Source organism: Oryctolagus cuniculus, chromosome 19 (genome assembly GCF_964237555.1).
Source record: "Oryctolagus cuniculus chromosome 19, mOryCun1.1, whole genome shotgun sequence".
Classification (NCBI taxonomy): Eukaryota; Metazoa; Chordata; class Mammalia; order Lagomorpha; family Leporidae; genus Oryctolagus; species Oryctolagus cuniculus.
This window is the reverse complement of record NC_091450.1, coordinates 49,821,996-49,951,348: the sequence shown is the minus strand read 5'-3', so window position 1 is coordinate 49,951,348 and position 129,353 is coordinate 49,821,996. Positions and strand designations below refer to the sequence as shown.

General features: G+C 60.4%; 1 protein-coding gene, 1 long non-coding RNA gene and 1 other non-coding gene across 8 annotated transcripts; 2 read left to right on the top strand and 1 right to left on the bottom strand.

Annotated features, from left to right (window-relative positions):
- Positions 1–10,392: 10,392 nt before the first annotated feature.
- GTF2IRD1 (GTF2I repeat domain containing 1) lies at positions 10,393–103,242 on the top strand. 6 transcript variants are annotated; one of them, XM_051835434.2, is made up of 27 exons: positions 10,397–10,620; positions 45,847–45,975; positions 48,372–48,513; positions 50,872–51,027; positions 52,315–52,498; positions 52,960–53,270; positions 55,753–55,842; positions 56,954–57,037; positions 58,029–58,212; positions 63,295–63,320; positions 63,754–63,862; positions 64,652–64,689; positions 65,058–65,138; positions 65,502–65,591; positions 72,135–72,182; positions 72,811–72,876; positions 73,083–73,266; positions 76,417–76,466; positions 76,641–76,697; positions 77,649–77,732; positions 79,687–79,870; positions 80,076–80,104; positions 94,839–94,916; positions 95,049–95,241; positions 98,744–98,781; positions 102,172–102,314; positions 102,988–103,242. In XM_051835434.2, exons 2-27 carry the CDS (start codon positions 45,853–45,855, stop codon positions 103,054–103,056), a joined length of 2,841 nt encoding a protein of 946 aa, XP_051691394.2. In that variant the 5' UTR covers positions 10,397–10,620; positions 45,847–45,852; the 3' UTR covers positions 103,057–103,242. The 6 variants fall into 6 exon arrangements, with proteins under 6 accessions (XP_069920617.1, XP_069920618.1, XP_051691394.2 ...); XM_070064515.1 differs by having other exon boundaries at positions 10,398–10,620; positions 102,175–102,314; XM_051835430.2 differs by lacking the exon at positions 10,397–10,620 and adding an exon at positions 10,845–10,956.
- Positions 84,953–85,007, top strand: MIR2387 (microRNA mir-2387). The gene has a single exon (NR_162721.1). It is a non-coding gene; the product is annotated as a microRNA mir-2387 (primary transcript).
- Positions 100,866–105,140, bottom strand: LOC138847009 (uncharacterized). The gene is made up of 2 exons (XR_011384578.1): positions 104,714–105,140; positions 100,866–101,419 (listed from the first exon to the last, which is right to left on the bottom strand). It is a non-coding gene; the product is annotated as an uncharacterized lncRNA (long non-coding RNA).
- Positions 105,141–129,353: the final 24,213 nt, after the last annotated feature.

The window sequence follows — 129,353 nt, the reverse complement described above, 5'->3', positions numbered from 1 at the left end:
TGCCCATACGGGATGTCAGCATAGCAGGTTAAGCCGCAGCCACAGCACCAGCCGCTGTTTTCTCCTTTTCCTGGGAGTCCTGTCCACTGCAGTGTTTCGGGTCCTATGCCCGCGTGGGGGCCCTGCTGGGCCAGGTGCACCTGCCTGCCGAGGGGGCGATGGGGGCGGTGCCGAGGCAGCCCAGAGGGGAGGGGAGGCTGCAGGGACACTTCCTGGATGTCAGAGAAAGCAGTGCGGTGCCTCTTTTGCGATTCTTTCTAAAACAGAGAGGCACCTGGGAAGTGTCTAAAGGTACTTCAAAAAGTTCCTGGGAAAATAGAACTGGCAGGTGGGTTTTACTTTGTCTTTGATTACTTGAGCTTCCGTGAGGACCCTTGTGCGCTCAACTCTGCCAGGAGCTGGTGGGGCCTGATCAGGCAGGGAAGTGGGGTGGAGGGGATGGTGGGCAGCCCGGCCGGCCCCCAGACCCTACTCTGCTCTTGGTCCAGTTTGCCAAGTGCCCAGGGCTCTGCCCTGCCCTCCAGGGGGCCCTGGTGGAAGGGACAGAACATGGCCGTCTGTGGCTTTCCCAAGGCTGCCAGGAGTCTCCATCCCACTGCCTGCATTCTCTGCTCATGTGTTTATTTTCGGAGCAGGAAAGTGGATTTGCAACGCTCCTTCTGCGTGTGCAACCCACCCCCCGGAGGTGGGAGGGGATGTGGGGCTCATGAATAATGCAATGCACCAGGCCCCCCCTGGGCCATGCTGGGCTCCAGGCTGTCCTGGGAAGGCTCTGGGTCACCACACAGGGGCCCAGGAGAAAGCCCAGCCCCTGCCCCTGCCCCCTGCCGCTCTGCAGTTGAGGCGAGTCCCCACCTGCAGCACAGGCGTGCTGCTCTGTCTTCACTGTGGTTTGGCTGGCCACCCGGGACGTGGCCCGTGCAGGGCTGGGTCCTCTCTTGGGTGCCAGCCTTCGTCCTCCTGGGCATGCTGAGCTCCAGCTATGTCCTGAGCCCAGCACAGACAGACGGGAGCCCCAGCAGCTGGCGGGCACAGCCCAGCGAGGGCCCAGCCGCGTTGGGTGGCGTGGACAAGCTTCGAGCCGGGCAGTGGGTGTCGGAAGTTGAGTTTGTGTTGTCCTTGGTTTATCTCGGTGGGGTTCTCTTAAAGGGGCCACCCAAAAATTTTTGCTTATTTATTGTATTTGAAGGGCTGAAGCCAAGGAGCCAAGGAGAGAGCCTCCATCCCCTGGTCCTCTCCCCAAAACCCAGGACTGGGCCAGGCTGAAGCCAGGAGCCCAGAACTCCATCCAGGTCTCCCTCGTGAGTGGCCGGGGCCCAAATACTTGAGTCATCACCAGCTGCCTCCCAGGGTGCGCATTAGCAGGGAGCTGGACTGGGAAGTGGAGCTGGGACTGGAATATGAGACGCAGGAGTTCCAAGTGGTCTTAACCGCTGTGCTGAGCACCCGCCCCAAGGGTCCTACCCAGGGCAGGGAAGCGGGGATGTCCCCCGTGCCCCAGGAGCAATGCCTGGAACAGTGACCCTGTCCTGCCCTTAGCCACCTGCCAAGACCCTCAGGCTACCTCCCGGTCCACAGTCCAGTGCCCTCTGCTTGGGGGGAAAGGGGGTGACAAGTGGCATTGCCCCCCTCCCAGCTGCTAAACGCCCCCCACTGAGCCTAACGCAGGAGCCTTGTAGGGTAGACACAGGGTATTTAAATGGAGGCATCAAAGGGTTGACCAGCAACTTCTCTGGAGCGATCCAGGAATGGGGGGTGCACCTGGGAGTGGGGGAGAAGCCATGGTACCTGGGGCAGCCCTTCCATCCCCCACTGCATGCCCCAGCCCCGGGAGGCAGTGGCCTGGCGCTTTTCTATCATAACATTTACCAACAGAGCTGCAATTGAGCCAGGCGGCTTGGCAATTATAATCATGTTATCATTATTGCTGATAATTCTGATCACAAGCATAAATTATCAACAGGAGCAGGGCGCAGCAGTGGAGGGTGCAGGAGGTAGACACCTCTGGGGCGGCGTTGAGGAAGGGGGGAGACCGGCTTCCCTTTCTGCTCAGCACCTCCCACCCCCCTCCTGGTGCTGCCCAAGGCCAAGCGGCCCCTCTGGAGGCCTGTCCCCTGGGGTGCTGGGGACTGAAGGTGGCGTTTCCCATCAGCGTCCCAGGGCTGCCCCGACCACCACTCGAGGAGCCCCTGGGTGCCTTGCACAAACTATTAAGGTGCAATTATTACGGAGCCGGTAGTTCCAAATTGATCTTTCAGTTACTCCACAGCTGCAACCATGGAGACGGCCCCGGCTCAATTACACGCCTCTCTCTGTTCTTTAAAGATTCCATGGAGGAGAGCGGGAGGAGAGGAGGCAGCGGTGGCGGGTGGGCCGGCAGTGGCGGGGGCAGAGATGCCAAGAGAGAGAGGCAGAGACGATAGAGCCTGAGGCATGGGGAGGGGGCAAGAGACCCCCAGAGATGAGGAGCAGGGCAGACCGGGATGGGGAGAGCCCCAGAGAGGTGACAGATCCGAGGGAGCTGCGAGAGATAAGGGCTCAGAGATGGAGAAAGAGGAATCACGGGACATCAAGAGAGGGAGACAGACAGGGAAGGGGGGGGTGCTGGGCAGAGCGCCTGCAAGGAGAGAGACAGAGGCCAAGGAGGAAGCAGGTTCTAGAAACAGACACATACACCCTCCTCCTGGCTCCTTCCCTCTCCCCCCACCAACACACACACACACACACACACACACACACTTTACTGGAAAGAGCTACATAAAAAGACAGCAAGGAACAGATGGAGGGAAACAGGAGAAAAATGAAGACCAGGGAGTTCGCTGACAGCACAGAGAAGACGCACGTTTTCTACTCATTCATGCATGCATCATTGACCCATCCTCCACCCACCCACCCATCCATCCGTCCATCCACCCATCCACCCATCCATCCGTCCATCCACCCATCCTGCCATCCAACCACCCATCTGTCCACTCATCTGTCCAACCACCCATCTGTCCACCCATCCATCCAACCACCCATCTTCCATCCATCCATCCATCTGCCTGTTTGTCCCTCTCCATCCATCCATCCATCCATCTTTCCAACCATCCATCCATCTACTCTACCACCCATCCATCCATCCATCCATCTACCCATCCATCCATCTGTCTCCCCACCCATCCACCCACCCAGCCAGCCACCCATCCATCTACCCATCCATTCACCCATCCAGCCACCGATCCAGCCACTGATCCATCCATCTATCTGTTCACCCACCTGTACATCCGTCCATCTGTCTACCCACCCATCCATCCACCCACCCATCCGTCCATGCATGCATCCATCCACCCATCCACCCATCCATCTACCCATCCACTCATCCATTCATCCATCCATCCATCCATCCACCCATCCATCCCTCTGTCCACCCATCCATCTGTCCACAAACACATCCACCCAGCCAGCCAGCCACCCATCCATCTACCCATCCACCCACCCATCCAGCCACTGATCCATCCATCCGTCCACCCATCCATCTACCCATCCACTCACCCATCCAGCCACTGATCCATCCATCCATCCATCCATCCATCCATCTGTCCATCCGTCCACCCACCCAGACAGCCACTAATCCATCCATCCATCCATCCATCCATCCATCCATCCATCCATCTGTCCACCCACCCAGCCAGCCACTAATCCATCCATCCATCCATCCATCCATCTGTCCACCCACCCAGCCAGCCACTGATCCATCCATCCATCCATCCATCCACCCACCCACCCACCCATCCACCCAGTTAGCCACTGATCCATCCATCCATCCATCCACCCATCCACCCATCCACCCAGTTAGCCACTGATCCATCCATCCATCCATCCATCCATCCATCCATCCGTCCACCCATCCATGCCTGCAATGTCCGCAGAGCCCCACCGTGTGCCAGGCTCAGGGCTCACAAGCCCCCACCTCTGCCCTCACAGGGATCTTAGAGTTTACTGGGTGCATCTGTGTTGCTACAGTGAGATTCCCAAGGCTGGGGAACTTTATCGGGGAAAGAGTTTCATTCAGCCAACAGTTCTGGCGGCGCAAGGGGTGGCAACCTTGCTGCAGGGTCCTGAGGCTGCACAGGCCATCACATGGTGTGAGACAGGGAGGAGGTGTGTGTGTGTGGGGGGGGTCTCTCCCCATCTTCTCACAAACCTACCATGACATGGCTGTGGGGGCGCCACCCTCATGGCCACAGGCTCCCCCGAAACACAGTCGGATGGCGTTCCCAACCTCTTTGTACCGCACAGTGAGGGTTGAACTTGAACACGGGAGCCCTGCGGGAACCCATTCAGATCACGTCCAAACCACAGCAGCAGGAGAGTCAGACGGGGACCAAATGCTCCAGCCAGGCAGTCTCCCCAGCCACGTACTAAGAGGAGCCATGGGGCCCAGAACTCCTCGGCCAGCAGGTGACCTGGTCGGGGTGGTCGGGAGAGACGTGTCCTTGAGGACTGGGGGCTGACCTGGTGGAGGGCGGGGGAGGATACCAGGTAGAACTGTGTGTGCCAGGGCCAGACCCACTCACCAGTGGGAGAACAAAGATGGGTTCCAAGTCCCGGCTGCTCCCTGCTAATGCAACTGGGAAAGCAGTGGAAGACGGCCCAAGTGCTTGGGCCCCTGCACCCATGTGGGAGACCCGGAGGAAGCTCCTAGCTCCTGGCTTCAGCCTGGCTGTTGCCACCATCTGGGGAGTGAACCAGCAGATGGAAGATGTCTCTTTCTGTCACTGTGCTTTTCAAATCAACAAATAAATATAGTAATGTGAAAAAATAAAAGACTTGGTTCCGGGGCTGGCGCTGTGGTGCAACGGGCATTCCATATGGGTGCCGGTTCGAGTCCCAGCTGCTCCTCTTCCCATCCAGCTCTCTGCTATGGCCTGGGAAAGCAGTGGAAGGTGGCCCAGGTCCTTGGGCCCCTGCAGCTGTGTGGGAAACCTGGAGGAAGCTCCTGGCTCCTGGCTTCGGATCGGCACAGCTCCGGCTGTTGCAGCCATCTGGGGAGTGAACCAGCGGATGGAAGACCTCTCTCTCTCTCTCTCTCTCTCTCTCTTTCAAATAAATAAAATAAATCTTAAAAAATAAAAAGACTTGGTTCCAAGGCCTCCTAAGGCAGGGGGATAGGAGGCTGGAGGCAAGGGGAGACCCCAGGGGATGCATTCTTCCGGAACCAAGGGGCTGCAGCTAATAAAAATTTGGGGGCGGGAGAGAAAGACCCTGACATTCCCAGCCGATGTGTCTCTGGGGTGGGGGAGGGGAAGGCACTGGGCTGCTGGGTCCCGGGCCACCATGGGGCCAGAGCGCGGTGCCTCTGCTCCGCCTGTTAGCCCAGGCTGCGGCGGAGAGGGAGCTTCCTCTGGCTCCAGCGCTCAGGGCCCTGTGCAGCCCGGAGCTCCCAGCAGCAGGGCCTTGTCTCGGGGTGCAGACTCTCTCCAGAGGCCGGACAGCCCCCCAAGAATGCAGAGGCCGGTGCTCCCCACACTTGAGTGTGCATCGGAAAACCTAGGGTCCTGTACTCCAAACAAAAGGCCCGGGCCACACCCACCCCTGAACCTGTACTTTCTGTTGTTTGAATTTGGTTATTTGTTTAGTTTTGGAATTTTTATTATATTTGAAAGGCAAAGAGTGTGAAATTCCCTAGGTTGGTTCACTCCCCCAAATACCTACAATAGCCAGACCGGGCCAGGCCAAAGCCAAGAGCCAGGAAGTCCAACCGGGTCTCTCACGTGGGTGGCAAGGGCCCACATCCCAAGCTGCCTCTCAGGGAGTTGGAATTGGAAGCAAAGCCTAGACTGGAGCCCAGGTACTCTGTTAAGGGATGCAGCTGTCTCAGCGGTATCTTAATCATTGTGCCAAATGCCCATCCAGGCTGGTACTTTTTTAAAAGAAAAATTTACTTCTTTACTTGAAAGGCAGAGTTAAAGAGAGGGAGAGGCAGAGGCAGAATGAGAGAGAGAGATCTTCCATCCGCTGGTTCACTTCCCAAATGGCTGCCCGGCCAGGGCTGGACCAGGCCAAAGCCAGGAGCTTCCTCCAGGTCTCCCACATGGGTGCAGGGGCCCAAGCACTTGGACCATCTTCCACTGCTTTCCCAGGCGCATTAGCAGGGAGCTGGATCAGAAGTGGAGCAGCTGGGACTGGAACCAGTGCCCATATGAGATGCTGGCATTGCAGATGGCGGCACTACCCACTATACCATGGCACCGGCCCCTGGCTGACAAGGTATGGCTCTGGCTGGCTGACAAGGTATGGCAACTGAGGCCCCAGGCTCCCCAAAGCCAGTGGCTGAGCTGAGACGGAAGAGGCACCCACTGGACCCCCTCCGGTCCTGGCTCGTCCACTTGTCCAAGCACTGGGCTGCAGATGAACTCGCCAGAGACCTCGGGCTGTGTTTAGGGACCCCCTTTACAGATGAGAAAACTGAGGCTCAGAGAGAAGACGTAGCCCCAAACAACATGGCTGAGATTGAGAAGTAAATCGGTCTGGATCTCAACCCAGGGCTCTCCTTGCAGGGCTGGGTGGGGTGCCTGGCCGTCGGGCAGTAGGTGGGATGGGGCAGAGACTGGCATACCCTCCACTAGGCAGTGCAAAGGGACGGGGGCACACGGGGTAGAAGTTCTCCCAAGGCTTTGCACTTGATGGTGTTCTCTTCCCCATAACATCACATAGCATCTGGGGAAGGCACTTTGAAATGCTTTTCCCTCCATCTTTCCTTTTTGGGTCTTGAAGTTGTCCTATTTTTATTAAATTTATTTGTTCATTTGAGACGGGGAGCGGGGCCGGGGGAGGCTCCCCTCCACAAATTCACCCCCTAAACGCCTGCAACAGCCAGCACTGGGCTGGGTGGAAGCCAGGAGCTGGGAACTCAACCCAGGTCTCCCACATGGGTGGCAGAATCCCAAAGACTGGAGCCATCACTGCTGCCCCCCAGGGCCAGCACCGGCAGGAAGCTGGAGGTGGGACTTGAACCCATGCACCTGATATGGGGAGTAGAAATCTCAAACTACCAGGCCCAACACCTGCCCTCTCCCCTCCAAAGTTGTGTCTCAAATCTTTACTAATTCATTTATTTATTTAAAGATTTATTTTACTTATTTGAAAGGCAATGAGAGAGAGAGAGAGAGAGAGAGAGAGAGAGAGAGAGAGAGAGATTTTTCCATTGGCTGGTCCACTCCCCAAATGGCTGCAATGGCTGGGGGCTTGGCTAGGCTGAAGCCAGGAGCCTTCTTCTCCATCCAGGTCCTCTATGTGGGTGCAGGGGCCCAAGCACTTGGGCCATCTTCTGCTGCTTTCCCAGGCGCATTAGCAGGGAGCTGGATTAGGAGTGGAGCAGCTGGGATTTGAACTGGCACCTGTATGAGATGCTGGTGTTGCAGTCGGCAGCTTTACCCCCTACACCACAGCACCGGCCCCTCCTCTGTCCTCAGGGATGACTGCCCTGCTTCCAGGTTGCCCAGGCTGTCCCGACCCCAGCTCGCCAGGGTGCCTGAGATCCTGGCTCTGCATCTTGAATTGGGGACATCTGCAAAACCATGGCCCTACTGATTCCCTGTCCCACCAAGGGAAAGGACTCGGTTTCCAGCAGCCTGGACCAGACCGAGCCTCAGGGGGACGAGGGCCCACGCAGGTGATGGAAGGAGGCCCGGGGGACAGCCCTCTCTGGGACTGCAGATTTGGGTCACAGACACAGGGGGCGCCAGCGAGCCCATCACCTGCCCCTTGCCCCTGTGTGGGCGTCGGCACTGCCAGGGCGCCCCCGCTGGCTGGGCTAACGTCCAACGTGGAGGCTCTGTGGCCTGATCGTGGACGGGTCTTGTTTCCCTCCCAGTCCTCACAGCTTTGCTCCTCTGAGGGGGAACAGGAATGGTGGATGTCTTCTGACATTCTAGAAGTCCCACTTCTAAGGTGTTAAGTGCCAATGATCCCGAAAAGACAAGCAGAGCCAGACGGTGGTGGAAAGAGGCAGGCGGCAGATAGGGAGTCCTGAGTGCAGATCCTGCCACTCGCTCCTGGGCTGCTCTGGGTCACTCCTGCCCTCCGACCAGGTGCGGTCTGCTCACCTATAAGATGAAGGCGTTGGGTTCCCCGTCCTCACCTGTGCTCCTGTGTGGTCCCATCCGAGGCAGTCAAACCTGAGGTTCCCCAAGCCGTTCCTCTGCCAGGATGCCTGGGCCGTCCCGCTACCTGCCCCACCCCCCGCTGGGCGGAGCCACGCGAGCTGGGTTGTGCAGCATGTTGGCCAAGGCACTGATGCCTGTAGGGCCTCAGGGTCCCGGGAGAGGAACAGAGGCTGCCGGAGTCCACATGGACAGCGCCCCCTGGCGGCCAGTTCTGCATGGGGGGGCCAGTTCCTCCTGCCTTGGGGCTTCCTGGGCTGACCGGGAAGCAGCAGATTCAGGTACCCACTCCCTTCTGTGATTGCCTGGTGCCCTACAGTCACACCTGTGACGTGGGGATAGCCCCACCCACCGGCCAGTAAACCAATGGAGGCCCATCCGTTACCAGGCACCACGCGGAACATTTCCCCCCGCAGTGTGTGTCGTTCAATCCTCACAGCAATCGGAGGAAGGAAGGCCTACCTTAGCCCCATTGTACAGACAAGCAAGCCGAGGCCCAGGGAGGCAAGTGGTGCACACACAGCCCCGCGTCATGCCCAGGTCACATGTTTCCGAGTGGGGCCCGGCTATGCCGGACCACAGTGCTGTATCCACTCCCCCCTGGTCTCTGCCTGAACTATGACGGGGCCCAGCTGGCTGTTTGGCCCAGCAGCCCACAGAGTGGAGAGAGGGACCTGCGCACCCAGCGTTGCTGCTCTGGATTCTGCCTGCAGGGGGCAGTACTGAGCACATGGCAGAGCTGCCTTCTCCCCAGGCCTCATTTCTCTCCGCGCCTTGGGGTTGGGGAAGACTGGCCCAGCACCTGCCAGCCCTTCCTGGAACCAACTTCCCTCAGCTGGGCCCCCTGGAGCCACTTAACGTTACCCTTAACACCTCCAGCCCTGGCGCCGATGTCAAGCGGGCACCATCCATTGGTCAGTGGGCAGAAGGCAGCCAGGGGAGCCAGTCCCGACAGAGCACTCATGTGGCTGGTGTCTTTAACAAAGTCTCTTTTCACTGCATTGTGGGAAGAGGCCGGCAGTACCCACCTGGCAGGTGGAGCACGAGGCATAGAGATCTTCAATGCCTCAGCCCAGAACCAAGCGGATGCTGAACCAGCCGTGACCACCATCTGCCCTGCCTGCCCTGGGAGCCACCCCGTGGTGGACACAGGAGGCTGCAGGAAGGGGGAAGTGGACCCTCGGGAGGGGAACTGGTTTGCCCAAGGTCACACAAGTGGCAAGAGGAAGAGCCAGGATTTGAACTCACATAGACCCAGCACAGGCTGGAGGGACCACACAGGAGGGTGCTTCGAGGTGTTCCCAGTCTCCCCAGGGGGCCCAGGGGGACAGATGGAGGACTCCTGGCCTCATGCCCAATCCCAGGGCCCCTCCCAGCTCTGCCACGGGCTGCCCTGGGGGCCGGCTCTCAGTCTGATGGGCTTCTGGGCTTGCGGGGGGGGGGGGGGGGAGTGTTCAGCCAAGGTCAACCCTCACCAGCGCCTGTGCCGGCCCCAGGCAGGACCTGCTGAAGTCTCAGCCAGGCTTGGGTTTTCTGCATCTAGGCCAGGAACTCCCTGGGGTTGGGGCCTGCCTGGGGTGCGCGTCCCCGCGGTGGCCAGCCTAGCAAACACCTGGCACAGGGCTCGCAGCACCTGTGGGGGAGCGGCTGTGTGGATTCAGGGGGGATGGGAGTGGATGTGCACCTGGATTCAGCAGGGCCCCTGTCGTATATGGGGGTGTGGGTATAACGGAGGAGGGTACCAGGCCAGGGCACCACAAGGGAGGGCACTTGGACCTGCTGCGACCTTGGGTGTGGGCATATCCCTCAGAGAGACAGAGGCGACCTGGGCCAAACCCTGGGAGAAGAACCGGGGCTAGGAGGCCGGGATGACCGGTGGGCCTCCGCTGCCTTTCCCCGCCCCCCATCCCCTCTCCAAGCCGGAGCCACCGAGTGACCTTGACCCCCCGAAGAGGGGGGCGAGTGCCCAGGCTCCCTAATCCCGCGGCCCGCGGGGCCAGGCGGGGTGGGGGCGGGGCGGCGGCGCGCTCCCCCCGCGGTGCCCAGGCCGGGGCGCGGGGCGGGCCGGGCGGGCTAATCCCGTATGTAAATGGCAGCCAATGGAGGGTGGTGTTGCGCGGGGCTGGGATTAGGGCCGGGGCGAATGGCTGGCAATCTTACTGGGATTACAGAACAAAGAGCCTCCCGCGCGCCCGCTCTCGCCTGCGCTCCCCGCGCCGCGCCCCGCCCTCCGCCGCAGCCGCCGGGGTGGGGGCCGCCGCGCGCCGCCCCCCGGCCGGCCGAGCCCCGCCGCCCCCCGCGCTCCTCCCCGCCCGCCAGCCCGCGCCGCGCCGCCGCCGCCGCTCGCCTGCCTCGGCCTCGCCGTCCCCGTTCTCGCGGATTAATTAAGGCGGAGGCAGCGGCGGGAGGCTGAGTGCTGGCCGCGGGCCGGGGCCGGGGCGCCGCTGGCAGGAGCGCTTGGGGATCCTCCAAGGTAGGAGAAACTTTTGCGGGGGGCGGGCGCCGAGGCCCGTCTTGCGCCCCGCACCCCCCTCCCCCCAAACCGGGGCCCGCCCCTCCCCCTCAAGGTGTTCCAGAATCCGGGTCCGGCTTGGGGGTGTGTGTGTGTGTATGTGGGTAGGTGGGGGGGGGGGCTTGGGGAGAGGAGGCACGTGACCGGGATTATAATTCGGGCCTGGGGACGCGAGGGGCGGCCGCCCCCCACCTGCCGGCAGCGGCTTGCGAGCCCGGAGCTGTCAGCCCCCCGGCCCCTCCGGAGGTGGGGGGCGCCCCGGGCCGGCGCCTGAGGCCGCTGCAGTTGGCGAATGAGGTCAGTCGTGCTGCCCGCGGCGGGCGCCGGTGCGGGAGCCGAGGGGGCTGGGAAGGCCGCGGCCCCCGGCCCCCACCCCCAGCCGCCGCCGCCGCCCGGGCTGGGCCCCTACTCGAAGGCCGAGTCCCTCCGCAGGCAGCGGCTGCCCCAGCCCTGGGTTCCCAGGTTGGGGTCCCCGCCCCGGGAGGGCGCTGCCTGGAGTGGTGGTTGCTGGCCACTGGGTGAAGCTGGGAAGGAGACGGGGACAGTGACAGTGGCGCAGGCACGAGGGGTCTAGGAAGGCCAAGTTGGGGGTGCCCCGTCTGTGGGCGGTCCTGAGTTCCTGCAGACGCGGAGGGAGGGAGAGGAGGGGGCTTCAGGGGCCTCAGTGCCCACTTTCCCACCAGTCCTGCCCGGAATCCCTGGAAATGGTGGCTTGGACCCTCTGCCGGGCCCCCTGGGGGGACGGACAGCAGGCTCAGGGGGCCACCGCGTTGCTGGGAGTTCTGTCCTCCTGGTGGGTGCCCGAGGAGGCTGGAGCCCTGGCCTGCCTCCCCACGCCCCCTGGGGTCCACACTTGGCGGCTGGTAGAGTCCTGGGGCCCGGGTACAGAGGCGGAAGTGAGGGAGTGTGGCCTGGAGGGGTCTCTCTGGTGGGCACTTGGGGGACGCACCGGCCCTGGGATGGAGGATGGTGTGGGGCTGTCCTGGGGTGGCTGTGGTTGGAGGGGATGGTTCTGGGACTGCTCAGAGTAGAGGGGAGTGGTGGCCCGAGCCCCCCGGCCCCCTCCAGCCCTGGGACTCCCCTGGCGGGCTTGCTCTCAGCACTGGCCTGGGAGCAGCTCATTCATTTCAGCCGCGTCATTCCCAGAGGGAGCGGGCAGGGTTATTGATTATTTATTCCGAGAAGGAGGGGCTGGGCACAGGGCAGCGAGGAGGGGACCTGCCAGGTGGCCGTCATGAGCCACCCTGGATGGGGCCCTGGAGGGTGTAACAGAGACTCTGACCTCTTCTGTCTGCTCAGGGGCATGGGGTGGGCCAAGACAGACCTGGGGTTTCTGAACCCCCAACCAGAATTGCATTGTGGGAGGCTTCTGCCCGAGCCCTGTGCTGTAGCCCGCTTGGAGGGTGACCTAGAAATTGGCGATGCTCGCTCAAGAGGGTCCCAGGGGACCACTGCCAGGTTGTTGGAACGGGGGAAGAAGTGGGTCTGGGAGCCAGCATCATGGGGGTCCACTTAACCCACATATCAGTGTCATTCTTCCAAAGCTGGGACCAGGGGCCTTTATCTGTGGGGTGCCCATCACAGTCTTCATCCATCCACTTATGGCGGTCTCCCGTGCCGGGAGCCAGGCTGGCCCTCTGACCGTGCGGCCGCAGCTCTTGCTTGGCAGGTGTGACCCTGCGGGCCTCCGAGGTAGCTGTCCCTTCAGTGGGGTTCAGAGTGGGAGACCCCAGCTGAAGACCTCAGGGGGACGTGGTGTGGTGGGGGCCTGCTTGGGCTCCTCCTGTCCTGAGCCGTGACCTTGGGACTGAAGACCACACGTGGGTGGCTCGTCCTTACCCTGGCTGGCTGGTGTCTGGTCACCCGGTGCATCGTTGGCCCGGTCATTGGCTCCTGCAGTCTCACCCCTGTTCCTAAACTGCCTTGCTCTGCACCGGGCTATGCCTTACCCCTGCTGTTCCCCAGCGGGCGGCGGCGACAGCAGGGGGAGGGGGCCACGTCTCTCCCCTCCTCCTCCAGGGTCTGAGCACTGGCCGAGGTGACCCCTTCGTGTGTCCCTGGCATTCTTGCCTTCCTCCCTCCCAACACTAATGGAGCTCAGATGCTCACGAATCTCTCCCGTTGCACCGTGCTCCTCAAACACGTGTTGACCAGCCGTGTGCCTGAATGAATGAATGAATGAATGAATGAAAAACCCTGCGCCTGTGGTCTTGTCCCAAGTTCTCATCTCTGCAGCAGGTTCCCCACCATGGTAGGGGGGCCTGGGGCCTTTTCTTGAGCCTCTGGGGGGGCCCATGTGATCCCCCTCTGCGTATGCCCCCCCCAGTCTTCTCTGTCTTGCCACTCTCTGTGCTGTGACTCTTAGCCAGCAGTGGCCGTCTCTCCTTTAAATGCTGGGCAGCCGGGAACACGACCAGGTCCTGAGGTAACCAGCCCGGGTGTGCTCCTGGCTCCATGGGGCCCTGGACGGGTATCCCCAGGGAAAAGGGGAAGTCACAACACCGGGGGCAGAGCAGGACCTGGGTGGAAGGCTTGGGATCCCAGGCTGAGTCCAGGTTATACTGCGGAACCTCCTGGAACAGGGACCCTTGGGGAGACTGGCAGGGAATCCCCTGAGCAGAGGTGGGTGGTGGCAGGGGTGGGTTTCTGGGGAGAAGGGGAGGAGCCAGATGCATCTGGCCAGGAGACAATGAGGTTGGACCTGTGGTCAGGGGGTGGGAGCAGGGAGAACACAAGAGGCTTCTGGGTAAGGCAAGAGGGGCTTCAAACGGTCAGAGGCCCCTCCCCGCAGGCCCTGTGCCCCTGGCTACGCTCAGGCTCAGGTGCCCCGGGGTTGTGTGGTACGGCAGAGGGAGGACCTCCTGGCCTCTGTTGGGGGGGGGGTGGAGAGCCAGTGCTGCTTCTCCCACTGTCTGTGATGTCCCCAATTCTACTCCCCTCCAGAGCGCACCTGTCCTGCGTCCCCTTCCGCGCCTTCTGGGCCTCCCTTGCGGAAGTGCACATGGGTCTGATGGCTTCTCCAGGGTGAAGGGCAGAGCTGCAAGGGGCAGGGCTGGGGGCTCCGGGCTCCGGTCCTTGGCTCTGCCCTTGCCTTGCCCCGTGAGGCCCCGGCTCCCTCGCTGGGCGCCCCGGTTGCTCTTGCTTTTCAGGGAGGTCTGGCTGGGACCGTCGATGACCGTGGGCCCCCCGGGGTGGATGCATAGTCACTTTGGACTCAGCGTGCATGGGTGACGGCTGGCTGGGGTGACAGCCATGGGGCTGAGCCCTTGTGTGGTGCAAGCTGACCAACATCCTCCATAGCCAGGCGTGGGGTGACTGCTGAGGGGGCTCGGGCCAAGCGCCCATCCTCTTGACCTGGAGCTGCGCCTGGCTGACCTGTGGCTCTGTGTGTCCACTTGTCTCCCTCCCTTAGGAGCACCTGCTTTGAGTGTCCAGTGCTTAGATTCATTTGGGTTTCAGATAAGCAGCGACTAATGCAGGATTTAGACCAAGAACCTGCTTGCTGTTCACCTGTTCGGGGGGTGGGGGTGGGGGTGGGGGTGGGGTCTCCTGTTTTATCTGGCAAGCCCCCAGCTGCTGCCCTTGGGGCAGTGAGCCTGTTGGGGGCCGAGGAGGGTCTGCAGGTGGGGTCCCGGCTCACTCTGAGGCGCCAGGGTTGGTCTGCAGCGAGTGTAGCTCAGACAGAGCTGAGGCCCGGTTCTCTGATGTATGGTGCTCAGGCTCTGTCCGGTCTGTGGCCCACGGGACCAGCTTTCCTGCGGGGCCTGGTGGTGTAGTTGTTCAGGAGGGCTCTGGGACACCTGGGGCTTCCCGGCGTTCTCGGGCGCTTTGCGTTACTATAACGAAGTCGCCGAGGCAGGCTGCCTTATGAAGACAGGAGGTGCGTGTGGGTGCAAAGTCCAAGCAGCAGGGTGCAGGCTGTGGCAAGGGGCCCCCCCGGAGCCACACCCCGTCTTGGTGGGAACGGGTGTGTATAAAGCCACCAGGAGGCTGTTGTGGGAGCTGCGTGGTACTGACCCAGTCTCCTCACTTCCCAAGGCCCCCGCCTGCCGACTCCTCAGTTACACGAAGTCTCTGCCCTCTTAGTGCCAAGATGCTGGGGCTTCGAGTCATGGCACCCAGCGTGGGGAGCCCTCATTTTCAGGGCGTTTAGTGCCAGTGTGCACAATGTGCCGTGTCAGCAGGTGTGGAGAGGAGCAGCGGGGCCGTGTCCCCTGTCGCAGTGTCGGGGTTCACGTGGGGCCCCCCTGCGGCCGCGCACCCTGGGAGCCCAATGGTGGTGACTCCAGTGCGTGGGTCCCTGCCGTCCACGTGGGAGACCCGGATGGCGTTTCCAGCTCCTGGCGTCGGCCTGGCCCAGTCTGTGACTGTTGTGGACATTTGGGGAGGGAACCAGTGGACGGGCAATCTCTCCTTCTGTCCCCTTTGGTCGACCTGTTGGGTAGATGAAAATTAAAAAGAAATAAGTAAAAATTGAAAAGAAAGAGCTGTCGAGAGGATGGGGGTTGCTGGAAACACCTCATTAGGCACCAAAGTAGGACTTCCCAGCAGGGCTTGCAGAGGCAGCCCAAGCGCTGGGGGTGGTTTCTCTGAGGCCGGCCTCCCTCCCTCCCTCCCTCCCTCCCTTCCTTCCTTCCTTCCTTCCTTCCTTCCTTCCTTCCTTCCTTCCTTCCTTTTTAAGATTTGTTTATTTATTTGAAAGCCAGAGTTACAGAGAGACAAAGGTCTTCTATCCACTGGTTCACTCCTCAGATGTCCCATAGTGGCCAGGGCTGGGCCAGGCCGAAGCCAGGAGCTTCTTTCAGGTCTCCCATGCAGGTGCAGGGACCCAAGCACTTGGACCACCTTCCCGCAGCTTTCCCAGGCCACAGCAGGGAGCTGGATCAAAAGTAGAGCAGCCGGGACTCGAACCGGTGCCCATATAGGATACCGGCATCCCTCCCGTGGCCTTACCCGCTACGCCACAGCGCCGACCCTCTGATGCCCCCTTCCAAGGCACCAGGAACCTGTGCCCTGGGGCAGTCATGGGCTGGAGGGGCCGCCCCTGGGCTGGGTGCAGGGCAAGTGTACGTTTCTGTGGCTTAGCCCCTTTTCTGCTGCTCCGAGTACAGTTTATACACAAGGAAGGTTCATTCAGTCAGGCCCTGGGGGTTCTGATCGAGGGTGGCATTAGGTGAGGGTGATCTTGCTGCAGGAATGCTGTAGGGGGCATCGCCTGGCGACGGTGGCAGCCACTACTCCCATCTCCTTATAAAGCCTCTAGCGCCATCCTAGGGCCCCAGCCTCATGACCACACATGACCCTTGTCACCTCTTAAAGGGCCCACCTGGTCCTCAAAACCTCACAATAGACGTCTGAACCAACGCAGGTGGCCGGGAAGTGCCTGTGCCTCGGCATCCTGCTCCGCGCCCCCCACCCCCGCCCAGCATCTGTGCCGCGGTCCCTGGGTGAGGGGTGCAGCTGGGAAGTGAGGTGCGGGGTCGCCTGGACCCCTCGCTGGAGTCTGGACAGTTTCCTGGAACGTGACAGGGGGTTGCGACCCCTGACTTGCCCCGGACCCCACGATGGCTGTGGCTGGGGAGTCTTGGTGATATGGTGTGGGTACATGAGGGGCCCCCACGCAGGTATGGAGAGGAAAGGGGGGGAAGCCGGAGGTGGGGCAGCTGGGGCCTCCCTCTCCTGTGCCTGTAGCTGGGGCGTCTCCCTTTGGCAGCTTTGAGAGAGAGCCGGACCAGGATGGGCCAGGGTCTCATGGTGCTGCAAGGTGCATTTTAGGGGCTCGGCCTGTCTGCTTGTCACTCAAGCAGCCCATGAGAAACGCAAGGCCACCACAGCTAAGGGTTTCGCGGGGTGCTGGCGTCCACCCCAGGTTGTCGAGGCAGGAGGGGTCTCCGTGTGGAACGTTGCTTAGTGCGCGCGCACTACGGGGCTAGGGGAGGAGGGGCATGGGCGTCTGGGCTGACAGCTGAGCTACCCCTCAGAGCGCCTGGCATGGACCCTGGGAGGCAGTGGTGAGGGTCTAAGCACTTGGGCCCCTGCCACCCGCGTGGGAGACCCAGATGGAGTTCCAGGCTCCTGGCTTTGGCCTGGCCCAGCCCTGGCTGTTAAAAGCCTTTGGGGAGGGAACCAGCAGATGGAAGCTTTCCTTTCTCTGTCTCTCTGCCTTTCAAATAAATATGTTAAAAAATATTTTTTTTTAAATAAGTTTTTGGTGCAGAAATTTTGACATCCACACACAATTTTTTAACACTGTGGACTTTTTGAAGAACTCTCATACATGATTTCAAAAAAATGTTTTGCACCAACATCAACTTAAAAATACAGTTTAAAAAATTTTTTTTAAATTCACTTTCATTTTATTTGGGAGACAGAGCTCTTTCTCCTGCCGCCTCACTCTCCAGATGCCCAGGCCACAACCAGGGCTGGGCCAGGTGGAAGCCGGGAGCCCAGAACTCCATCCGGGTCTCCCCCATGGGTGGCAGGGACGCGTGTGCCCCAGCCATCGTCACTCGCTGCCTCACAGGGTGTGTGCTAGCAGGGAGGTGGATTGGAAGTGGATGAGCCGGGGACGCAGGCGTCACAGGCGGTGACTCCACCGCCACACCGAGCACCTGCCACCAACGTAAGCTGCTTTTAATTCCATTTTTCTCCCTGCAAGCCTTTTGAAATCTTTCATCGAGCGATCTCTCTCTCTCTCTCTCTCTCTCTCTCTCACACACACACACACACACACACACACACACAGAGTCGTCTCCCCCCCCCCCCCCCCCCGAGATCCTGCGCAGCCCGTCCCCTGCCCTGGCCCCGTCCCCTGCCCTGGCCCCAGCCCCTGCCCTGGCCCCAGCCCCGGCTGCTCCTGATCTGTTTTGTGTCTTGGTGGCTTTGCACTCCCAGTGCATCACGTAAACGGAGCCACGTGGCCAGCAGCCTCTGCGCCTGGCTTCCTCATCCTGCCCCTTAAAGGGCTTCTCCCAGGTGTTGGGGTCCCGCCTGCTCCTTTTGGGGTGCAGAGGAGTCGTCCACAGAGCAAACAAGCCACAGACCAACCTCCAGCCTCTGTCCTCTCAATATAGCCTCAGCAAATCTGCCTGCTGCCCACCCCCCGCCACCCAGGTAGAGAAGAGGGGTGACTTTCTCCTCTGGCCATCCCCCCATCTTTGCGGTGCCTGCGGCCTGCACCCTTCCCTCCCCACCCCCACCCCCACCCCACCCCCGAGAGCTGACCCTGACCGGGGAGAGCCGCACGTCTCTGACTTCAGAACTGGAATTTCATCCAGGGTTTCTGGTGACGCCTACGCTGAGCCCTGTGATGAAATTACACCTGCCTGCTGCCGCCCGCGGGGCCTCCCCCACCCCATCCCACCCACCGCCCTCCAGGTGGGCTCCCGTGTGATTGATGCTGGGGCCCCCGGACAGCTGGGGCTTGAGGGCGAGGCGGGGCAGGGGGAGGAGAGCTGCCTGCCCTTGCCCATCCCTAGGTACCTGTGCCCCATGGGTGCGTGTGGGGGGAGGGGATGTCCCTGGCCCCGTGTCTCTTGTCGCCACTCCTGCAGCTGTTTAGCTGCGGGTGGGAATCCCTCGTTATTCCTAGTTCAAGGCCAGGGTTCCTTCCGGGGTGGGGGCAGGAGGGTGGTGAGGCTGATGCTGCAGACAGGAGGGTGAGGCAGGGTCCCTGAGAACAGGGCTGCACAGCTGTGGTGGGTGAGCTTTGGTTCATTCCTCTTTTTTTTTTTTTTTTTTTTAAGATTTATTTAATTTATTTGAAAGAGTTACAGAGAGAGGTAGAGACAGAGAGAGAGAAAGGGCTTTTATCTGCTGTTTCACTCCCCAAATGGCCACAATGGCCGGAGCTGTGCTGATCAGGAGCCAGGAGCCAGAAGCTTCCTCTGGGTCTCCCATGGGGGCGCAGGGGCCCAAGCACTTGGGCCATCTCCCACTGCTTTCCCAGGCACACCAGCAGGGAGCTGGATCAGAAGTGGAGCAGCCAGGAGTCGAACCGGTGCCCATATGAGATGCTGGTGCTGCAGGCTGGGGCTTTAATCCACTGTGCCACAGCACCAGCCCCTGGTTCCTTCCTCTTAAAAATGGGTCCCCTGAGGGGTAGGAGGTAGGGTGGTTCCACCCATTTGAGTCAGAACAGGGCCACCCCCCATTATTCAAAAGGCAAAGAGTGACAGAGACAGAGAGAGGTCTTCCATCTGGTGGTTCACTCCCCAGATGGGCTGGGCCAGGCCAGAGCCAGGCACCAGGAGCTCCAACCAGGCCTCCCACGCAGGTGGCAGGGACCCGGGTGTTGAGCCATATCCCTTGCTGCCTCCCAGGGTGCACATCAACAGGAGCTGGGACTTGGACCCAGACTCTGTGGTATGGGAGCAACGCGTTAACCACTGCACCAACCACCCGCCCCAAGTCAGGGCCTCTGTTATCAGCCTGACCTGCGTGGGCTTGAAGTGAAATTACTGTCGGCCAAACCCGTGGGGTCCGCTGCCGCCACCCAGGGTCCGCCCTGGGTGCACGGGGGTCATTCTCCCGAACGCCCGTGTGGCCAGCACTAAAGTCTCACTGGCCGCAGAAGCTGCCAGCCCGCTCGGTGTGCTGAGCCGACCCCGCCTCCGTCTGCCCATCTGGAGTTGGGGGGTGGCAGGAAGCACTCGCCAGGGCCGCCGGGTGGGCATCGTGAGTGGAAGGGGCGCTGGCCAGGAGCTTGGTGGTTTCCCAGGGATCGTGGCTCCCCCTGGGGGATTAACGTGGCAGGCACCCATGTCTTGAGAGATTTGGGGGTAGGGTCTGACTTTGTTGTTTGTGAGGTTGTCTCTTTCCCCTGCCTGCCCTCCACCCTCCTACCCCTGAAGACCTCCAAGGCTGGACCCCTGGGGGGGCTGGCACTCAGCGGGAGGCCTGGGACGGCCCTGGCCCTTGGGTGCTCCTGGGTGGCTCCCTGGAGCTCCAGGGTGGTCCTGGCGGCTCTTGGGGGGTCTTGTGATTGGGCCAGCCTGCTGTCGCTCTCGTGTTTATCCAGGAGCTGGTTTTTCAGGTGTGGGAGCTTCTAGCAGGAGGCCCAGGCTGGGAGTGTGGGGCCCTTGGTGTGCGTGTGGGGGGGTGCCCTTGTTCCCTGTGTACACCCTGCTGGGGGTGCAGGCTTCAGGGCAGGCGGGCAAACCACATCCTCTCCTTTGATCTGTGGCCCACGGCTCCCCATGATGCTGTTCTCAGCACATCCCTGAGTCAGAGGCCAGGGGCTCCCCCTCCTTGGATGAGGCTCCCCGGGCTGCCTCAGGGCATCCCCACTTCACCAGGGCGGGCAGTGGAGCCACCAGGGCCAGACGGACGTAAGTTCAAGTCTCACCTTGACCACTGAGCTGCTGTGTGGCCTCAGGCAGGTGACCGCCCCTCTCTGAGCCTCGCTGGGGCGAGGATTGTTTTTTGTTTCCAGGGTTGTTGGGAAAGATCCCCGTGTTCAGTTAGGGGGATGGTGGTGACCGCAGAGAGGAACTGAGCCCCACAGCCCCCTGTCCTGTGCTTTCCCTCTGCCCCACCAGCTTGGAGAACCTGCAGCTGGCTGGGCCCCTCGGCCTGTCCACCCGCAGCCCCACAGGCCAGGTGCCAGGCAGCCCACCTGGGAGAAGAAGTGGTCAGGTGCCACCCAGGGAAGCCCCAGGAGAGGTGGCGTCTCTGCAGGGTGGGTGGACTTGGACACAGGGGCATTGTCTTCTGGGGGGGGGGGGCAGCAGTGTAATCCCAGGCCCAGCATCGGGAAGTGCCAGGGCACGCGTGGCCAAGCCAGCACCCTGCTTCGGAAGTGGCCGCACGCGCCGTGGGCACAGGCTGGGCTGCCGTGCCTGGTCCCGGGGAGGAATCCCATCGCCTCCTTCCCTGGGCTTCTCGCTGCTCCCTGGGGAGCGACAGGCCCAGCACAGCAGTCCTGCCTGCTCCTTGGGGGGCCAGCTAATAGCCCGCGTCCCCGTCCTGCTGCTCCTGGAAGCATGCTTAATGCGCCTTGTCCCTCTCCCCGGGCGAATGCACATTCTCAAGGTCTCAGCGTGGACATCTGTCCCAGCCACCTTGCTGAGAGAGGTCTTCCATCTGCTGGTTCACTCCCCAAGTGGCTGCGCTGACCCGGAGCCAGGAGCTTCTTCTGGGTCTCCCACGTGGGTGCAGGAGCCCAATCACCTGGGCCGTCTTCTACTGCTTTCCCAGGCCATCAGGAGGGAGCTGGTTCGTAAGTGGAGCAGCTGGGGTGTGAACCAGCGCCCCTGTGGGATGCCGATGGCACAGGCAGGCAGACGGCTTTAACCTCTTTAACCTGCTGGGCCATACTGCCAGCCCCCAGGCCCCCAGGCACGGAGTGAACCTCCAGGACATCCTTGTCAGGTGCATCAGAAACAAGCCAGGGCGACACATTTTGGGGTGTGCACGCGTTCTAACCCTTGCTGCCTTGCCCCATCCGCCCCTCACCCCCACCCCGGCGGCCTCTCCTGCCAGCCTGGCTGTGGTTCCCGGAGCATGATGGGGGAGGCTGCGGGGGGGGCGGGGGTGATGGCAGAGCCGTTGCTGTCTCTGTATGCGGAAAGGACTTGTGTGGAGCACAGAGTGTTGACACACACACGCGTGTGTGCAGTCACACACGCGTGTGTGTGTGTGCACACACGGGTGGCCCTCCGGGTATGGCGGCCGTGCCGGGTGACTGGATGTGTAGCTGGATCCCCAGCAGCAGCCCCTGTTCGGTACCCCGCTTTGGCTCCGGCTGCGTGGAGGCTGAGACAAAGGGGTTATTTATTCCTCACCGGGAGGAGCCTGTGGGTGGGCAGTGAGAAGCCAGGGTGGGGGGGTGCTTAGCCCCATCTTCTTTGGGGCCCCGGTTTTCTCCCTAGCGTACTGGAGGCTGGTGGTTCCTTTTTTGGTTGGTTTGTTTCTGGGGAGTTTGTTTTCAAACGATTTCCTTGAAGTGTCCGATCCAGGGTTGTCCTGTGCCCCGAGGGCCCCCGGCTGCGAGGGGGCCCACTTACTCGGAGTCTTACTCGGCTTTGGGACGGTGGGGAGGCCACCCGTGACACCGTGCTGGCAGCTTGCGCTGGGACCTTTTCCTGGGCGGGGCGGCCCCTGGGCTGTCGGTGTCCAGCGCCGTGTTTAGTCCGTGACATGGGAGGGAGGTTGACAGGGGCTTTGTCGTGTAAGAGGCTGGGTGTTGGGTGATTCTGGCCCAAATGCAGGCAAACTGGAGTGTGCTGAGTGCGTGTCAGGGGGTGGGGCCAGGCCGTGAGGTGCAGGAGGTAAGGCATAGTCAATGCGTTTCTTCCTTTTTTTTAAGATGTATTTTTATTGGGCCGGCGCCACGGCTCACTAGGCTAATCCTCCGCCTTGCAGCACCGGCACACTGGGTTCTAGTCCCGGTCGGGGCGCCGGATTCTGTCCCGGTTGCCCCTCTTCCAGGCCAGCTCTCTGCTGTGGCCCGGGAGTGCAGTGGAGGATGGCCCAAGTGCTTGGGCCCTGCACCCCATGGGAGACCAGGAGAAGCACCTGGCTCCTGCCATCGGATCAGCGCAGTGCGTCGGCCGCAGTGCGCCGGCCGCGGCTGCCATTAGAGGGTGAACCAACGGCAAAGGAAGACCTTTCTCTCTGTCTCTCTCTCTCACTGTCCACTCTGCCTGTCAAAATAAAAAAAAATGTATTTTTATTTATTTCAAAAGCAGAGTGACAGAGAGGGGGAGGGGGTGGAAAAAGACAGAGATCTTCTATCTGCTGGTTCACTCCCCCGGATGGCCCCCATGGCCAGAGCTGGGCCGTTCTGAAGCCAGGAGCCTGGAATGACATCCAGGTCTCCCATGTGGGTGGCAGAGGACACTTGGACCGTCTTCTGCTGCCTTCCCAGGTGCATTAGCAGGGAGCCGGACTGGAAGCGGAGCAGCCGGGACTTGAACTGGTGCGCTGATAGAGGGTGCTGGCGTCACGGGCAGCGGTTTAAGCCGCTGAGCCACAGCCCTGGGCCCGGTGCATTTTTGGTATTTTCAGAGGTAGACACGTTGTAGCCCAGGGTTCTTTGCGCCCCTGTGCACAAAATTGTGCCGTATTCATCACCAGCTGATTTCAGAGCTGCTGCGTTTTTGTCTGAATTGATACGCTTGTTTTCATTCCGTTTGAATGGCAGAGAGATGGAGACAGAGCTTCTCTCCTTTGGGTCACTCCCCAGACGCCTGCCATCGCTAGGGTTGGAACAAGCTAAAGCCAGGAGCAGGGAGCTCTGTCCAGGTCTCCCACATGGGTGGCAGGGACCCAGGCACTTGAGCCATCACTTGCTGCTGCCCAGGGTGCGTGTTAGCAGGGAGCCGGATCAGCAGTCCACACACCGGGGCCTGGTGGGGTCCCCACTTTGTGGAGGGGAGCCACCTCCCACCCCTCCTCCAGCCTGTGTCCACCCTGCGGTGCCCATGAGGCCTGCAGCCCAGGGCTTGTCCGTTCCTGTCCGAGATGTTGCCTCCTGAGCCGGCGTGAGCTGCAAGCCGTCTCGCCTTTGGAAGCGGGCCCGGGCTGGAGCTGTCGTCCTCGGCCAGCGGGAATGTAAGATGATACGGCCATTTCTGGAAAACCCACTAGGCAGCTGCTTATTTATTCATTTGTATTCTTTTTCCAAAAAAGATTTATTTATTTATTTAAAAGGCAGAGTTACAGAGCGGCAGAGAGTGCTTGTTCACTCTCCAAATGGCTACAATGGCCAGAGCTGCACCAGTCTGAATCCAGGAGCCAGGAGCGTCATCCAGGTCTCCCACGCGGGTGCAGGGGCCCAAGGACTTGGTCTGTCCTCCTCTGCTCTTCCAGGTGCGCATTAGCAGGGAGCTGGATGGGAAGTGGAGCAGCTGGGACTTGAACTGGCGCCCATATGGACCATCTTCTGCTTTCCCAGGCCTTAGCAGAGAATTGGATCAGAAGTGCAGCAGCTGAGACTTGAACTGGCGCCCATATGGGATGCCAGCCTTGTAGGCGGCAGCTCCACCTGCTATACCACAGCGCTGGCCCCCAAGACTCACCATTTCAAAGTATGCTATTCTATTGATTTCTCTTTTTTTTATTTTGAGATTTATTTATTGGGGCCAGCACTGTGGTGCAGTAGGTTAATCCTCTGCCTGCGGTGCCAGCATCCCATATGGGTACCAGTTCTAGTCCCGGCTGCTCCTCTTCCCATCCAGCTCTCTGCTGTGGCCTGGGAAAGCAGTAGAAGATGGCCCAAGTGCTTGGGCCCCTGCACCCACGTGGGAGACCCGGAAGAAGCTCCTGGCTCCTGACTTTGTATCGGCTCAGCTCCAGGCACTGTGGCCATTTGGGGGAGTGAACCAGTATTTGGAAGACCTTTCTCTCTGTCTCTCCCTCTCACTGTCTATAATTCTGCCTCTCAAATAAATAAATAAAATCTTTAAATTTTTTTTTATTTGTTTATTTGAAAGGTAGAGTCACAGAGGAGAGGGAGAGAGATATTGATTGATCTTCCATCTTCTGATTCATTCCCCAGATACCTACAGCAGCCAGAGCTGGGTCGGGCCAAAGCCAGAGCCCAGGAACTCCTTTGGGGTCTCCCACGTGGGTGGCAGGGGTCAAGCACGTGGGCCGTAACCTGCTGCCCTCCCGGGGTGAAGCATGAACAGGGAGCCGGATCGGAAGCAGAGGAGCCAGGACTTGTACCAACGCTCAGATACGAGACACCACTGTGACAGGTAGCGGTTTAACCGCTGCGCCACCACACTGGCCCTGCTCGGTGGGTTTCCGTGATCACAGAGGTGTGCCCCTCGTCAGGGGTCTCTTCCTCCCCCTCCTTACCCCAGGCCCTGGCAACTACTAAGAGTTGTGGTTTGGAGCCCCAGCCTGCAGTGCCGGCATCCCAAGTGGGCACCAGTTCAAGTCCTGGCTGCTCCACTTCCGATCCAGCTCTCTGCTGTGGCCTGGGAAGGCAGTAGAAGATGGCCCAGGTCCTTGGGCCCCTGCATCTGTGTGGGAGACCTGGAAGAAGCTCCTGGCTCCTGATTTCGGATCGGCGCAGCTCTGGCCGTTGCGATCATTTGGGGAGTGAACCAGCGGATGGAAGACCTCTCTCTGACTCTACCTCTGTAACTCCTTTCAAAGAAATGAAATAATTCTTTGTTTTTTTAAAGAGTTGTCTGTAGAATTTTGACAACTTAAAAAAGAAAATTTGTGCAAGGTGGGGCATGGGTGAGTGTTGGTGCTGTGGTGTAGCGGGTAAAGCCGCCGCCTGCAGTGCCGGCATCCCATAGGCGCGCTGGTTCGAATCCCGGCCGCGGATGTTCAGCCTGGCGGTGGATACCCAACAGTCTGGACAGGAATGCCTGGGATCAAGTCCTGGCTCTGGTCCTGGCTCCAGCTCTCTGCTCACTCCCGCCCTGGGAGGCAGCAGGTGCTCGGGCCCCTGCCGCCCACGTGGGAGACCCGGATTGAATTCTCCAGTCCTGGCTCCTGCCTGGTTCCGCCCTGAGTCATTGTGGGCATTTGGAGAGTGAACCAGTGGCTGAAAGGCCTTTCTTTCTGCCTCCCAATCATTTAAAAAAAAAAAAAAAAAAAAGAAAACCCAGCCTGGACTGAACTTCTGCAGCGAAACCTCCCTTAGGGTTTTCTCCACCATTCATTGCTGGGTCGGTGCCGCCTTGCCCTCGTCGTCATCGGAGCCGCTGAGCACTGGACAGCGAGGCAGCAGCTCGAGGTTGCCTGCTGGCCATGAACCAGGGACCTGTGTCGGCTGCTGCCGTCGAGGGGCCCAGGGTCTGGGGTCTCTGTGGCAGTCCCCGTTCAGTGTGTGCTGTCTCCATAGCTCCCTCCACCCCCCGCCCCCGGAAAACCCATGACCTTGGCCATTTGCACGGCGCTTTCCCGAGCCAGCAGCCTTGTCGTTGGATCAGAAAGTGAAGCGTCGGGGATCTAGGTTGGTGTCGGGGCCCCCGATGCTCCCCAGGAAGCCCAGGTATCACCGCTACCCCAGCTGGGAGGCCCCCCGCTGTCCACCTGGGAGGCTGAAAGGACACCATTGGAGTAACGAGCCTGATAAGAGCTGCCAGCCAATCTACTAATATCTGTGTGTGAGGTTCCCATCTGGGCTGCGTGGTCCTCGGTGGAGCTGTGCCCGGGGCCACCTTCTGGGGAGGGAGGGCGCCCTTGTGCGCCAGGGCTGCTGTGGGCGTGTCGTCAGCCGTCACCTGCGCACAGCGGATAGCAGTGACGTACCCGTGGCCCCGGGGAACAGGGTACCCGGCTCAGCCGTCTCATCCACCACTCTCACCTCCTGCCTCTGCTCCAGACAAGAGGCAGGGCAGGGCGTTGGGTCACCTGTCCCTGTATTGCAGGGCCAGGGGCCCCCCGTGTCATATAGCTCCGGGTGAGGAGGAGGCAGCTGGGCCCAGATCTCCCAGGGACCATGGCCCTGGGTCAGCTTCTGAGACCGTTGGCCTGTGGGAGGCGAGGGGTGTGGGCTGGGGGTCGGCAGGGAAGGTGCCCATCTGTGCCATCACAGCAGCCAACTGAGCCCCCAGGGAGCCCCTGGCCATGCAAGTGGGTGCAGGTGGCCATGCTGCCCTCCCGCAGGTGGGGGCGGAAGGGAGAAGGGGTCTGTTTGAGTCTGCGTGAGCCCAAGTGTGCCCCTGCGCGTGCGTGAGAGCTGGAAGCCTCCGGGGTCCTGTGTTGTGGGACAGGTCACCTGCACACTGGGCCTCAGGTGTCCCGTACCGCCCCCAACCCCCTCCCATCCCCCCAACCCCAACCTGCCTCCCTCGCAGGGTGTGGGCATCAGCTGGGTCGGGGGACGGTGCGTGGTGTGTGTATGTGCACGTGTCCACACACACACACACACACAGACGCTGTGCCCGCCCTCAGGACCTGAGCTGCAGGTGCCCGGTCTGCTCTCCTGATGCCCGGCCACCTGCCAGGGGGCGGAGCCTTGCTGCGCCCCATGGTCTGCTCTTTCCTGTCCGGTCGCATTCCTGGCCCGCAATAGATCTGTGCGTGGCTGAGGAAGTCGCTGAATCCCCAAGCATCTGTGTTCCTATCTGGAAAATGGGTCATCGGATGTCTGGTGCTGGTGAGAGTCCCGGTCCCCGAGGAGGAGGGGCTGGCGCCATGTCCTTGGTGGCCTGGTTTCCGGTCCATGTCTGCCACTTCCACCCCTGAGCTGTGGGGATTCTGTTGGAGCCCCACTCCTGCCTCCGAACCCTTGTCCAAACTCCCGCTCCAGACCCCCATCTGGCCTTGGGAGTCACCCCCCCACACTCACAGATTCCAGTCACCCCTGGCGGAGGAGCTGATGGTGCCCAGGATCACAAAAATTAAACGTGAACTTCCCTCTCCCTGGCCAGGGCCCTGGGGGCAGGACCGCCCCTGACTCACCTCCAGCTTCAGGGCTGGGTCACTGCAGGTGCAGGGGAGATGCTGTGTGGTTGGCCGAGTCCCACAGGCCCCCAGCAGGTGGGTGTGCGGGCTTGGGGTCCCTGAGATGGGGAGACAGGAGGAGAGGGTCCTAGGACAGGAGGTGACCGGTTGGAGGGTGTCAGGGGCTGGCAGGGCCTGGGCATGGCCCGAAAGTCAGGAAGGGGACAGGCTAAGGTGACCCGGATGAATGTTACGGACTGGGTTGGGACAAGGCTCCCCTACCAACTGCTGGTCCAAGTTCCTGGTGCAGAGATTGAGGGTGGCATCTGATCTGATCCTGCCCTCTACCCCTGGGGACTCAGAGGTTGCGGGGGCAGGGGTAGGCGGGAACCAGCACCCCGGGGTTAGGGTCACCCATGAGCCAGGGGCTGCCTTCTGCCCAGCCTGTGCCCGACAGGAGAGAGCCTGGTCTGCTCCCTAGCTTTTCCGGGAAGCCTGTTTACCGCTGGTGAAAGGCCCTTGGGAGCTGGGCTCGGTGTGCCTCCACGCGCCTCCCTCCCTGACACCCAGCCCCCAGGCTACGCAGACGCCTAGTGAGAGAGAACAAGTATTGAGCCCAGGAATCAGTCAGAACTGGGGGTTGGTGGGGGGGGGGCCTGGTGCCAGGGGTCCCTGATGCCAACTGAATGCATTTCCTACCCAGGATCCCTCTGCATGGGGGTGGGGGTGGCAAAGATGACATTGGGTGCCCCTAAGCGTGGACCTCAGGGTGATGCTACTGACTGTCCCTTTAGTTAATGAGCACGTAGGGTCTCCAGGCCCTGTACCAGGCACTGCTCATATGTTCACGTGCAGGGTCCTTGCTCTGCTGAGAGAAAGGGAATTAGTGCCGCTTTTAAAGCATTAATTGGGGCCAGCACCGTGGCGGAGTGGGTTGTTGCCAGCATCCCCTGTGGGCACCAGGTTTGAGTCCTGGCTGCTCCACTTCCAGTCCAGCTCCCTGCTGATGCGCCTGAGAAAGCAGCAGGTGATGGTCCAAGTGCTTGGGCCCCTGTCACCTGTGTGGGAGACCCGGAGGAAGCTCCTGGCTCCTGGCTTCAGCCTGGCCCAGCATGGCTGTTGCGGCCATCTGTAGACTGAACCAGCAGACGATGGATCTTTCTCTGCAACCCTGCCTTCAAATACATTCATTTTTATTTGTTTGCAAGTCAGAGAGGGGACCGGTGCTGTGGCATAGTGGGTAAAGCCGCCACCTGCAGTGCCAGCATCCTGTATGGGTGCCGGTTCGAGTCCTGGCTGCTCCACTTCAGATCCAGCTCTCTGCTATGGCCTGGGAAAGCAGTAGAAGATGGCCCAAGTCCTTGGGCCCCTGCACCCACATGGGAGACCCAGAAGGAGATCCTGGCTCCTGGCTTCGGATCGGTGCAGCTTCAGCCGTTGCGGCCATCTGAGGAGTGAACCAGTGGATCAAAGACCTCTCTCTGTGCCTCTGCCTATCTGTAAATCTGCCTTTCAAATAAATAAATAAATAAATCCTTTTTAAAAAAAAAAAAAAGGAAGGAGATAGACAGAAACACAGAGAGGTCTTCCATCCACTGGTTCACTCCTCAGATGCCCACAGCAGCCAGGCTGAAGCCAGGAGCCCAGAACCACATGGGTGGCAGGGACCCAAGGATGTGAACCATCACCACTGCCGCCCAGGGTGGGCATCAGCAGGGAGCTGGATTGGAAACGGGGCTGGGACGGAGGCGGCTTCAGTGGCGCCGGATCCTGGGAACCACAGCCAAGGCTGAGAAGGTTTGGGCTTCTTGCCAGGGTCACCAGCTGCTGACAGCTGGGTGGGGAGTTGAACCCAGCTTCGCCCGCCTCCCACCCCATGCATTTCTGTCTTCCTCCTCCTGCTGGGGGGGGGGGGGATACCAGCCCAGCCAGGTGTGGGCGTGGCAGGGTTGCAGGTGCTTGTGGGAAGGTCTCCACCAGGAAGAGGGGGGGTGGAGCCTGGCCAAGCATCTCCCTCCCACCGCCCCACCGCCACTTGTCCCTTTACCCACCAGGGACAGCCCCGCCTGCACGGTGACACTTGGGACCGCCACAGGCCACGTGTGCCACGGTGGCCCCGTGACATCACACCACCTAGTGGCGGCGTGACTGTTGGTTTGTGTGAGGACAGTCCATGGCATTTGCACGCCTGGCTCGGCGAGCGCCTGCTGTATACCTGGTGCCGTCTGAGGTTTTTATAGGGAGAGACAGCAGCTAGTTCCACAGAACCCTTGCTCCCCTGTGCTTCTGTTCTGGGGGGGCTGGGAGGACCTCCAGCTGCCTGGGCCTGCCTGCCAGGTGGGAAGAAAGCTGGCCCTGCCCAGGGCTGGGGGGTGGAGTCCTATATTGTCCTCCTGGATTGACAGAGGAGCTTCTGGGTGCACATATGCAGACAGCGGTCAGTGTCCACTGTGCAGGAGCGTCCTGCATGCCGAGGGGAGGACCCGGGAAACCTGGTTTGCACCCCTCTCCCACCAGGCCTCCCCTCCCCGGCTGCCCTGCTTCCACCCCAGGCTCCTAGTGTTCCCCCCAGGCGCCTTGGCCACCTGCCTCCTCCCTGACCTCTGACCTCCTCCACCAGCACCTCTTCCCTTTCCTCCTTGAATACCTGAGCTCCCCAAAGCCTTTTCCTCAGCTCCCCCCACCCCATTTCTCCCTCCAGACCCCTCCCCCCATCATGCACTGGCCACAGGTGGGCCTGGGGCATCCCAGGATCAGTGGCTCAGCCCCCTCCCTCCCAGCCTTCTCTCTGTGCCCCATGCACACACCAGTGCCCACTTGACCCTGGAGTCGCTCCCGGCACCGCCAACTCCTTGGGATCCCCTCCCAGTGGGTCACACGGCTCTGCCCCGCCCCCGTCTGCTGCAGTCTCCAGCCTGGACTGTCCCCAAGTTCTGGGACTGCTGGTGCCCGGGCCCCGCTCGGGGCCCCCCGTAGGCCAGCACGCGATCCTGCCGGGTGTCCCCTAGGTGGACGGCATCCGGCCTCCGCTCCGCACCGTAACAGCAGCTCCTGTTACCTCTAAAGGAACTTCCCGGGGCCACTGCGCCCCTCAGCTATGCCCGGCTCCTCGCCCACCACTTCCTGCCCTGCCCTGTTTGCTGGAGCCAGGCAGACCTGGACCTGTTCCCATCCCACCCACTCTTCGAGGCCACTGCCCTGCCTCGGCCCAGGCGGGCTGGTGGCCGGGGCTTCCTGGGCAGCAGGCACCCCTCGCAGCGGCTCTCCGAGGACTGACTCGGTGCTGGTATCCAGGGGAGGCAGATGCCCCGAGTCCTGAGGAGCAGTGCCTGGGCATGGGGCCCCTGGGATCTCCACTCAGCTCAGGTGTCACCTCCAGGGAGCCTCCCTTGACTGCCCCACCTGCCATCCCTGGCATTTTCTGAGTTCCTTGCTTTGAGGTCATGATTTACTTATAGGAAAATGCATCTACCACCTGGTCTCGGTGCATCGCAATTCAGTTTCATTCTTTTTGTTGTTTGTTTGCTAATATTCAGCCTTATTTTATTGTATTCTCCTGTCTCCTCCCCCAGCCTGGTGACCCATCAGGGGCGGGATGGAGAGTCACTGTGTTGGTGGTGTGTGGGAGGGAGGTGGCCACATCCCCACATGCGTGACCGGGCCCACGCGTGTGTGTGGCAGGCAGGGGCCGTGGCTGTGGGAATGCATGTGACTGTGACGCCCCCGGCTGTCCCCTAGCCCAGGGCCCCATGGGGAGCCATGGCCACGCCCCGGCTGGCAGCTTGCAGATTAATCTCCAAGGCCACGCTGCCAGTTGCCGGAGGCACGCAGGCCCGGCCAGGATCGAGAATTCTCATCCTGGTCACGCAAGCGGCCGCCGCCCCTGCCTGCCCGCCTGGAGCCTGGAGCCAGGCTTTAAATAACGGGATGGAAACCTGACCCGTGGAGCTGTCCGCCCACCGGGGCCCGACCTCTGCTTGGTGGGGGGGTTGGGGGGGTTGTAGGCACAGGTGCAAGCTGCACCCTTCCCGCTGGCCAGGAAGGGAACAGAGAAGCCAGACTTTGAGGATTTTGGGGTGGTCTGAGAAGCAGCCTGGTGTGCCAGGAGACCGCTGTCTTCCAGAACTTTCCTCCACCTGTGCCTTCAAGAAGCCTGAAGGGGGGAGGGGCAGAGGGCATTCCTGGGCCAGGCCACGGAGCCACAGCCTGGAAGAAAGGGCCCCTCCCTCTGGGGCCCGCCCGTGACTGTGTCTGGGTCCCACTTCCCGGCCCTGGGGCCCAGGCAGCTGCACTGGTAGGTTGCCGGTGGCAGGGTTTTTTTTTTCTTTTTAAAGAGTGTGGATTTTGTGATTCCTTCCAAACTGTACAACTTCCTTAGGTGGTTTATAAAGTGCAGAAAAAGGAGAGGGCAGAGCAGCCACTCCTGGGTCCAACCTACGGAGGTCAAGGCCGTGCTGTTCCCACCCCAGGCCCCTGTGTGGTGTGCACCTGAGCCCTGCCTGGTGTGCACCCAAGCCCCCCGTGGAGTGCACCTGAACCCCTCCCTGCCCCGGGTACGCCTGAGCCCCCCCATGTGGTGTGCATCTGAGTGCCCCCCCCAGTGTGCACCTGAGCGCCCCGCCTGGACTGTGCCCGAGCCAGCCCTGGTATGCACCTGAGCCCCCTGGTGTAGACCTGAGTCCCCCGTGGAGTGTACCTCAGCCCCGCCCCCCCCATGTACACCTGAGGCCCCCCCGTGTGCACCTGAGCCCCCCAAGGAGTGTACCTGAGCCCCGCCCCCCGGTGTGCACCTGAGCCCCTGCGTGATGTGCATCTGAGCTCGTCTGTCCTGCGTTGGTGTCGCCCCCATGGGACGGCTGTCTCTGCTCTTTCCCTGTGTGCGCATGTGTGTGTGTGCTTCTGCTTACACGTCCTCAGACACATTTCTCAGGACTTGTTTATAGAACAACAAGGCCTGGGTGGAAAGGTGGGCACGTGGCTAAAATTCACTCTCTTGAAATTGTCTCAGGGTAGGGTCCCTGTGTGGCTTGCTGAGACCCAACCGTGTGGGCCCAAGCAAGACACCCCTGCTCCTGGGCCGGTGGCTCAGGACGGGGCTGGGCCCTAGGTGACAGGTGCCCCAGGGGCCTAATGCAGAGCCCCCTGCCCCCCTCGGCCTCCAAGTGGGGCCATACCCCCCTTACTTAGTGCGAGAGCAGTGCAGGGCCCTGTGCCAGTCTGTTGTCTCGCCACAGTGCTGATACCCCACAACTTATTCAGACTTCCAGTCAAAGACAAGAGGTATTTGATTGCAAATAGCTCCATTCGTTTTTATTTTAAGATGCATCTATTTATTTGAAAGAGTTAGAGAGAAGTCTTTTATTTGCTGATTCACTCCCCAAATGGCCACAATGGCTGGAGCCAGGCTGATCTGAAGCCAGGAGCTTCTTCCAGGTCTCCCACACATGTGCAGGGGCCCAAGCATTTGGGCCATCTTCCACTGCTCTCCCAGGTGCATTAGCAGGGACCTGGATTGGAAGTGGAACAGCCGGGGCCCGAACCAGTGTCCATATGGGCTGCCGGTGCCATAGGGAGCAGCTTTACCCTCTATGCTACAGCGCCTGCTGCCTGATAAATTTTTATAAACCAAACCACACAGGGGTCTGTTACCCAGAGCAGGAAACACAGCGCTGTCAGCCCCCCCAGGCACCCTCCTGACTACCCGTCCAGCGACTACCACCGCTCCCGCCTGGCTAGGATGGCTGGCGTCCTGGTGTTCAGGCTGTGGCCTGGGTTTGAACTCTGCAAAGCGTGATGTGCCGCGCCCTGATGCTTACATCACCTCGAGATTTCACCGTGGGGTCGCATGCCACTGCCCAGTGTCTTTTGCAATGGACCGGGCAGGGGACAGGGGGTGGGGAATGCGGCAGGAAGGAGCGCCAAGCTTGGGGCGCTGCCTAAGCCACCACCGCTTTGCAGGGACGCAGATGGTCTCCCGGGAAGATAAAAGAACTGGCAAGTGGCATAGCAGGCTAGCCCATGGGAAGGCACGGGGAGGCGGTGCAGGCAGCTGGGCTGCCTCTGGCCCCTCTGGCCTTGGTTTCCCTAGCTGGACCCAGAGGCTGTCGGATGCCGTGACCCTGGGTACACACTTGGAAGCGCCCAGAGGCGCACATCTGTTCTTAGCATACGCGCTGCCCGCTGGCAGTGGGGCAGAAGTGAGCTGCCTGTGACCGTAGCCCCCTGCCCCTAGGCTGTGATCTTTGGTGGTGAGATCTTTGCAGATTGGTGGCCGTGAAGACCCTCTTTAAAAAGGCCTTGCTGTGTGGGCAGATGCTGCTGGACCTCCATCCCCAAAAACCCCGGGACGGGAAGCCAGTGTGCACGAGACAGCCCAGGACCATCCTCCCAGTCGGGAAACGCTCGCCTGTGTCAAACCAAAGTTGGTATTCCAGAAACTTCTACCAGTGTGGTGTGAATGAACTTGAACTTCAGGAGCTGAACCCCATCGGCCTATTCACTCTCCAAATGCCCACAACAGCCCGGACTGGGCCAGGCTACAGCCAGGAGCCCGGAGCTCCCTCTGGGTCTCCCATGTAGGTGGCTGGGGTGCCCAAGGACCCAAGCCGTTGCCTGCTGCCTGCTGCCTTCCAAGGTGTGCACAAGCAGGGAGCTGGAGTGAGAGTAGAGCTTGGACTTGAACCCAGGGCCTCCGACATAGGTGACGTCCCCAGCAGCAGCTTAACCTGCTGCAGCAGACGCACGCTGGAGACCGTTATCATCAGTGTCACTGTAGCAGAAGCACCTGGCAGGGCCCCGACGCGTCGCAGGCTCCAGCCCCTTATCTGGTGCCCATCTCGCCAAGGCTGTGAGGGCGGGGTGAGGAGGAAGGGGCGACGCCCCCTGGGCGAAGCCTGGGAACTGGTGGCTTCCATGGAGGCAGGAAATTTCTTGTGAGTGGGATCGCAGCAGAGGGAACAGCACGGGTACCCTGGGTTTCCAGAAGGAAGCAGGTGGGCGGCAAGACTGATCTGGATTTGCAGTTTGGACAGACTTCCCCCGATGGCCAGGACTCACGGACGGCAGCATTTATCAGGAGAGCCCTGAGGACCGGGGCCGCTGAGAGTGGAAACCAACCCCTGTGTGTGTCAGTGGCCGTTGGCTACCGCAGGAGGTCCCGTCCCCTGCTGTCCCTGTGGCATGGGTAAGGCCCCTGGGAGGGCGTGCCTGTGGTGCAGTGGTTGAACGGCCAGGGACACCTGTATTCCAAGGGCCTGGGCTTGAGTCCTGGCCCCGGTCCCAGTTCCAGCTCCCTGCTGGTGCGCACCCTGAGAAGAAGCAGGTAGCTGAGCCCCTGCACCCACGTGGGAGACCTGGAAGAAGTTCCTGGCTCCAGGCTTCAGCCTGGCCCAGCCCTGGCTGTTGTGGGCATTTGGGGAATGAACCAGTGGATGGAAGATCTCTGTCTACCTGTCAAATAATAAATAAATAAATAGTTTAAATAAAATAAGGTTATTGGATACAGAATTTGAAATCCATACCTAAGAGTGATCTTCAAAAAGTTTGTGGGAGGGGCCAGCACTGTGGCATAGCGGCTAAAGCCTCCACCTGCAGTGCCAGCATCCCATATGGGCTCCTGGTTCAAGATCCAGCTGCTCCACTTCCCATTCAGCTCCCTGCTAATGCACCTGGGAAAGCAGTGGACAATGGCCCAAGTGCTTGGGCCCTGGCCACCTCGTGGGAGACCCAGAAGCTCCTGGCTCCTGGCTTCAGCCTGGCTCAGCCCTGTCCATGGTGGCCCTTTGGATAATGAACCAGCAGATGGAAGACCTTTCTCCCTCTGACTCTCCCTCTCTAACTCTGACTTTCAAATAAATAAAACAAACTTTTCTTTTTAAAGTGTGCTTTTTTTAAACATTGTACAAATAAAGTAACCACCCACTAATGCTGGATATATGTTACCATCTCAGCAAGGCTTTTGTTTTACGTTTTATTTATTTATTTGAAAGGCAGAGTGATGAGAGAGAGGAAGAGAGACAGAAAGATCTTCCATCTGCCAGTTCATTCCTCAGTGATTCCAACAGCCAGGCTGGGCCAGGCTGAAGCCAGGAGCCTGGAGCTCCATCTGAGTCGCCCACGTGTGTAGCAGGGGCCCAAGACTTGGGCCAACTTCTGTTGCTTTCCCAGGCCATTAGCAGGGAGCTGGATGAGAAGTAGAGCAGCTGGGACTTGAACCAGTGCCCATATGGGATGCAGGCATCGCAGGCAGTGGCTTTACCTACAGAGCCACAGTGCCAGCCCCTCATCATCTGTTTATATATATATATATATACATATATATATATATATTTACAGAACATTAGATATGATACATGTAGTATAAACAAGACAGGCTGATAGAGAACTTACAGGAGCTAGATATAGGAACTAAAATATACATTTTTTAAAAAAGATTTTTTTACTTGAGAGAGTTACACAGAGAGAGGAGAGGCAGAGAGAGAGAGAGGTCTTCCATCTGTTGGTTCACTCCCCAATTGGCTGCAATGGCCGGAATGGCACTGATGTGAAGCCAGGAGCCAGGAGCTTCTTCTGGGTCTCCCACGTGGGTGCAGGGGCCCAAGGACCTGGGCCATCCTCCACTGCTATCCCAGGCCATAGCAGAGAGCTGGATCGGAAGTGGAGCAGCCAGGACCAGAACTGACGCCCATATGGGATGCCGGCGCTTCAGGCCAGGGCATTAACCCGCTGCACCAAAGCGCCGGCCCCTAAATATACACGTTAAGAGGTTAGTGATATGTACAGATATGAAAGATCAAACTGTTCATGGAAGGGGCTGGCATTGTGGCATAGTGGGTTAAGCTGTACCTGTGCCATTGGCATCCCATATGGGTGCCTGTTTGAATCTGGATCTCCACGTGGGTGCAGGGGCCCAAGCACTTGGACCATCCTCTACTGGCCTTTCCCAGGCCATAGCAGAGAGCTGGATTGGAAGTGGAGCAGCCGGGACTAGAACCGGCGCCCATATGGGATGCCGGCACCACAGGCCGGAGCTTTAACCCGCTGCGCTACCGTGCTGGCCCCGATTGTTCTCTGTTTCTACCCCATGCTGTGTCAGAAGTGACAAGACAAGAAGGGGAAACAAGGGTTGTGGCCGCTGATGGTGTGAACACGCATCAGGGATTCCGTGTGGCTCCCTGTGCGCCAGGCAGCTGCTCAGGGACATGGGGATGGAGTGAAGGGGCCTTCTGTTCTCCGGCCATGGTCATGGCCATGGCGAGGGTGCTCCCGTGCACACGGCGTCACTGGCGTCCGTGCCTTTTTGAGCAAGACCGCCTCCCCACGCCTCTCATGTCTGGGAGGCCAGAGGTGGGCTCTGTGCTGCTCTTTGGGACGGTCTCAGCTTGAGAACCTGGTAGTAGGACACCAGGATTTGCCCCGCAAGGCTGGGTGAGAGGCCCAGCTGTCCCCCCCCACCGGGCACCTGCCTGTGGGCTCCAGGACACTGTTGGGGGCAGCCCCTTTTGGGATGAGAGCCAGGATTGGGGTCCAGGATTGTGCCCCGCAAGCCCCAGGCTTCCTGAACCCAAAGCCCCTCCAGCTGCCAGCCCTGAGCAGGGCAGGGGCGGGAGGCAGGGCTGTGGCCCTCAACCTGATTGGAGCCACACAGCTGGCCGGGGGCAGGAATCCCAGGTCCCACCACCACCCTGCCCCCGGGACAGGAGCTGGGGCATCTGTCGGGAGGAGAGCCGGCCCCCTCCCCAGGAGGGGAGACGTTTCTTGTTTGCTCTCTCAAGCTTCTCCCTGCAGAAACACAAGCATATGGCTGCGGATGGCGCGGGGGCGTGTTTGGGTGGCGTGCGCGCCTGCCTTTGCCTTTTGCATGCTCCGTGTGTCTTTTTCTCCTGTCGCCTCCAGCTCTCCCAGCTGGTCCCCTGGGGCAGCGAGTCACAGGCGATCTCCCCGTACCCAGAAGTTTCCAGCTCTTTCCAGGGGGAACCTCTCTGGACATTGCAGAATTCCGAGACGAGGACTGTGTTGTACCCTTCCCGCCCCGCCGCGAGCTAGTCCCTGGGGACTTCAGAAAGTTCGTGGAAAAAGAAAATGAAAAGACGTTTAGTTGGGTGCAAAAATTGTAAAATCCATGCAAAGATTTTTTTTTTTCCATGCTATGCATTTCCATGAGTTTCTTGAAGACCCCTGTCCTTGGGGGCTGTGGGCAGTGAAGGGGTCTGTGTTCATTTCCTGCCACTAAGGACCACAAAGGTGATGCCTGAAGCCGGGAGACACTTGGGGCCAGTGTCGCGGCCCAGCAGATTAAGCCGCCGCCTGGGACCTATCCCATTTTGCAGCGTCAGTTGTCAGAGTCCCGGCTGCTCTGGTTCCGATCCAGCTCCCTGCTAACTAATGTGCCTGGGAAAGCAGCGGAAGATGGCCCAAGCGCTTGGGCCCCTGCACCTGCGTGTGAGACCCCGATGGCTTTGCCTGGCCCAGACCTGGCTGTTGCAGCCATCTGGGGAGGGAACCAGCACATGGAAGTTCTCTCTGGATCTCTCTGCCATTCATTGTACGGGAAGAAAGGGCAAACTGGGAATGGGTTCCTGAGGCCGGAAGTCCAGCGTCTTCCTCGTCCGGCCAAGGCAAAGGTGTTGACAGACTTGTGCCTCCTCCAATGGCTCTGGGGGCGGCTCTTTTCCCCGCCCCTTCCGGTTCCGGCCGGCCTCTCCTGGGCTCATGGCCACACCTCTGGAAGCAGCTACACACCCATCTTCTCTTGGCGGGCGTCTCCTTCCCTAGGAAGTGCGTGCTGGCGTCTGGGGCCCACCAGAATCTGCCAGGCTCGCCCTTACTCCCACCCGCAGCTCAGGACCCCGAACTCACTTCTGCCCACGCGCGTTTTTGTGCGTGGGGCCGCACCCGCGAGCTCCAGGGACGGCTGGCGGGTGTGTGTCTGGCAGTGTGGCGGCCCCAAACCAGCCAGCCCCCTTGCCCTCCCCCACCGTACAGACCCATGCTGTACCCCACCCTGGCCCCCCACAGCTGCCCCGGGCACAGGAGCGTCTGCAAGGCCCGCCCCCTCCCTCCCAGGATCTCAGTAGTGAGCAGACCCAGATTTAGCAACGTCAAAGCCACGGCCTGGCCTGGTGGATCTCAGGGTCCCACTCAGTTGGGATTGTGGGGTGGGGTCATGCCAGGGACTTCTCGATGCGGTTGGGGTGACTCGTCCCCCCAAACTCCTGCAGCGGGTGGCTCCCCAAAGTTTGAAAGCAGACAGCATTAAGAAAGAGGAGAGGCCGGCGCCGCGGCTCACTAGGCTAATCCTCCACTTGCGGCGCCGGAACACCAGGTTCTAGTCCCGGTCGGGGCGCCGGGTTCTGTCCCGGTTGCCCCTCTTCCAGGCCAGCTCTCTGCTGTGGCCCAGGAGTGCAGTGGAGGATGGCCCAAGTGCTTGGGCCCTGCACCCCATGGGAGACCAGGAGAAGCACCTGGCTCCTGCCATCGGATCAGCGCAGTGCGCCGGCCGCAGCGGCCATTGGGGGTAAACCAACGGCAAAGGAAAACCTTTCTCTCTGTCTCTCTGTCTCTCTCACTGTCCACTCTGCCTGTCAAAAAAAAAAAAAAAAAAAAAAAAAAAAAAAAAAAAAAGAAAGAAACTTGAGCGTGACCACGGAGGGAAATGATTTGATGCGGTCATTAGGGGGCGCTGCTGTGATTGGATCCTGGTAGCTTTGTAAGGAGTGCCCATGGACACGCGTGCTGGCCGAGCCCTGCAGGGGGATTGTTCACGCCGCCCTGAGGCTCTGCCTACAGGGAGGACCCCACCAGCGGAGGCCTCTGCACCTGCACCGTCAGAGCCGTGAGCAAAAACCGGCGTCTTTTCTCTATCAAGTTAGCCCGCCTCAAGTTTTTCCTTACAGTCACAAAAGGGGATGATGCACTTCCTCCCTGCCCCGGCCACCTCCAGCCCCGTGGTGTCTGGGTGGCTGACCACCTGCCTGTGGTCTTGGAATCTAGCGGCCCACGGCCCGTGTCTCGGAGCCGGGGAGAAGCTGGGGTGAGGCTGCGCCTTTGGGGAGCCTGGCGGTGACTTCCAGGACTCTGCCATGTTCAAGAGGGAGGGGAGTAAGATGTCACCACATGGTCACATGGTTTTTTTTTTTTTTTTTTTTTTTTTCAGTTTATTTATTTGAAAGGTAAAAGAAAGATCTTCCCTCTGCTGGTTCACTCCCCAGTTAGCTGTAAAGGCTGGGGCTGATCCAGGCCCCAGCCAGGAGCCGGGTCTCCCATGTGCATGCCGGGGCCCATTTCTGTCAGTCCGTCTGTCTTTCCAGGGACACATGCGCAGCGGCTATGAACGCGGGGCAGCGCGGGGTTGCCTGGGGCCTTGTTTTCCATCGCTCTGGGTTTAGACCCAGAAATGCAAGTGCTGGATCGTGCAATGATGCCATTTTTCATCTTTTAGGAACTGCTTGCCACCAGTGCCTGTACCAAGGGCACGCAGGAGTTCCAGTTGCTGCACACTTGTGGTTTTTCTGGGTAGCTTTCGGCTTGGTCTAGTTTTGAGAATGTAGCCTTCTTAGCGGGTGTGTGATGGCCCATCAGTACAGTATCTTGTTTTGGGGGAGGGATTTACTCGTTTATTTGAAAAGCAGAGAGAGAGACATCTCCCATCTGCTGGTTCACTTCCCAAATGCCCACAGTAGCCGAGGCTGGCTCAGGCGGAAGGCAGGAGCTAGGAACGCCATCCGGGTCTCCCGTGTGGGTGGCAGGGGTCCAGACACGTGGGCCGTCACGTGCTGCCTCCAGGGGCATCAGCAGGAGTGCCGGTGGTTTGCTAACGATGATCCGTGTGGATCTTTTCCCATGCTCGGTGGCCATTTGCACGCCATCTTCGGAGAATTATCCGTTCCAGCCATTGGCCCATTTTCTGCGTGGATTGTCTGGGGTCGTTTTGCTGTCGATTCTTGGGAATCCTATGCATGTTCTGGATGTCAGTCCCTTATCAGATCCATGATTGGCAGGTATTTCCCCCACATCCGTAGGTCACCTTTTTGCTCTGGAGGGCAGCACAAGCTTTTTTTTTTAATTTTTTGACAGGCAGAGTGGACAGTGAGAGAGAGAGAGAGACAGAGAGAAAGGTCTTTGCCGTTGGTTCACCCTCCAATGGCCGCTGCGGCCGGTGCACCGCGCTGATCCGATGGCAGGAGCCAGGTGCTATCCTGGTCTCCCATGGGGTGCAGGGCCCAAGCACTTGGGCCATCCTCCACTGCACTCCTGGCCACAGCAGAGAGCTGGCCTGGAAGAGGGGCAACCGGGACAGGATCCGGTGCCCCGACCAGGACTAGAACCCGGTGTACCAGCGCCGCAGGTGGAGGATTAGCCTGTTGAGCCGCGGTGCCGGCCGGCACAAGCTTCTTACCCTGGGAGCAAAGGCTGTGTCTCTCCAGTGTTGTCCCTCGACATAGAAACTCAGAGAACTCCTACACACTCTGCACTACCCAGCCCAGCAGTCACCAACTTAGGGGAACCTTGTTTGGCCGACTCCTGCTCCCCGAAAATAGCTAAAAAGTGTGAAACTAAAAGGAGGTATTGTCCCGTTCTCCCCCAGTGGGGGTCTCCGTGTGGCCTCGCCGAGATCAGCACAGGGAATGAGAATGGCACTGGGTTCAAAAGTGTGTGTGAAAGGAATGATGAGTACACAGAGGAGTGGATGAATGAAGGGGCCAGGGTTGAGAGCCCTGCCCCCGACCGAGGCTGCCCCGCCCCCACACGCCCCTCACCTGAGCATGCACTGGTGCTTAGGAGGGGGCTTGGACTGGAGCTGACCGGCTCCCCCCGCGGACCAGGAATGCTCTTGAGTGCTGAACTTGACCCCCTCCCCCCCGCGGTTGTCTGGGAATTGTTAGTGACGGCTGTGCCGGTGGTCGTGGAGCTGCTGACGTTGGTTTCTTTGGTGCAACCCCGAGTCCGTGTGGGGACGCGCACCCCTCCCCCGGCGGGTGGGCCAGGGCCCCCAGCCTCACTGTGGCCATCCTCAGTCTGTTGGGTCCCTCTCGTAGCCATGGCCATCGTCCCCTTGCTCATCTGCTACACTCACGCTGCTGAGTTCACACTCCCCTCTCACACTCCTCCTACAGGTCTGCGGATGCTTGTGGGGTGGGTAATGGTAGGGTCCTGGCTTCCTGGCTAGGCCACAGCCAGGGGCAGCATCTGCACAGTGGGGTGGGGGAGGAGTAGCCTGGGCCACCCCCCACACCTGCCCCAGGGCCCCTGGGTGGGGAGCAGAAGGCTTATACACACATGGTGTGGTGTAAGTGTCTTGGACTTTGGGACATCGGGCTCAGGTCCTGGTTCTGGGGCCTTTGGGGCGAGAATTTCCCTGTGGAGGGCGATGGCAGCTGTGAGACCCCGCTCCAGACTGGGCTGGCCCCAGCATTTAGGGAACTGCCTTGGGGCTTCCTCCGGCCAGGTCATGCTGCCTCGGCGTCAGGCATGCTGGCTCTGTACCCCCCTGGGTGTCCTCTGTGTGGTTCTGAAGCCCTGGGCCTCTGGCCATGTGCCTGGCATCTGCACGTGACTCACCAGCCACTCAGCTGGCCGTCCTGGCACCTGGGCCTCCCCTGTCGGCCTTGTTCCTCTGAGCTGAGTGTCGTGGCCAGTGGAGGAGCAGAGAGAGAGAGCAGGCTGTGTGTCCCAAGTCCAGAATCTTGTACCAACTGCTCACTGATATTCTTGGGGGTGGAGTCACAGCTGTGCTAACTGCCAGCCTTCCTGCCCAGTTGTGCGGAGTGTGGTCGGGAGGCTAAGCGATGGGGCAGGTGCCACTTCCTGCCCAGGTGTGCTGAGTGTGGTCAGAGGCTGGGCGGTAGGGCAGGTGCCACTTCCTGCCCAGGTGTGCCGAGTGTGGTCGGAGGCTGGGCGGTGGGGCAGGTGCCGCAGTTTGGAGAGCTGAGTTCTTCCAGTTGCTCCACCACCTGCCCCAGCTCTGCCTCTTGGGGTTCCCAGCACAGGCCTGTGTCTGACCTCGGAGACGTCACCGTGGTAGCCTCTTCACCCCACCTCTGTCTCCCTGTTCTCTTTGTCCCCTTCCCCAAGTGTCCCCCTTATCAAAGGAAGTTGCCTTTTTTGGGCCGCCGGGTGGTCATTTAGCATCTGTCCACACTCACAGCTGCCGGGAGAGGTGTGGACTCCTGGCCTGGGTGTCACAGGGTAACTGGGGACTGAGGGGTTTCTCAGGACAAGGGGCTTTCTGTGCTAGGCCTAGGGCAGTCAGGTGGGCATCAGGGCAGCAATTAAGACTCTGCTTGACCTGCGTCCCATCGTGGAGTGCCCAGGTTCAAGTCCTGGCTCCACTTCCGATGCCAGCTTCCTGCTAATGCACACTCTGAGAGGCAGCAGTGACGGCTCACGTACTTGGGTCCCTGTTGTCCTGTGTAAGACCCAGATGGAGCTCCTGGCTCCTGGCTTTGGCCTGGCCCAGCCCTGGACTTTCCCGGCATTTGAGGAGTGACCCAGCAGATAGAAGTGTGTGTGTGTGTGTGTGTGTCTATGCCTTTCAAAGAAATAAAAGTCCCATTGCAAGTCAGCTGGGCTTTCTGCTCCCTGCATCACAGCCAGTGTGGGAAGCATCGTCCCCGCCCGCTGCATGTCAGCAGGAAGGGCAGGCTTGGACACGGACAGACCTCGTCCACACTGCATGCTCCCTGGGGACCTGGCAGGTCCCTTTGTCATGTCAAGGAGAGTGAGGCCGGGGCCATCACTGTGGCGTAACAGGTAAAGCTGACACCTGCGATGCCAGCATCCCATACAGGCGCTGGTTTGCACCCTGGCTGCTCCACTTCTGATCCGGCTCCCTGCTGATGCACCTGGGAAAGCAGCTGAAGATGGCTCAAGTGTTTGGGCCCCTGCACCCATTTGGGAGACCCAGGTGAAGCTCCTGGGTCCTGACTTCGGCCTGGTCCAGCCCTGGCCTTTGTGGCCATCTTGGGGGTGAATCAGTGGACGGAAGATCTCTCTCTCTAACTCCACCTTTCAAATAAATGAACCTTAGGGAGAGAGAGTGAGCATGATGCCATAGCAAGGCCGGTAGCTCCTGTGCACGGATGCTGGCTCTGCTGATGCTGCAGGTCAGGGGCGTGACCTGGACACCTGTCTGACCATGCGGCCTCCCTCTCGGGGCTCTTCGGGGCACTGAGACCCTGGCCCCGGCTCCATTCATCATCAGCTCTAGTCTCTAGGCTCTTCCCGCTTCGTGATCCAAATCCATCCTGGCTGGCTTGCAATTTCCCACGTTTCTCAACTCCCCACCCCTTGAGCACCAGGCAGGTGGCTTGGGAACCCCCCCCCCCAGCACGCGCAGCCCCAGCCAGCTGACCTGAGTGCTTGTGAGTCCCCTGGACATTGGGCACACACTCGTGAAAACCAGCCCGGCCCCCGGCCCCCGGCCCCTGGCTCCTCGGGGCTCCCGGTCTACTTGGAGAAACCGTGCCAGGAGTGGGTGGTGAACTTCTCCCAGACTGCACCAGGAGACAGCCAAAGGGGGACCTAGACCTGGAAGAGCCTGGAGCCCAGGGCAGGGGGCAGAGGGTCCCCCGGGGCTTACTGCAGAGGGACGCTCTTGCTTTGCCATCTGCCGCTTGCGAGCAGGAGCGTGGCCCCAGGCGGATGCTGGGTGGAGTCCCTCTGTCTGGTGTTTGGGGCAGGGACCAAGGGGACAAGAGAAGGACCAGGGGCCAGGGAGGAGGGCATCGCCCTGGTGGAGGCAGTGGTTTAGTTGGCGAGGTGGCCCTGGGCGAGGCCAGCCGTGGATGGCTGTGGGTGTGTTTTGGAGCTGGGCCGCATGAGGACATGGGGGTAAAAGGAGAGGACCCTGACCCAGCCCTTCCCCCCACCACCCCTCCCCCCTCCCCAGGTTGGTGCCAGGAGAAGGCGTGGCCGGCAAACCACTCATGGGGCTCCCTGAGGGGGCTGTTCGTGGCCTCCCTGCTGTCGTCCTGAGCCCCGCAGGCCTTGCCCACCCAGGAGCCAGGGTGTGGTGTTGTGGGGTCCCTGGGCACAGTGGGCATCCTGACCATGTGTGTCCACGACTCAGGAGCCGGCTGCCCACACTCCTGCCGGTGCCCAGCTGACGTCCCTACAGGTCTCCATTTCCCCCTCATCCGGGGACTTCCTGGAATCTTGCACAGTTGGGTCAGGCTTCGCTGCCCGCCTGCCTCCAGGTTCTCTGTTCTATCTGGGGTTCCCCTCTGCCTGGGTCTCGGCTGCCGAACGAGGAGACTCGGGGTGTGCATGGGGTTCACCTGCTGTGATGGTCCCAGACCTGGGCCTGGCTCCTCCTGGCCGCCCGCCAGCCTTCCTGCCGTGGCCCCGGGGAGAGGTGCCAGGCACTGGCAGGGGGTGGCTTCCGTCCCTCATCCCCAGATCCACTCCCCTGGGCTCCAGCTCAGGACACAGGGCTGGGCTGGCCAGGACAAGAGTCAGGCCACAGCCTGCAGAGGCCCCCGCCCCCGCCCCCGCGTCTGCATCTCCCTCTCCAGGTCCCTGGTTCCGTCCTAACTGGATTAAAAGCTTCGCTGGAAGGAGCCAGCCGCAGGCTGCGGGCCACGGGGAGGCCAGGGCTGGAGCACCGTCTGGTGCCTCCCACTTGACCTTGATTCAATTTGTGCCTCTGTGGCTGGCCAGGAGTCTGGTAGCCCGGAGGCCTTTCTGGGAATGGCTCAAGGGAGTGGCCAGTGACAGGAGGGACGGGCGGACGCCTGGGAGCTCCTAGACCGGCAGGCAGATCTCTCAGTGGGGGCCTTGGGGGAGCTGCCGCAGACCCTGGGACAGGCTTCCTGCGGCGTAATGTCCCCAGGGTGGTCCTGCTGCCTCTTGGTCCACGCATGCGCCATCCGTGGCTATGTCCCATGGGTGGCCCGTCATCCCTTGTGCATCCCTTAACACCGTGCGTTTCAAACTTTATACAATCGCAGCCCGGGGGCAGAAGCAGGGCTGGCTGGTTGTTCCCATCAGCATTTATCCCCAGCCCCAGGGCACTGCTGGGCCAGGAGACCCGCACCTGCTACAGACTCTTGGGCGCCCCCGAGAGGCCGCAGTCTGTGGTTGGGGGGCTTCCCCGCTTTGGCGCAGTTGCACATGTGGGGCAGCAGAGGCAGCAGACTTGGTCCCTGCCCTGGAAGAGCTGAGCGTCTGGGGGCAGTCCCGGCCACAGAGGACGCCCTTAAGGTGCCAACCCCGGGGGGCTCCTGCCTGGTGCTTCCCACCCACACCCAGTGCTGCCTGCTCCCCAGAATGGGAAACCCAGGGTTCCCGCCTCCCGGCTCCTCCCTCTCCTTTGCTCTCATGGGGAGGGCAGGCACTGGCACTGGAACAGCCTGGGGGTGGCCCCTGGACCTGACTCCAAGCTCAGGAAGGGGAGGGCGGGGTGGAAGCAGGAGCCTGGGGGAGCTGGTGTTTGGGGGGGTGTCCAGGCTGGGCGGGGCAGGGGCAGCAAAGCCTGAGCCCCATAGGAGCCCTGGCCTGAGGGAGCCCCAGCAGGGAGGTGACAGCTCTACCTCCCCTCCCCTCCCCTCCCCTCCCCGGGGCCTCACGTTGGCTTCAGGAGTACAAAGTCCTACCCTGGGGCCTCTCACCCACAGCCAGGAAGTAGACTGAGGCTCAGGGGCCTGTGAAGGGGAGGCCAGTGAGGGCACCTGCCCCAGCCAGGCTGTGGGCACAGGAAGTGGGGTGCTAGAAGCCGCTAGGCCCACGACAATCCACAAGATCGTCCCTGAGCAGAGCGGGGGCCAGGTGGGTAGGAGCAGGTGCCCTGCCCCGTGCCTCACACCCACTGCGCTGCCTCCTCCATCCCTCCAGGTGACCATGGCCCTGCTGGGGAAGCGCCCTGACATCCCCGCCAACGGCTGCGGGCCCGACCGCTGGAATGCCGCCTTCGCCCGCAAAGACGAGATCATCACCAGCCTGGTGTCCGCCTTGGACTCCATGGTGAGCCCACCTGCCGGGAGGAGGGAGGGGGTCAGAGTGGGGGCCGGGCCGCTGCTCTGGAGGTCAAGTCCGGGGACGTCCAGCCCTTGTCTTCCCAGGGTTCCCTCTTGCTGTTCCCTTCCTGCCCCCAGGCGTGAGCCATGCTCTCCCTGTAAATGGGAGAGTTATCACCACCGCATTGCCACCCACTGCCCCGGGCACTGTCGCCTACCCACGCACCTGTCGGCAGTTGGTCCCAGAGGAGGAAATAACCGCCCTCTTCATGGGTGACAGTTCTGTGACGACGGAACGTAGGCAGGTGTGAAAAAAACATTTTCATCTGCCATCAGCGGCTCGCTGCCTGGGAGGGCGGGGGAGCGGGAGCCAGAGAGGGCAGCACCTGGCCTGCAGTCACACAGCATGAAGCAGCGGATTCCCCCGCGGGGACAAGGGCCTTCCTCCCAGGTTGGCTCTCGGCTGTTCCTGATGCCAGAAGGCTGCCTTGGTGCCCGCCATCTCTCTCCTTGCTCCTTGTTTGTTCAGTCACGGCAGCCTTGGTCCGAGTGCTCGGGGGTCAGAGGCGGCTGTGGCTGCAGCGTGGGCCGGTGCACGGCGGGCCCGGGCCTTGGGCTCAGACGCTGCTCGGGACACCTGGGTTCAAGTCCTGGTTCCACTGCTGGCTCCAGCTTCCTACTGTCGCCCACGGGCAGCAGGTGATGGCTCGAGTACTTAGGTCGCTGCCGCCCACGTGGGAGACCCGGATGGAGTTCCCACCTGCTGGGCGTGTGGGAGAGTGAAGCGGCAAATTGGAAGTGCTCGCTCTCTAATTAATTAAGTAATTAAAAGGACAAAAAATAAAATCATAAATCTTTGAAGAAAAAACAGGAGAGACTGCATCTATTGGCACAGAAAGTGCCAGTGGGCAGCGCTGGGCTAGAGGACTTTGGGGGGGGAGGAGGAGGAGGAAGAGGAGGAGGAGGAGGAAGAGGAGGAAGAGCAGGGGCAGCCAAGGACCCTGGAGTGGTCCTGGTAGCACCAACAGGACGGGCCTGGGCCCCGTCAGGGTTCCCTGCGGGACACTTGGGCTGACAGTAGCACAGGGCTGGGGCCGGGGTTCTTGGGGCGGCAGGGGCACCCCTGCAGGCCCTGTCTCCCGCGTCCCCCTGTGGCCCCCCGGGGGAGGCGAGGTCCCCCGCCCCGGCCTGGGCTGCAGCTGAGCAGCAGCCCCGCAGTGCAGGGTCTGTGCAGCCCTGACAGTCCTTCCTGCCTTGGAAGTAGTGACCTCATCTCCTCGTGGGAGAGCAGGAAACGAGCATGCAGGAGACGCCAGAGGGCAGGCCCGCTGGTCTGGCCGCCGCTTCCTCACCAGAGTGACTGCTGGCTGGAGCTGGAACGGGAGTCGAGGTTATGGCCCAGAGAGGTTGAGGAGCTGGTCTTAGGTCACACAGCACCAAGCTACGACCAGAAACCAGACTTTATAACCCTCCATGAGTGCTGCTCAGCTCCTAAAAACCAGCAATTCAGGGGCAGGTGCCTGGCATAGCAGTGAAGTCACCACTTGGGGGCGCCCGCATCCCATATCAGAGTGCCTGGTTCAAGTCCCAGCTCCTCTGCTTCCAATTCCAGTCTCCTGCCAACGCGCACCCCGGGGGAGGCAGCAGATGACGACTCGAGTCCTCTGGCCTCTGCCACCCACGTGGGAGACACGGATGGAATTCCAGGCTCCAGCTGTTGTGCACATCTGGGGAGTGAACCGCAGAAGGCAGAGGGCTGTGTCCCTCTTCCTGTTCCAATCGAATGGAAAGAAAGAAATGGAGTGAAAATGAAAGCTCAGCATTTATTAGGCACCAACTGCATGCCGTAGGTGCTAGCTGCCGGGTGTTCCTGATGAGGCAGGGCCGGAGTTGCCAGCCTCAACTCGGGCCAGGAAGGGAGCCAGCCTGCTGGTCTACCTGCATCTGCTGTCCTAGGGTAGGCTCTGCCTGCAGCCAGTGCACCTGGGACCCCCCACAGCCACTGAGACCCCAGGAGTAGCCGCCAACCATGCAGAGAGGGAAGCCTGCGTCCCAGAGAGCATGGGCAGGGAGCCTGGGGCTGTCTGAGCCCTTGTTCCCCTGGGACGGGGGTCTCATCCCAGTGGCCCCTGGCCCAGGATTTTGGGAGGGGCCAGGAGAGCCCTGGACATGATGGGGACTGGGGCCAGGGTAGGAAGCCCACCCTAGAGGGAAGAGGACCAGCGGGCATTTGTCCTCCTCCAGCCCCACGGCCAACCTCCGGGGAGCCATTGATTCATTCATGCATGCATGCATTCATTCAGCCCCGCCGCTCCCCGGCACCCCCACACTTGCCCCTGTGGGTGTGGCCGAGCAGGGAGGGGCAGCCTCCTGCTAGCTCACGCTGGGCCCCGCTCCCCACAGTGCTCGGCGCTGTCCAAGCTGAACGCGGAGGTGGCGTGCGTGGCCGTACATGACGAGAGCGCCTTCGTGGTGGGCACAGAGAAGGGCCGGCTGTTCCTGAGCGCGCGGAAGGAGCTGCAGGCCGACTTCCTCAGGTTCTGCCGTGAGTACCCCCGGGGGCGGGGGCGGGGGTGGGGGTCCCAGCCCGGCGGCAGGGGCGGCCACAGCTGTGGTTCAGGTTCTCCACCAGCCCTCCCCCAGCCCACCCTGGCCAGTGGACACAGGCAGACGGAGCCACGGCACCGGCCAGAGCCAGCCCCCTCGCATGTACCCATTCACTGACGGGTACACTGAGGCCCAGGACGGAGTGTGCGGCCAGCTCGCGAGGCAGGCAGGCAGGCTTTGAGGCCAGCTCTGTGGTTCCTGCTGCACCCTTCAGAGTCGGGGAGGTGCGCGGGGAGCAGCCCAGGGCCCCTGCCAGGGGGTCCTTGTCACTGAGCCAGAGACAGAGGGGTCCCTCTGTGGCTCCCAAGTCCTCCCCCTGATCAGGGGCCTCAGGGCCCCTCTTAACTCAGCCCCCACCTCCACAGCCCCTCTCCCGCCCCCAGGAACTTCTTGTGCTCCCTTGGCCCAGGCTGTACGGGGCCCCCAGTCCCTGGCCTGTGCCCGTTCTGCCCGCCCTGACACGGCCCCTCCCTCAGCGGGAACTCCCGGCTCTCATGTGCCTGGCTGCAGTTCCACTCCTGACCGCAGCTTCTCACCGATGACGACTGTCGGTGGCAGCGGTGGTGGGTCAGGTAGATGGGCCCCTGCCACCCACGGGAGAGACCTGGCATGAGTTCTGGCTCCTGGCTTTAGTCCCCTGCCTGGGGCCATTGCAAGCATTTGGGGGATGAACCAGCACATGACAGCTCTGTGCGTGCATGTGTGTGTGTGTGTGTGTGTGTGTTCTGCCTCTCAAATAAATAAACATTTTAAAAATAGTATATAAAATCATCTTCAGGCAATATGTATAAGGTATTTACAAACATGAATTTTCTTTTTTACGTTGTATTTATTTGAAAAGCAGGGTTGGATCTTCCATCCAATGGTTCACTCCCCAAATGGCTGTAATGCTAGATGCTGGGCCAAGCAGAAGCCAGGAGCCCGGAGCTCCATCCGGGTCTCCCACATGGGTGGCAGGGGCCTGAGCACTTGGGCCATCATCTGCTGCCTTCCCAGGTGCATGAGCAGGGAGCTGGATCAGAAGTGGAGCATCGGGGACTTGAACCTATGCCCACATGGGATGCTGGCATCCCAGGCAGAGGCTTAACCTGCCGCACCACAACGCCAGCCATGAAACAAATGAATTTTGTGTTTCTGCTTGGGTCCCATCCCCCCAAGATATCCCATCTTATATTTGCAAATATTCCAGAATCTCACAACAACGCCAAAATCTGAAACACTAGCGGTCCCCAGGGTTCCGGGTCAGGGGTGCTCAGCCTGTCCCTGCACCCGCAGACTGTGTGTGGAGGAGGGGAGGCAGGGGTGGGTCTGGGGGGTGATGAGGTCTCGCGTGGCACGCACGTGGCATTCAGTTCCCACCCACTGTTCGCCTGCGGCTGTCACTGTCACTAACACAAGCCCCTACGTTCCACGCCGGGCCTGGCGCTAAGGGCCTCACCGGCCAGGGAAGGGCATCTCTGGGCACTGGGCATGTCATCAGTAGGGTGTGGCTGCTTCCTCGGCCGGCTTAGTACCCCCCACCCGAGCCTGAATCCCTTCCAAGGTCAGGGCAGGGGGCTGGGCTGGGATGGGGTGGGTGTAGCAGGTGCTGGCTCCCAGTCTCCCAGGCTGGGGCCCAGGGAAGGTGCACCTGGCCTCCCAGAGCCAGCAAGAGCCACTGTTTATAGCACTGGGAGGGCGGCTGGCTGATTTCCAGCGGAGCAGGCTCCAAGCCGGGTGGGAGCGTGCAGCCCTCTGTGCTCCCTGATGCTGATCCTGTCCCTGGACCCCCTGTTCCCCCCGGGGCCCTGGCCTGGCCCAGCCTCTCTGGAGCCCCCATGGCGTCCTGGTCAGGTGCCCCATCCTCTCTCCCTTGGACAGAGCAGGAAGCTGGGGCCCAGGTTGGTTGAGATGGGACAGGACGGGGCGGTGTGGGGGGGTCAGTATCAGAGCACAGAAAAGGGCGGCTGCGACAGATAGACCTCCTACCCCAATTCTGCACCTGGCCAGCTGGTCTCCCACACACACTCACAGACCCAGGCCCAGAATGGGCAGGAGCCTGCCCACGGTCACACAGCAAGTCGGAGGTGAGCAGGGCTGAGACACAGGTCCTGTGCTGGGCACGAGGAACTCTGCAGTGGCCAGCGCTGGCCCTCAGTGGGGCAGCCAGGGCCCGGCTTGCTCTCTCAATCCCTTCTCCACTCATTGATTCATTTCCTGGCGCACTAAGCCGGGTGCCAGGCTGCAGGGCCCAGCAAAGGCAGAGTCACGGCGGCCCCAGGGTTGGGGTGTGAGATGGGTGCCGTGTGTCCCACAGGAGGGCCCCCGTGGAAGGACCCGGAGGCAGAGCACCCCAAGAAGGTGCAGCGGGGCGAGGGTGGCGGCCGGAGCGCCCCACGGTCGGCCCTGGAGCACGGCTCGGATGCGTACCTTCTGCGGAAGATGGTAGAGGAAGTCTTTGACGTTCTTTATAGTAAGACCCTTCCTGATTCCATTTGGGGCCCCCTGGGGCGGGTGGGAGCCCCCTGACGTGCCCCTGGGCCACTGCCCGCCTTCCCTCCTCCCTGCACCCCTGAGCCCCCCACCCCATGTGGCTGTCCCACCGCAGCCCTGTTTCCCGAACCCCCAGCCCCACGGCCCCCACCCCGACTCAGGCCACAGGTCCCGGCCACCTGCCTGTAGAAACAGCGCCAGAGCCCAGGCGTGACCTCCATAGCCTCCGGGGACGTCCTTTGGCCCTGGCCCCCCCATGAAGCCACTCCCTGTTCTCTGCGCACTCTGCCCCACTTCCCCCTTCCCGCCGGGTCAGGGCCCCCACCGTACCCTGTCCCCTCATCAGCGCAAGGGCTGTGTTTGTCCTTCCTGTCCGGCTGTCCCCAGCCTGTATCCGGGGCTCAGCTTCTGTTTGTTGAAAGGCTGAGTGAAGACTGACAGCCCCACAGCAGAGGGGAGGAGCCCCGGGCTCCCTGGGGAAGCATCAGGTTGCAAGGGGTCCCCGGGCCCTGGCGGCGGCCCCCACATGGCCTAGGTGCTCTTGTCCCCGGTCCCTGAGGGCCCCACCTGGTTTATTTCCCACTTGCCCTGCGGCTCCTACAGAGATCAGGGAGGAAGGACCTACTGTGTGCATGTCAGGAGGAGAAGGGGCGAGGGGGCTGGGGTGCCCGAGGCCCGGGACTGGGAGGACCTACACGCGGGGTTGGTCAGCCGCAGGGCCCGTGCCCACCTCGGCCACCTCCCGCAGAATCACAGTAGGCTGGGGGCGGCCGGGCCTCTTGCTGGCTCTGGGTGGGGCCCCCAGCCACCCCTCCATCCTCAGCCCTCGGCCCTTCCTGTCTATCTCCCCCTCCCCGCTCCCTCGCCCCCTTTTCTCTCTGGGTCGCTTGTCTCACCCTGACCTAGCCCTGCCTCCTCCCCCAGCCATGGCTCAGGCAATCCCTGGCTCCGCCCCCGTACCCTCTTTCTCCCCTTCACCCCTTTGTCCTCCTCATCTCCAGCCCTGGACCCCTGCTCTGCCACTAGGTGCTCAAGTGCATGGAAGGGAAGTGCCCATTGGTGAGGCCGCCAGGGAACCCCCCCCCCCAGCCCCTGCACAGAGGAGTCCCAGACCCTTGGGCACAGACCACAGACCCTAGAACTGCGGGGACCCAGCACCCAGGGGAGCCCTTTAGCAGGGCCTCACTGTGGGGTGCACCTGCCCTGCCCCCGTCCCCAGCCCTGGCTGGGCTCTCACACCTGGCCCCTCTCCCCTGCCGGCCCGCAGGCGAGGCCCTGGGCAGGGCCAGCGTGGTGCCGCTGCCCTACGAGAGACTGCTCAGGGAGCCGGGGCTGCTGGCTGTGCAGGGGCTGCCCGAAGGCCTGGCCTTCCGCAGGCCGGCCGAGTACGACCCCAAGGCCCTCATGGCCATCCTGGAACACAGCCACCGCATCCGCTTCAAGCTCAAGAGGTAGGTGAGGGCGGGGGCCCAGTCTGGTGCCAGAGGAGAGACCTCGAGCCTTTCCCCGGGTGGGGGTGGGGTGGGGGCGGGGACTCCGCCTGCACAGTGACTGGAAGAGGCAGGGCACGGGGCGAAGTGGTGTCCTGGTGGTCAGAGCAGCCGGTGCCACAGTGGGGAGTGGGGAGGGCACGTGGTACACTCCCTGGGGCTGCGGTCGCCAGTGAAAAGGGGCGCATGGGAGATGAGGCGGCTGAGGCTGGGCTTGGCAGGTGCCACCAGCTCTGTTCAGGCCCCACCCTGTCCCCAAGCTAGGCAGAGGCTGATGCAGGGTCATGTCCCGCCCCCAGGCCCACGCTCCCACCTGTGTGATGGGCTCCCGACCTGGCCCTGCTTGGGGGGGGGCGGCTGGGGGCGGGGTAGCAGGTGCATCAGGGATGCTAAGCTGCCCGTGTCGCCTCTCCCTGACCCAGGCCACCCGAGGACGGCGGGCGGGACTCAAAGGCACTGGTGGAACTGAACGGCGTCTCCCTGCCACCCAAGGGGTCCCGGGACTGTGGCCTGCACAGCCAGGCCCCCAAGGCGGCCCCGCAGGACCCACCCCCCACCGCCACCTCCTCCTCCGTGGCCGGCTTCCTGTACAGCACGGCGCTCCCCAGCCACGCCATCCGAGAGCTGAAGCAGGAAACGCCCACCTGCCCGCTCGTCCCCAGCGACCTGAGCCTGGGCCGGCCCGGGCCCGAACTCGCAGCCTCCGGTGCCCAGGACTTCGCCGACTGCTGTGGTAAGGCTGTCGCCGGGCCCGGCACATGTGGGCAGAGGACAGGGGTCTCCCCAGGCTAGGAGGAGCGCTCCTGGGCAGAGGGTGCCCTGGCCAAGACCCAGCCACCACTCGGCGCCTCTGCAGGGAATACAATCCCCGAGCAACCCATACACACATAGAGCGCCTGCTGCATGCACGCTGAGCCTGGATGAAGGGTGCTGGACCAAAGAGAGGAGCAGCTGGATACGAGGAAGGTCTGGGTTCGCGTCCTGGCTCCTCCGCTTGGTAGCCGTGTGTCCCAGGGCGAGGCTCTGTGTCTCCAGGCCTCTGTTTCCTTATCTGTAAAATGGGGTGTTGGTGGAGGTTGGGCATCCCGTCTCCAGAATGTTTGGGAGCAGCAGTGTTCAGGATTTGGGACTATTTACATGGATGAAGTGAGGTATCGTAGGCAGGGAGTCTAAGGCCAGACATGAACTTGGTTTGTGTCCCGCGTGCATCGCAGACCCAGAGCCTGGAGGTCACTCCACGGTGCTTACGGCCCCTGCCTTTTGACTGCAGCCCATCCCGGGGTCAGACGTGAGGTGGCCCACATCACGCTGGTGTTCAGGAAGTTAGGGAATTTTTTTTTTTTGTATGTGTGTGGAAAGATTTATTTGTTTTACTTGAAAGGCAGAGTTACGAGAGAGAAAGAGAAAGATGTTCAGCCCCAGATGGCTGCAATGGCTGGGGCTGGGCCAGGCTGCAGCCAGGAACCGGGAGCTTCATCCAGGCCTCCCGTGGGGGCAGCAGGGACCCAGCACTTGGGCCCTCCTCCGCTGCTTTCCAAGTGCAGTAGCAGGGAGCTGGGTTGGAAGCGGAGCAGCCAGAACTCGAACCAGCGCTCATACGGGACGCCGGCGTCGCAGGTGGCGGCTTAACCCACTGCACCACAACGCCGGCTCCGAAGTTAGGGAGCATCTGGGGTCAGGGATTGTTGAGCTGTGAAACCTGCTTCCTACAGAGCAGCAGCAGCGTCCGCAGAGAGCAGGCTCAAAATGCAGGTGCCCAGGCCCTCCCCTCCCCCCAGTCTCGTGATTCCGAAGCTTTGTGGGAAGCGAGTGCCAGGTGGCAGCGTGCGCCTCAGGTTGGAAAACTGCTGGACCCAAGCCCTGGGTCCAGTGCTTGGGCAGAGATCGTAGAGAATGGACTTGGAAGTGAAACTCGAGGGCAGGCGTTTGGGGTGGTGGTCAACACACCACTGGAGGAGCCTGCATTCCACATCCGGGCGCCCGCCTGCAAGCCCTGGCTCCAGTCCCGTGCCCAGCTTCCTTCCTGCTCACGAGCACCCTGGCGGGCAGCAGGCGACAGCTCAAGTACTTGGGACTCAGCCACCCACGTGAGTGACCTGCATTGAGCCCCTGGCTCCTGGCTTCAGCGTGGCACAGCCCTGGCTGTTGCAGGCTGCCTTCCGGGAAGTGAATCTGCGAGTGGAGCGTTCTCTGTCTGCCTCCTCTTTTCTCTCTGTGCCTTTCCAATAAAACAAGTAAGTAACTTTATTTTAAACATATCTTGTTTATTTGAGAGTTTCAAAAAGGAAGGCAGAGACAGAGAGAGAGGTCTTCCATCTGCTGGTTCACTCCCCAGGTGGCCACAATGGCTGGGGCTGGGCCAGGAGCTTCATCCGGGTCCCCTACATGGGTGCAGGGGCCCAAGGACTTGGGCCATCTTCTACTGCTTTCCCAGGCCATAGCGGAGCAACCGGGACTAGAACCGGCACCCAGATGGGATGCCGGCACTGCAGGTGGCAGGTTTTTTTGTTTTTTTTTTTTTTTTTTTTTTTTTTTTTTTTTTTTTGACAGGCAGAGTGGACAGTGAGAGAGAGAGACAGAGAGAAAGGTCTTCCTTTGCCGTTGGTTCACCTTCCAATGGCCGCCGTGGCCAGTGCACTGCGCTGATCCGATGGCAGGAGCCAGGTGCTTCTCCTGGTCTCCCATGGGGTGCAGGGCCCAAGCACTTGGGCCATCCTCCACTGCACTCCCGGGCCACAGCAGAGAGCTGGCCTGGAAGAGAGGCAACCGGGACAGAATCCGGCACCCCGACCGGGACTAGAAACCGGTGTGCTGCAAGGTGGAGGATTAGCCTAGTGAGCCGCGGCGCTGGCCATGCAGGTGGCAGCTTAACCCACTGCACCAGCACGCTGGCTTGTGTCCGTGGACTTTTTGAAGTGCCCTGGCATTTACTGTGGTTGCTATCATGATGAGGAGAAAAATGACGCCCCTTGCACAGATGTTTGGGCTGCCCAGAGGCGGGCGCCAGTGTCCCGCTCTCACGCACCAGGCTTCCGCTGCCAGATCCGGGACACAAGGACTCAGGCCTCTGGTCCAGGGGCTTTGTCTCACGGTCCTGATTGCAGGGCCCCAGTCCAGGGGCTGCCTTGCCGGGGACGCCGCAGGGGTGCCCGTGCCCCAGGGGGTGGGACCTGGGGACCCACCCGGAACCTGAACCTCTCGTCTCCCTTGTCCAGGACAGAAGCCCCCCGGGCCCGGTGGGCCGCTCATTCAGAACGTCCATGCCTCCAAGCGTATCCTCTTCTCCATCGTCCACGACAAGTCAGGTGGGGCGGCGCCCGTGGCGGCACCCCGGGCTCCGGGGCTGGGGGGGTGGTGCTGGGCGGGGTGGGAGAGAAAGGAGGGGCAGCTTGTGCAAGGAGTGTAGCAGGCGTCTGTGGGTGAGTGGGAGTCTGGACTCGGCGGTTGGGAGGGGGGAAGGCTGCCGGCTCAGGGTCCTGCGTCAGTTGCAGCCAGGATGTTGTCCTGGGGCAGGGGTCCCAAGGCCCAGCTCACGGTGTGGCCGGCACGCCCCCACCTGCTTTCCTGCGGAGTTCCTGACCCCAGGGAGGTCAGGAGGGAGCTCCAGGCGTGGCAGTCCCTCCCGCCGTGTTGCGGCACTTGAATGCCAAGGCATTTATCAAAAACGTGTGGCCAGACTTAAAATCATCCCCACAAGAATCCCCTGTGGTTTTGGGTGTTTTTTATTTGTTTGTTTTTTAAGATTTATGTATTTATTTAAAAGAGTTACAGAGAAAAATGATACATAGATTTTTCCATTCGCGGGTTCATGCCCCAGATGGCTGCAACAGCCAGGGCTGGGCCAGGCCAAAGCCAGGAGCTTCTTCTGGGTCCCCCACGTGGGTGCAGGGGCCCAAGCACTTGGGCCATCCTCCTAGCTTTCCTAGGCCATTAGCAGGGAGCTGGATGGGAAGTGGAGCAGCCAGGACTGGGAGTGGCGCCCATATGGGATGCCAGCGGCCATGTGGACAAGAGGCAGACGCGGCAATCGGCCCTCACTGGGTGATCTCAGGAGAGATCCCCAGCTCCTGTGGGCCTCAGTCTTCCCTCTCTGCAAAATGGGAATGAATGCAGTTCAGGGTCCTCATCAGGGAGTCATAGGATCAGACGACACTGAACGCAGGTGGGCGCTGGGTTACAGCCACTGCCGCCCTTAGGAGCTGGAGTGAGCCCAGGGGCCACTCCTGTTGGGAGTCTCAGGTCGGGCGGAGGCTTTGGCCTCGTGGGACAGGCCACAGGTTGGGGCACGGGGGAGAGCCTCAAGGTCACGAGAGGTCAACCCAGCCCGGGTGGGCCCCGGCCAACAGAGGGGGCCCGCGGAGAATACAGCGTGGGGCCATCCCGCGGGGCCTCACTGGCGCCCCCTCGCTCTGATAGAGAAGTGGGACGCCTTCATCCGGGAGACGGAGGACATCAACACGCTGCGGGAGTGCGTTCAGATCCTGTTCAACAGCAGATACGGTGAGTGCGCATGCTTGGTGAGTGGGCGGGGCCCCGCGGCCCAGCCCGCCCTCCCGCAGGCAGGCGCCCCACCGGTTGGACGGTGATTGTGTCAGTATCTCCCTTCATGTTCTTCAGGGGGCGGGGCAAGCTGGGCACAGATGACCCCTGACCTGGGGAACCACCGAGGGCCCTGACTGTGCCCTGTTGGTGCCTTGTGCTCACCAGACCCCCCCCCCATGGCCCACCATGCCCTCTCCCCAGCATGTCTGGGATTCCTTTTGGGGGGCAAACTCCTCATTGTTCAAGACTTGGCTTGCTCGGGGATCCCCTCCTCCAGGAAGCCTCTGGGCACCCCGAAGCCCTGATGCACCCCTCTCCGTCCTCGGCTGTGGACTTGCCCCTGACTTGCGCCCTCCCCTCCCTGCCCTCTGCACCTGCCATCCAGCCTCGTTCCGTCACTGAGGTCCTTCCTTCTCCCTCCCTCCCTCCCGTGATCCTCACCACTCACTGGCCCAGTCACTTCCGTCCTGATCACCTACCTTGTGCCTAGTGCAGATGTATCTGGACGTAACGCCACCTACCTGGTGACCAGTGGATGACAGACGGGGCGGGGGGCGGGGGGACTGTGCTACACAGATACAGCCCGGGAGCCCTCTGAGCAAACACTTGAAGGGGGGAGGGAGAGGGACAGGGGTGTCTGGGAAGGTAGCTGAGCAGGCAGGAGCACATGCAAAGGCCCTGAGGTATGCGCCTGGTGTGCAAGGCACAAGGCAGGCGGCAGGGCCCGGGGTGAGGTTGAAGCGAGCAGAGAGGTGAGAGCGCCTGGGGTCCCGTAGACAGGACCTGGGAGATGGGAGCCCGTGGGCGTGCTCTAAGAGGAAGCGCCATGACCCAGTGTCCCAGCAGGACCCAGCATGGCACTGGTGGGGGGGGGAGGGTGACCGTGGCCCCGGACCCCGTGCGTCCTGCAGCCTCGGTGTCCCGCTCAGCCTTGCCGTTGCCCTTCCAGCGGAAGCCCTGGGCCTGGACCACATGGTCCCCGTCCCCTACAGGAAGATCGCCTGCGACCCGGACGCGGTGGAGATCGTGGGCATCCCGGACAAAATCCCTTTCAAGCGGCCATGCACATACGGGGTCCCCAAGCTCAAGCGGATCCTGGAGGAGCGGCACAGCATCCACTTTGTCATTAAGAGGTGCGGCTGGGCCCGGGGGAGGCCACGAGGGGCCAGGGCTGGCGAGCGTGGGGTACCCAGACTTCACCGGAGAGCCAGATGGGCCCGGCAGGAGTTCCCAGCTCCGGCGCAGGCCTGTCCAAGGATCTCACAGAAAACGGAGGTGCAGCGCCAGGCCAGGGACAGGGCGCATTCCTTTCCTGTCTCTCTGTGTCCGAGAGGGCTCCCATCCACGGGTTCACAACCCCCAGACACCCACCATGATGGGACCAGGGCTGAGCTGGGCAGAAGCCAGGAGCCTGCAGCTCCATCCGGGTCTCCCATGTGGGTGCCAGGGACCCAGTTCCTTAGCCATCACGTGCCGCCTCTCTGGGTGCGTGTTGGCAGGAAGCCGGAGCCAGGGATCAAACCCAGGTGCTCCAGCGTGGGACGTGAGGGTCTGATCTGGTGTCTTACCTGCAGGCCAAGAAGCCGCCCAGGAGGTTCTTTTTTTTTTTTTTTTTTTTTTTTGACAGGCAGAGTGGACAGTGAGAGAGAGAGGAGAGAGACAGAGAGAAAGGTCTTCCTTTGCCGTTGGTTCACCTTCCAATGGCCGCCGCGGCCAGTGCGCTGTGGCCGGCGCATCGCGCTGATCCGATGGCAGGAGCCAGGTGCTTCTCCTGGTCTCCCATGGGGTGCAGGGCCCAAGGACTTGGGCCATCTTCTACTGCTTTCCCAGGCCATAGCAGAGAGCTGGGTTGGAAGTGGAGTGGCCAGGACTCGAACCAGCGCCCATACAGGATGCTGGTGCTTCAGGCCAGAGCGTTAACCTGCTGTGCCACAGTGCCAGTCCCTGGGTTCAGTTTTGAGCTGTGTTGGGATTTGCTGTGGATCATGTGGCGGGGGCGGGGTGGTTAGGGAAGCAAGGGGGCAGGGACCACCACGTGGGGCAGACGAGCCCCAGCCTAGAGGGCTTGAAAGAGATCTGGTCACTGGTTCACTGGTTCAATAGCTGGGGCCAGGGGCTGGGCCAGGCCGAAGCCAGGAGCCCAGAATGCCATGTGCGTCTCCCAGGGGCCCAAGCACTTGGGCCATCTTCTGCTGCTTTCCCAGTGCACTCGGAGGGAGCTGGATGGGAAACAGAGCTGGCAGTACTCAAGCCAGTGCTCTGCTAGGGGAAGCTGGCATTCACGCTGGCTTCGCAGGCAGCAGCTTAGCCTGCCGCTCCACCACACCAGCCACTGACTTGGGCTTTTTTTTTTTTTTTAAAGTTACAGAGAGATAGAGACAGAGAGAGAGGTCCTCCATCTTCTGGTTCACTCCCCAAATGGCCGCAACGGCTAGAGTTGTGCCGATCTGGAGCCAGGGGCCAGGAGCTTCTCCTGGGTCTCCCATGTGGGTGCAGGAGCCCAAGGACTTGGGCCATCTTCTACTGCTTTCCCAGTCCACAGCAGAGAGCTGGATCGGAAGTGGAGCAGCTGGGACTCCAACTGGTGTCTACATGGGATGCCGGCCCTGCATGTGGCGGCTTTGCCTGCTACGCCGCAGCGCCAGCCCCTACCTTGGGACTTTTTTTTTACTACAATAGTGCGGAAGCTGTTTTCTGCTCTCAACCTGCTGTTCAAGAAATTGCATGCACTTATCCAAACTTGAGTATAACATGGGCTTTGTGTTAAAATTTGTTATTATTTATTTATTTCCTGAAAGGCAGAGTTATAAAAAAAGGGGGGAGAGACAGAGAGAGGTCTTCCATCTGCTGGTTTACTCTCCAAATGACCTCAGCGGCCATGGCTGGGCCAGACTGAAGCCAGGAGCCAGGAGCTCCTTCTGGGTCTCCCATGTGGCTGCAGGGACTGAAGCACTTGGGCCATCTTTTGGCTGCTCTCCCAGGTGCATTAGCAGGGAGCTGGATCGGAAGTGGAACAGCCGGGACTCAAACCGGTGCCCGTATGGGATGCCGGCACTGCAGGCGGCTGCACTGGGACTCTGGGCCCTTTGTTAAGGGGTTTGTGCCCCACTGTGGGCAGATGGAAGCGTTCTGAGCACCTAAGTGCACGAGGCTACCTGGTGTGTGGGGTGTGAGGTGTGGAACTACGTTTTGGTTTACGAGATTTCCAACTTGGGATGGGTGTTCTGGGACACGGCCCCATTGCCACAGCGAGGGGCAAATGCATCGCCCCTGGAGGAAGCAGGTCGGGGATGGGGGAAGGGCAGGTTGAGCTCCCTTGGAGGAGTTCAGTGAGTGGCAGGTGCTGGGGGTGGGGGGCGATTCTCAGGGGCCAGGCTGAGAAGAAGAGAGGAGAGCTGTCCCCGGACGTGGACAGGGGAGGGAGGCAAGAGAGGATCCGCACAGACCCCAGGTTCCCTGATAGAGGCTGGGGGGTACTCTGAGAGGAGCCCCTCACCAGGGAAGCTGGGAGGGAGCCAGACCTGTGTGGGTCAGCTCCAGCCTCATCCAGCCCCGGCCCCAGGATGCGGTGCGTGCTGTCTGCCCGCCTGCCTGCAGGCCCCCCCCCCCTGGAGCTCTGCCCTCCCACGCCCCGGACTTGAGCCGCTTCACCTGCCCCTGCCACTCTGGCCCGCAGCCGCCCTGACCCCCAGCCGCCCTGCCACCTGTCTCCACCTTCCAAGCTCACCTTCCTCTGCTGTCCTCATTCGGAAGCCATTGTCACCCTCCAGGGGGCGAGTGTCTCCCCCACCCCACTTAGTGCCACCCTTGCCAGCTGTCTCATCTGCAGGCTGCAGCCATGGGGCCGAGTCTGAGCCATCTCTGTGCCCTCCTTGATAAATGGCGCTGGAGGAGAACTGAAATCCATCATGCTTCCTCCGGGCAGTGCTTACTTACAGTCTAGCTCAAGTCTCTCTTGCTGCTGCCCAAGTCCATTTCCCTCCTTTCCTTCCTGCCCTGCCCTGAGCTCTGCTGAGGGCTTCCTGAAGCAGCGGGCACCGTGCCTGCCTACCCCCGGGGGACACTGCCTGATGCCGGGGGGCTGCTCTCTCATGGGAGAAGTCGAGGGCGCGTCCAAGCCCTGTATTCCCCCGTGCCGAAGCCTGCGAGGCTTCCTGGAGGAGGAGCCCACTCACCTGCATCGTGGGGCGGGCAGCTGCTCTCCAGAGCCTGTCAGAAGATGGATCAGATACCACCCCCTCCCCAGGGTTTTCAGCGTGCAAATGAGAGCCAGTCCCCATCACGGACCTGACAGGGAGCGGGGGGCTCCGTGCACAGAGTCCTCGCTGACTCACTTCCCCCTGAGCCCCCTGACACGCACTTGGTGTCGGCAGCCCAGTGGGACATCGGTCGTAACTCGTCCCAGCCATGTGGCCTCGGGCCGCTTCCTTAACCGCTCTGTGCTGCACCTGTCTTTGTCTGAGCCGTGGAGACTGAGTGACCGGACGTGGTCAGGTGCAGGGAGCGGTGGCTGCGCTTTCTCTATTATCTACTCCCTCCCCACCCCCCAAGCCCACCACTCAGGCACTTGACATTGTCCTGACAGGTGTCAGGATGGCTTAGGGGCAGCCAGAGAGTAGTGTCTCCAGGCCTTGCCCCAGGGGTCTCGGGGTGGGGCAGAGCATGTGGGGTCGGGGTGAGGTTAGGGATGCCCTCACCATGCCTGTACCCCCCAGCCCCGACTCATGCCAAGCTTGGCCTCCAAACCCCCAGACCTGTCTCCCCTTCCCCCTCCCCCCCGCAGCAGCAGCCTCAAGGCGCTGAGGCCACACCTGCAGCAGGTGCTGCTTATACAGGTAGGGAAGACTGGGAGAGCATTCTAGAACTGTGGTGATTGGGCCAGTGCCGCGGCTCACTTGGTTAATCCTCCACCTGCGGTGCCAGCATCCCATGTGGGCGCCGGGTTCTAGTCCTGGTTGCTCCTCTTCCAGGCCAGCTCTCTGCTGTGGCCCAGGAGGGCAATGGAGGATGGCCCAAGTGCTTGGGCCCTGCACCCCATGGGAGACCAGGAGAAGCACCTGGCTCCTGCCATCGGATCAGTGTGGTGCGCCGGCCGTAGCAGCCATTTGGGGGGTGAACCAACGGAAGGAAGGCCTTTCTCTGTCTCTCTGTCTATAACTCTACCTGTCAAATAATTAAAAAAAAAAAGTTTAGAACTCAGGTGGCGCCTACAGGCCTGGTGATCGCCCCTTGCTCAGCGCCCATCTGCTGCAGCCGGGGCAGCCCTGTGGGCATCTGAGCTTCTCCCTGTCATCGTCCGCCCCGGCTGCCCCCAGGGAACCATGAAGCCCCTGCCCCACGCCTTCTGCTCAGCACTCCTGTACAGCAGCCCCCTTGTCCCCAGGCTGCTCCGGGCCTCGCAGAATAGAAAACAGGAAGTCCCGTTCAGGGTCCTGCCCGGGCTCTGCCTCCCTCCACACTGGCTGTGGGGGCTTTTGTTTGCATTTCCTGCTGGGCCCTGAAGGGGGCGCTGTCAGGCAGGGGCTTGACATTGATCCCACCTCTGCAGCCTGAGCCTGGTGACCAAGGCCCTGCTCCCTTGTCCAGCCGCTGGGTGGCACACAGGCTGTGCCTCTCAACCCCCTGTCTCCAGACACCAGCCTGGCAGAGGCTGAAGCAGGTGGGCCATCAGGTGCCCCCCCACCCACCTGCATTCCGACCTCGCTTGACTGAGCTCCCTGGGGTCTTACCCACATGACTCTGCATCCCAAACAGCCCCGGCCCCCAGCCTCCTCCCTTCCAGCCCCTCCCCACTCCCCCCGCCCTCTGCCGTGATCAGGCCACACCCCCACCCTCCATGCCATACCTGCAGAACCTCTCACCTGTGCCATCTCACCTGCCAGCGCTTCTTGCTTGGACCCCCTGGGCCTCTGAGACACACACACAAGGTCCCATGGGAAGCCCCAAGTGGCTGTGACCTGTGGACAGGTCTGCTTTGTACTGGCCCCCGCACCTACCCCTGAGTCAGACCCAAGAGGCATCGGGTGAAAGCCCACGGGACAGGTGAACCCTTTGCTCACCATCAGGTGTGGTGCGGAAGGGGCCTGAGCCTTGCGAGGCAGGGAGAAGCCCCTCCAGGGCCACCCAGGGGTGTGCACGGGGGACTCAGTGGTTGTCACTGTGCCACACCTGAGGCCTGGGCGCCATTCTCACACCTGTCTCTCCTCTCCTTCCAGGATGTTTGATGAGCGAATTTTCACAGGTAAGTGGGGACCCATTCTGAACCCCACAGGGTGATGGCCCCTGATGACCTTGAGCTGACTTTGCTCTGGCCTTGAGTCTGGGCAACGGCTTCAGTGTCCAGGCACGGACAACATTTGCTGGCCGCCCCCGAGGAGCCAGGTTCTCCTCAAAGCTGCAAGCGTGTTTTATTCCAAGTCGGTTTAATTTTCAACACTCCTGTGCAACCAGTTCTGTTCCCATCCCCACGTCCCCATAAAGGGACCACAGCCTGGTACACCCAGGAAGTGTGGCCCCTGAGCCCAGCCCAACACAGCAGGCAGGTGGATGTCCAGCTGGGTCGGGGGAGAGGCAGGCTCTTGTGGGGGGGGTCCCAACTCCGGCCCCGCCTCCCACCAGCCTTGAAGCCAGGGATTATGGGAACATAGTTTGCACACCTGTGCCCTCCCCCCTAGGGAACAAGTTTACCAAAGACCCCACGAAGCTGGAGCCCGCCAGCCCACCAGAGGATACCTCCGCCGAGGTCTCCCGGGCCACCCTCCTCGACCTGGCTGGCACTACTCGGTGAGCCCCTACCCTGATGACTGTCCACGGACACCCACGCACTGTGAAAGGCAGGGCAGTGGCCAGATGCGGTCACCTGCCCTCGGCACGCAGCCTGGACGCCATCCACCAGGGTCCACCGCCCGGGTTCTGAGCCCCCTGCTGATGACAGTTACACAGCACTGTGAATGTATCAAATGCCCCTGAACTGCACATTTATAAAAATGACTAAAATCGGGGCCAGTATTGCGGCACAGTGGGTTAAGCCAGTGCCTGCGACACCAGCATCCCCCATGAGCACTCATTCGAGTCCCAGCTGCTCCACTTCCGATCCAGCTCCCTGCTGACACACCTGGGAGAGCAGTGGGAGATGGTCCAAGGCCACAGGGATGGGCCACTCAGCCCAGGCCTCCCGCCGTAGTGCTCTGGGAGAGAGCGAGGGAGCTGACAGAACCATCAGTCCCAGGCGCTCTGCCTAACCTGCCCCCTTCCAGGCCGGGGGTCCTACCAGCTCAAACCCTGCAGCAAACGCCTGTCCAGCCCCCACTGTGCAGCCCTGGGGAGCCCCCAGCGAGTGGCGAGCTGGACACCTGGCAGGTTCACCCCACAGGACAGCAAGCAAGAGTCTGGCTGGGCGGACGGTGGTCCCGGGAGGCGGGGTGCTGGGGGTCTCCATGCCCGGCCCAGGGAGCCCCTGGGCTGATGTGCCCATGGCGTGCTCTGAATCGGTGGCTCTGACAGCCATGGTGGGCACGCAGCCGGACAGGGAGACACCACGGACGCCTGGTCATCGCCCGCCTTCCTTTCCAGGTTGGACAAGGGCACTGTCTCGGAAGACTGTGGACCAGGTGAGGAGCAGCAAGTGCCTGGCACGTGTGACCTGGCCTGGGGGAAGCGGCCTGCTGGGCACGCCCTGGGGGGCAGGGAGAGCCTGGGGCAATGTAGAAGGAAGACCCGCCCCCACCACTTTTCTTGGGTCTGTCACCAAGCAACTTCTAATCTGGGGGCCTTAGTAACACAGGGCCACCAGGCTTGGCCTGAGAGCCCGCCTGACCCCCGCTTCCTGGTCCAGGCAGGAGCCAGGGGGCTGATACTTTTCCTAGGGGTTCACTAACAAGTCACAGAATGTTCTGGAATGACCCACCCTGCCCGGCCATGCTCGTGCCCAGACCTGACGGGACCCCTCGTTTCCTCCTCCTCCTCCTCCTCCTCGCAGGAACCTCCGTGGAGCCAGGCGGGCTGAGGCCGATCAAAATCGAGCCCGAAGATCTGGACATCATCCAGGTGACCGTGCCAGGTGAGGCCCAGGGCCCAGGGGCTGCTGCGACCCGAGCCGCGTTCGCAGGTGCCCAGCCACACCTGTGCTCCCAGCTCCGGCCCGCCCCTCCCTGGCCTGACCTCCCTGGGGTTTTCCAAGGCAGGGAAAAATGTTAGAGTGAGAAGACCCGGCACCCCCACTCTCCACATCTGCACAGAGCGGGGTGCCCTTGACCCTGGAGGCTCAGCCTCGGGGTGAGCTCCAAGAGCCCACAGGACGCCTGGCCCCTCTGAGTCCCAGAACCAGGCCTGTCTTGGGGCCCCTGTTCTGTGGCTGGACCAGTGAGGGTGGGCCCACGGGGCAGGCGGAAGATGCCCTGGTCACCTGGAGTTTCGTCCCCAGACCCTTCTCCAACCTCGGAGGAGATGGCTGACTCCATGCCTGGGCACCTGCCCTCGGAGGATTCCGGTTATGGGATGGAGATGCTGACGGGTAAGAAACAGGCTTGGGGGGTGGGGCGGGACCTGCGGGGTGGCAGGCATGTCTGTTAGGGGACCGTGGCCCTCGGGAAAAAGGCTCAGGACCAGAAACCGCTCTGGGATTTTTTTCCCAGGTTTCCTCTCATTTTGGACCCTGTGCAGATACATAGCGAGCTGTCTTGGGCTTGGAACCCAAGGGTCAACAGGCGATGCGTTCATTCCGTCCGTGCCTTCTGCACGGGGCCTGAAATCCATTTCATGCCTTTTTTGTTTGTTTGTTTGTTTAGCAATTTTTTTAAATTTTTTTTTTTTTGACAGGCAGAGTGGACAGTGAGAGAGAGAGACAGAGAGAAAGGTCTTCCTTTGCCGTTGGTTCACCCTCCAATGGCCGCCGCGGCCAGTGCGCTGCGGCCGGCGCACCACGCTGATCCGGTGGCAGGAGCCAGGAGCAGGTGCTTCTCCTGGTCTCCCATGGGGTGCAGGGCCCAAGCACTTGGGCCATCCTCCACTGCACTCCCTGGCCACAGCAGAGCGCTGGCCTGGAAGAGGGGCAACCGGGACAGAATCCGGCGCCCCGACCGGGACTAGAACCCGGTGTGCCGGCGCCACTAGGCGGAGGATTAGCCTAGTGAGCCGCGGCGCCGGCCTTGTTTAGCAATTTTGTGCACAAAACAGTTTCCGCGTGCGGGATCTTCCACTTGCAGTGGCGTCAGTCACGTCGGTGCTCAGAAAGTTCTAGACTTTGGAGCTGTTGAGCCTCCTCACTGGTGGGGGTGGGGTGGGGTGCAGCCCCTGTGGGTTCCTGGCTGCTGGAGGGGTCCAGCAGGGCCAAGTGGGCTCTGGTCCCGGGCTTGTTTAAAGATACTCAACCTGTGGCCGGTGCCGTGGCTCAGGCTGGCTTCCTTTCAGAAAACCGGAAGTTGGCTCCGCTATGATATCTTTCCCAGGAGGCCCCAGGGCAGATGAGCTCATTATTTTATCCAGCAACTCTTTATTGAGACTGAGCACCAGGCCTTGTACAGGGTGCGGGGGGCGGGGGGCAGTGCCGTGAGCAGACAGAAGCCCCTGCCTTGGTGCAGCTGACTCAATGCAGAGAGAGAGTCGGGGTGGGGTGGGGTGTGAGGGGGTTGATGCCCCTGAGGGACACCAGGCTGGGAGGGGAGGTGTCAGGGGCAGGAGAAAGGGGTGGCCCTGGAACCAGGGCAGTCGGAAAGGACCTCACTGACAAAGCGGGACAGAGACCTGAGGAGGCCCCGTGCAGGAGTGAGGGAGGAGCTTTCCAGCGAGCACATCACGTGCAAAGGCCCTGAGGCAGCCTCTGCCCCGTGAATCCCAGGGAAAGCTGAGGAGCCAGGGAGCCAGCTGCTGGCAGTCGTGGGGGACCCCGAGCAGGGCGGGCCCTGGCCTTGGGGCTGAGAACAGGCTGCAGAGTGCTGGGGACAAAGGAACAGACTCCTAGGATAATCCAGGTGGGGGGGGGGGCACAGCGGGAAGGGAGCAGGGCCTGTGTTTGTTTTGTTTTGTTTTTGAAGATTTTATTTATTTATTTTTAAGGATTTATTTATTCAGGGGCCAGCACTGTGGTGCAGCGGGTTAAAGCCCCTGCCTGCAGTGCTGGCATCCCATATGGGCGCCGGTTCGAGTCCTGGCTTCTGCACTTTCGATCCAGCTCCCTGCTAATGCACCTGGGAAAGCAGTGGAAGATGGCCCAAGGGCTTGGGCTCCTGCAGCTGCATGAGAGACCCAGACGAAGCTCCTGGCTCCTGACTTCAGATCAGCTCAGATCCAGCCATCTATGCCATTTGGGGAGTGAACCAGTGGATAGAAGATCTCGATCTCTCTCTCTCTGTAACTCTTGTTTAAAATTAAAATATATATAAATTTATATATGTAAAATATATATTTATTTATTTAAAAAGCAGAGAGAAAAATCTTCCACCCCCTGGTTCACTCCCCAAATGGCTGCAATGGCCAGAGCCTGGAGATCCGAAGCCAGGATCTCACGTGGGTGCAGGGGCCCAAGTGCCATCTTCCACTGCTTTCCCAGGCATGTTAACAGGGAGCTGGATCGGAAGTGGAGCAGTCAGGCCTCGAACATGGTGCTCCTGTGGGATGCCGGCATCACGGGTGGTGGCCTCACCTGCTGTGCCACGATGCCGGTCCCCCCCCCCCCTTTTTTTTTTTTACTTTATTTTGGAAGTGTTCAGAAACACACACAAGTGTGCCAATTGACACGTACCCCGCAGGCAGCTCCAGCAATGACCCACAGATAACTGGTATAGATGATAAAAAGAGAAAGTACGGGCATTGAAAGCTTTGAGAAAAGGAGAATGGGATGGGAATGAGAGCCCTGAGGGCGTGGCTGTGGCCGGAAGTGACATCAGCGCCCGGGAGCCTCAAGGGAGCCAGGCCCAGAAGCTTCCGGAAGCTTCCAGAAGCTTCCGGAAGCTTCCAGAAGCTCGTGGCATCCTGGGGCCTGTTCTCCCGTGTGTGCATGAACCAGAGTTTCACGGGGTGGAATTTTCCGTTTGGAGCATCCTGTTAGTACCTAAAACGTTTCCAGTGTTGGTGCATTTCAGGGCGTCTGATTTTCGGGCGAGGGACGCTTAGCCGGAACCTCCTGGGGGAGGTGGGAGGGGAAAACAGGAAGTGGACCAAGGGGATTTGGACCGGAGGGAGCTTTCTGCGGAGGTCTGGGGCCCGGATGCCAGGAGGCTGCCGCACCCTGACCCGGGGGGTGGGCGCAGATTTGCACTATCCTGTGTCCCTTTCTGCACTTTGTTCAGTTTTTACCCAAAACACACAAATGACTGGAACAAATAAATCAGGAGTATCCTGCAGGCCCCGGCGGGTGGTGCGGAACAGCCCACTCCTGCCCTCCCGCCACGGGAGAGTGTTCTGGAAGCAGACGGTGTGGGCGTTCATTAACGAGGGGGGGCATGCACTCAGGCTGAGCCCCCGGGGGATGGCACCCCAGAAGTCGCAGAAGGCGGAGGCCGGGGTCACACCACCTCCAGGCAGTTGACTGAGTCTCCCTGGGCATGGTTCTAGAACCACGGTCCAGAAGGAGGGATCCGGTGCGGGGTCCCACGTGAGGCACCACTGGACCCTGGCCAGCAGCTAGCTGCGCCCCGTCCTCCCCTGGGAGGGGTCTAGGGGCGGGGCTTCTACCACCATGCCCTTTATGCCCCGGTCAGTATCCATGGGAGAAGCCACTGCCACATGGGCGTCAGGGGAGGGGGTTGTCAGGCACAGCCTGGGCGCTGGGGTCCCAGGAGGGGGCAGGGGTGCCCTGGAGTTCAGCGTCTGTGTATGGGAGGGGCAGGGAGGGAGGCTGAGCCGGGTGACCCTGCCCTTCCTCTCCTGCAGCCTCAACAGGGGCCCTTCCAGTTGGGGTGGGGTGCCCTGGCCTTTATGCCCCCTCCTCCATCAGTCAGGGTGCTGTAGCTTTTTTGCTGGCTACACTGGAGCTGTCCTTTTTAGGTCTGGCCTCTGAGAGCCATCTGCTGTGGGGGCCACAGGTGCTTCCTGGGCCCCGGATGTGGGCGAGGCCTCTGGTCACCCACCAAACAGGAGAGCAGGAGACAGTAAATACGCACACACAGGAGCAGAGTGTCAACACTTGCCCCTCTCTGTAAGCAGAGACTTCGAGCACATGGGACGCTGGGTGCCCACACAGAACTGGAAGAATGCAGATGGGGGCCAGCGCTGTGGCACAGCCAACGAAGCCACTTTTCCCCAGGCTGTTAGCAGAGAGCTGGGTCAGAAGTGGAGCAGCCGGGACTCGAACCAGCGCCCCTATGGGATGCTGGCAGCGGCTTCACCCTCTGCATCACAGCGCCGGCCCCAATGTGGCGCCTTTTCTGTTATAAAGGTTTCTCCCCAGGAAAATGGCTCAGCAAGGCAGGGTCACCTCCCCAAGGCCACACAGCCTGGCGCTGAGTTAGGAATGTCAGGTCTTTGGGACCATGCAGATTAGCAGGATGTGTAGACATGTGTGCACGCGTGCCTGAACTCTCCCGTGTGCTGTAAAAACAGGTGATGCGGAACCTTGTACGACGTTCAGAGAACACTCCCATGGGCACCGCGTGCTGCGTGCCTGTCTGCATACGGCTCACGTGTGTGTGTTTTCTCCTTGGTACAAACTGACCCCATCTCCTGCGCCTCTGTCTGCGCTGGCACTGGTCTTAGGGCATCAATGCCACCTGACTTCTCGTTACCCACTGTGGAAGCCCATGGGGCAGGCAGCCTGGGCAGGGCATTGCTCGGGGAGCCCCAGGCAAGTTCCCCAAAACACATGCACAGCTCATCCTCTGCTGCCTTGGGAGGGGCCGGTTAGCCTGAGCCAGCTTCCTTCTGAATCGAGAGCCCAGGAACAAGGCTGGCCAGTGCCCATAGATGCCCAAGGGGGGACCCCGGGGGATGGCAGAGTCTGACCAGTCACGCATGGCTGCTTGCAGGTGCACAGCTCACGGCCAGGACAAGCTCCCCGGCCGAGTGTCCCCTCTGCTGACCCTCAGGCCACCTTCTAAACTTAGGCCCGTGCTCCTGGGGTGACACCTGGAAATACTAAGAAGGCAGCTTCTCTGGGGAATGCCAGAAGCTGTCCCCAGGACACCAGGATGAGGCTTTGAGTGTGGTTACTTGGGGGACCCCCGGGAACAGCGGCAGTGGCTGGGAACAGGGCCGGGTCCCACCGTGGGTGGTGGAGCCACTGGCTAGGCAGGCCAGAGTGGGCACAGCTGAGCTCTGGGGGAGGGTGCTCCCCATTGTCGCTGAGAGCTGTGTCTCCCGGTGTTGTCTCTGCCCACTCCACTCACAAAGCCAGGATGAAGCCTTTGGCGGGCACGGCAGGCAGCGGGCAGACCCTCACATCCCATAGCAGCCCGGGTTCCTGTCCCAACTCCGCTCCGGCCCCGGCTTCCTGCTAATGTGCACCCTGGGAGGCAGCAGTCATGGCTCAAACATCCGGGTCCCCGCCATCCGTGTGGGAGACCTGGATAGAGTTCCCAGCCCTGGCCGGCTATGGCAGGTGTTTGGGGAGTGAACCAGCAGGTGCAAGATCTGTCTCTGCTTCACCGTGTTTCATATGAACTAATTAATAAGTCAGTTTTTTTAAAGATTTATTTTATGTATTTGAAGGACAGAGTTACAGAGAGAGGTAGAAATAGAGAGAGAGGTCTTCCATGCACTGGTTCACTCCCAAAATGGGCACAATGGCCGGAGCTGTGCCATTCCGAAGCCAGGAGCCAGGAGCTTCTTCTGGGTCTCTCACTTGAAAGCAGGGGCCCAAGCACTTGGGCCATCTTCTACTGCTTTCCCAGGCCACAGCAGAGAGCTGGATCGGAAGTGGAGCAGCTGGGACTAGAACCGGCGCCCATATGGGATGCAGGTGCTTCAGGCCAGAGCTTTAACCCGCTGTACCACAGCGCCGGCCCCTAAATAAGTCAGTTTTTAAAAGAAGCCTCAAGCAGGCCCATGTTCCCAGGGTCTGTTGAGGCAGGGCTGGCCTTTTCCCACTGGTACTGGGGCATCAATGGAACCCTCCAGAACCTTCCAGCTCCAATGATCCCAGCCACGGACTCAGCTTCCCTCAGTTGATTCTGAGCAGGGCTTGATCCCCGTGGCCTCCCCCGTGCCCTCCCTCCCCACAGCCGGAGCCCGGCTCTCCATGCCCATCGTCCCTCGGTGCTGCGGGACCTGGGGTCCAGGCTGCTGCTCCTCTCCCGGCTCCGTCGTGGCCTACATGGGGCTGGGGGTTAGTCCTGCACTTGGAAGCAGTGGGAATTGTTAGGCGCCAAAGCCAGAGCTGCAGCCCCCCACCCCCTGGGTCCCAGCAGCGAGAGCCCTCGCCACCTCCCTCCAGCCCCAGTGACAAAGGCTGCTGAGCCGGACCCCCGGCCCCCTGCCAGCCCCTCACTCCTCCCCTGCTCTGAACTTGGACTTCATCCCCCAACCCAAACCCCATATGGCTCCCCCCTGCCTGGGTCCCTCCAGCAGCCCTTTTCCTGGATGCTGGGCTCCAGCAGGAAGCCCCTCGCCCACTTGCACCCCCCCAAGGCCAGCAGGGGACCCCCCCACCTCATCCAGACCCCCCAGCACTCACCTCCCCTGCTGCTCACTGTTCCTGTAGGCAGCCTCTGGGAACAAGGTTGTGCCACCATTGCAAGTGCAGGCCAAAGCCAATGGCGCTTTGTCAGAGGCCCCTGGCCCACGCGTGCTGGTGCAGCTCCACGCCCCCCAGCAGCCTCTCCGTCTGTCACTGCCCCACTGTTTTCTGGCAGCGACCTGGAGAGAGACCTGGTCTTGTCCCCACCACAGCAGGGTGGAAGGAAGGAAGGAATGCGGGGGCGTGGTTCCTGGGGGCTCGTGCCAATGACCTCAGCCTGCCGTCCTCACTGGGAGGCCACAAGGGCACCTGACCCCATCTGGGGGGTGCTGTGCTGGGGTCCGGGGTCAGGGGCCGTCAGCCAGCTCCTCCCCACTCTGGCCTGATCTTAGTGGTGCCGGGGCCAAGAGGTGATAACTGTGGTGTCTGTCCTCTGTTCTCTCGCAGACAAAGGCCCCAGTGAGGAGCCACGGCCGGAGGAGAGGCCAGTGGAGGGTGAGTCCCCGCCCCTCCCCCACCCCAGTACCCCCACTCAGCCCTCACCTTCCCTCCATCCTGGGCCTCTTCCCTGGGTCTCCCACACCCCGGCTTGGAGAGGGGCGTCCTGTGGGGCTGCCAGGGGTGGGAGGGGATCTGAGGGGGAGGTACCTGGCAAGGGGCTTTGTAGGACGTGGCTTGGGGTTTTGTTGTTACGCACACCCTACCGCTTTGAACAGAGGTCTGGGGTCTGAGCCTGGTCTCCCTGAGCAGGTAGAATTTAGGTCAGAAAACACAAAACCGGCTTTGTGTCTGACAGACCAACCCGGAAGTGTCACTTCCCCCAGACCTTGTGGGCCAGGTCCACCTGCAAGTGGTCGTGAGCGTTAATACTGCCCCCTGGTGGCAGCGTGCGCAATTTGCAGGCTTAGCGCGCACTGAAAGGCCCATCCATGGCCCTTCCTAGGCCCCCCGGGAACCTTCCACCTAGCCCCGATTTCACAGGTGGGTGTGTGAGCCCGTGTGGAGCTTCCCTGTCCACTCCCGCCACGGCAGCCTCAGGGCCCTCCCCGCCGGGCGCAGAGCTGAGAGCAGGGAGCTGCCGCCATCCCCAGGCAGGCCCGGCTGACCGGCCTTTGCCCTGCAGACAGGCACGGCGACGTGATCCGGCCGCTGCGGAAGCAGGTGGAGCTGCTCTTCAACACGCGATACGGTGAGCGGGGTGCGGGGGCCCCTCCTCCGCCCGCCCGGCCTGGCCCAGCTGCTCCCCGGGAGGGCTGGGTTAGGGGAGGGGCTCCCTGGCGCGTGTCCACGCCCCCTTCAGCGCCGGCAGCCGGGGCGACAGCTGGCAGCTCTCGGGAAGCGAGCAGAGGTGGCAGCGGGCGGGTGGGCGGGCCTACAGCAGCCGTGTCTCCGCAGCCAAGGCTATCGGCACCTCGGAGCCCGTCAAGGTGCCCTACTCCAAGTTCCTGATGCACCCCGAGGAGCTCTTCGTGGTGGGGCTGCCTGAGGGCATCTCCCTCCGCAGGCCCAACTGCTTCGGCATCGCCAAGCTCCGGAAGATTCTGGAAGCCAGCAACAGCATCCAGTTTGTCATCAAGAGGTGAGGCCGGCCAGGTCCCCTCCTGGGCGCTGGGGTGGGGAGGAGGGGGGCAGGGGCACTGCTGGGCTGGGCCGAGGCTGGGTCTTGTCGTAGGTGATGTGTGGCCGCAGCTGGGCAGACACGGGGTACCCCAGGCCTGCCAGACCCAGAGCTGCCGCTAACACCACCGTGCCCTTCTCAGTTTGCCTCGGTGCTGAGTGTGGCTGTGCCCACCGCTTGCCCGTTGTCAGGCAGGTGCGCAGGTGTCCTGGGCCAGGGTCCCAGGAAGGGAAAGGCCGGGCAATGGGTTCTCCAGGACCTTCTGTTTGCCTTGGACGTCTCGTTTTTCTCGGTGACAGCCAGCATGTGTAGCCTGCGTGCCTCCTGCCGGAGAAGGGGGGTTATTGAGTGTAAAGGGTGGGGAGGGCCAGGCTGGCCTGTGCTGTGTCTGCTGCTTCTGGGTGTTACTGGAATGATCTAGAATTTGAGGTTTGGTTGAAAGCGACAAGGAAGAGGATACTTTAAAAAAAAATTAAGGCACAGTTAGAGAGACAGAGAGGTCTTCCATCCGCTGGTTCACTCCCCAAATAGCCACAATAGCCAGGGCTGGGCCAGGTGGAAGCCAGGGGCCAGAACTCCATCCGGGTCTCCCACGTGGGTGCCAGGGTCCAAGCACTTGGGCCATCTTCTGCTGCTTTCCCAGGAGCATTAGCAGGGAGCTGGATTGGAAGTGGAGCAGCCGGGACTCGAGCTGGCGCCCATGTGGGATGCCAGCGTCAGGCGGCAGCTTTAGCTCCAAAGATTGTTCTCCTGGGGACATCGACGATACCCAGACCCTCGCATCCCCATGCACGCACAGATGGCCGACTGCTGATGAGGACAGCGGAGGGGGGAATGGGGGAGGGGTGTCCAGCCCCACCACGTGCCGACCTGCAAAGCAGCCTTGAATGCCACAGTCCTCAGCTTGCCAATTGCACAGAATAAAGTCACGGGATCATGTCAGGTCGAGATAAAAGGGGCTGTCACTCAGGGTGGGGGGCGGGGAGGAGGCAAAGACCTGAGGGAGCGAGGTTAGCAGAGGGAGAGCATTGGGGCTGCAGGAGCAGCACATGCAAGGGCTCTGTGGCAGGGATGCGTCTGTGTGGCCGGCGCCACGTGGACCAGGGAAGAGGGAGGGAGTGTTAGAACAGGGCCAGATCATAAGGCGTCTCGGGCCCGCTCAGAGAGTCTGCATTTTAAGAGACAGAAACATCTTCTATCTTTCTATCTGGTGATTCATTTCCCCAATGGCCTGCAGTAGCCGGGGCTGAAGCCAGGAGCCCAGAGCTCCCTCCGGGTTCCCCCATGTACTTAGCCAGCACCTGCTACCTCCCAGGACATTAGCAGACATTATTTGAGAAGTAGAGTTACAGAGAGAGGTAGAGACAAAGAGAAAGGTCTTCCATTCACTGGTTCACTCCCCAGCTGGCCACGACGGCCGGAGCTGCACCAATCTGAAGCCAGGATCCAGGAGCTTCTTCTGGGTCTCCCATGTGGGTGCAGGGGCCCAAGGACTTGGGTCATCTTCCACTGCTTTCCCAGGCCATAGCAGAGAGCTGGATCAGAAGAGGGGCAGCTGGGACTCGAACCAGGGTTTTAACCCCCTGTGCCACAGCGCTGGCCCCTAGGAGATTTTGAGGAGACTGGGACCTGCTGTGGTCGTGTGTGTGTGTGTGTGTGTGTGTGTGTGCGTGTGCGTGTGACTCCAGCTGCAGGCTGAGGGGTTACACCTGGCACACACAGTCAGCCTTACGAAGATGGGGCTGCCAGCAGACCAGTTGCTTTCTGGCTGGGGGCTGGGAGAGAAGCAGGGACTGACGGCTCCAGGGAGGGGCCAGGGCCAGGAATGGCAGCCTAGGGGCCGGGCTGCTCCCTGCCTGTGTCCCCGGCAGCACCAGGGCATCAGCAGCTCCTGGGCACCTGGCCCCTGCTCTGGTTGGCCCACGAGCAGGTCTGCAGGCCAGGGCCGCATCCCCTCTGCTTATTTTGGGGCTCGGGGCTCTGTGCTACCCCGGAAGCACCAACTGTTGGGGGGTGGTGATGCCCAAGTCTGGCTCCTCCCATTTTAACCCCGTGACCTTGCACGGGTGGCTCTGGTGTTAAAGTGGGTGGCGGTGGGGGAGCAGGTGCCGTAACCACTCTGGCCTGTGACATAGGAGCCCTGCTCAGAGACGTCACTCTGCCTCCTGGCCTCAGTTTCCCCATAGTGAGAGGGGGACCAGAGGCAGGCATGCAGGGCAGGGCCAGCCTCCCCCTTGCAGCCCTGTGAGCGCCAGCTGGGTGCCAGGAGTGCCTGTTCCCACGGCCTCATCCCCTGGCCACCGAGACCCTGGCCTTGGTCTCACTCCTGGTGCTGGCCCTGGTGCTGGCCCTCTGCCCCATGGCAGCTGCACACTGGCAGCCTGAGCTCCCCAGGGCACAGCTGGATAGACGCCGGGGCATTCAGGATCAGATCCTCCCGTGGCAGTGGCCCCGTGGCTTCTACCCTGGCCATGGCAAGTAGACACAGGGTCTTCAAAGTTCCCGGAGATGGGGCGTTGCCCAGCGGGTAAAGCTGCCGCATCCTGTATCAGAGCGCCGGTTCGAGTCCCAGCTGCTCTGTCTCTGCTCCACCTCCTTCTAACGTGGCAGGGAGACACCGGGTGAGGGCTCAAGTACCTGAGTTCCTGCCACCCACACAGGAGACCTGGGTGGGGCTCCTGGTTCCCAGCTTTGGCCCAGCCCCGGCCATTGCAGCCATCGGGGGAGTGACCCAGTGGATGCAAGAGTCTCTCTCTCTCTGCCTTTCAGATAAATAACTAAATCTTTTAAAAGTTCACAGAAATCTATGTTACCCAGAAATCGTGCAAAATTTTGAAAATTTCCTGCACCAGAACTCACTTTATCTTTTACTTCTGTTTTTCCACAAACTTTTGCAAATCCCTCCAGACGGCATCCCTGAGCTGAGGGCGTGGCCCTGGGCCCGCCCAACCCCTCCCCCCACCACCGACAGGGTGGGCCGCACTCCCAGCTGAACCCCCAGGTCCGTGGGAGGCCCCAGGCGTGCACCACGCAGAGCCAGGGCCTGGGGCTCAGACAGGACGGGGCAGTATTGGGGCCCCCGGCCACCGCCCCACTTGTGATGTTTTGCAGGCCCGAGCTGCTCACGGAGGGAGCCAAAGAGCCCATCACGGACGGCCCAGGTACCTGTCGTGGGCCGGAGCACGAGTGGGTGCGGGGTGGGGGGCCGGCCTCCGCCTCCGCCTCCTCCCCCTGCCTCTTCTACCCTGGGCCCAGCCCCTCCTGCCACCCCCACCCCCACCGATGCCACCTGGGGGTCCCAGGCGCACCCTCCTCACCTGGCTTCTCCCCCCCAGAGCGGGACTCCGGGGACTCCCTTGTGGACGAGAGCCTGAAGAGACAGGGCTTTCAAGGTAAGGTTAAGCTCAGGGTGAGGGCGGCTGGCCTGGTGCCGTGACCTTGACTTCTGGGGGAGGGGAGGGCTGTGCGTTTGTTCCATGCCAGCGAGCAGGTCCCAGGGGAGGCCCCGGAGTCTGCCCACCCGGTGTCCCACAGCCGGCTGTGCTGTCAGTGACACGAGTGATGCGAGGCCAGGGGGGCTGCCTGGAGGAGGAAAACCAGGACTAAGCCGGGAGGGGTGGGAGGCAGAGAGCCAGGAGGGGGAGGAGAAGGAAATGGGGAAGGGCTGCGGGTGAGGCGGGGGGACAGGAGGAAGGGGCCAGGGACTCTGGGAGGGACAGGCGGTGCCCTGAGCAGCCCCCCGTGTGGGGGGCAGGTGTGGCTGAGAACAGCTGGCCTTGTCCACAGGGGGCGAGGATGCCCGTGCGTCCCCAGGTGATGGCGAGCCTTGTAGCCGGAAGGGCCAGTCCCTGGAGGTGGGGGAGCCCAGAGAGAGGCCCCCAAATCTCAGGGGCCACTCCTGAGTCTAACTCCTTCCAGAAGGTTCTATGATGAGTGCCCGTGCTCACACCCACCCTCCCCACCCCCCTCAGCAGACAGAAGCTCCCAGGACCCCCGCCCAAGCATCCAGGCGCCCTCTCCCCGAGGGTCATCTCACTGTGCGAGGAGGGGGAGGGGCAGGAGGCTGTGGGGGTCTGGGGACCCCTGTGGTGCGAGCTGATGCCTGGGGTGACCTTACGAAGTGTCTTCCATGTGTCAGCCTCCACCGGGAGCTGCCGGGCCAGGGTGGCTGTGTCTGTGGGGACCACACCTGCCACCCCGTCCGGCGGCACCGCCTGGCCAATCCTGCAAGCGTGGGCGCTCAGCCTCGGCCCCACTCCCGGCCCCACTCCCGGCCCCAGAGCGCCCCCTGCGGGTGGGAAGCCGTGTCCCTTCCCAGCCCGTGACTGTCTGTCACTCCACAGAGAATTACGACACGAGACTGTCACGCATCGACATCGCCAACACGCTCAGGGAACAAGTTCAGGACCTGTTCAATAAGAAATACGGTGAGCGGTGAGCCGTGCGCCCGGACCCCGCCCTGGGGGGAGACGCACCCCCACCGGCTGTACCCTGAGCCTGGGAGAAGAGGGGTGCCTCCTCAGACTGGGGGCCCGGGAGGGCTCTCTGAAGAACCCTGGGATGGACGGTCAGGAGGTGATCCAGCAGAGCACGAGCAAGGGCTGGGGGTAGCGTGTGCAAAGGCCCTGGGGCCTGTGCTGAGAGGGCCCTGGGAGCTGCAGCGTGGGTGCGAGGTGCTGCAGGAGAGCAGTGGCCCCAGGGAGCTGGCAGGCCCTTGGAAGGAGCCGTGGCATCCGTCGCCTCCCTGGGTTCCCAGGAGGATTGTGCCAGCTCCACGCTGCAGGCCCCTGCAGATTCCATGTCTGTCCTCGCGTGGCAGAAAGGGCAAGGCCGTCCCCTGAGCCGTTCCGCTGCCTCCTTGTTACCCCTGTGAGAAAGAGCGAGCGAGCTCACATGCCCTGGCTCACCCCCCAAATGCCCTCCAGGGCTGGGGCCAGGCCAGGCTGCAGCCAGGAAGGCAGGGCCATCACCTGCCGCCTCCTGGCTAGCGCCTTAGCAGGAAGCCTGAGTTGGGAGCACAGCCAGGACCCAAGGCTGGCCTGGGCCTCTATTCCCACAGTGTTGGCTGCACCACAGGCTGGCAGAATGGCTGCGGTACGGCCAGCCATACCAACTACATCCCTGCTGCCTTTCCAGGAAGGAGAGGGCTGGCTTCCCCTAGAATCTGTGTTTGTTTTATTTGGGGGGGACAGGAGAGGAAGGGAGGGAGAACCCTCTCCCATGCTTAGTTCACTACCTGGTTGTATGCAACAGCCCCCAGCTAGGGCCAAAGCCAGACACCACAAACTCCATCCGGGTCCTCCAGGTGGGGGCCACCTCCTGGGATCTGTGTTAGCAGGAAGCTGGCATCAGGAGCCAGGGCCAGGGCTTGAACCCGGGTACCTCTGATATAGGATTGGGGGCACCTTAACTTCCCGCCCACTGGGTCAACCCCCCACCGACCTCCGCAGGCTTTTAAAGGAGCTGAGTGTGCGGGGTGTAACATGCTTGGGATGTCTCCATCCCATAATCAGAGTTCCTGGACTCAAGTCCCAGCTCCCTGCCGATGCACACCCTGGGAGGCGGCAGTGGCAGCTCAGGTCCCTGGGCCCCTGCACCCACGTGGAGACCCGGATGGAGCTCTAGGCTCCTGGCTTCAGCCTGGCCCAGCCCTGGCTGTTGGGGGGCATTTGGGGAGTGAATCAGCACATGGAAAATCTCTCTCCATTGTGTTCTCTCTGTATTGCTGTGCTTTTCAAACTAAGTCTTTTAAAAAATAATAAAATAAGCTAACTACCGAATCATACACTTTAAAATGGTGGATTTCAGGTGCGTGAATTATATCTCCTTTAAAAAAGCAGTCGGGCTAGGGCGAGGGCGTGGCGCCAGGGGTAACAGGACGACACAGCTTTTCTGTATTTGCCACATGAGGGGCGCACAGCGCGGCTCTGAGTTCCCCGGGAACCGGAGCAAAAAGGGAAATGAGTTGGGCTGTGCGATTCCCAGTGCTGGAGACAGAGAAACAGCCGCAGGCAGGCGGCCCCAGAGCTCAGCTGCTCCTCCCCGCGCTGAAAGCCACGGAGATGCCCGCCGCCTGTCGTTAGGGGGCTCCCTGGGAGCGGGCGATGAGGTCGAGCGAGACCCCCTGCAGGGAGCTCCGTGCCTCCCCCACCCCCCGGCGGGCCCCACGCAGGTCCGAGAGGCGTGGGCCAGCAGGTCCGAGAGGCGTGGGCCACGGCTGAGGCCACGTGGCTGCCCCCCGGGGAGGTGGGGGACCAGGCCAGGGCCAGGTACAGAGACAGCGCATGCGGTCTGGGCGGCCCACTAGCTGGCCTGGCCCCGCCTCTCGTCCCTGACGGCCCCGCCTCTCGTCCCTGACGGCCCCGCCCCTCTCGCCTGCAGGGGAGGCCTTGGGCATCAAGTACCCGGTCCAGGTCCCCTACAAGCGCATCAAGAGCAACCCCGGCTCGGTGACCATCGAGGGGCTGCCCCCCGGGATCCCCTTCCGGAAGCCCTGCACGTTCGGCTCTCAGAACCTGGAGCGCATCCTCGCTGTGGCTGACAAGATCAAGTTCACGGTCACCAGGTACTCGGTGGGGGCGGGGCTCCCACGCAGGGATGGACACCGGACAGACGAGGCGGCCCTCCCAGCTCCCGCCTGGAGTCTGGAGGGGCATCAGAGGGGCGTCAGAGGAGCGACAGGCCCCCCGGGGCATGGGGAGCCCCGCAAGTGGGCACTGCCCCCACCCCAGGCCCTCGCCCTGACCTTGCCACCTCCGATTCTCTTCCAGGCCGTTCCAAGGACTCATCCCAAAGCCCGGTAAGAGGCGTGGGCTCCGGGGAGGGGGCTGTGTGACATGGCGGGGGGAGCAGGGGTGGGGGAGGGGCTGGCCACGCCCTGGGGGACCACCGAGGGACACAGGTTCTGGGGCCGGGGCCTGGAGCCGGCCGGGCCCCTCTCTTGTCCTGCCTGCCCTGGGCAGAGAAAGGGGCCGTGGGGAGGCCCTGCTGATGGCTGAGTTTCACGGTGCAGGGGGGTAACCTGAGGGACCTCAGTGCTTGGGTGAGGTTTGGGACAGGTAGGTTCCTACCTGGGGGTCTGGAGCCTGGCGCTAAGGTGCGGGGGCTGCCTGCCAGTCCCGATGGCAAAGGCCTCTCCCCCACCCCTGGAAGGCGGCCATCCCCCTCCGCTGCCCCAAACCCAGACCAAGGCTGCCCCTGCATTCAAGCCTGCACCGCGGATCCTGGAGCCTGGGCAGGCTGGGAATAGGGGCGTGGCCACGGCCGCACAGGAATCCCCTCCCCAGTCCCACACCAGCCCTCTCCATCACACGGAGGCCGGCCCCTCTGCCTGCTGGAGCCTGGCCCGTCCTGTGCCCAGGCCTGGCTTGTTGGGCTTCCTGGAGGCGGCAGACATCCCTGGGGGGTGTGGCAGCACCATGGGGTCCCAGGGTGGAGAGAGACCGTGTTCTGTGTAAGCAGTGGGGGCTGAGACCCCGCGGCGCCCCCGCAGGTGAGGGGAGGAAGCAGCAGCAGCCCCCAGGACCCCTGGCCGAGAGTTCGCTGCGTGCTGAGCGCTTCCCGCAGGTGCGGCTCATGCATGCGCACACGCATATGCGGGGGTCTTGGAAAAGTTTATGGAAAATGCACAGTGTGGGAAGACGGAGCTTGGATTTCAAAAGTGTTTTGCATCAAAATGAACTTCTCCGGGCCTGGTGGTCACGGTGCTGCCGCCTGTGACACCAGCATCCCGTGTCGGAGCGCTGGTTCAAGCCCTGGCTGCTCCGCTTCCAATCCAGCTCCTTGCTAATGCGCCTGGGAAAGGAGCGGAGGATGGCCCAAGTGCTTGGGCCCCTCCCACAGAGACCCGGATGGAGCTCCTGGCTCCTGGCTTTGGCCTGGCCCAGCCCCAGCTGTTGTAGGCATCTGGGGAGTGAACCAGGGGATGGAAGATTGATTTTTCTCTCTCTCTCTCCCTCCCTCTCTAACTCTGCCTTCCAAATAAACACATCTTTAAAAAGAAAGAAAAAAAAAAAAACGAAATGCAGAGTCTCAGGTCCTACCTCATGTTGACTAAGGCAGAATCTGCATTTAAAAAAAAAAAAAAAACTTTTTGTTCCCTTTTTCTAAGAGTCTTTGAAATTCCCTTGTGTTTTCTGGAAAGCCTGCCAGGGCCAGGTGGGGTGGTGGGCTCTGCGGTGAGGGAGGAACAGTGTTGCCCAGACAGAGCAGGCCTCCCAGCAGGGGCCAGAGCCCCCCTTACAGCAGGGGAAACTGAGGCTGGGCGTCCCGGTGCCTGTATCTGGGGCTAGCAGGGACCTGCTCTACAGCGCCTCACAGTGGCGGCTCCGGGGTCACTGGCCCCACACACTGGGGAGGCCTGGTGCCAGCCAGAGAGGGGCAGGGAGGAGGGCCCAGTTCTCCTGGCCACCGGAAAACAGAGACAAACCTTCCCCCAGGCTGCCTGTGGCCCCTGCCCCGCCTGCAGGTCCAGGCCTGCCCGGCCCCAGCTCACAGACAGAGCCGCTGAGCCCTGCGGAGTTGGCTTCCAGCCACCAGCCCATCCAGGCCAGTGTCTGCCGGGTCCCCATAGGCCCTGGGCAGCACTCTGAGGCCCCATGATCACGGGCAGCGTGGAATTTGGGGTGAGAGCCTGGGGGCCCTCCTGAGGGTGACCTCTCCTGTCCGACAGGACCCGCACTCCATCCAGGGGCTTGGTGCCTCTTACCTCCAGGCTGCCCGCCAGCCTCCCCTTCCATCCCCCTGTGTGCAGGAGGAGGCCTTGGAAATGCCTTCTCTTCTGCCTCCCCTGGGCAGCAGGCTGCCTGGAGGAGGAGGCAGGAAAGGGATGGATCTGGGCGTCAGCCCACAGGGCCGGAGCAGCCAGGCTGCTTGTCACACTGGCACAGAGTCCCGACTATTCCTGCTGAGGGATCCCAGAGCCCAGAACCTCCTGGAGCTCGATCTGCTGCAGAGACGGACCTCAGGAAGGCTGGGGTGGGGGTGGGTGGGTGGGTGCAAGGCTGAGGGCGAGACCAGGTGATGGACAGACACCGGAGAGGGGGAGGGGCTGGAGGCGGGGCTTGGGAGGAATGGGGGACTGCATAGGACAGACACTGTTAAGAATGGTTCTGAGGTTTATTTCATTCATTTGAAAGGCAGAGAAAGAGAGAGAGCTTCCATCCACTGATTCACTCCCCAAGTGGCTGTAACAGCCAGGGCTGGGCCAGGCTGAAGCCAGGAGCTGCTTCCAGGTCTCCCACGTGGGTGCAGGGGCCCAAGCACTTGGGCCATCATCTACTACCTCCCAGGCACATTAGCAGGGAGCCGGATCAGAAGTGGAGCAGCCGGGACTCGACCCAGGCACTCTGATATGGGATGGCAGCGTTGTAAGGGCGGCTTAACCCGCTGTGCCCCAGCACCGCCCCGGTTCTGAGAGTTTCTGGTCCCTTACTGACCAGAAGCAGGTGAGGCCTGCTCTGGAGTGGGGTCAGGGGTTAGACCCAGCACTAGTGTGGGGCCAGGGCACAGCCACCAGTTGGTTGTGGGCTCAACAGAGTTGACCCAGAAGGCCTTGCAGTGTGTCACAGCTGGATGCATCACCTGTGCCCTTGGGCTGAGTGTTCCCTGCTCTGACATGCGCAGTGGTGGGCCAGCGTCCGGCCTGGGAGGAATGTGAACTTGAGCGGAGCCTCTTGGACAGTTCGTGTGTTGGGGGAGGGGGCAGTTCAGGCCTCGGACCAGAGGAGCTGGGGGCTTGGGACTGGGCCAAGGATCCAGAGAGAGAGGCAGGGGCTCAGGACAGCCCTGGGGGCAGTCAGCCCTGCACGTCGCAGGCATCTCGCTCCAGGGAACAGACGGGCACCAGGGGGCACAGGCCACTGCACGCATACGGCAAGCAGGTGCGGGAGGTGCAGCGAGAAGAGCGATCCTAGCGTCCTCACTGTGTGGGGGGCACCAGGCCACAGCAAGCGCCTTCCCAGGCTCCCAAAAAACCAGGGCAGCGAGGGACGCTGTTCCGCAGGCGTTGGCCCATGGGCAGGAGAGCTGCGGGCCGCTGGTACAGTAGCAGCCGCAGAACCTTCTGGCAGGTGCTAACAGCCTGGCACACCTGATGTCTGCGTCACCCTTGGCATTGGCAGGTGCAGGGCCCACCCTCGTTACCTTATGGGAAATCCCACAGTCGGGGCCAGCGTGTGGCATGCGGGTTAAATGGCTTCCTGCAGCCCACACTGGGTCTCTGCCTCCCATCCAGCTCCCTGTTAGTGGCTGGGAAAGCTGTGGAAGATGGCCCAAGTGCTAGGGTCCCTGCACCCACGTGGGAGACCCAGAGGAAGCTCCTAGCTCCTGGCTTGGGCCAGGTCCAGCCCCAGCTGTTGTAGGCATTTGGGGAGTGAACCAGTGGATGAAAGATCCATTTCTGTCCCTCTGATGCCTGTCTTTCAAACAAATACATATTTATTGAGGATGTTCCCCAAGGTCACACAGCACGTGTGTGACCTTGAACTGAACTGAGGTCTGCCCGGTTTTCCTTTGGAACCCAGGGCGGGCTCTACACCATCCCAGGCCTTAGTGCCTGCCCTTGCAGGGGGTCCTAGCCACACCTTCCAACCCCACCCCCCCACCCCCCGACCCCCCGCCCAGCAACACTGAGTGGCTCTTTGCTGCCCCCTCCTGGCCACCATCAGCTATCGCATTGCTCCGGTGCTTAGCAGCCCGGTGGTGGCTGGTGCTGAGCAGTATGGGAGGTGTGGGGGGCAGGAGAGACCCGGAGGGGGCTGGAGGGTGGGATAGGGTCACCAGCGGAGTTGAGAGGTGGACATCGCAGCAGGGTGATTTCAGCTGGGCTTGACAGAGGGAGGGGCAGGGGCGAGGGGGCTGCTGGCTGCAGGCTGGGGGGACCCCCCCCCAGGGGGAGGACAATTGCAGAAGCCGGGTCCCCGAGACAGGGCTGGGGAGCTGGGAGGGGACAGCCAGAGAGGATGCCTGATGTCACAGCTGTTGGCAACCCGGGGTGAGGGGGTGGAGATCAGGAAAGGGTGCAGAGATCTTGAAGGGAGAGAGCCCCACCCTTCACCACTTTCCTGGCTGCAGGTGCCGGGCCCTGTGCTGCCAGCTTTTCACCCACAAGCTCCGGAGGGGGGAGCCAGGGGGTGCCCAACACAGGCTGTTCCCCTCGGTCTCCACTGGGACCCTGGTGGCTCCTACTTGATCTCGTCGCATCATAGGTGCTTCCCGGGGGGACTGAATGAGACGTGTGTTGTCTGGGGGTTACCATGGTGACCACGCTGGAAAAGCCCTGGAAGGTGGTGAGCTCCCTGGCCCTGGAGGCATTTAAGTAGAGGTTGAGCAGGGAAGTCACCTCCCACAGGGCTGGCTGCGGGGAAGAGTGAGCTGAGTCCACTGCCCCCCCGCTGCCCAGTGGCAGGTTTGGGGCTCCCCACCGCAGAGGCAGAGCAGAGCTGCCGACTTCCTGTGCGATTCCAGCAAGTCCGGTTTGCCTGCCTGGGCCTCAGCGTCCTTGTAGAACGGGGAGAATCGCACACAGCCCATCAGCCGCTCGCGGGGCACCCCTGGGGCCCACAGCCAAGGCCAGGAGGAGGGGCGGGCTGGCAGGAGCAGGGGGCGGCGAGGCGAAGAGGCCGGCCAGGCCGGAGCGCGGAGGGCCTGGAAGGCCTGGCTTTGCAGCGTGGACTGAACCCTGCAGACCCGGCCTTGGCGAGCTCTCCCGCTGACGTCCCCACGGCTGAGGAGCCAGGGCCCGAGTCTGGGGAGCGGGGCGGGGGGCCCCAGTGTCATCTCCTCTGAGGAGGCTGCCCCGTGCTCCCTCACCCTGCCCGGCGCTGTCGGAGGCCCTGTCTGAGCAACTCGACCCATGGGCGAGGGGAAGAAAGACCCCGGCCCCAAATGCGATGGTGCCACTCGTCACCCAGTGGGAACTGGGTGTGGTGGACTTCCTGGAGAAGGGGGCCTGACCTGGGCCAGCGTGGGGGGCCGTGGAAGAGGCACTGAGCATAGCAGGAGCAGGAACAGGTCCCTTCTACCACCTCTGAGCTGTGTGATCCTGGCTAAGTTAACTTACCCAGTAGTCTGCGCTCTTGGATGAGTTAACTTCCTGTCTCTGGACCTCTGATTCCTGGGGGTGGGGGGGTGTCTCATGGACCAGGGGTGTCATGTGAAGCCTCCCCTGCCCACCTCCCTTCTGCCGGTCACTTCCTTGTCCCCGGTCACGCACTGTCAGCCGCCTCCAGCCCTGACCTCCTGCTCTCCGCCTTCCCCACCCCCTCGGCACCCTCCCAGTGCCGTCAGACTCTTGGGAGCTCAAAATAAAACCGTCCTTTCTCGACTTTCTAAAGATAGCCCGGCTGCAGCGCCAGCCACATGTTTCTCCACTTAATTATCTCTGCTTTTCCTTGTTAATTAGACTCCGTAATGATCTCCCTCCCGCCGTCCCGGGCAGACATGAGGCCCAGCTGCCAGCCTCAGATCTGGCCCAGCGCCCCCTGTTTGCAGTAGCAGAGGAAACCCTCACCCTTCTCCTGGGGGGAGGGGGCTCCCTGGAGGTAGTTGCAGCCCCGCCCTGCCCTCACGCAGGGGAGGGGGGCGTCCCAGGCCCCTGCCAGGAGCAGTTGGGGACCTCACAACCTTCCAGGAACCATCTGGGGCTGAGACCACCCAAGCTGAGTTGGAATGAGAGGAGGGGTCCCCTAACCCTTTCTGGCTTATTTTCCTAGCGAAAGTAGGGGGGCTTGCACGTGCATGGGCTCTGTGCAGCGCCGTGGGGAGGGGTCTGGCGATGGAGGTGGGGGTGCAGCCCCATCCCTAAGACCCTGCGGGAGGTGGCTGGGGCTTGGGGCCGGGCTCAGGGTCAAACCCTGCCTCTTGGTGCTGTGGGGACGCAGGCAGCAGGTTGTGTGTCTGGAGGGGAGGAGTGATCTCACCTTACACAGGCCGTCGCCAAGCGGAGTCCTGAAGGGGGCGATAGTGAGCCAGTGGGCCGCGCCTCACCGGCCCAGTGCAGACTCTGCGAAGGCCCTGGGGTCCCCTGCCAGGGTGCTGGGGGAGTGGTGGGAGCTGAGGTGCAGTCTGGGAGGAAGGGAGCCGGCGCTCAGGACGCCTGCACCGAGTAACCCCGGAGCCAGAGGAAGAGTCGGGCTTTCCTCCAAGCGTATTCTTCCTGTCATTTGGAAGGCAGAGAGAGATCTTGCATCCACTGGTTCGCTCCCCAAATGCCCACAATCACCAGGGCTAGGGCAGCCAGGAGCCAGGAGCTCCATCCTGGTCTCCCATGTGGGTGGCAGGGGCTCAGGGACTTGGGCCATCACCTGCTGCCTCCCGGGGTGGGCATTAGCAGGGAGCTGGACCGGAAGCAGAGGGACCAGCACTCAAACTCAAGTCCTCTGATACATGAAGTGAGTGTCCCAAGTGGCATCCTAAACCCTGCACCAAATACAACCCCTCTCCCCACCCCCGCCGACGACGGCCCCTCCCGGGTGCAGGGCTGCAGGCAGACAGGGGAGGGGGTGGGGGCGGGGAGTGAGGTTGCAATAATCCAGGCTGAGGCCTGGCCTGGGCAGTGAGGGTGGTGATGAGTCACTGACCGCAGGTGCGCGTCACGGGAAAGCAGCAGAATTCGAGGATGTGGGAAGAAGATGCAGGAGCCACCCACTTGGGGGTGCTGGGTGGGGCGGGGGACACAGGCTTCTGTGCGCTGCCACCATCAGTAGCAGAGGGGGGAGGGGCGTCCAGGCTCGAGGTGTAATGTTGGGAACCAGGACCTTGCAACTTGTAGTTAAACACCCTGGAACAGGATGAGGTCATTTGGGCGTGAGTGCCATGGGGAGGGAGCCCCTCCCCCCAGGCCAGAGGCTCCTGCCTGTTAGCATGGTGGGGGAGAGAGGGTGTTGTCCTGGAACCCTGGGGGACCCCCCCACCCTGCTTCTTCCCAGGGGAGGACCCCGCCTCCCTCATGGCCAGGAAGCGCCTAGAGCCCCGACACACCAGTGGAGCCTCTTGCAGGGAGCTTGGGTTCAAGGTCAGGGCTGCGACGGCTTCGCTGCAGGACTTCGCGTGCTTGGGGATGAAGGGGAAGTGGCGCATGGTAAAGCCAACCCCCTTGTCTAGGATTATCGCTGCGGGGGGGAAATCTGGGAGCCCTGAGACTCTCTTATCTGCTGTGTGACTGGGACATGGCGGGGCAGAGTGAGCAGGTGCTCACCCCACAGCCCTGGCCGGGGCGGTGGGGGGGGACATTGTTGGCCAAGGAGGCCAGCGGAGGGGGAGTTGGTGAGGCCCAGCGGGGCCATGGGCTGTACCTTCTGGATGTTTCTCTGGGAAAGTGGTCTAATGTGGCAGCCACCAGGAGGCATGGGGGCTCATGCCAATGTCCTGGGGCTGCTGCCAACACCGTAGCCAACGTCAGTGGCTGAGAGCCACATAGATGGGTTGTCTTGTGCTGGAGGACCTGAGAGCAGAGTCAGCCCCGTGGGGATGCAGCCAGGCTGTGGGTGCAGCCACAACGTCCCCAGGCTGCCTCCTTCCTCCACTCCGGCCCCTGCCTCTGTCCCCATGCGCCTGGCTCCAACCTCGGCTCCTGTTCTCCCATCTCTTTCCCCTAACTCAGCGTAAGCTTCCCCCTCAAGATCCTCCCCTTAATCCCACAGCAGACCCTGCGATCGGGAGGTGGACATCTTTATTTTGTTCGTTTTACCTGAAACAGAGAGACAGAAAGCTTCCATCCGCTGGTTCAATCCCCCAAATGCCCACCTCAGCCAGGGCTGGGCCAGGCTGCAGCAGCCAGGAGCCTGGAGTTCCATCCAGGTCTCCCACATGGGTGGCAGGGGCCCGAGGACTTGAGCCATCACCTGCTGCCTCCCAGGGTGCGCATTAGCAGGGAGCTGGATCGGAAGCGGAGCAGCCAGGACTCGAACTGGCACCCATATAGGATGCAGGCAAAAAGACAAAAAAATAGAAATACTCACAGTTCTTGGGTTCCAATCTCGGCTCTGCTGCTGACCCCAGCTTCCTGCTACCGCACACCCTGGGAGGGAGCCGGTAATGGCTCAGTGACATCCCTGCCTCGGCAGTGAGAGACCCGGATCTCAGTCCTGGCTCCTGACTTTGGCCTTGCCCAGCCCATGATCTTGCAGGCATTTGGGGAGTGAGCTAGCAGACTGGAGTCTCTCTCTTTCTCTCTCTCTCTTTCTGCCTCTCAAATAAATAATTTTAAAGAGAGAGAAAGAGAGAGAGAGAGATTGATTGATTCACGGGGCCACCCAGCAAATGAGTGCAGAGGTCTCAGGCTGATGCGCAGTTCCTCCAGCAGTGGTCACTTGTGGCGTGCAGGGGTCAGGGCTGGCATCCCGGGCACGCCCGTGGAAACAGACAGGCTGGCTCCCACCGGGAGCATCCACTCCCACACGGTTGGGCATAGCACTGGCCACTGTGTCATCCTTGGGCAGCCACCATCAGAGGGTCCCGTCCTCGAGGATCCCAGCCCAGGCCAGGGGAGGCAGAGCACACCTCCTATATGCTGTCGCCTGGGCAGCCCCCTGGCCGCAGCTGCCCGCCTCTCACCTGTGCCGGGCAGTCATGGCCACTGTTCAGCCCGGGCCCTTGGCCAGCCTTGGGTCAGCCCTGCCCCTGGCCATGCCAGTGATGTTCCTGGGGCCTCAGGGAATGGGAGGGAACGGGGAAGGAGATGGCTTGTCCTATGGAGGCCCACGAATGAGGCTGAGCCAGGGTCATCAGCCTGTGACCCACGCCCATCACCAAGCCTGGCTCCTCTCTGCCCGGCCTGGCCAGCAGCTTCGAGCTGTAGGACCTCAGGAAAGTGCGTCAGGAGGCTCTGGCAAAGGGGCCAGGCTGTTCTCAGAATCCCGTCCATGTGGGCCGGAGCGACCTGGGTTCGAGTCCCAGCACCATCAGCTCGGGGCGGGCACCTGGACGTCGCCGTCGCCTAGCCTTGGTTCCCTCGTCTGTAACGTGGGGATCAGAAGAGCTCGCGGCCAGGTTTGTAGGGAGAGCATGTGGATGGCCAGGCATAGGTTCTGCGTGTGCAGCAGGCCTCACGGCCCCAGGTGCAGTGAGAGGGGTGCCCCTGCCGGCTGCCAGAAGCAAACAGCTGGACCCAGGGGGGGACACAGAGCACCTCCCCCACCCAGCTGGGGCGGGCAGGTGCACTGGTGGAGAGCACACAGCCCAGCCTCTCCCCAGGGACCTCCTGCACTGCACAGCACCCATGACCCCTGGCTCATGAGCCACTGTCCCCATTGATCGCAGCATGGGACATGCAATTAATCATTCATGTGTGTATATATATATTTTTTTTTTTTTTTTTTTGAGAGACAGACAGCTCCCGCCTGCTGACTCACTCTCCCCAGATGCCTGCATGCGGCAACAGCCAGGTTGGGCCAGGTTGAAGTCAGGAGCCAGGCGCTCCGTCCAGACCTCCCATGTGGGTGGCAGGGACCCTGCTGTGACTCCCAGCAGGAAACTAGAATTGGGAGCAGAGCCGGGACCTGAACCCAGGCCCTCCCACATGGGATGGGGGAGCCCCAAGCGGTGCCTTAAGTGGGGTGGCGAATGCCCGCCCCTCTTAAAAGCAGTGATTCATGGGCTTGAGAGCAGAATGAGAGCCCCCACCTGCTGTTTATCCTCCAATTAGTCGCTACAGCTGCGGAAGAGGGGTGAGGCCAGGAGCTGGGAGAGGAACCCCCAATTCCTGAGTCATCACCACCCCTCCCAGGGTCTGCATTTGCAGAAACCTGGAGCCAGAGGCAGGGAGCGAACCCAGGCACCTGATGCGTGCAGGCAACCTAACAGGCATGCGAACCTCTGGTCCAGAAGCCCGCCCTGCGGCAAGGCCTGTGAGTGTAGACCCCAGCAGGCTCCTCTCCCACCCGCTCTGTATCTGGGCCCTGGAGGGCTGGGAAAGGGCCTCAGAGACCCGAGACTTCAGCCAGCTCAGTGCCACCATGGAAGGGCTCTCTTCGAGGAGGCAGGCAGGCCCCCACCTGTACCTGTGTCCAGGCCCCAGGCCTGGGGCAGCAGGGAGGGCCACAAGGGCCTCCACCCCGTCCCTGCTTCCCGCCCCCGAGCCTCAGTCACCTCACCTGTGAAATGGAGATGGTGGAATTTCTGGTGCCAGGAGAGGGAGGCAGTGTGCAAGCTGCAGCAGGAGGGTGGTACCCCGCCGAGAGCCACACACGCACCTGCCAGACCTGGAGTGAGGAGGGGCCCCCACGAAGGGGAGGGGGAGCACCCACCTTTCCCTGCCTGAGCACAGCTGTCCCCTCCCACGGCCCTTGCCCAGGAAGTCCTCAGACTGGGCAGGAAGAGGCCAGGGCTGCTCCAGGCTTTTGTACCTGGAAGAGGGCTGTGGGCACCGCACCCCCACCCCACCCCACTCCAGGCATCCCCCTGAGCCAGTTGCTTTAAGGTCCTGCACACCTCCTGGTGTTGATCATACAGGACGGGGGAGTGGGCTGTGGGCAGGGAAGAGTCCAGAGGACGAGCAGGGAGAGGCAGGAGACTGGCGCCGGGGGGCTGGGCAGCTGGTCGATGCTGTGTGGCCAGGGCCCGCAGCACTTTCTGGAAGGCCCTGGATCATGCGTCTTAGACAGTGATCTAGGGGTCACTGCAACGGGTTAAGCCAGCATCCCATATGGGCGCCAGTTCAAGTCCCAGCTGCTCCACTTCCGATCCGGCTCCCTGTTAATGCGCCTGGGAAAGCAGCAAAAGAGGGCCCACATGCTTGGGCCTCTGCCACCCACTTGGGAGACCCAGATGGAGCTCCTGGCTCCTGGCTTTGACCTGGCCCAGCCTTGGCCGTTGCAGGCATTTGGGGAGTGCACCAGCGGATGGAAGACCTCTCTGTCACTCTGCCTTTCAAAGAAATATTTTTTAAGAAGTGGAAGGAAGGAAGGAAGGAAGGGAGGGAGGGAGGAAAGGAAGGAAGGAAATGTTCTCTCCAGAACAGATAGGACAAACCCAAGAGGAAATCCAAGAGGAGGAAAAAGGCCCGCCCCCCGGGGAGTCATGTGTGTGAGCGTGACCTGGGGAGACGCGGAGCTCGGTGACACGGCACCCGAGGCTTTTCCACGTGTGTCTCTGATGCCTCCCATTTGAAAGACGTGGAAACTGAGGCCCAGCGAGGTTAAGTGCCCTGCCCCGCCCCTACCCAGGGCAGAGTTAGAATCAAGGGGCCTTCTCTCTCCATCAGCCCCTGGAGGCTCCCCCCACTGTGTCCTGCAGCACACTCTCTCTCCTCCTCTCTCTGCGCTGAGTCCTGACTGTGACATTTCCAGAGAACACTCTGGAATGTCTGCCACCACTCTTGTCTCTTTTGGCTGCCCTTGGTTCCAGGGAGCTGGGGCAGGTCCCCTGGAGTAGGTTTGCTGACTCAGCACGCAGAACCATGGTGACAGACACGTGGGTCTCACCCACAGGCTTACCCCACGGCAGCTGGCTTTACTACCAACACTCAGGACAGGAGCTAGGCTGAAACCGGGAGCCAGGAGCTCCATCCGGGTCTCCCACATGGGTGCAGGGGCCCAAGCACTCGGGCCATCTTCTGCTGCCTTCCCAGGTGCATGAGCAGGGAGCTGGACTGGAAGTGAATCAGCGCTCTAATATAGGATGTCGGCTTAACCTGCTGCACCGCCACACCGGCCCCTAAGTTTATCTGTTTGAGAGCCAGAGAGAAAGCCCCTGGTTCACGACCCACACACCCACAGCATACAGGGCTGGGGACAAAGCCAGGATCCGGAACTCCATCCCTGTCTCCCGTACGGGTGGGGGGACCCAAATACGGGAGCCCTCAGCTGCTACCTCCCAGGTGTGCACTGGCTGGAAGCTGGCGTCAGGGGCAGAGCCCCGTGGGTTGGTGGCAGGTGTCCTAACCTGTGACTTAACCGCCAGCCCTGACACCCACCACGTCATGGCCGCCGTAGGGACTCGCCCGAAGTCACGCGCTGCTGTGAACCCAGGCAGGCGGTCTTGGGAAGAGCCCTGTGCTGTGCCCATGGCCTGGCAGGGCTCTGATGCTTGCTCCAACCCCCCACCCTGAGCAGGGCTCCCAGCAGCGCCGTAGCTGCCTTCCTGATCCGTGTCTCGCCCAGCTGCAAAGCAGATACACAGGTGGCCCCGGCCTGACCCAGCACAGCCCTGGGGGGCTCCCTGAGTGAGCCAGGCTCTGTCGAAAAGACACCTCTTGACCCACTAGCCTGGGCCGTGTGGGCTGTCCCGCTCAGTCCCCGGCGATGGCCACCGCTCCTGTCGAAGGTCAGGTGCAGGCCTGTGCAGCCCAAAGCCCCACACAAGTGCCTGAGCAGGTGGGGGCCTCACCCCTGTTCCAGCCTGGGGCTGAGCAGGTCAGGGCTGCTGCACAGACTCCAACCCAGGGAGGGCCCAGAGCACAGGGGCGCAGGGGCTTCAGCCGTCCCCTGCGGGTCACGTTACGTCCCAGACAGTGGGTTCCTCATTTGCCCTCCAGCACCACCCCCCAGGGGCCCACCCCGTCCCACTTCATTCAGTTCAATCACCACTTGGGACACCCATGTCCGGTGAGGGACGGCCAGCTCCTCCGCTTCCCATCCAGCTTCCTGCCAATGCGCACCCTACCACCCACGGGGGAGACCCCGATGGAGCTCCTGGCTCCCTGGTTTCAGTCTAGCCCTGTCCTGGGTGTTGCTGGGTGTTCACTGGGGAGTGAAACAGTGGAGAGCAGATCTCTGCCCATCTCTCTAGCTGCCTTTCAAATAAAAATGGAAAAGATACTTAAAAAAAAAAATACTTATCCTTAAAAATTACCTCCCTTCCCTTGAATAAAAACAAACAGGTCGGAGGAGACTCTGGGCTGAGGCTGTGCCTTCCCAGAGCCCAGGGGCACAAGGAGTCGGCTTTCTGGGCACCCTCCCACTCCCATACACACACGCGAGTGCCCCTCGCCCTGGGTAGCTGTGACCTTGTGGGGGTTGCCCTCCCCCCCCCCGCCCCAAATGCTGCAAGACTGGGAAGGAGGTGCCACCTCTGTGTGCTTGCCACCTCCTCCAAGAAGCCGCCCTGACTCCCGGCTGGGTCAGGCCCGATTACCCTGCCATTGCCGTCCCCTGTTCTGCTGGGTCTCTTAGGACAACACAGCACTGCGGCTTCATCAAACACCAGCTGCAAGCCCCTCCCTGGGCAGACAGATGTGGCACTGCGGGCTGAGGGCTGAGAGATCGAGGGGCGGAGAGAGAAAGGCCTTAAAGATCCAGCCCTGTTTTCTGCCATGTGGGACACTGATGCTTCTGGGGTCAGACAGGATTCTGGGGGCTGTGCGGCCTCAGGCAAGCGACTTAACTGCTCTGAGCCGCTGGTGTGGGGTCGTCTTTCCCTCTGCTGGGTCGGGGGCTGCCTGTCTGCTGAGGACTCTGTCGCCAGAGGCGTCCTTGGTGGCCAGGGGACAGAGTGGAAGTGTCCCTGCCTCCCGGCAGGCCCAGAACTGCATCACTGGTCTTCCCAGCACTTGGAGCAGGGTCGGGTCTGTTCTGGCCACGTGCCAGGGCCTGGAGACCCTCTGGAAGGGCTGTGTGGGGGCTGCTGGGGAGGAGGGGGCCTGGGCCTGGGTGGGAACATCAATCCCCAAGACCAGCACAAAGAGAAGGGTGTTGTCCGGGGCACCCAGGGGTGTGGCCAAGAACAGACCAGATGGGGGCCTGGGGCAGTGAGGGGGTGGGGGAGGGGCAGAGCAGCGCCCCAGCCCCTGGGTGGTGTGGGAAGCCCCCTGCCCTTATGTGGTGACCCAGACCGGGATCCTGGGCTCCTCCCGGGCAGGGAGCTAGAGGGAGGCCAGGCCGCCCCTCGGGGTCTAAAGGGCAGGCGGAGGAGGGGGTGGCTGAGCCACTCAGGGCCCAGCCCAGGACTTTGAGTCTCCAGACTGCCTCCCGGCGGAAGTGAGCCCTACCACGTGTCGGCAGGATGAAAACAGGAGCTGTTTTGTTCCAAAGACTCATGCGGGTCCTGTCCCCTGTGGCCCAGGCCCTGGCTCCCTGCCTGCTTCCAGCTGCATCTCCCACCCCACCCCCTGCCCTAGCGGCCGGGTGCGTTCCAGTGCACAGGGACTGCACACGGCCCTTCCCGGGGCATAGATGCTGCACACGGCCCTCCCTGCTGCACAGGTGCTGCACACCGCTCTTCCCAGGGCATAAGCAATGCACACTGCTTCCCAGCCCTGGGCAGCAAGCTCTGCCCTAGGCCCACCTGCCCCGGCCTTGTCTCCAGGGCTGGCAGGACCTTAGCCGCTCCTGTAGGCCCAGCTGAGAGAGCGGGGGCAGGGAGAGGACATAGCCAGGTCCCAGGAGTGGGTGGGCCCGGAAAGGCTGCCCTGGGACTCAGCTTTGGTGGCCCATCCGCCCACAGGCTTCAGTGTGCCCCACACCAAGGGCACTCCCGACAGCCCACCGACAGATCTGTTGCCCTGCCCCTCAGGGTCCCGGTAGGGCGAGGGTGCGGCGCCCCGGGGAGGCGCCGTGGTGCTCGGGCCGACTCTCATGCCCCGGTTGTCTTTGCAGATGAAGACGACGCCAACAGGCTCGGGGAGAAGGTGATCCTGCGGGAGCAGGTGAAGGAGCTCTTCAACGAGAAATACGGTAGGTGGGAAGGCGCTCTTCAATGAGAACTACGGTAGGCGCCGCGGAGGGGCGGGGCGGCGGCCGCAGCGCCCCCACTGCCGCCAGGGCCCAGCCTGACAGGGGCCCCTCCCCTGCCCCTGTGCCCTCCAGGTGAGGCCCTGGGCCTGAACCGGCCCGTGCTGGTCCCTTACAAGCTGATCCGAGACAGCCCGGACGCCGTGGAGGTCACGGGCCTGCCCGACGACATCCCCTTCCGGAACCCCAACACCTACGACATCCACCGCCTGGAGAAGATCCTGAAAGCCCGGGAGCACGTCCGCATGGTCATCATCAACCAGCTCCAGTGAGGGCCCCGGCGGGGGCGGGGCCGGCGGCAGGGCAGGGCTGCGGGGGCGGGGCCGGGGCGCAGCCCGCGGAAGGGCGTGGCAGGGCGTGGTGCGAGGGGCGGGGCCGGCGGCAGGGCGGGGCGGGGTGTGGCTGTGGGGCGGGGCCGGCGGGGGCGGGGATGGGATGTGGGGGCGGGGCCGGGGCGGGTTTCGCGGTAGGGCAGGGGCGTGGGCACGCGGGGGCGGGGCGCTCGGGGGGGGGCAGGCGGGGCTGAGAGGTGGCGGGCGGGGCGGGTTCCTCGGCAGGGCGAGGGGCGGGTCCAGGGCGGGGCCTAATGCAGGGCGGGGCGGGGGACAGTGCGACCTGCACCTGCGCTGCTTCACAACCCAGTCTCACTGATGAGGACGCCGATGCCTGCAGCAAGGACAGGAAAGGTCAAAGTCAAGGTCACGGTGGTTCCAGCCCTCCCTACCGAGGCCCGTGGCCTTGGCATCCCTGGAAGTTTACTTGTTTCTAAAGTGTTCATTAAATTTTATTTTTCCTGGCTATGCCATCCGTTTTTACCTGTTTTTAAAATGCATTACCTGGCTGGCGCCGTGGCTCACTAGGCTAATCCTCCACCTAGCGGGGCTGGCACACTGGGTTTTAGTCCCGGTCGGGGCACCGGATTCTGTCCCGGTTGCCCCTCTTCCAGGCCAGCTCTCTGCTGTGGCCAGGGAGTGCAGTGGAGGATGGCCCAGGTGCTTGGGCCCTGCACCCGCATGGGAGACCAGGAGAAGCACCTGGCTGCTGCCTTCGGATTAGTGCGGTGCGCCGGCCACAGCATGCCAGCCATGGCAGCCATTGGAGGGTGAACCAACGGCAAAAGGAAGACCTTTCTCTCTGTCTCTCTCTCTCACTATCCACTCTGCCTGTCCAAAAAAAAAATGCATTACCGTTTCCTTGCATGTTTAAAACAGTAATAAAGTCCCCCGTCACCCAGGGGTGGCTGCTATCCTACTGTACTGTATATGCTTATATTTTTCCTTTTAACAACAGTAGTTCACATGTTCTTTAAAAAGAATTCACGGAGCTGGCACTTAGCCTAGTGGTTGTAAGATGCACACACTTGGGAGCCGGTGCTGCATCCCATGCGGGTACCAGTTAAAGTCCAGCTGCCCCTCCTCCAAGCCAGCTCTGCCTATGGCCTGGGAGGGCAGCAGAAAATGGTTCAGGTCCTTGGGTCCCTGCACCAGCGTGCGAGCCCTGGAAGAAGCTCCTGGCTCCTGGCTTTGGATCAGCGCAGCTCCGGTCCCTGCAGCCATTTGTGGAGTGAACCAGCCGATGGAGGACCTCTCTCTCTCTGTCTTCCTTCTGCTCTCTGTTCCTCTCTCTATAGCTCTACCTCTCAAATAAATAAAATCTTAAAAAAAAAAAAAAAGATGCCCACCCTCCCCATCAGAGTACCCGGATTCAACCCCCACTTCCGACACCTGGCTCCAGCCTCCTGCTGGTGCCGCCCGTGTGGGAGGCCAGGAAGGAATGCCTGAGTTCCTGGCCCAGGCCCGGAGGCAGCAGGCACTTGGGGAGCTCTCTCTGACCCTCAGGTAAAGAGAGACTCCGAGTGTTCAGAATCAAACAACAAGGAGTGGTCTCCTTGCCTCCCGCCCACAGCTCAGCCCCTGGAAAATGCAGGAAGCCAGAAGACAGTGCTCCCCCCATCCCGGGCTCCCCCCTTGCCAGGGAGTCCCTTTCTGGAACCTTCCAGTCCACATTTCTGTACTTGCCCAGCAGATTTCTCCTTTTGGAAAACATGAACTTGAACTCACACCGTATCTACCTGTAGGGAACACTTGATCTTGGCTGTGTGGCTATTGCTGCCCCGCCCTGTGTATATTTGAGCTTCAGGCTCGTCTCTATTGGTTCCTTTAACCACAGACTGGAGAGGGACCACCATGTCTTCCACCAGGGGCCAGATGGCTCTGCACAAATACCACTGAAAATAAAATAGTCAATCAAAGATGTTTAAAGATTTATGTATTCGAGAGAGTTACAAACAGAGAAGGAGATCTTGCGTCTGCTGGTTCATCCCCCACATGGCAACAGCCAGAGCTGGGCCAGGCCAGAGTCGCATGTGGATCTCCCACATGGGTGCAGGGGCCCAAACACTTGGGTCAACTTCTGCTGCTTTCCCAGGCCATTAGCAGGGAGCTGGATGGGAAGTGGAGCAGCGGGGACTCGAACCAGCAGCACTCATATGGGATGCTGGTGTCGCAGCATTGATCGCAGCATCAATCAATCAAATTTAAATGAATACTTTTTAAATGATTGATTGATTGATTCGAAAGGCAGAGTTACAGAGTGGGGGGGAGGTGTTCCATCCACTGGTTCACTCCCCAGTTATCCGCAATAGCTGGAGCTGAGCCAATCCAAAGCCAGGAGTCAAGGGCTTCTCCTGGTCTCCCACACGGGTGCAGGGGCCCAAGGACTTGGGCCATCTTCCACTGCTTTCCCAGGCCATAGCAGGGAGCTGGATTGGAAGTGGAGCAGCCAGGACTTGAACCCGCGCCCATATGGGATGCTGGTACTGCAGGTGGTGGCTTTACCAGCTACGCCACAGCGCCGGCCCCTAAATGAAGACTTTTTAAAAAACATTTATTTTCAGCCAACTAAAAGAGTGACAGAAACAGATCTTCCATCCTCTGGTTCACTCCTCAAATGCCTGCAACAGCCAGGGCCCAGCCAGGCCAAAGCCAGGAGCCAGGAACTCCATCCAGGTCTCCCACGCGGGTGGCAGAGGCCTGAGCCCTTGGGCCATCTGTTGCTGCCTTCCCGGGGGCATCTGCAGGGAGCTGGACAGAAAGCAGGGTAGCTAAGCCTCAGGCCTGCACTGTGATACGGGATGGGGGTGTTCCAAGCCGGCCGCCCAGCACCCACCCCTGAAGGCATAGTTTAAAGGCCATGCCTGGACAGCGCCCAGTGCACCTACACCTGGCAGTGTTTCCAATCCCTTGGTCAGTGTCTTCATCCCTTTTTTATTTAAAATACCCAAGAGGAGCTCTCTTGGGAAGGAGAAGGTTTAATGTGGCTCTCAGCCTGGAGGTTCATGGTTCACGATCGGGGAGCCCCGTGGGTCTGGCAGGCGGCGGGGTGAGCCAGGAAGCAGAGAGAAGCCGGGCCAAACTCCAGTAACCCACCCGGCCTAGAGCCCCTCCCCCCAGCCCCACCTCCCAGCGGCCTCAGTGGGATGATGTCTCCCCCACGTATTAGTGCAGACTTTGGGGTGTAAGCAGGCATTTGGGGAGCCCAGGCCGTCACAGGCAGCGCCCCCTCTCGGTGGGTCCGAGGCAGGCCCAGAGGGGCTGCTTGCCGAGGTGCACCTGCTGGGGCGTGGCGGGGAGGAGGCCTGCCATGTTGGATCCGGCTTCACCCGGCTGGAGCCGCGGCGGCAGCGGCGGCGGGAGAGGAGGGGTCGCCGTGGCCGGGAGGAGGTGGAAAGCCGCTTTGCTAACAGCGGCCTCGTCCCTTTCTTTTTTCAGACCTTTCGCAGAAATCTGCAACGATGCCAAGGTGCCAGGTGAGTCGGAGGCTGAAGAGGCTGCCCATGCGCCTCCCCGGCCCCAGAGCCACAAAGGCTCAGCCAGAGGTGGGCCAGGTGGGACTTCCCTCCCCCCCCACTCTCCGCCCCGGGAAAGCGTGGCCCCTGCCCCACCCTCCTGCTGTCCCCCAGGCTCCCCTACCCCCAGAGACTGCAGGCGCCCTGCGCTGGCACGGCTGGGAGCGTGACATCGGCTAGAGAGGAGAAAGCACAAGCCCAAAGCAGGGGCCGGGGCCCCAAGTAGGACGGTGGAGCGACCTGGGCAGGGGCAGCAGTGACGTGTGACCCCCAGGGGTGAGGCCGGCTCGATGCTGCCCGCATCTGCCCAGCACCCGGAACCTTCCAGCAGGCTCCTGGTGCGAAGACTGTGATGGAGAAGCCGCCTGGGTGACTCTGCCGTGCCGGGGACCAGGTCCCAGGCCCCGGAGCAGCGTTTGGCCCAGCAGGCTCAGCCGCCACTTGGCACCAACATCCCACATGGGAGTGCCCGGGTTCAAGTCCCGGCTTCCGCTCTCTGGTGCAGCAGGTGGCGGCTGAAGTCCTTGGGACCCTGCCACCCACGTGGAGTTCCTGGCTCCTGGCTCCTGGCTCCTGGCTTCTGCCTGGCCCAAACCTGGCTGTTGCAGCCATTTGGGGAGTGAACCAGCAGATAGGATCTCTCTCTCTCCCTCCCTCTCTCTCTCCCCCTACCTTTCTGAGGGAAATGAACAAGCTATGCAGACACAAGCTGGGCGTCCTGTATCCAGCTCAGGCCCGAGCCCGTCTACCCAGGGGTGGTGCCAGGGCCCGCAGGCTGAGGGCCCAGGCCCCAGGCCCCGATGCTCATCACCAGCCCCAGGCAGTCTCTGACCAACCAGCTTGATACTGGGGCTTCCCCCGACCCCCATTCGCTCACACAGCTCCCAGGTCTCAAGGACTCACCTGCCTCCGGTGACCGGCGTAGTCTGAAGAACGCCACACAGGCTACAGATGAAGACGCGCAGGGGGAGCGGCGCAGGGGGCGCACAGGACCCCAGAGCTGCCCACCCGCGTGCAGCAGCCTGCAGGGATGTCCAGGAGTCCGGGTCCGGCCCCCCTACCCCGCCCCCATCCTGAAGCTCCCTGGAGGCTGCCAGCCATTGGTCGGTGGAGTCAACTCATTAGCATTAGGGAAGTGCAAGGAATTGAGGGGTTATGAGCCAGGAGCTCTCACAGAGCAGGTGTGCTCACAGCAAGGGACCGGGTTTGGGAGCCGCCCTCAGCTCAAGGGCAGAGACGCAGAAGGCCCCAGGGCAGGACCTGGGGCCAAACAGACAGTGGACAATCTCACTTCCAATGTGTGGTCCTCCTAAGGTCTCAGGCTGCCCACAGCCCCGGGGCCAGCCCGAGGTTGGGGACAGCAGCCCACAGCTCTGCCTCCTCACTCCCGTATGGTCTCCGGCTCCAAACCCAGGCAGCTCCTGGGATGGGGCCGCCTGCTGTCCAAGGTCCCTTCTTTAAGCCCGTCACAGACCCCCAGGCTCGGGCCCAAGGAGACCCTTCCGGGGGTGTGTCGGGGTTCCACGCAGGGGCCAGTCACTCAGCCTCCGGACACCAGAGGGGCGGCTCCTGATGGCCACGTTGCAACGGGTCCGTGTCCCTTCATTCAGCGGCAGCCAGGCCCTGCCCCGTTACCCCCAGGGACTTGGAAATATCCGGGGAAAACTGCAATGAAAAAATAACGTTTATTTTAGTGCAAACATTTTGCAGATCCATGCCTAGTTTTTCATAATCGGAGGTACTTCATTTTACTTGAGAGGTAGAGAGAAAGCTCTCACCTGCTTGTTTACTCCCCAAATACAACAGCCAGGATTGGGCCAAGGCTGAAGCCGGGAACGGGGAACTCCATCCGGGTCTCCCACATGGGTGGCAGGGACCCACGCACTTGAGCCATCCCCTGCTGCCTCTCAGGGTTGCATCAGCAGGAAGCTGGAGTCAGGAGCAGGGCTGGGGAATCACACCCAGGTCCTCAGTGCCCATTGCAGGCGTGTTAACAGCTAAGCTAAATGCCCCGGCACCATGAGCTTTTATTAGTATTGTCATTATTATTATTCATTCATTCATTTATTTGAAAGGCAGAGTTACAGAGAGAGAGAGGGAGAGACAGAGAGATCTTCCACCTGCTGGTTCACTCCCCAAATGGCCTCAATGGCTGGAGATGAGTCAGTCCAAATCCAGGAGCTTCTTCCGGGTCTCCCACGTGGGTGCAGGGGCCCAAGCACTTGGGCCATCTTCTGTTGCTTTCCCAGACACGTTAGCAGGGAGCTGGATTGGAAGTGGAGCAGCTGGGACTTTGTAAAAAATATTTGAGAAGTAGAGTTACAGACAGGGATGGAGAGAGGTCTTCCATCTGCTGGTTCACTCCCCAAATGGCCACAATGGCTGGCGCTAGGCTGATCCAAAGCCAGGAGCCAGGAGCTTCTTCCGGGTCTCCCATGCAGGTGCAGGGGCCCAATGACTTGGGCCATCTTCTACTGCTTTCCCAGGCCATAGCAGAGAGCTGGATCAGAAGCAGGGCAACCGGGACTTGAACCGGTGCCCACATGGGATGCTGGTGCCATAGCTGGTGGCTTTTCTCGCTGTGCCACAGTGCCAGCCCCTGTGGGAGCGCATGCGTGATCCTGAGACACGGGTGGGGACAGTCAGCAGCCTGCATGGCCTCATCCTCCAGCCAAAGACAGCAGCCTTTACAAGGAGCCCGTCACATACATAGTCTCCTTGGAGTCTCCGCCCCAGTTTTCTCCATTTGGCTCAGAGAGGTCAATAAATTTCCCCGGAGTCACACAGCCTGGGGGTGGCAGCCGTGGAACTTAAGCTTAGGCCCTGGGACTCTCGACCCGAGCTCCTTGCCCCGGGGACGCTGCCTGTCGCCTCGCCCAGGCTCGGTCAACTCAGGGCGCTCCGGAAGCCGTCTTCCTGACGGGTCCCAGTGTCTGAGCCTTGGCCGGGTGCCAGGTGTGTGCTTTGCACATCCGTTCATTGGATGCTGTCAGCAACCTTGCAAGATCTCACATTTCATCCTGGATAACACGAGCGCTCGGGCTCATTAGGGGGCTCTGCGAGCCTGGTCACACTGCGCTCTTCCCGGCACCCCCTAAGCTGGGGTCCGTGGGGTGCCAGCCCCCAGGGAGGGCTCCGGGCCACAGGCTGGGTGGGCTGGGGCCTGCTCTGAGCCGGTGAGGTGCTCTCCTTGGGGACAGCGTGCAACGCAGGCAAGGCTGCAGGAGGGTGGAGTCCGGTCTGGTTCAAGACCAAGGCTGGACCTGGGCGTGCTGGGAACAGGGATACTGACCAGGTGAGCGGAGCCGCGCCCAGACCCCAGCATCTGTCACCCACTCCCCTTTCTCCCAGCAGCCAAAGACAGCAGCCTTCCCAAGCGCAAGAGAAAGCGGGTGTCGGAGGGAAACTCAGTCTCGTCTTCCTCCTCCTCCTCCTCCTCTTCCTCGTCCTCCAACCCGGAGTCCGTGGCATCCGCCAACCAGATATCAGTCGTGGTAAAGTCGCACGCTCCCGGCCTCTGCCCCTCCCTCCGGGCTGTGGGGGTGGGGCACGGGGAGGCGCCGGGCGCACCTGCCCCACCCTGCTCTCTGTGGGGCTCCCGGGCACGCGGGCAGGAGTTCCCATCCCCGCTGGACAGACAGCCAGGCTGAGGCCAGGGCAGGGCAGGGCAGGGACTCCCAGAGTCCCACACGGTTGGGAGCCCGACACCTGTGTGCACACACCCGCCTGCTCGGCACATCCCCGCCAGGAGCGGGGGTTCCCCGCGTGTGTAGATGAGGGAGAGGGGAGTCAGGATGGCTCACCTGTGGCGGGGGGGAAGAACCCACTCACCCCACCCCACCTGCGACGCACCGAGTCCAGAAGGGGCGAATGTTGGGCCACACTGGGAAGTGGAGTTCCTCACCCTTGGATCCCGCCTCCCTCCACTCCTCCCTGGAGCACCCCAGAGCCCACTGGGGCGGGGCGTCCTCCCCCCATCCTCCTCCTCCTCCCAGTGAGCCGGGTCTGTGGGAGCGCATGCGTGATCCTGGGATGCGGGTGGGGACAGTCAACAGACTGCATGACCTCAGCAGCCCCGGTAGCCTGGGAGGCAGCGGTGGGGAGCGCAGCAGCCAGCGGCCAGCAGCCAGGTGCCCTGATGGCCATGCCTGCCCTGTGTGTCTCCAGCAGTGGCCGATGTACATGGTGGACTACGCCGGCCTGAACGTGCAGCTCCCGGGACCCCTCAACTACTGAGACCTCAGCAGCGAACCGCGACCTCACTCACAAGACACTAAAGGAAATGTAATTTATGTACAAAGTGTATATTCGGATATGTATCGATGCCTTTTAGTTTTTCCAATGATTTTTACACTATATTCCTGCCACCAAGGCCTTTTTAAATAAGAAAAAAAAAAAAAAAAAAAAAAAAAGCCACAACCACCACTGGCATTGCCTTTTCTCTTCGTGTCTGGTGCCGCAGCTGTCACCAGGGGAGAAGTCGAAAGGCCCGGCTCAGTGGCCAGCTGGGGCCCGCCTCCCTGGCCACGCAGCATGGCCCCACCTACGTCACCCGTCTCCTTGCTGCCCCGGCGGTTGTGGCCTCGGGATGAGAAGACCGGAGAGGCACAGACAAAGCCTCCCACTGTGCCGGCTCCACAGCCACAGTCCCTCTGTACCAGCCGCACACGGTCACCTCCTGTCCCCTGGGACCCTCCCAGGGGGCACACAGTGGGGGAAGGGGCACTGTACGGAGCCCAGAAACTCAGGGGAAGTCAGACCCTGCAGTTGGGCCCAAGGCACCTTGCAGACGGGCGTTGTGGGCTGGGGAGCACTTTCCTTGGAGCCCTGACTCCTTGAGTGTGTCCGGGGCCACGCTGGTGGCAGGTGCACCTTGAAAGAAGGGACAGGACTGGAGGCAGGAAGAAGTCAAAACAGCCTGACTCAGCCCCTGGGCCCTGCCTGCCCTCCCGCTGGGAAGACAACACCCAGGTTTGGGGCCCTCGTGGGGGAGGCCAGCCCGAAACAGGGTCACCTCCCCCTGCTGCACAAATCAGGTCCGGGAAGCTGAGACTTGAAGAGGGAGTTGGGTGTGGGCAGGACACAGAGGAGAGGGAGAGGCGACCCCTGGGAGGAGAAGGCAGCAGGTGCATCCCAGGGGCTGGGCCTCCTGGGGTGGGCGGGGCCTCGGGCTGCACAGGTGAGTGGAAGCAGGAGCTTTCTGGGCTGGGTGGGATCTTCTTAAAGGTCCTCCCACGTGGAAGACCTCACAGGCTTTGCCAAGGCCACTTCCAGAGGGAAATGAGGCCCCCCAGGGGCACTTGGGGAGGGTGCCCTCGTCTGCAGGGTGGAGGGGGAAGCAGAGGCGGGAGGCCGTGGGGCAGTTCCGCAGCTGGGCAGGGGGAGAGGATAAGGAGGGCGCAGCCCGCGGTGTGGAGGAAACCCAGTTCTGACAGCTGCGTGATGTCCACCCTGTGGGTCAGCCCCGTACCCCGGGCCCGGGAGGAGAGGCCTCGGCCCAGCCTGGAAAGATGCTGGAAGCCACAGGCCTGGCACGCCCTGCCCTGGCCACGCAGCGGGCTGCCAGCCCCACCCACTTCCAGCTACCAGCGAGCTGCCTCCCTCCCACAATCTCTGTGCCCCCCATCTGTCCTTGACCCCACCATGAGCTAAACCCCACTTTTCCTCTCCAGGATGGGTAAGGGCCAACCCCCTATGTTGCCCTCCAAGCTGAAGCCTCTGATGAAATCAAGGGGTTGGTGGTCCCAAACCGCTTTGCACCTGCTACCTGGCAGTCAGCCCTCCTGCCCTGGGACCACCTGCCCCATCCCCCATCTGACCAGATGACCTGGTGTTAGATCCCTCCTGGGCTTTTCCTCTGGCACGCACCCCAGCCCCGCCCCGCCAACCTCACCTCCCACCATCCAGACGCCCTCCTTTTTCCAAGGCTGGAGTGCGTGCCCGGCCCACCTAGAGGCTCCTGGCGCCCATCTGTCGTCGCCCCGACCCCGGGCGCTCAGATCTGCAGCCAGAGCCGGAAGTGGCTCCTGCCCGGCTGGGCGCGGCGGGGGCGAAACCGCGGCGGCGTCCGGGGCAGGGCCGGCTGCGCCCTGAGCCAGCTGGGGAACCAGATATGCCTCGCGGCCCAGCCGGCCTGCAGGGCCTCCCCACCTGTCCCCTGTGGCGCCCGCGGTACAGGTGCGTGCAGTGAGGCGGGTTGTCCGGTGCAGCAAAGCTGCGCCTTGGGGCGACCTCATGGCGGCGGGGGGGGGGGGGGGTTGATGCTCCCACCCCCTCCCGCGGCAGGAGGTATGTCCGGGCAGGGGGTGTGTGCTCCAGGCCCTGTCCTGGGCTTGGCCCAGGGTGTTCCCCAACCCAGGCCCCATCCCAGGGTGACGCCGCACCGACCCCGGGATCTCTCCAAAGCCTTGCACCCAGATGTAGTTTATGCCAACTCTGTGCATCGCAGCGACCCGTGCTTTTTGAAGGCATTTTCATTCCAAAACACTCATTCTTTAATTAAACTTCATTTAGCTGCCATCTGTCTCCCGACGCAATGGCTTCGTGTTTTGCAACTAGGCAAGAGAATTGTTACCGGATATGTAAACACCTCCCCCGCCCCAAGAAAAAAAAATCACAAAGCGCTTTCCAAAGTGCTAAATGAGGGCTGGGAGGAGGGGCGTCGGGAGCTGCATGTTAAACACGCTAATTGCCGGGACGCGTTCCTCCGGGTGCACGGGCTTTGTGCAACAATCTGCTATCCGGGAAGAGATCGCGATTATGGAAAATGCTGGAATTATATCTGACTGAAAACAGCAATAAAGCAATCAGCAACACAGGACAAAGCCAAGGGGAGCAGGCGGCACCCACACCTGCTGCCCCCCCAACCCCTGCCAGGCCCACAGGAGACTGAGGGCCCCCCTAGAGGGGCTTCCCAGCAGCCAGGGGATACTTGCATTCCTAGGCAATGACACACACACACACACACACACACACACCCCGGTTTTTAAGGAATCCAAGATTTCTTGGAGGGGGAGGGTCTACCAACCCTCAAGGTTTATGGAGAGGTGGAGAAGGATGGAGGGAAGTGGGAGCTCCCTCGTCGCAAGAAATTTTGTATTTTGCGACTGGTGCTGTGGCATGGCAGGTTCAGCCACCTCCTGTGACGCCGGCATCCCGTGTGGGCACCGGTTCTGGTCCCAGCTGCTCCACTTTCTGATCCAGCTCCCTGCTAACACAGCAGAGAGGATGTCCGAAATGCTTGGGGGCTAATCCTCCGCCTGCGGCGCTGGCAAACCGGGTTCTAGTCCCGGTCGGGGCGCCGGATTCTGTCCTGGTTGCTCCTCTTCCAGTCCAGCTCTCTGCTGTAGCCCGGGAGTGCAGTGGAGGATGGCCCAAGTGCTTGGGTCCTGCACCCGCATGGGAGACCAGGAGGAGGCACCTGGCTCCTGGCTTCGGATCAGCACAGCGCGCCGGTCGTAACGGCCACTTGGGGGGTGAACCAACAGAAAAAGGAAGACCTTTCTCTCTGTCTCTCTCTCACTGTCTAACTCTGCCTGTCCCCAAAAAAAAAGGAAAAAAAGAAATGATTTGGCCCCTGCCACCCACATGGGAGGCTTGGAATAAGCTCCTGGTTCCTGGTTTTCGCCTGGACGGGCAGCCATTGGGAAGAGAACCGGTGGATAGAGTGTGTGTGTGTGTGTGTGTGTGTGTGTCTTTCTCCCTCCCTCTCCCTCTCTCTGTGGCTCTACCTTTCAAATAAATGAATAAATAGTTTTTAAAATGCTGTATTTCGTACTTATTTATTTGTGAGAAACAGAGAAAGAGAGTGCCACAAGTCCACTCCCCAAATGCCAGCCTGCAACGTCCTGGAAGAAGAAGCTGGGAGCCAGGAACTCCACCCACCCAGGTCTCCCACCGCTGCCCCGAGGGGCTGCATGAGCAGGAAGCTGGGGCCCGAAGAGGAACCCAGGCCCTCCGATGTGGGAGGATGTGGGACACTGGTGTGGGACACTGGTGTCTTAACCGGGATCTTTTTTTTTTTTTTTTTTTTTTTTTTTTTTTTTTTTTTTTTGACAGGCAGAGTGGACAGTGAGAGAGAGAGACAGAGAGAAAGGTCTTCCTTTGCCGTTGGTTCACCCTCCAATGGCCGCCGCGCTGTGGCCGGCGCACTGCACCGATCCGAAGCCAAGAGCCAGGTGCTTCTCCTGGTCTCCATGGGGTGCAGGGCCCAAGCACTTGGGCCATCCTCCACTGCACTCCCGGGCCACAGCAGAGAGCTGGCCTGGAAGAGGGGCAACCGGGACAGAATCCGGCGCCCCGACCAGGACTAGAACCCAGTGTGCCAGCGCCGCAAGGCGGAGGATTAGCCTAGTGAGCCGCGGCGCCGGCCTTAACTAGGATCTTAACTGCTAAGCGAAAGGCAGGCCCACCCCAGGGAACTCCCTCTTCAAAAGCATCCATGAGGGGCGTTGCCTGCAGTGCTGGCATCCCGGCTGCTCCACTTCCGATCCAGCTCTCTGCTGTGGCCTGGGAAAGCAGTAGAAGATGACCCAAGTCCTTGGGCCCCTGCACCCATGTGGGAGACCTGGAAGAAGCTCCTGGCTTCGGATTGGCACAGCTCCAGCCATTGTGGCCATCTGGGAGTGTGAACCAGTGAATGAAAGACCTCGCTCTCTTTCTTTCTCTCTTTCTCTCTCTCCCTCTCTGTAACTCTGCCTTTCAAATAAATCTTTAAAAATAAAAAACAAAACCAGCCCACGCTGGCTAGGGGCAGCAGTTTAGACCCCGTGTGGGGTCCAGTCCTGGCTCTGCTTCCGATTCCAGCTCCTGCTAATGCGTGCCGTGCAGGGAAGCAGCAGCGATGGCTCAAACACTTGGGTCCCTGCCCCGCGCTGGGGAGACCCAGGTTGAGTTCCCTGCTCCCAACTTTGGCCTGGCTCAACCCTGGCTGTTGCAGGCCTTTGGGGAGTGAGCCCGAGGGTGGAAGAACTCCATGTCTCTCTCTCTCTGCCTTTCAGATAAACAACAACAAAAGACTTGGACCCCAACAACCCCGCCCCTCTCCGTGATTTGGCTACGGTCATGCTTCTCTGACCTCATCTCTAGGGCTGTCCCTGTCCCGGTCCAGGAGGCTGGGCGTCTCTCACTTCCTCCAGCTGGCCTCCGGGCCTTCCCCTCTGCCTGGCAGCCAGCCCCTTCCTCTTTTCCCTCTCTCTCCAGAGCCCTCTGCAGACCCCACGCATGGTTTCTTCCTAATAAACTTGTCCGTGAACGTCTTGAAGGGCTTGTGTATGCATGCAGTTACAATTTTTTGGCACTGAAATTATCTTATAATTCCATTTTCCGCCAACTTTTGTTTCTCCCACTTTTTTATAATTTTAGATTTATGTATTTATTTGGAAAGCAGAGTGAGAGAGAGAGAGAGAGAGAGAGAGAGAGAGATCTTCCATCCACTGGTTCTCTCACAAAATGGCCACAAAGCCAGGGCTGAGCCAGGCTGAAGCCAGGAGCCCAGAACTCCATCCGGCGTCTCCCAAGTGGGTGCAGGGGCCCAAGGACTTGGGCCAACTTCTGCTGCTTTCCCAGGCCATAGCAGAGAGCTGGAACAGAAGAGGAGCAGCCGGGACTTGACTTGAACCAGCGCCCATATGGGATGCAGGCACGGCAGGCAATGGCTTTACCTGCTACAACACAGCACTGGCCACACTAATCAAACTCTTAATTTTATTTTTTTTTTTATTTTTGACAGACAGAGTGGACAGTGAGAGAGAGAGAGAGAGAGAGAGAGAGAGACAGAGAGAAAGGTCTTCCTTTTGCCGTTGGTTCACCCTCCAATGGCTGCCACGGCTGGTGCATCACACTGATCCGAAGCCAGGAGCCAGGTGCTTCTCCTGGTCTCCCATGCGGGTGCAGGGCCCAAGCACTTGGGCCATCCTCCACTGCACTCCCGGGCCATAGCAGAGAGCTGGCCTGGAAGAGGGGCAACCAGGACAGAATCCGGCGCCCCGACCAGGACTAGAACCCGGTGTGCTGGCACCGCAGGTGGAGGATTAGCCTATTGAGCCATGGCGCCAGCCCGAACTCTTAATTTTAAAATATTTCTTTAAGAGGTCTCCAAAGCTCTCTGCCTCGCCTGCACTTTCGCAGGTAATCATAGAAATAACTGGTATGTGCTGAACAGCTCCTGGGTCCCGGCCGTTATGCAAGACCTTTTGTGAGCTCTGCTAATCCCCACCGTGCTGCAAAGTAAATATTATTCTTCATTTCACAGATGAAGAATCAGAAGCAACCAGGGCCATGGGCAGTGTTACACAACCCGGAGACTCAGGCCACCAGGCACCGCCCCGGGCCGGCTGCAGCCATGGCGGCGGTGGAGGGGCATTGGAAAAGCAACCTTGGCTGGGGACAGCTGCTCTCTGTCTGCCCTTTGCATGAGCCAGAAGGAAGGGGGCGTGTGTTGTGGCACAGCGGGTTAAAGCACAGCTCGTGACATGGGCATCCCATATCTGGGTGCCGATTCGGGTCCCAGCTGCTCCACTTCCAATGCAGCTCCCTGCTAACGCACCTGGGAAAGCAGTAGAAGATGGCCCAGGTATTTGGGCCTCTGCCACCCACATGGGACACCTAGAAGAAGCTCCTGGCTCCTGGCTTCACCCTGATGCAATAGCCATTTAGGAACGAACAGCAGCAGGAAGACCTCTCTCTGGCACCCTGCCTGTCAAGTAAATACTTCTTTTAGAAGAGAAAAGAAAGAGAATAGAGGTCTCTTTGAAGAGGAAAAAAAATAAGTATCTGTTAGGTCAGGTTTGCCCAGAACAAACCCACCTTGATTCCACAGAAAAGGGAGCTGGAACAGCTAGAAGGACCCAGACACACACAGGCACACACACACAGAGGCACACACACTCACACAGGCACAGACTTACACACTGATACACACAGACACACTCATACACACAGAGGCACACACTTATGCATGCACACACATTCATACACACACTCATACACACAGGCACATACTCATACACACACAGGCACACACAGGTACACTCATACACACAGGTACACACACTCACACACATAAGCACACACATACATTCATACACGCAGGCACACACAAGCACACACACACACTCACACACAGGCGCACACACAATCATACACTGATACACACACTCATACACACAGGCACACACACAGATACACACACTCATACACACACAGGCACACACAGAGATACACACTCATACACACACAGGCACACACACAATCATACACTGATACACACTCATACACACACAGGCACACACACAGGCACACACACAGACACACACTCATACACACACAGGCACACACAACCATACACTGATACACTCACACACACAGGCACACACACACAGAGGCACACACACTCACACAGGCACAGACTTACACACTGATACACACAGACACACTCATACACACAGAGGCACACACTTATGCATGCACACACATTCATACACACACTCATACACACAGGCACATACTCATACACACACAGGCACACACAGGTACACACATACACTCATACACACAGGTACACACACTCACACACATAAGCACACACATACATTCATACACGCAGGCACACACAAGCACACACACACTCACACACACAGGCGCACACACAATCATACACTGATACACTCATACACACAGGCACACACACAGATGCACACACTCATACACACACAGGCACACACACAATCATACACTGATACACACTCATACACACACAGGCACACACACTCATACACTGATACACTCATACACACACAGAACACACTCACACACAGGCACACACACAGGCACACACAATCATACACACACAGGCACACATACAACCATACACTGATACACTCATACACACACAGGTACACACACAATCATACACACACAGGCACACACTCACACACACAGGCACACACTCAGGCACACACAACCATACACTGATACACTCATACACACACAGGTACACACACAATCATACACTGATACACTCATACACACACAGGCACACACTCACACACACAGGCACACACTCAGGCACACACAACCATACACTGATACACTCATACACACACAGGTACACACACAATCATACACTGATACACTCACACACACAAGCACACACTCAGGCACACACAACCATACACTGATACACTCATACACACACAGGTACACACACAATCATACACTGATACACTCATACACACACAGGCACACACTCACACACACAGGCACACACTCAGGCACACACAACCATACACTGATACACTCATACACAAACAGGCACGCACACACACACAGGCACACACAATCATACACAGGCACACACACAACCATACACTGATACACTCATACACACACAGGCACACACTCACACTCACACACACACATACTTGTTAACAGGAAAGCTTCATGAGAGACGTTGCAGCAGTCCCAGTATCAGCACAGTGCTTCGCTCTCAGAGATGAACCGATTGGCGTCTGGGGTGGTGCCGCTGCTGCGTGGGATGGCCCAGCCTCTCTGGGAGCGCTGGGCTCCGGTCCTTGCTCTGCTCCCAATTCCAGCTCCCTGCGGATGCACGCCCCGGGAAGCAGCAGGTGCTGGCTCGAGGGGCCGGGTCCCTGCCACCCACGTGGGACACTGGGATGCAGCTCCGGGCTCCCGGCTTCACCCTGGCCTGGCCCGGGCTCTTCTGGGCGTTTCGAGGAGTGAGCCAGCACGTGGGGGCTGTTTCTGTCTGTCTGTCTCTTTCTTGGCCCCAGCAACTCACCCCTGGTTCTCCCAGTGTACCCTGGGCCCCGGCCAAACCAGACCAGACCCCCACTGTTTTCAGAACACTCTGGAGCCTCTCCCACCCGCACGCCTCTGGCCAAGCTTTGGCCTGGCTGGCTGGCCCCTCCCCTTCCTTTGCCTGACAAAATCTGCCCCAGCCCAGCGCCTGCTCCTGTGCTGAACACATGCATGTGTATTTGTCCCCTGCAAAAGTAGCTGATGGAGGGAGAGGCATGTAGCTCAGCGGTTAAGATCCCCACTTCCCACATTGGAGAACCTGGGTTCGGGTCCCGGTTAGGGCTAATGCAGACTCTGGGAGGTGATGGTTCAAGTGCCGGGGTCCCTGCTACCCACTTAAAAGACCTGGATTGAGTTCCTGGCTCCCAGTGTTGGCCCGGCCCAGCTCCCTGCTACTGTGGGCATTTGGGAAGTGAACCAGCAGACAAGAGTGAGCACGCTCTCTTTCTCTCTGTCTCTTTCTGTGTTGCTTTGACTCTCAAACATTTTATTTTTAAAAATAACATATGGGGGGCCAGCATTCCATATCAGAGCACTTGAGTTCAAGTCCCAGCTGTTCCACTTTAGATCCAGCTCCCTGCTAATGCTCCTGGGAAAGCAGTAGAAGATGGCCCAAGTTCTTGGGCCCCTGCACCTGCATGGGAGACCTGGAAGAAGCTCCTGGCTCCTGGCTTTGGATCAGCCCAGCTCTGGCTATTGCAGCCATCTGGGGAGTGAAGCAGTGGATGGAAGATCTCTCTCTCTCTCTCTCTCTCTCTCTCTGTAACTTGGCCTTTCAAATAGAAAATCCTTTAAGAAATGGTTAAAATGGTCCATGCTGTGTCAAACATGCATTTTTATTGCAATTGAAGCATTTTTAGGCACTCTGGCTGCTTTGTGGAGGAAGGTGGCTTCCAGGCTGCCCCTGGTCATGGAAATCAAATTCCTCCTGCCATCTTCCCATCATCCATCTGTGCTGGAAAGCACAGGTAGAGTTGGCCATGCCGTCCTCAGCCTGTCACTCAAAGCCTCCGACCTCAGTCTGCTCATTGGGCCCCCCGGGTGTCCTGAAGCCCCTGGGAGAGGTGGTCTGATCCGACCCACCCAGCTGCCCAGGGCACAGCACCTTCCTGCCCCCCAGCTCGCCTCTGCCGGTCTGGGGGCTGCGTGAAGGGGTTTCTGTCAGTGCTGGCAGTGGCCACTGCTGGATAGAATGACAGGTGCCCCCGGCAATAGCCCCTGCAGAGCCCCGAGCAGCAGCTGGCACGGCGAGGCGGACAGGTGCAGGGCCTGCGGGGACTGAGGAACTCTGGGGAGGAAGCAGAAACCCCATCTCAGTGGCGGGCGGGGATCTGGTTACGCGTCTGGAGGCTCCACGGGGCTCCAGCCAGGCAGCTGCTGCTGGGATGCCCAGGAGCCTCCTCCATCCTCTCCCAGGGCCTCCCGGAGGCCCCAAAGGGGTGCAATCAACGGACAGAGGCACCAGGGACTGGGGATCTTTTTTTGAGGGGGTTGGGGAGCAGACAGATCTTCCATCCGCTGGTTCAGAACAGGGCCAGGCTGCACTCAGCCAGGAGCCTAGAGTTTGGTCTGAGCTGCAGGAGCCAGCATGATGGTGCCGTGGCTCAAACTATTGCCTACAACGTTGGCATCCCGAATCAGAGCGCTGCTTCACTTCTGATCCAGCTCCCTGCTAGTGCGCCTGGGGAAAGCACTGGAGATAGCCTGAGTGCTTGGACCCCTGCCACCCAGGAGAGAGACCGGATGAAGGTCTGGACTTCCAGTTTGGGTCTGGCCTAACCCTGGCTGTTGCAGTCATCTGGGGAGTGAACCAGCCCATGCAAGATCTCTTCTCTCTCTCTCTCTCTCTCTCTCTCTCTCTCTCTCTCTCCATCACACTACTTTACAAATAAATAAAATATTCAATAAAAATACTTGAACCCTCATTTGCTACCACCCAATCCCAGGTGGAACGGGAAATGGAACGGCCCTGTGGATCTTTAGAGAGGCAGCAGGGGAGGCCAGGGAGGCCCAGCCGCTGCCCAGGGTGACACCCAGGAGCCAGCATGGACACCCGGGTGCCCCCCTCCCCAGCCCCCGTGCCCAGGGCAGAGGCCCCTGCGTCACACCCATGCTCTCCCCAGGGGGGTATTCTGTTCCTTTCTTTTCTTCTCTCTCCTCCCCCTGCCCCCACCCTCGCTTTCCTCTCTGGGAAATCTGATTAGGGCTTGGAAAGCTGAGCCATCTTAGGATCCGGTTGCCAGATTTCGCAAATAAACAGACAGGCAGCCCGGTCAATGCGGAGTCCAGATAAAACAGCAACCGAGCCCTTCGCGTAAACGGCTGGGGACATCGCACAGAGGGGAGAAAGGCTTTGTCGACTGCCTGCGGGTCCCAGGGAGCCCAGCTTCCTGCACCTGCCTGTGGTCCCTGGGCAAAGGCCGCAGAGGAGGCCTCCCAGTGGGGGAGGGAGAAGGCAGGAGCTTGTGGTCAGACCAGAAGTTTCTAGAAAATGGCTGCTCCCCTCCGCTGGCTCCCTGGGGGACGGGGGGGCGGGGGGGGGGAGCTGAACTGCCGCTTTGCTGGGGGCCATTTCTCCTTTGAACTTGGAGGGCCCAGCCTGTCTGTTTCCGAAAGCAGAAGCAACCCCGGCACCTGCTGCAAGACGCCGAGCGGTCAGTGAGGAAGCGACTCAGACAGCCACGGAAGGCAGGAAGCCCCTGGCTGTTGCCAGACAGGAAACAAATGGGAGCAGGGCCCCTCCCCCAGGCCCGCAGCCTGGGAGCCGGGTCCCGCTCCGCCCCCTCCCCTGGGCCGCCCAGGGGCCCAGCACAAGACAGCACCCGTGCTGTGAAGGCTCAGGGGAGCCAAGCACCTGCAGGTTATTTCATTTAGCACCGGGGCTGCTCACTGGGCTCCTGTGTGGCCCAGCCCTTGCCGGCTGCAGGTATAGTGGGATCCAGCCGGGCAGGGACCGGGCCCTGGTGCTGCGAGCCTGGGACCAGCACTCCCTGCCACAGCTGACCTTTCTCTGGACAGGGGCCCTGCTTGGGACTCCCTTGCTCTGAGTTAGGTCTGACAGCCCCAGCTTCTCCTGGCCACTTCCCTCCATGTCCTGGGCCTGGCTCCCGCCATGCTGTTCGGCTCTCCCCAGTCCCTAGGGTGCAGCCCGCATTGGGTCCCCACAGGCCAAGGGACAACAGGTGACACCAAGAACCCTGTCGGCTGCCCTTTTGCTCTCTTCCTCTCTTCTTACAAAGTCACTGGACATGGGGCCGGCGCCACGCCTCACTAGGCTAATCCTCCGCCTTGTGGCGCTGGCACTCTGGGTTCTAGTCCCGGTCGGGGCGCCGGATTCTGTCCCGGTTGCCCCTCTTCCAGGCCAGCTCTCTGCTGTGGCCAGGGAGTGCAGTGGAGGATGGCCCAGGTGCTTGGGCCCTGCACCCCATGGGAGACCAGGAGAAGTACCTGGCTCCTGACATCGGATCAGCGCGGTGCGCCGGCCGCGGCGGCCATTGGAGGGTGAACCAACGGCAAAAGGAAGACCTTTCTCTCTGTCTCTCTCTCTCTCTCTCTCTCTCTCTCACTGTCCACTCTACATGTCAAAAATTTTAAAAAAATAAAATAAAAAAAAAGAAAGAAAGAAATGACAAAGTCATTGGACATGATTACATTGTATCACAACAGGAACGCATGTTTGCTGAGACAATGGAAATCAGAGGGTAAAATCAAAACCTCGTCTCTCTCCTTGGCGGCCAGTCTACCCTTGGGTGTTCCCTGGTGATGGGGCGATGTGGAGCCTTCAACACCTGGTTTCCCTTCAGTGAAACGGAGCGCACAGTAATCATGCGAGATCGCTTTCAGAGCCTCGCGGGCAAAATGGGTTTCATGTTTCTCCCACAACGAGAAGGGGACGATGGGTGTCCTGGCGCTACTTGGGGGGCTCAGCTCCCACGTCACAGCGCCTGGTTCCAGGCCCCACCCCCTTCACTTCCCATCCAGCTGCCTGATGAGGCCCGGCCGAGTAGGGGAGGGCAGGGAAGGCTCAGGACATGCCCCGCCCCCAGGAGGAGGGGCACTGCACGCCTGGTGGGTGGGGATGGCGATCCCATGGCATGGTGAAGGTGACAGCGCCGAGGTCGTGGCCTTGAAGGGCACCTGTGTGGCCAGCTGTGCCTGTTTACCACTTCCTGCCCAACACCCTCCACTTGGACAAGATGGCGCCCAGTAGTGACCAGACTGCCACCAACTCTCACTGCCTGTCGGACCTCCGGGCAGTTCCTTTGGAATTGGCAAACATGAAGCCCAAACGCTCTTGGACAGCGCGACAGCATCCCAGAAGGCAGCTGGAGACGACCCAAGTACCTGGGTTTCTGCCACCCTCAGGGGAGACCCGGCTGGAGTTCTTGGCTTCTGGCTTTGGCTGTTACAGGTGTTTGGAGAGTGGATGAGTAGATGGAAGATCTCTCTCTCTCTCTCCCTCTCTCTCCCTCTCTCTCTCCCTGTTCCTGTTACACTGCCTTCCAAATAAACACATAAGTCTTCAAAAGCAAAAGCAGAGGCCAGTGTCAGACGGTGCAGGCTGCTACTGCTCTGTCTCCTTATGTATCCCCGTCCCCAGAGTGTGGTTTTGGTCCCCATGGTCCTAGGGTAGCCTCCCACACTCTAAGCACTGAGGCTGTGTCCCGGGCGGGCACAGAGGGAAGGCACCCATCAGCTGGCTCGGATCCGTTCTGCCAGACAGACCATTGTTTTCCCAGAAAGCTCTCCCCGGTAGATTCCCATTTATATCTCATCCACCAGAAATAGTTCACGGATATATGTGGTAAGGCCTAGAGGCAAGGAAACTTAAAAAAAAAAACCCTCAAGATTTGTATTTTTAGGGGTGGGTGCTGGGCTTAGCACTTAAGATGCCCATGGCCACTATCCGTGTACCTGGGTTCAGTTCCTGCGTCCAGCTCCCAACTCCAGGATCCTGTTAATGGAGACTCCAGGAGGTGGCTCAAGTGGTGGGGTCTCTGCCACCCACAGGGGAAGACGTGGATTGAGTTCCTGGCTGTCAGCTCAGCCTGACCCAGCCCCAGTTTGGGGAATGAACCAGCACAGGGGAGCTCTCTCAGTGTCTCTGCCTCTCTCTGCTGCTCCAGCTCCCGGGCGAAAGGGGAGGGGGAAGGGGTGCATGCACAAAACAGAACAATGTGCTCATGCAATTAGTTACCCAGTCCCACGAGAGCTTCCTGAACCCATCAGGGAGGGCGTCGCCCCTACAGCCAAATCACTTCTCCAAAGCCCCACCTTTCAACAACACCACAATGGCAATAAAAAATGTTATTTATTCATTTATTTCAAAGGTAGAGCAAGAGCCAGAATGAGGTCTTCCTTCTGCTGGTTCAATCCCCAAATGGCCCACAACAGCCCCAGGCTGGGCCAGGCTGAAGCCAGGAGCCTGGTACTCCATCCAGGTCTCCCATGGGGGTGGCAGGGGCCCAAGCGCTTGCGCCATCCTCTGCTGCTTTCCCAGGTGCATTAGCAGGGAGCTGGGTCAGAAGTGGAGCAGTTGGGACTCGAACTTTTGCTCCAACCTGGGATATGGGTGTTGCTAGCAGCACCTGAGCCCACTGCACCACAGTTGTCGCTCCCCCTCTTCGTGGAGGAACGACACAGGACCCTGCGCTGTTCTTTCGTCTGCTCGGCCCTCCCCGGGTTTGCTGCTGGTTCTTCCCGGGTTGGCTACTGTCCCTTCCACCTCCGTGGAAGGGCAGTTCCCCCTGGCCACATTCCCCACTTCCGCAGGGGAGCGGCACATCGCCGGCCGGCTCTCTCGGGGGCTACACAGGTGTTCCCCTTAGATGTTCCCCTTAGATGTTCCTGGTGCATGCCGTCTCTCTCCTCCTTTATAGTCCTCCTCTGCCAATCCCAACTCGGCTGCCCACACGCCGAGTACGCTGCTCTCCTCCAATCAGGAGCAAGTCCTACAGTTTATTGGTTGAACTGGAGGCAGCTGTGTAGAAGCTGTTTTCTTCTCTCCCAGCGCCATATTGTGGGAGAGCAGGTGCATAGAATAAGTCTTAATTCCAGTAACTTAGTCCAGTCCGGATTGCTCCCCACAGATCCCCCTTTCTTTTTATTTTTGGCGTTGATACGCGCCTGTCTTCGGTGCCCCGTGGCACACACTCTGCTCTGCTTGCTAGAGTTGCCACAGGTTCTTACAAGTCCTATCAATCAGGCAAACCGAATCCGGGTCCTCTCTTCGCCATGTTGTGAGGAGGTTTTTAGGCGCTGATGTGTGCCTGTGTTCGGTGACCTGCGGCTCATACTCTGGTCGAGCCGCCTGCTGGTGCTTATCGCCCTAATCAGGCAGACCGAATCCAAGCTTTCTCATTACTGTGTTGTGGGGAGGCCTTATCGATGTTAATTCGTGCCTGTCTTCGGTGACCTGCGGCGCATAAGCTGCTAGCCGCCTGCAGGTGCTCACCACCTCCCTAATCAGGCAGACCGAATCCAAGCTTTCTCATTGCCATGTTGAGGGGAGGCCTTTCTATTTCTCTATTTCTCTATCTCCGGGCATTCCTATTTCTCCCATTTTACTTCTATCTTCCAGCATTCCTATTTCTCTCATTTTACTTCTAAACTTCTGTTTCTCTTATCCCTGCGGCTTTCCGGTGCCCGCCCCGAGGCCACTTCTCGGCGGCTTTCCGGCTCTGAGCCGCTTCAGCCCGCGCCTCTCTCATCTGCGCGGCTTCGCGGCTCTGCGCAGCGCGGCTTCGCGGCTCTGCGCGGCTCGGCTTCGCGCGCACACTCCGCGGTCTCTCACTAGCCCCGTGTTCCCTATCTACTTGAGCCCCGCACGCTCTCTCTGCGCGCGGCAGCCTCCACGAGTCACACAGCGTAGCTCACGTCTCCACCACTAGCATTCAATCCAAGTTCCCCGGGCTAGCCTGGCGAATTCAACCCAGCTCACGTCTCCGCCCCACGATCTGGCTTCCCGTCCTTTGCTCCCCGGGCTAATCAGACGGATCCCAACCAGGCTTACGTTTCCGCTTCTGGTTTTAACTTTTCGCCCCCTATTCCCGGGCTAACTTGAGAATCCCAAAGTGGCTTTCGTCTCCGCCTTGGCCTGCCCCCCGCGGCTTCAATTTCCCTAACATTTTTCTCTACCCGGTATGTTTCCCTAAGTTTTCTTCCAACAATACTCCTCCCTCATTTCTCCTGGCCTCTCCCCACAGTCCGCATCCGAGTCTGTTTGTTCTAACTTTCACTTTCGCTTTCGACCTTAGAGATTTCTCCCAGCTTCCCCTTGTAGTCCGTATCTGAATCTATGCCTAGGCTTTCAACAGCTTCCTCCGGCACCTCTTTCGTCCGGCTTTTCCCTAGGCTGTTTGCTAGTCTCTCTCTCCGATATTTTCCCATTTCTTCTCGTTTCTTCCCTCCTAAGTTTCATATCCGTCCTAGGTTTCCTATCCGAGTCACGGCACCAGTATGTCGCTCCCCCTCTTCATGGAGGAGCAACACTGAACCCTGCCTAGGCTTCATATCCGAGTCACGGCACCATTATGTCGCTCCCCCTCTTCGTGGAGGAACGACACAGGACCCTGCGCTGTTCTTTCGTCTGCTCGGCCCTCCCCGGGTTTGCTGCTGGTTCTTCCCGGTTTGGCTACTGTCCCTTCCACCTCCGTGGAAGGGCAGTTCCCCCTGGCCACATTCCCCACTTCCGCAGGGGAGCGGCACATCGCCGGCCGGCTCTCTCGGGGGCTACACAGGTGTTCCCCTTAGATGTTCCCCTTAGATGTTCCTGGTGCATGCCGTCTCTCTCCTCCTTTTTTTTTTTTTTTTTGGACAGGCAGAGTGGACAGTGAGAGAGAGAGAGACAGAGAGAAAGGTCTTCCTTTGCCGTTGGTTCACCCTCCAATGGCCGCCGCGGCCGGCGCGCTGCGGCCGGCGCACCGCGCTGATCCGATGGCAGGAGCCAGGAGCCAGGTGCTTTTCCTGGTCTCCCATGGGGTGCAGGGCCCAAGCACCTGGGCCATCCTCCACTGCACTCCCTGGCCACAGCAGAGGGCTGGCCTGGAAGAGGGGCAACCGGGACAGAATCCGGCGCCCCGACCGGGACTAGAACCCGGTGTGCCGGCGCCGCTAGGCGGAGGATTAGCCTAGTGAGCCGCGGCGCCGGCCTCTCTCCTCCTTTATAGTCCTCCTCTGCCAATCCCAACTCGGCTGCCCACACGCCGAGTACGCTGCTCTCCTCCAATCAGGAGCAAGTCCTACAGTTTATTGGTTGAACTGGAGGCAGCTGTGTAGAAGCTGTTTTCTTCTCTCCCAGCGCCATATTGTGGGAGAGCAGGTGCATAGAATAAGTCTTAATTCCAGTAACTTAGTCCAGTCCGGATTGCTCCCCACACACAGTGACAACCCGCCACCCCCACCCCGGTTTTGAATTTGGATCTTTCCCCAGGCTGGTGCTACGTGGCCCGGTCCTTGGTCTCCACGCTGGGCAGCGGCAGTGAACACAGCTCCTAGCCAGTCCCGTAATCAACATGCCGCAGGGCGCTCAGCTGTGATGTTCAGCACACGAGTTGCAGTACATGCATTTGCTTTCTTAAAACATTGTCTAAAAAAATTATCTGAGAGGGAGGGAGACAGAGAAAGACAGATCTTTCATCTTTTACCCCCCAAAAATGGCCGCAATATGTGGGACTGGTCCAGGCCAAAGCCAGGAGCCTGGAACTATGTCCTGGTCTCCATGTGAGTGGCAGGGACCCAAGTACTCGAACCATCACCTGCAGCCTCCCAGGTGCATTAGCAGGAAGCTGAACTGGAAGCAGAGAAGCCAGGACTCCCTGCAGGCACTTGGATGCACAATGCAGGCATCCCAAGCTGCAGTTTAACCCATACAGCCACCATACCTGCCCCCAACACGGGTGTCGTAACTGGCATCTTAAATGTTACGCCAGTCGGCACTGTGGGGTATCAGGTAAAGCTGCTGCCTGCAGTGCTGGCATCTCATACGGGCACCGGTTCAAGACCTGGCTGCTCCACTTCCAATCCAGCTCTGCTATGGCCTGGGAAAGCAGTGGAAGATGGCCCAAGCACTTGGGCCCTTAAACCCACATGAGAGACCTGGAAGAAAGTCCTGGCTTCTAGCTTTGGTCTGGCCCAGCCAGGAGTGAACCAGCAGATGGCAGATATCTCTGTCTCACTCTGTCCCTCTCTCTGTAACTCTTGACTTTAAGCAAATAAATAAATCTTTTAAAAATTGTTTACTGGGGCTGGCGCTCTGGCACAGCAGGTAAAGCTGCCACCTGCAGTACCAGCATCCCCTATGGGTGCCGGTTTGAGTCCTGGCTGCTCTACTTCTGACCCAGCTCTCTGCTATGGCCTGGGAAAGCTGTAGAAAGATGGCTCAAGTCCTTGGGCCCCTTTAACTGCATGGGAAGACCCAGAGTAAGCTCCTGGATCCTGGCTTTGGATCTGCACAGCTCTGTCTGTTGCAGCCATCTGGGGAGTGAACCAGCGGATGGAAGACTTCTCTCTCTCTCTCTCTCTCTCTCTCTCTGCCTCTCCTTCTCTCTCTATGTAACTATGACTTTCAAATAAATAAATAAATCTTTTAAAATGTTTATTTTTTTATTTGAAAGACAGGGTTAGAGAGGCAGAGGCAGAGAGAGAGAGAGAGAGAGAGAGAGAGAGGTCTTCCATGCACTGGTTCACTTCCTCAAATGGCTGCAATGGCCGGAGCAGAGCCAATCCGAAGGCAGGAGCCAGGAGCTTCCTCTGGGTCTCCATGGGGCAGGGGCCAAAGGACTTGGGTCATCTTCTACTGCTTTTCCTAGGCACATTAGCAGGGAGCTGGATGGGAAGAGGAGCCGTCGGGACTTGAACCGGCTCCCATATGGGATGCTGGCAGTGCAGGTGGTAGCTTTACCAGCTACGCCACAGCGCCAGACCCCAATAAATAAATCTTTAAAAAAAAAAAAAACACACCTCAATCCAGGTCTCCAGTGTGGGTGGTAAGGACCCTAAGCCTTAAGCTGCGTCAGGCACCTGCCGCTTCCCCAGGTAGCATTGGCAGGAAGCTGAAGAGCAAGAACCCAGGGATTCGGACACAGAAGGGAGCAGCCCGGCGGTGTCTCAGCCGATGCACCAAATGCCTGCACCTTGGACAATGTTTTCTCCCAAGTGACACCACGTGGGATTCTCCTGTCTCTCAAGGTCATCTCCCAACAGTCTGGCAGAGGGTGCCCCATCCCATTCCCACCGCAGCTCCTGGAACGCGGGGTTTTAATTTTAGCCCGGCCAAACAAAACGAAGCAAGTGGTGAGTGATTCTGGCGTCTGGAAGCGTTTCAAGCTTTGAGAAATGACTGGATCTGTCCCTCCCTCTCCACGCCCGGGTTGGCTGCCCCGCTGATTCCTAGGTTCTCACACTGGTCTCACTTTACCCCATGAGTAAGAAAAAGGGTTCAGAGGAGAAGCCTGCCCACTGCTCAGCAGCAGCAAACACAATGCAGCCAGGCTGGGTCCCTGCACACGGGGATTGAATTGTTTTAGCCTGAGAACAAAGGCGCTGTGTGGATTAGGCCAGCCTGAGTCCTGGCTCCGCCTCTTAGTGCCTGGGCCCCTCATCTGATCATCCGATTGCTCTAAGCCAGCTTCTTCCAGGACTGTGCAGGGCCAAGGTGCGAACAGCTAGGAAAACACTGGCAAACTCAGGGGCTAGAACACCAGGAGTTTACCCGATCCTCCGAGTGTCCTTGATGAGACTGGGCTGTCCCCTTTGGAGCGGTCACGTGGCCCCCTGGCTGCGGAAGCCGCCAGCCAAGAAATCAAAGCTCTGGTTTACAGGGAATCTCTCAAACAGCTGCCTCCGATGCCTCCTAGCAGATCCGCCAGCGGGACCTCCTGGAGTTTAAATTTCCTTCTGGTCTTACGGCTGCATTTGAACTACATCTCTGCAGAACTAATCAGCGTCGAAAGGGGTTATCTGTGACCCGTCCTTGGAGAGATCTTTAATTTTGTATAATTATGAAGGCACTCCTGAAATGATTACGCCCAAATAGCCCAACTCTATGAGAGTAGTTAGATGCACCTCCTCTTTTCTCTCTTCTACGCCTCTTGCCCCAAAGGATGCTGCCATTTGGAGTTCCGATTTCTTTACCAATCTGAGTATTTTATGTTGCCATCAAGCCCACTCTACCTCTGCGGTGACAATATTAGTAGTTCCAGGTTAGCTTTAAGTCAAAGGCATTCTTTAATAAGAAATCTTCAAATCTGAATATTCCATAAATTTCTCTACACCATCTGATCAAGGAAAGTTCTCTAATATTACCTTTCTCTGTATTGGCATACATTTGAATTAAATTCATAATTTTGTTACGGGTGAAATGGTGGCGGAGAAAATATTACCCCTGTTCTTTGTCTCACATGGAAGAGTTTTTTCCTAAGTGGGCAAGGCAGAGAGAAAGCATTTAAAAGTGGGGCTGGCACTGTGGTGAAGTAGGTGAAGCCACTGCCTGCAGTACAGGCATCCCATATGGGTGCCAGTTCAAGACCCGGCTGCTCCACTTCCCATCTAGCTCTCTGCTGTGGCCTGGGATAGCAGTAGAAGATGGCCCAAGTCCTTGGGCCCGTGCACCTGCATGGGAGACCTGGAAGAAGTTCCTGGATCCTGGCTTCAGATCAGCACAGCTCTGGCCATTGTGGACATTTAGGGAGTGAACCAGCGGATGGAAGACCTCTCTCTCTCTCGCTCTCGCTCTACCTCTCTCTATAACTCTTTCAAATAAATAAAATAAATCTTTTTTAAAAAAAAAGGAGTAGGCACTTTTGATCTTGCTAAAGATAACATTTGGAGGAAGAAAGCATTTTGCACCCTAAATTAACACGGGGACCACCCTGCCTATTAATGTTAAGTAGGAAGTTAGAAACCAGCCTGTGTGTGTGTGAGAAGGCACTGGAGAACCCAGCATCTGCTTTGGAAGCCCCAGCAGCCCAGCATCTTGCACTTCAAAGTCCTGCCCAGACCTTGATGACCTCCCAGGTGGTCCCAGCCCTTCCCCCAAGGAAAGCTCCCGGGGGATTCTCTCCCCTCAGGACCAGATGGGTTCCCTGACCTGATAGCAGGGGGCAGTAACACCTTCACAGAGCCCTAAGGGAAGCCCCTCTGCTCTGCCTGGTGACAGTGAATTGCGAAGAATTTGCCAACTTTCACCCAACAAACCCTTTCTCCCCATCCTTTGTCCTGGAGAAGGGGGTGGTGGGGTAAAGAGACTCCTTTAAAAACCAGGAGTCCAGGCTAATCCTCCGCCTTGCGGCGCCGGCACACCAGGTTCTAGTCCTGGTTGGGGCGCCGGATTCTGTCCCGGTTGCTCCTCTTCCAGGCCAGCTCTCTGCTGTGGCCCGGGAGTGCAGTGGAGGATGGCCCAAGTGCTTGGGCCCTGCACCCCATGGGAGACCAGGATAAGTACCTGGCTCCTGCCTTCGGATCAGCTCAATGCGCCGGCCACAGCGGCCACTGGAGGGTGAACCAATGGCAAAGGAAGACCTTTCTCTCTATCTCTCTCTCTCACTGTCCACTCTGCCTGTCAAAAAAAAAAAAAAAAAAAAAAAAAAAAAAAAAAAACACACACACAAAACCAGGAGTCCAAACAAAGACAGTGCGTTCAGCTCTGCTCTCTGCTGAGCTGCCCACCTGGCCTGCCAGCCCAGGTGTAGTCTCTCCATTCAACCATGTCACCTCGCTCTCCCCCAGTCCGAGTGACTGTGCACTCTCTGTCCCTTTCGTTCTGATGGATTCCCTATCCCTATTCCCTATCTGGAGCAGCCGGGTCTTGAACCGGTGCCCATATGGGATGCCGGCGCTTCAGGCCAGGGCGTTAACCTGCTTCGCCAGAGCTCCGGCCCCAGTAAATCTTTTTAAACAATGGAGACAATTTTCATAGAGGTTTCCTTTCCAGAAATCACAACAAATCAAACAAGGTCTTGTGTAAAATGCGGTCTTGGTATGGCACTGTGGAAAGTGAGCTTACCCTGAATCCCCCCTCCCCCACCCCTGACCCTCCCCACCCCTACCCAAAGCAGAAGCAGATCCATCTTGCAGCCTGGGAATCACCAGGAAGGGCAGCCCGGGGCGCCAGCTATTTACTTGCTAGGAACCACATGTCCGTGGGCCTGGCTCTGTTTGCCCCAAGGCCACACTGCATGTCTGTAGCGCCTTGGTTATACCACCACACCCACAGCTAAAACCCACTCTAACTTAGGGTTGGTTTATAGCCTATGCTCACAAAGGTCTTGGACTGGACAACCATCCCTTTAGGCAAGGGGAATTCATCAAGTTCATGGGAAAACAGAATGAAAAACTAAGTTCAGGGCCAGGTGTTGTGGCACATCCCTTACTTGGGGTGCCAGTTTGAGACATGGCTGCTCTGCTTCCCATCCAGCTTCCTCCTAACGCACTTGGGAGGCAGCAGATGATGGTACAAGTGTGTGACCCCTACTACCCATGTGGAAGACCTGGATGGAGATCCTGGCTCCTGGCTTTGGTCTGGCCCAGCCCCAGCTGTTGTGGGCATTCGGAGAGAGAATGAGTAGATAGAAGATCTCTCTCTCCCTCTCCCTCTCCCTCTCCCTCTCCCTCTCCCTCTCCCTCTCCCTCTCCCTCTCCTTCTCCCTGTTACTCTGTCCTTCAAATTTGAAAGAGTAACAGAAACAGAGACGAAGGAGGGAGATTTTTGATCTGCTTTGTTCACTTCCTAAATGACCACAAAGGTCAGCGCAGGACCAGGCTGAAGCCAGGAGCCAGGCGCTTCTTCTGCGTCTCCCACATGGGTGCAGGGGCCCACGGACTTGGGCCATCTTCTACTGCTTTCCCAGGCCATGCAGAGAGCTGGATCAGAAGAGAAGCAGCTGGGACTGGAAATGGCACCCATGTGGGATGTCGGCGCAACAGGTGGAGGCTTAGCCCACTTCGCCACAGCCCAATGGTGCCACCTTCTGCTGCTTTCCCAGGAGCATTAGCAGGGATCTGGATCAGAAATGGAGCAGCCAGGACGTAAGCCATTCCCCATATGGGATGCCAACGTTGTAGGTGGCAGTTTAATCCACTGTGGCACAATGCCAGCCCCCAGTAAATCTTTGCTTATAAAAAGAGAAGAAAAACCAACAGGAGACCTGAAGACCTGGGCCTTACCAATAGTTATGTAATTCACATTCGTGTGTGTAGGAACATATACATATACATGCACATGTGCCACACACACGTGCACACACATCACACACATATACAAAAGCATACACATGCATATATGTGCGTGCATTACACTCACACGTGTGCACCTACACACACTTGCATGTGCACACACGCAAGCACATCTGATAACACAAGCTTGGGACAAAGCCGCACTGCGGAGCCCCCACAGTCCTCCTCTGCACCTGCTTTCCCGGGTGTTCATCTGGAGGAGGCTGGGGCCCCGGGGAGGGGCAAAGTCTTCCAGGTTGAGCAAGAAGGGGCCTGCAGAGAGCTCTCAGGGTGGGGTGCAGCATGGAGCTAACACCGGACGTGGAGCCAGCTGCAGGAGAGACTGGCAGCCTGGCAGCCACATTCAATGCCAACTCAAGGTGCAGGTGTGCAAAGAGGCCTCAGGGCTCGGCTACAGCCTGGGACAGGGATAAAAGGTCTGGCTGGTTCTTCAGGTTTGGCTTGGAGGCTTGGTTTCTGTGCCGCCCAGTGTCATCTCCCCGACTGGGGCCAACTTGGCACAGGGTCAAGGCAGGCTGGATCTGGGAGGAACCGGTAGGCAGGTGCAGTCCGGCTGCTGTGACAAAGGTGGTCAGGAACCACTTACTGTCTGGGCAGGGAGAACCATGCTGTTCCCATGTTCTGCAAACAGCCTCGGGGCAGAAGGCTGTGCCAGGGGGCCTGCCGGTGGCTGGTCCGGCATAGGCCGGCATCTGGTGCCGGCTGTCCTGTGCCGCCCAACCTGGGGCTCCCCCCCATAACCGTTCCCCGCCCCCCTTGCCTGCTGTTCCCGCAGTGGGACATCAGTCATGGGAGGGCTGGGCTCGCGCCTGCTGCTCTCCCTGTGCCTTGGCCTCTGCTCCCGGGTCGTGAGTCTGGATGGTTCCCGCTGCCTTTCACACACCAGGGAAAGTTTGCAGTGAGCTGGTCACCTGTGGGGACTGCGAGTGGCCTGGCTGCCGCTTCACCTGGTGCCGCCACCCCGGGCTCCTCGCAGGAAGTGCGGTCCTTGTGCCTGGGAGTACCCAGACCACGTCCACTGAGCCTGACAGTAGCACTCAGGCATCCGGGGACTCGTGGCCACACCTGCCAGGGGAGGCCACACCTGGGGCCTCTTTGGGTCGCAGGAAATATTCAGTGCATGCTGTATGCTGGGGACAGAGGAGACTCCTTCAGGGTGCTAGTGGTGGCCATAGCTACTGGGGCAGGGGCAGACCGTGGGTGCACAGAGGAGCAACGTGGGGACGCCTCCCATCTCCCACACAGCCAGGCTGCTTTCCCCACCAGGAGGGCCTGACGGAGGGAAGCTGAGTGTGCACGCTAAGAGAGTCCCTTTCTCCCTCTGTCTCTCTGACTTTCAAGTTAAGGAAAATAAATCGATCCCTGTTTTTAGAAAAGGGAACGGATCCCTCCGATATGCATGATCCGAGTGAAGCTGAGCCACAGAAACCTGACACGTCATTCAGGGGGCAGGCCAGGGTCTGGGGCAGGGGGAGGGGTCAGCTCAAGGGGGCGGGGCATGGTGGGATGGGTGGGGGAGGGGCCAGTTTGAGGGGAGGGGTGCAGTGGGATGGGTTGCGGGGAGAAGGCTTTTAGGGCTGTAACAGTCGTGCAGTGACTACATTTGATAAGGCTCTGGCCTCGTATTCTATGTTAATAAAACACTTGAATAAAGTCTATTTAAAAAACAAATAAAAAAAAAGCAGCTGAGTAGGTGGTGGAAACGGGCTGGAATGACAGGCATCCTGGCTCACATGCCCAGCACAAACCACTTAGCCGGTACACAAGGCCCATTGTGGTGCACCCTGGATTCCGGATGGACGGGCACCTGCCCCGCCCCCCCCCGCCCCCCCACAGAGCCAGCCCCAGCCAGCACAGGCGCCTGGCCACTCCCCGACTCTGCCACCTGCGCCCCGGAGGGACAGCCGCTTCCCTAGCTCCACATGCCCCCTCCTGTTCCTTGCTGGGCAAGTTCAGCGCACACTTCACAGTCTCCTCTGCGTGTTCATTGCAGCTGCCCTGGGCAGGCGCCGTTATGACCTCTCCTCCCACCAGTCTGGACACTCCTGGAGGTCAAGGGCAGCGCCCTGGCCTTCTCTGCCTCCCTACAGCACCCGGACCCATTCCTCCACACACACAACATTCTTGGCATGCCTCTCGGGTAAGAAGGGGCTGGGCCCTTCACATGTGTTTGCTGAATACATTCTCCTGGTCTGCCTAAGGAGTAAGGGGCTGCTTCGAAACCACTTGTGGGAAACGGAGTTAAAAGATCAGTTTATCTGGGGACAAAGAACATTTAGAAGCTGATGCTTCAGCAAGTTCATGAAAGGCGGGATTACAGAGAGGGAGGGGCAGAGGCAGAGAGAGGACAGAGAGATCTTCCATCCCCAAGTGGCCACGACGGCTGCAGCTGGATCCGAAGCCAGGAGCCAGAAGCTTCATCCGGGTCTCCCGCATGCATGCAGGGGCCCAAGGACTTGTGCCATCCTCTGCTGCCTTCCCAGGCACATTAGCAGGGAGCTGCATTGGCAGTACTGGAACCAGCACTCTCATATGGGATGCTGCTTAACCCACTGCACCACACCACCTGCCCTGACTCATCTTTTAATTCTGTTTTCCAGGAACATTTCGAAGCTCCGTGACAGGGGTTGTTCCCAGGAAGTGTTACACTCGAGCCTGAAGCTGCTGACCCTGAGCTCTTGACGGTCACTCAGTCAGTCTACAAACGCCAAGTCCTCCTCCCTCCTCTGACGAAGGCAGAGGCTCACTCAGGCTGGCCCCTTAATTAATTTTTTCCCCTTAATTAATTTTTAAAATTGGTGAATGAGACCCAGGGACATTTTCAGATTCCAGGGAACCCAAATCAATCCATTTCTGCAATCTAAAGTGTTAGCACTGTGCCAGCCTCAGTCCTATTCAGCCATATACTTCTGCTTCTCATGTTCTCTTTACTTCTTTATTTTATTTGAAAGGGGGAGGGGAGGGGGGAGGGGGACAGGAGGAGAGGGAGAGGGAGGGGAGGCGGAAGGGGAGGAGGAGGGGGAGGGGAGGGGGAAGGGGAGAGGGAGGGGGAGATGGTTCATCTTCTGGCTCACTCCCCAAATGCCTGCTTAGCCAGGGCTGAGTCAAGCTGAAGCCAGGAGACTGGAATGCCATCTGGGCCTCCCACACATGAGGAGCTGGGATCCAAGTCCTTGGGCCATCTTTTGCTGTCTCCCAGGTGCATTAGCAGGGAGCTGGATCAGAAGTACAGAGTAGCCAGGACTCTCCCAGGCATTCTCACATGAGATGCAGGTGTCCCAAGCAGTGGCTTTGCCCACTGCACCACAACACCTGCCCCTCATATCTATTTTAGGCATTTTCTCTTTGAATGCTGAATACTTCACTTGATTACAGGCGGCAGCGTCATGGCACTGCTTGAGACACCCACATTCCTATCAGAGTGCTGGCTTGAGTTCCGGGTGCTCTGCTGCCCGAGATCCCTGCGCATGCACCCAGGAAGG

Coding starts and splice junctions, on each gene's coding strand:
- GTF2IRD1 (XM_051835434.2), top strand. CDS start 45,853: ATGGCCCTGCTGGGGAAGCGCCCTGACATCCCCGCCAACGGCTGCGGG. Junction 63,321..63,753: donor TGATGAGCGAATTTTCACAG/GTAAGTGGGGAC, acceptor CCTCCCCCCTAG/GGAACAAGTTTACCAAAGAC. Junction 72,877..73,082: donor GCTCTTCAACACGCGATACG/GTGAGCGGGGTG, acceptor GTGTCTCCGCAG/CCAAGGCTATCGGCACCTCG.